Genomic DNA, 144,179 nt, shown 5'->3' on the forward strand with positions numbered 1-144,179 from the left:
TAGGAGTTTGGCACCTCCTGCCATATAAAAGCTCAAAGGGAGGCATCCCAATGCTGGACTGATGGCTGTTGTTGTATGAAAACTCAGCCAAGGGAAGATAGGAATCCCAACTCCCACCAAATTCCATAACACATGCACGTAACATATCCTCGAGCGTTTGAATCGTTTGCTCACTCTGCCCATTTGTCTATGGGTGGTAAGCGGTGCTAAAATGTAGCTGGGTACCCAAATCCTCATGTAATTTATTCCACAACCTGGAAGTAAAGTGCACATCATGATCTGACACTATCGATGTTGGCAGTCCATGCCAAGCCACCACTTCTCGAACGTAGACCTCAACCAGTTTCTCCACGGAAGAGCTCTTACTTATAGACAGGAAGTGAGCACTCTTTGTCATCTGGTCTACAATCACCCATATCGTATCGACACCCCTCGTAGTCCTTGACAATTTTGTAATAAAACCCATGGAGATCTGTTTGCACTTCCATAGGGAAATCTCCATAGGTTGCAACTGACCATGAGGACGCTGGTGCTCTATCTTGACCTTGCGACAGGTCAAACATCTCTCGACAACCTATGCCGCATCTCTCTTCATACAGGGCTACCAATAATCATTTTTCAAATCCAAATACATCTTAGTGGCCCCAGGATTGATGGAAAACCTCGACTTATGGGACTCCTACATCAAAATCCATTGGGCTCCCCGTATATAGCACCCATATCTGCCTATGAAAGGTCACAATCTGTAAGTCCCTAAACTGCCCGTGTATCAGTCAAATCCGTTTGATGGTGCGGAATCCCAATCAAACGGATGATGTAAAATAAAATAGAAAAGAAGGAGAAGAAGAATATGATGAATCTTGATTGTATTAATGATATGAATGAAATTCCTTACACAAGATTCACACACAAATAAAAGCTCCTGTCTCTCTGGCCGTAAACTACTTGTGTTCCTCAACTCATCAATCTCTACTCCTCACCCTAACACCTCTATTTATACATGTTGGATATGGGCCGGAAACATATGGGCCGTAAATGAGTTTATGGCCGTAAGGTGTTTACGGCCGTAAACTCGGCCGTAAACTAGACCGAAAACTTCACAATTATTACACAAAAATACAATGCCCAGAAAAGTAAAGTATAAACCATATTTTTGACCCAACAATCTCCCCCTTGGTTTATAGCTTTCTTTTCTTAATGACCCAACAAGCTCCCCCTAAAAAGTAGCTGGCTCTTCTTATCAATCTTCAATGGGAGCTTGGCTTCAGCTTTAACCTTCAATTTCTTCACAGCATCAGGATGAACATATGAATCTTCAAAGAATGACTTCATCTTGAGCACTTGAGGTTTTCTTCAGAATTTGGCATTGAACGCACATTGGGTGAGGAGGTTTACGTACTAATTCTTGAAAGATAGTGCTTTCAGCTTGAGAATCTTCAGAGAGAACAAATCTTCTAGATCACTTCAGCAAGTTCATAGATAGCAGCAGACTGTTTGAGGAGGCTTCAATGCAATCCGTCACATAATCTTCAATTGCAGCTTCACCTTGCTTCTGGGGTTGAAGGATTGAATGTTGAAAGAATGATCTTCATTTCTTGCTCCTTCGAATGCGAATTCTTCGATGCTCACGGACGAGGCTTTGGCTCAGAAATCTTCAACACAAACTCCATGAGTCTTATCTATACCTGAAATCACTTTTCAAGACAAAAACAAAACTAAAAGAAAACTTAGCACACAAATTAAAACAGAAACAAAATATTTTTGGATTTTTTTTTTTTATTTTTCTGATTTTTTTTCTAATTTTTAATTCTCCCCTAATATTTAAATTAGAAGAAACTATAATAAATTTAACAAAAATAAAAATGATATATAACTTTAAGAGTGATTTGGGATCAAAGTTTTTAGACAGCCTTTATCCACTTGTCGGTACCTTCCATATTCACATCTTTGTCTGGTCGATCGTCGGTATTGTTGTCCACTTAAACACGAAAAATTTGTGACTTATTTAGGACATACTACTTGTTACAAGACAAAGTGAACTTAAGTTCCTAAAAATTATATCTGATCCTAATTCCTTAGATACTATATCTTAAGGACCATTCATCTGACGACGACCAGGGATATTGTTGTCCACCTAAATTGAGCAGCGAGATCTATAGACAATCTTTGAGTGTTCAATTTTAAGTGTACTGGAACGTGTTTCCCGCTTCCTGATATGCCCCAGCCATCAAGAACTTCCAGAGTACTCCTTACACCGGGTGAGCAGACAACCATTCAAAGAGAGAAGAGATTCAGAATTCTATTGCTAACTACTTCAGATGGGTTGAGAAGAAGAAGGTTGCATATGCTGTGTACCAGGTCGGATTAGAAGTCACGCAAATGAGACAGCATATGGCTAACAGATGAGAAGTATTTCACACATATATTTCACACACACACACACATATATATATATATATATATATATATATATATATATATATATCCTGCAGAGAAATAGAGTTGCATATGTTGTGTACCAGGTCGGATTGGAGGTCACGCAAAGGAGACAACATATGACTAACAGACAGAAAGAAAGAAAACGATTTTCTACAGACCTAATTTATCGGAATTTACCAGTCGCCCCATCCAACCGGAATTAAGGACAGAATCCGCACATCGAGGAAAAGTTAAACCACAGTTCCAAGTACGGGTTCAATTAATGTGACGAGTAGATTCCCATATATATCTCCCTGCTCAACCTATCCGAGCGTCGTATTGTCAGGCTGAATGGATCTAACTAGGTTAAGATTTGTCAAGTCTATAAATTTCCTAAGTTCAAATCTCCCTAGTCAAGTCCATTTAAAATTTTTCGTGCCTACCGACGCATCAAGTCAGAGCATAGACCCTTCAACTTCGGGTACGTTACGCAGACTTAGATTGCCTGTTATCACTAGATAATATCACTTCCCAAAACAACTCCCTCAAGCAGATTTCATAACCAACATATATTTTTATTTTCTGATTTTCTGATTTTTTTTTTTTTTTTAAATTTTTCTAATTTTTGTTTTGTTTTTATTTCTCCCCCTAAATCTGTGCATAGGAGAGAAACGAAAATAATGCGCAAATTTAAACTAACCTAAAACAAAAATTAGTCTTTAAAGTGAATCAGGTTAAAAAAAAAACTTAGGAGTATAGAGAAGAAAACGCAAACCGTAAGTCACCGATTGAATCTGCATCCAGAAGGTCTGAGAACAGCAAGCATAATCTCAGAACAGATTCGAAAATTCTTCATATCTTTAAGAATTAACCCCGTGTGATCCCTTCTTTCCTTCCTTCTTTCCTTTCCCGCAATGGACACATGCTCTCAAACAATGTTCTGAGTGTTGTACAGTTGAGAGATGTCCCCAATCATATGCCAGGAGCAGCCACTACCAACAAACCGAAGTCTGATGATATGCCTCCATAGCTGCTCCGACACAGAGCGGGATCAGTTGGTCTTCGGAACCCAGTCCATTTTGAAACTGGGTCGACCTTTGTCATCCTTGCACAATACTCTCTCCCATGACATGTCCTGCTTATCACAAACAGAAGATGTAGAAACGTTAGAAGCATTAGGAGATTTGGGAGTTTGAGCCTTCAGAACCCATTTGTAGTTGGGTTTAACCCATTTCTTTTTCGATCCGATGGGTGCCTCGGCACTTGATTTGGAACTTGAAGCCGGCTGCCGAGATGACTTTGACCTAACCAGTCTTGGCTTCACAGGAGCATCTCTTGAACTGGGCTTCTTGGCCGGCATTCCCTTCTTGCCCTTGGGATTCAAATTCTTTGCCCTGTGGGCTGGATGCTTGGCCTTGGGAGTTGAATTCTTGGCCTTCTTGGCATTCCAGTCGTCAATGTCTGATCGAGATCTTGAGGGGTATCTTTTGGAGTGTCTCCCTCTTGACGTGTTCTGCCAGCCTTGTGCGTAGTAGGGAACATACGCGCGATTAGGACAATTTCTGGCAATGTGTCCAGGTGTTCCACAGTGAAAACATGTCCTTTTCTTCACTGGGGAGTTGTCTCTTCCTGCCCCTGGTGGCATATCCTTACCTTGTCTCTTGCTTTTCCCATATGTACACTTACAACAGGCACTTTGTTGCACTGGAATTAGAGGCCTATATTTCTCAACGACAGGTTTATCAGAAGCAATTAAGTTCGAAGCAACAGACTCAGAGCTCAAAGAGACATTTGTTTGTTCAATAGTGTTCTCCTTGTTCTCATCTTCTGCTACTTTACCTGCACATGAAACAGAAACATCAATATTTTCAACATTAATAACTCCTCCTGACACAAATCCAGCTGGTTTTCCGTATTTAAGATGTGCCTCCCTGTCAATTTCTTCTTGTTTCATAGGGATGGATGTGTAGTTATGATTGTAAGGAGGAGGTACACTATCATACCCTAGACCCTTGTGTTGATTCCTTTTAAACTGCATGCTTTGGTCTATCATATTTGCAACCACCTCACTTGAGAAATCATATTTTCTAACATCAAGTTTGGCAGTTTCAAACTTTCCTTTCAAAGATTCAACTTCAGCCACTAGCTCAGCATTTTGTTTGACTACATAATCATAGTTTTCACATTTGTTACTGTAGTCTTCCTGAAGTTTCTTAAAGTCCTTGGTTTTTGCTTCTAATTCAGCCTTCAGGGGTTTCTGTCCTTTCCTGAGTTGATATCCTTTATATCTCAGGTCCTCAACTTCCCCTTTTAATAAATCAATTTGTTCCCGAAGAAATTTAATCGTATCTTCACATGATTGAGAACATGAAACTTCACATGAATGAGAACACGACACTTCATTGACCGGAAGGTTTGCTGAACTCATTGTTTTTCGACAATTCAAAGCGTTAAGTTCTTCAATTATATCAGTCAGACTAAGACGATTGAGATCTTTTGTCTTCTTGATGTCAGCCACGTCCATGTCCCACGATTTTGGAAGTGAATTCAATAGCTTTTTGTTGATCTCGGACTTAGTCAAGAAGATCCCGGCTATATTCATCTCAGTTGTGAGTGTAGTAAACCGCTGCAACTGAGTTTCGAGCGTTTCTCCAGGGACATAATCGAAAAAGTTGAAATTTTGTCTTAACATATCCTGACGACTTTCTTTCATGTTTTCAAACCCCTTGTAGACTTTAAAATCAATTAATTAAAAAAAACAACTAGAAGCAAACGTAAAATTTAAAATGCCTCCTTTTTTTTATTATTATTATTATTTTTTATTTTTAAAAACAACCTTAAAAGTCAAATTTAAAAAAAATTAAACTTGAAAAGTCAAACTTAAAAGTCAAACCGAAAAGCTAAATTTGAAATTTTAAAAGTTAAACGAAAAAGTCAAGGTTTAAAGTCAAAGGTCAAACTTGGAAGTCAAAATCAAAACTTGAAATAAAAAGTCAAAAATAAAATTAAAAAAAAAATTAAAATTAAATTTTATTTTATTATTATTATTATTATTTATTTATTTATTTATTATTTTTTTTTTGGATGAAAAAAAAAATTTTAAATAAAAAGGAATTGAGTTTTGGGGTTAAAAGTGTCAAAATTGCGAAACTTGAATGCGACTGGAAGCGGTTAAGAATTAAAAACGGAAGGCTTGTAACAGGTTGTTCCTTGGTTCAACTGGTAAGGCGCAGGGAAGAAGGATTTAATAGGCCCGGGTTCGATCCTTGCCAGACGCAAAGCTGCTCCTATTTTTATGAAGCGCACGCAGGAGCCGCAATCCACTGACCGAGCCGTGATCCGACCCGAGCCGTTATGAGCTGCAGACAAGCCGACCGCAAACCGCCGAGCCGAGCCGCAAATTCCGAGCCGCCGCAAATTCCGAGCCCGTATACTTCCGGAAACCCTAGCCGTAAACTCAAAAGCCGCCGCCGGAAACCCTAGCCGTAAACTCAAAAGCCGCCGCCGGCCGTAAACTGTTTCCGGCCGTAAGCTCCAGCCGTGAACTGTTCCAGATTACGTGAAAATTCGACTTTGAAGCTCCAAAACTCAATCAAAAACCCCTTTTTATGAAAAACACAAAGAACAAACCCCCCTTATTTTTGCGAGATCTATCCAAAAACGCGAAAATATTTCGAAAATAAGATTAAATAATGCTCCAAATAGAGTTTACGGCCCAAGAACTCGGTGTTTACGGCCGTAAGCATGGACCGTAAACACAGAATATTCAGATTCCAAATGAATTGTAAAACCTTTTGACTGATACAACTTGGCTCTGATGCCAATTGTAAGTCCCTAAACTGCCCGTGTATCAGTCAAATCCGTTTGATGGTGCGGAATCCCAATCAAACGGATGATGTAAAATAAAATAGAAAAGAAGGAGAAGAAGAATATGATGAATCTTGATTGTATTAATGATATGAATGAAATTCCTTACACAAGATTCACACACAAATAAAAGCTCCTGTCTCTCTGGCCGTAAACTACTTGTGTTCCTCAACTCATCAATCTCTACTCCTCACCCTAACACCTCTATTTATACATGTTGGATATGGGCCGGAAACATATGGGCCGTAAATGAGTTTACGGCCGTAAGGTGTTTACGGCCGTAAACTCGGCCGTAAACTAGACCGAAAACTTCACAATTATTACACAAAAATACAATGCCCAGAAAAGTAAAGTATAAACCATATTTTTGACCCAACACAATCCCCTGACTATCCATCTTAAACTCCAAAATTTGCCCGATCACCCATTCTATCTTACAGTTCTCTAGTCTAAGCGCCACTTCTTGGGCCTCTCGGATGGTATCTAAGACTAGAGTCATCACCATCATTCGCATACATACATCTCGAATTGGAGCACTCGCTGCTCTATGACTCTAGGATTAGGTACCACATTAGCTTTGCCTGGATGATACAAGATCTCACAATCCTAGTCCTTCACTAAATACAACCACCTCCTTTGTATCATATTTAGGTTGGGCTGATCCACAAGGTACCTCAACCTCTTATGGTCCGGGTATATGGTACATCGGACACCATAGAGATAGTGGTGCCAAATCTTGAGGGCAAATACCACCGCCCCTAGCTCCAAATCATGGGTGGGATATCTTGTCTCGTGAGGCTTCAACTGCCTCGACACATATGCTACCATGTGCCCCCTCTCCATCAACACATCACCCAATCTCGCTATGGATGCATCACAGTAGACTACGAAGTCCTCCATTCCTTCCGGGAGAGCTAGTACTGGAGCCTCGCACAACCTCTGGCGAAGAGTCTCGAATGATGCCTGTTGCTTAGGCCCCTAAGCAAAAGCAGCTCCCTTCCTGGTCAATTTAGTGAGAGTGACAAGAATCTTGGAGAAATCCATGATAAATCTATGATAATAACCTGCCAGGCCAAGAAAAATTCTAATCTCGGATAGGGATCTCGGTACCTCCCATTACATAACTACCTCAATCTTGGACGGGTCGACCAAAATCCCGTTTTGATTAACGAGATGTCCCAAGAATTGGACCTCTCGTAACTAGAAATAACACTTGGAGAATTTGGCGTAAAGCCTATCCCTCCTCAACACTCCAAGAATCTCCTGAAGATGCGCCTCATGCTGTTCCCTAGATCGCGAGTATACCAAAATATTGTCAATGAACACGATCACTGATATGTGTATTTTATACATATTTTTATACATTATATCTTAATATTTTAGCCTTTATTATTCTTATTTAGAACTGAAAGGTACTTATAATGCTTTGAATTATGATTTACAGCTATTAGTTGTCAATAGAACGGAAAAGAAAAGATTCAAGTGGAAATCGGGCTTAGAAGCTAGAAGAAAGAATATATGTTGAAGGCTGCCACTACGCCCAATGTAATATAAGCTGACAGGAACAAAGATCTGAAGGATTAGAGAGTGAATTCGTGTCGGTAATCATGTGGTTTGTTAATGTGACCATGCTTAGCATTCCACTGTGATACTACTATGTTTTACTTTCTGATTTTGGTGTCAAAACCAATTGCTTGAGTTTATGATTAGATAAAACCTTGATTTTTGGATTAATTGTTATATTGGATTATTTATTTATGTTTACTTTATCTTGCCAAGCTTGTTAAAAGATCCTTATGTGTTAATGACAATTATTTTCTGTTAATTATTAAGTATATCGAGTTGTATGACCATCTGCTTGATTGCTTGTCTCTTATGATTTTGATGACCATCAAGATTATACGCCTAGGAATAGAGAACGTGAAGCTAGGGTTAACTAGGAAATAAGTAAGTTAATGTGTGAGCCCTGTGTGACGAACCATCAACAATAGGTTAATTGAATTAGTAATTTAATTAGCTATTATTACAATTCCTGCGTGATACGAACTAAACACTATGAAGCATGTTAGTTTAACCAATTGATCACTGTTTGAATTGACTTGTTTGCTAAAGGATTAGTAATAGCGAATGTGAATCTAATCATTTTAGGAATCGGTGAACATGAATAAATGAATCTGTGTATGCAATTGTCTATGCTTTTAAGGTGTAATTTGTTTAAACTAAAGTACCTGAAGAGAATTGTCTTCCTATCAGTTTATCGAGAATTGCTATTAGTTATTTGTTTGAGATTTAATAAACATTTTGTTTATTCCTTTCGTGTGTTTTGTAAACTATAATCAAATAATTTAAGTTAATTCACTACTGTTCCCCTTGTGTTCGACACCCTTGCTTATCAAAGTTATACTATACTCGATTGGGTTCACTGCCTGCAAGGTGTGCTTTAGATGCGATAAATTAGGACTTAAAAATATAAAACTAGCACACTGAATATTCACATCAATCACCGTCCGATCTAACATGGGCCTACACACCCGATTGATGAGGTCCATGAACGTTGCCGGTGCGTTAGTGCGTCCAAAAGGCATCACCACGAACTCATAATGCCATAACGAGTCCGAAAGGCCGTCTTCTGGATATCCTCCTCGTGGAACCTCATCTGATGATATTTAGATCTCAAATCAATCTTGGAAAACTAGGATGCTCTCTGCAACTGATCAAATAAGTCATCGATCCTCGACAATGGATAGCGGTTCTTAATCGTCAACTTGTTCAACTCCCAATAATTGATGCACATCTGGTGTGAACCATCCTTCTTCTTGACAAAAAAGATTGGCGCTCCCCACGGCCAACTACTCGGTTGAATGAAACCCTTCCCCAACAGCTCCTAAAGCTGCGAGGTTAACTCCTGCATCTTAGGCGGTACGAGGCTATATGGTGCCTTCGAAATAGGTGCGCCCCCGTAAGCAAATCGATCCGGAACTCCACCTGCGTCTCAGGAGGCACACCGAACACACCCTCGGGAAAAACATCCGGGAAATCACATACCACTAGAACATCGAAAACATAAATTAATCTCTCCTTGACAACCTGAGTATCCACTACATAAGCTAAGAAGCCCATACATCCCAGCTGCAGACTCTGTCTTGTCCTGGCGGCAGAGTAGAAAGCTGATCCTGATCTAGTTCCCTCACCATTAACAGTAAGTACACCCCCACTAGGGTCTCGAATCGTCACCATTTAACATTCACAATCAATTACATCTCCAAATCAGCTCAACCAATCCATGCCCACTATGACGTATACATCTCCCATTGCTATCAGCACCAGATCTATCAGAAACTCAACACCGAAAATCTCCAAAACACAACCCCGGAATACATCAGTGGCAAAAACCACATGCTCGTTGGCTATAGAAACCCTCAGTGGTCGACTCAAAGCCTCGTGTCTAACACTAATGTGACGAGTAAAGGATAAAGACACGAAGGATCGACTCACACCCGAGTAAAATAGCACCAAGGCAGGCACAAAATTCCCAAGAAAAGTTCCTATATTAAACATAATATAAGCATAAACATGTAATAACCCGTTATTTCAGGTCAATGTAATGTCTAAAAGTCAAGTCTTGTAATCTCTTTGTGAAGTAATAAGAATATCATCGATAATGAAATGTTCAAAAAACTCCGTTTGAGTACATTATGTGGTAGATATCGTGATAAGATTTCCAAAAATATAAAGAACACTAAAATCCGAGTCATAACGAAGGAGTTATGACCAACCTAAGATTCCCAACAAAACCGTCAATCGATTAAACGTAAAATGTGAAGTTTTAATAAAATACTTTTTAACCTTAAGTATCTAAATGAAAATTGTAGATATCATTAAACCGTGAACATACATAAAAAGAATGCCCAAATCTGACTTCGTATTGGGAAGTTATGATTTTTCGAAGTTTCGAATGTAGCAGTAGACAACTAAAAACTCGAAATAGAGATCGAGGTATTTTTGACCGAAACAACCTAAATGAAAGTTGAAGACCCTCACCATAGGAATACAATGGTAAAAAGACAGATAAAATCGGACGCCAGATGAAGAAGTTATGGATTTTTAACGAACTTTTCCAGTCTTGGCCTGCTAAAAAGGTATTATTAAAAATAAAGTCAAAACTTGCCGACAGAGTCTAAATGAGAGTTGTAGAGTACAGTCTCACCTACATGTGGATATGAAGAATTCCAGAAATGGAGCTCGTACGCCAGAGTTACGTAATTTAGAAGGTCTGAAAATCGCTTTACCCCCTGCGTAAAAGGGTACGCCCAACGTACCAGGTGATAAGGGCGTAGTCCCTTTGGCAGCAGACATCCCATCATCCGTCAGGAGGCTAACGTAAGCGCTGACGTATGCTACGCCCCGCATAAGAGCGTACGCCCATCGTACGGAGGCGGTTTAGCCTCCTATAAAAGGGAGGCTAGGGTTCCGAGTTTCTTGTTCAATTCTTCTCTTTTCCTGCACTTTTGCTCTGCGTTTTTCCACTCGAAGCCATCCCGACACCCCTGTTTTCATACTCAAGATCAGAAGGAGGTTCTACACTCTCGAGATTCCCGAGAATTTAACTCTCACTAGTCGAAGTTCTGCTCGATTCTTCTCTCGGCTACTTCAAAACAACCACTTCAATCAAGTGAGTTCATACCCCCTTTTATACAATTTCAAATACTTTATAATGTAATTTTAATACATTTCGGGGGAGAATACAAGTAAACACACGGTTGATCCCGAGTGAAAACGTGAAAACTCTTGTTATACTTTGCATGCATTAGATTTATACAAAATACATAGTATCCAGGGTAGCCATCCTTGTTAAACCATTTTTATGCATTCAAAGTACTTATGATTTATGCTTTGTCAAACATTGTGAAAGAGGATAAACATTTCATAAAAAACTATTATTTTAATACAGACTTAGTTGAGAATCCGTGAGACGATTACATCTTCAATGCTACCTTTTTGTTAAAAGGTACTACCTAAAGTCCTATCTATTATAACCAGAGTCTCCCGTTTGGAGAGCGTGTCAAATGTGTATAGATCTATACGGGAAGTCATGATCCCGCACCCTGACTGTTAGTTACAGTCCTCTGGGTGACAGTTTGTCATAACGTTTCGACGCCTGAAGACCGTCGTCACAGGCATATTATGTTTAGTATGGTTATAAAACTCACTGGATAGACAATTATTATGGTATTCTGATTTTATGAATGAGTAGCTATTAAAACTATTCTTCATCTAATGAGTGCGATCTTCTTATAGCTTTATTATATAAAACTATGCCTCAACCTTTTAAGCATGTCAGTTGCTTGCGATTTTCGGTCTTGGACATTAGAGACTGCCTGTTACTTTAGGAAAATAAGGGATTTTCCTATATCCAAAACAATCAACTAATAGGAAAATAAGGGATTTTCCTGGTACAACCATTTACAATTCAGGACACGAACATTCATTTGCATTTCATACTTTTATAAGAAAATAAGGGAATTTCTTGGAAAACGCACAAACTTTGGAATGGCATACATTTTCTCAAAACCGCTTATGAACTCACCAACTTAATTATTGACACTTTTTCTTTGAAATAACTTGTATTCTCAGGGAACTGCTAAGCAGGTTTGGAAACCAACTTTTGGGGATTAACGCTCTGGCGTTTATTATTTCTTTTGAAAGATGTTTATGTATTTGTCTTTTGAACATGTAACAAATACAATTATGTAAACATTTTGAAACCTTTATATATATTGTGGTGTGTACTTTCCTTTTTATGAACTATTATGATACTAATATGACGTCCTCCGCCCCCGAACGTTTCCGCCGTTCTGGTTTGGGGGTGTGACAAAACAAGTCATAATAACAACATGAATAATGAGATATATACCAGCAACAACGTCAGGTGCTGCATGGACCTCCTCTACAGTCAGCTAGAATCCTCTCCCATGAGCTCTCGGAGCCTCGGCTTTCCCCGACCATCCATAAGTGACACGCAAGGTGGTAGGAGAAGAGGCCTGGGCTGGTCCATGAGTGAGCTGAGGACACTCGACCTTCCACTAGACAGTTTGGTTGCAATGAAAGCAAACCGAAAATCCCTTGGGGAAATCCTTCGCCATATTCCCCTCCTTGCCGTATTTGTAGCAAATCCCCTGTCGGCAAGATCCCTCGTGACTCTTACCGCACTTGCCACAAGTGCGGCCCATCTGGCCTCCTACTATAGAATTAGCAAGCTTAGCCCCTGCCGGTTGCGACTGCTTTGGTCTCCTGTCTCTCCCATGAGACTCTCTCTCCTCACTCGTCTGAGTCTCTAGCTCGATCTCCCTCCTCCTGGCATTGGTCTGTAGCTCAACCAATGTTCGATATGATGAGTTAGTCATGTACTCTCAAATATCCCTCCTCAATACGCTTAAGTACCGGCTCACACGTGCCTGCTCAGTAGCCATGTTCTCAGGGTAGAAGAATGCCCTCTCACGAAACATCCTCGTGATCTATGTCACCGTCTCTGTCTTCTTCTTAAGAGGCAAAAACTCCTGGGCCAACCGTTCCCTCTCCACTTGGAGAATGAACTCGTCTCAAAATAGCTAGGTGAATCTCTCCTAAGTCACTGCAGCATGATCTGCAGGAGTGTAATCAGTCGTCACAAACTTCCACCAGTCCTTCACTCCCAAGAAAAACTATTTTAGTGCAAATCAAACCTTCAGGTTCTCAGGGCATGAACAAGTATAAAAGCATCCCTCGACGTCAGAGATCCATCTCATCGCAGCAATCGGGTCATGGGTCCTATCAAAATATGGTGGATTCGTGTTGCTGAACTCTTGAAACATCAATGAATCACCCCCTGTGGCCTTGTAGCTGCAAGAGTTGCAGTGGCTGCAACAACGCCAACCTTAGTGACGACATCATAACGCTCTTCAAAAGTCTCGATCAACATGGTTTTAATAGACCCGAACATCTCCGGAATGGCCTCTCTGATAGCTGTGGCCACCTCATCCGCAATAATCCTGTGGATCTCCTCGTCACTGGTACTCGCCCTCTCAGGGTTGCTGGAGCCTGAACCTCGGGTAACCACCATAGTCTCTCTATGGAACACAAACATAGAAATCATCAGGAACAGGCTAAAGCACACATACACACACATTTCACATCCTTACGTGATCCTTAGTACCCTAAGATTCTTACTTGAGTTACATACGGATCCGGTGCTTTCAATAGTACGGGGCAAATACTACATTCCACAACAACCTGTATTTGTCCCAAGTCCTCCTCTTAGGACCCTAATTCACAGGTACTCTATCCCTCATGGAGATCAAACTACTTTCTCAGTAGACTCCTCAAGCTGAACATCTAGGTACCCTCCTAGATTACTCTTCCACTCTAATCTGTCTCTTAAAGATTTTTTCCATACAAATACGCAACACACAGAACAAATAGTAAAAATAGTGTCGATCAAGAAACGACCTCCTAGGCATAGGCATCATGATTCAAGAAACTCTATCTCAAAATCCCTAAAATACCTAGCCTACCATGTAGCATGCAGTTCTAATAGCTCAAGAGTAATTTATCTCATAATATAAGCAAGTAAGGATATTTTGGTAAATCACTGCTCGGGCTTTGGCCGATTGTACACACTGCTTCGTCTCGTTTCCTCTTAAAATCCTTTGCTCATTTAGAAAACCATTTCTTAGTGAAAAATTTCTCAAATCCTCAGTTTGAGTCCAGAAAGACCCAAGGGCACATCCGAATCCCTCAAACCAAGACTTTAATACTAACTTGTAACACTCAAAATTTTCTAACAAGTTTTTCACTTTTAAAAGTTCACACAAAGCATAGTTTAACAATTCTCATGCCAAATTTATTATTTTTCCTAATCACAAAACATCAGAGTTTGTTGTCAAATATCCCAGAATCCACATAAACACAAATCAACAAGTTGGTGTGTAGAATCATGCCGGCGCCTTCCCGCGATCCTGAGATGTACTTGAAACACATTTTACACAAACACTATAAGCACGAAGCTTAGTGAGTTCCCTAAAATACCACACATACAAATAGTTAGCCTCTCATGGCTATATCTCGATAAGGACCCTCAAGTCAGGTGTCTCAGTGAAGAACCTATAGTCTCACGGCTCGGTATGGACCCTCCGGTGCTGTGTCTTAGTGAAGACCCTCCGGTCTCACTGCTCGGTATGGACCCTCCGGTCACAGCTATATAAATGCACAGAGTAATATAGAACAATAGTCACAAACACATAATGCATAATATCACATATCTCAGTATAAGAAAATAAGAACCTCTGGTCAATAACACAAATAAGACCCTCCGATCACACAGTAATTACCACTCAGGTAAGTATAGTGAGAAGAGTCACCTCGTAAAGTAAAATAAGTATATCCCGCACCCGAACTGCACCCGAACTGCCGATCTAGACTCGGCCTAACATATATCACATATACATATAATTAATAATAGATATTAACAACCCCCAAAAGATGTTAGGCTAAGTTACTCTACTAAACCTCAAAATGGTAAAAGACCATTTTACCCCTCAATGGCCTCCAAAGTCCACAACTTGACCAAAACCCTAAAAGTCAACGAAAGTTAATACCCAGCGCGTACGTTGGGCGTACGTCCCTCTATGCTGGGCATACAGCCAACCATGCATGCATCGGGGTGGCTTAGCGCTACGCTACGCGTAGCTGGGAGTACACACGGCGTAGTCCCCATCTTTCCTATTTTCACTCTTTTAGTCTTAATCCGTTAAGACCATTACTACTACTCCAGATCTAGGTTGAATAAGGTCCATTACTCCATAAAGTTAGTGACTTTAAGCCTTAGCATGGTTGGACAAATCTAAAACTCATAAACTCTAATCCTTTACTCATAAAGGTCCTCATATCTCATGCATGGAGAGATTTTAATGACCAAGACCTCATTTTTATGAGTCCAAATGACTAGAAACACCAAAATGGACATGTATTATGCTCTGGAGTTCATCAAACTCATAAAACTTCAAGCTTGGGACATAAAACCCTAAAATGGACCAACACATGAACTAATCAAAACAATGAGAAAACATTGAGCTTGATACCTATGAATGATGCAAAAACCACAAGGAACTCAGATCCAAAAGTTTGGACAACAACTCTTCTTCCTTCAAATCTCCCTCTTCATAAAAGAATCATACAGATCACTCAGTAAGCCTCAAATGCTCACACAAGTTATGAAAACGAGATTTAGGGTTCGAGGGGAGTTGAAGGCTAGAAATGGTGGCTGAAAATGAGGCCATTGTGTTCCTTATATAGGGACACACAACACAATTAGGGTTTACACTATGAGCCTAGTACGCCCAGCGTACCCTCTGGTATGCACAACGTACTTGGTGGCCTCCGTATCCATAATGCGCACATGAGTACGCTGAGCGTACACATGCGTGCGCCCCACATACTCATTTGCCACCTTTTTCTCAATTAAGGGGCTAGTTTTGACAATTCAATAAAAGTAAAGGTCATCAATACATACCTTATCTCTGGATGTTACAAAAGCAGACATAGTAGCATACTATTAATTACTTCCTAATGGTGTCACTCATTCTTCTTTGAAAGGAAACCACAAAACTCCTTCATCGGTCGTAGGTTCCTATTCTAGCGAATGCAAAACTTCTTGCTCTTTTTGTGTAACTATATATGTTTAGGTCTAATTTTCCTCTGTCACTAATCCGGGATAGTTATATTTCTTGTGGCCAGGTTAAAAACATTGGAATCACACCTCTTTACTGATGCAGTCCTACCGAACATGCCCTTTATTCCCACACTTGAAGTATTTGAACCTGTGGCATGCAAATCCATGGGTTCCTCCACAATTTTTACATATAGGGTAGTCCTCTCGTCTGTGAACAATTTTCATACCCTAACCAAACTATTTGGCCCTTATTAGAGGAGCAAGCTCCTGCATTCGTTTCCACTTCCCTGGTCCTACCTCCCGACTTCCACCTGGGATTGCTCTTATCTTTTCCTCAATAGCCCAAGTAGCTATAATTCACTCCATAAACCTGACAATCAGCCTGTCAGTGTTCCGATTAACCATGCTCGGTAACTCTTTTATGACGGCTTGAGAAACCTCAGCCGAAACCCAGTCACGTAGACCTGTGACATCTGATCATGATCTTGACCCAATGTTTTGCTTCGTAGGGGTCCCCATTGGATTAAATATCACAGAGTCATTATCCTAATATTCCTTTGATGTAAAAAGGCTCATCATAAAATAAATCTAACGCCTATCATATAAGGCACCTTCCTTCATGTTCTAATGTGGTATAACCACCTTATTATGGGTAGCATTTCTAGCTATGTATAGTGTTAGCCATACTATCTACCTAACTACTAGTGACTTAGAAACTTTTCGACTTATCCTGATCCAAGTGCGAGTCGTATGATTCGGGTAGTATAGGCCTCTACTACCTTTCACACCTACTCATACTTGTCCTAAAAATTGTTGCGTAGTGTCCAAGTCACTACCCAATACTACACATGAAAACCATTACATATGTGTCCCTATGAGCACATACAATAGGTTTTCCTAGACTCCACTAAGATTTTACATCTTTACAGATTCCATCCCTTACGAACATATATCCTATCGAGCTTATATTAAATTCCCTAGACCCCTACTACACGCCGAGGAAGAATTTATACCAATACTACCTAATTATATGATGAATACGATTGCATGCCTCTAAAATCAAATAATCTATTAACTGAATGATTCGACATTACAATAGTTGGACTCAGACAAGAGCTACGCAGTAGTGCCAAATCAGGCAATTTAAAACTTTTTAATTTTGGGAGCATGCAAACTGATGTATTTTTCAAATAACTAACTAATATGAGTATAGGTTCTAAGCAGCAAATAACAAGCAAATCCCTAGGCTATAAGGCATCTAATTTATCAAGTAATTCTATTTACCAATTCCTGAAAAATCCCTAGCCTACATACTAGCATGCACTTTTATCAGTTCCTATATCAATGGATATAACGAATATGGATATTTTGTAAATCAGTTTTCTTTCCGAGCTTCGGCAGACTGTACGCATCACATCCTTTTGTTTATGTATTATTATTTTTTTAAAAATATTTATTATTTTACTTAGGTCCTTAGTTTGAGTCTAGAATCACATGAGTCTTCATCCAGTTCACTTAAATAAGGGCTCTAATACCAACTTGTAACGTCAAGATTTTCAACCCAAAATATTCATTTTTTATTCAAAACATCCAGTTACATCAGATTATAATCTACATTATGCGGAAACATGATTGCAAATGCGCTTGTGTACAGTCAAACCTTGCCCTTCTCATAAACCACTGAAGCGCATGAAAATTTTTTATAGCAATGAGGTAATTGCTAGGGTTAGTGAGTTCCCCATAATATAACATATGCTAAAATACATATACAATGTATACACATAGACCTTCAACATAAAGCTGATCCGCCCTTTGGCCTTCAACATAAAGCTAGTTTGCCCATTTTTTCCTACAACATATAGTTGGGCCGCACTTTGGCCTTTAGCATAAAGCTAGTCTGTGGTCTTTAGCATAAAGTTGGTCCACCCTCAGATCCCCCACATAATATATTAACACATATATCAAACTACATTCCATAACTACATGCAATAATTGTATACTATATGGCAACTATATCCTAACATAGAGAGGATACATACCGGAGTATACAATATAGTAAGATGAACTCACTTGGAAAGGATCTATTTATAGTCAATGTGCATGCCATGCATAGACAATATGAATGCCACATAAGAACTGGTCGGCAAGGGTCCCTTTACAACATGTCACGTTTCGACTTTTGGGTAGTATTGCATGGCCCCTTCTAGAAGGCGTGTACGCCGCGCCTCTTGTGGACACATGCAAATTTCCAAATCTTCAAAAATTTGTGTCTTCTTCATACGAACTCCGTTTTTCACATTCCTTATATCTACATGTAGCTATTGACAATATCTACAACGTTCATTTAGACTCCGTCAAATAACTCTCGCTTTATTTTTAAAGATATATTTATAACAAGCTTAGACTATTAAAGTTCATATAAAAATCATAACTCTCTTATATGAATTCTGTTCTCGACTATCTTTATTTCGATGAAATCATATTGACGAGATCAATAATTCTTATTTAGATTATTTTTCCTAACAATCGACCGATTTATATTTCGGTTTCTGTGTCGTACATTGTTGTGCTGGAACTTTTAAAATTCATAACTTTCTCATACGAAGTCAGATTTAGGTGTTCTTTATATGCATGAGTTCGCTTTTACGACTTTTACAACTTTTTTTTATCAAGACTATCTATCCAAAATTGTACTTTACCAAAAAGCCTATTTATGTAGCCGGTCGTTTATACTGCAAGGCGAAAATGGGGCGTTACAAGTGTGTGATATGGTGATACAATCTTTTTGCAATACAACATAAAATTTTCCTCCGTTTCATTAACAATTTATTATCAGGACTAAGAATACAAATATCGTCCTTATAGGGTCAACTTCAATATAAATTTCAGTTCCACTTAAAAAATCCAAAGAATATTTTGTGAATAGTTACAAGTGATATATTATAGTGCAAAATGCAAAAAATAAATTGTAATATCAATTTAACTAAAATATTTCCTAACGATATTTTTATAATCATTAAAAGTTTTCAAATAAGTAGCTTAAAATAACTTACAATAACAATAGTTAAAAATAACTCTATATAAATGATTATATTTTTACCTTTAAAATCAAAATTTTTTTGATGTTTTAAATAATTACAATGATAGAAATTAAAATGTTAATCAAATAAAATTTTAAAAATTAATTAAAAATAACAACAACTATAAATAACATTAAACCATATATTATATTTAATTTTATTCATGAGTAATTCACAGGTAGAGGTCATTCAAAAGATTGAGATTATGCAGTTTTAATATATATATATATATATATATATATATATATATATATATATAATTCAAAATAGGGTAAATTACAGTTATTTAAATCCAATGACTATTTTATAAATAGTTATAAGTTATAAATTACAGTGTTAAACATAAAAACTAATTTGTAATCCAAAATCAATTAAAATATTTCCTAAAACTAATTTTATAAACATTAATAATTTATAAATAAGTATCTTACAAATAACTTACAACGAGAATAGGTAAAAGTAATATTGTTACCTTTAAAAAAGAAAAATAATGTTTGATGTTTTAAATAACTACAGTAATAGAAATAAAAAAGTTAATCAAATGTAATTTTTAAAATCAATTTTTTAACCTAGTTAATCATAACAACAATTATAAATAACATTAATTCATATACTCTATTTAATTTTATTTTTTAGTAAAATGCTGATGGAGTCCGCCGAGAAAATTAAACCTATATAGTTTTAATAGATTTAATATGATCATATAATTTAAAATAATCAATATTTTATACAAAATTAGTATAAGAATTATTATATAAAAGTTAACTACGACATTTTTATATTTAAACAACATATATTTTAAATTTATAATTGTATTGTTTCAACTTCTTTTTAAATTAATACATTAAATCCAATATTATTGTAATTTCAATATTAATTCTTTATTCTCAATATAACATAATTAGTTTGATAATCTAAAAATATGATGTTAAATTCAAAACATAGTTTTAAAATAAATTTAAAACCTTTTTTTTAATAGTTAAAAAGTTTAAATAGATGATCTAAATCAAAAGGTCAAATTAGCAAAAAAAAAAAAAAAAGAAATTGTTCTTTTTATAATAATAATATTTTCCATAAAATAGATAGACTAAAATAAATTTAAAATATTAAAAGTTTAAATAAAATTTTAAATATAAAGCATGTATCAAAAGATAGTTTAAAATTCATTAAAAATAAAATATGTCTATCTAAATTCAATTTATTTTTATTTTCACAGGTAGCGGCTATTGAGATGATGCGATTTTAATATGAGATCTATTATTTGATACTCATAAATCCGTTACAAAAGTAATTTTATACACTCATTTTTGATAATGCTTATTATTTATTTAAAACACTTAGAATATTTTATAATAAATAAGCTTAAGAACTATTAATCTAAACTTACTAAAAAGTATATAGTTAATTTAATAACATATATTTATCAATATTTTAATTATAACTGCACAACGCACGTGATATCACATTATATATATATATATACATATATATATATATATATATATATATATATATATATATATATATATGTGTGTGTGTGTGTGTGTGTGTGAGTATACATACATACATACATACATACATACATACATACATACATACATATATATATATATATATATATATATATATATATATATATATATATATAATCTACTTCATGGTATAGTGAGATAACTCAACTAGACAATTTCTCATACGATTGGCAGCTGTTTGGGTGATCATGATGGCGAGCCAAATGGCGGGTAACGCACCTAACAAGTATTAACGTATGATACTATAACTTATTAATTCCTATGACAATCTGGTATTGAAAGTTGGATCTTTTACCAATCCCAATGAATATCGAGAGTTCTATCAAATAAGGATTAGCCAGACAGGAAAATTGGGAGGCAAGACCATTTCAGCATATAACCTTTCTAAAATCCAACAACTAAGCTAGTGTGACCATTGTAGACACGTCTCCTATAAGCAGATTAATCAATATTTTAACTGGAGTTGCTGATAAATCTTATTGATATATTCATAAGAGCAAATATGAATATAAATATAAGTTACACTTAAAGCATAGCTTAACTTATAGAGATCCTAGTGAAAACCAGGAAGATCGCTGGCAGATACTTGATACACACCTTTATCAGTCGGGCTTGATGAAGCCTCCTAACCTTGCTAGGAGGAAGTTTCCTATGAACCCCGAAAATCTCCCAAAAGTCGGTTTTTAGTGAGAGATCAGAGAGGGAATAGTATGAGAGGTGAATGAGGGTTGAAATGCAATTTATAGGCAGATTTTGCGGACATGCACCACACGCTTTTGATCTACGCGCCGTGCTTTTGTGACATCTCTCCAATGTCGTGCTGCCATGTGTCACAATTCTGGTGGTGTCCCACCTTCTTGAAGCGCGCAGTGCGTGCTGTGCGCTATGAGATTTAATTATTTTCTGAAAATCATATCTGTCTCATACAAGCTCCGTTTTCGACGTTCTTTATATCCATACGTAGCTATCGACTAGTAATACAACTTTCATTTAGACTCCATCAGCTAATTTTTTTTTTAAATTAAATTTTTAAAGGGCTTAGTCTGTGAAAACCGTATAAAAATCATAACTACTTCACACGACTTCCGTTCTCAATTGTCTTTATATCGACGAAATTGTATGTACGAGATCTTCAAATCTCATTTAGATTGTTTCGGCTAATAATCAACCAATTTTCTATTTCGATTTCTGCATCGCTGTAACATCCCGAGATTCAGGTATATCCGTTTAACCCTTCCTTCTTTCTAAGTTGTCTTGTTTAGCCCTTAAAAGTGAACCAAGAAAATTGAGTACGCTGGGCGTACTAAGGAGTACGCTTCGTGTACTCAAGGGCGTGTTTTGGACGTGGACTCCACCCGGTACGCTGGGCGTACCTTGAGCTACGCTGGGCATAGCGGCTCCAGACTCAAAACCCTAATTTAGACTTGAGCCCTATATAAAGAAGGCTATGGCCTTATCCTCAACCACCATCTGAGAGCATGAAACCCTAAAAGAGAGCCAACCTTCGTTCTAAGCTTGTGTGAGTGCTTTTAGAGCTAAAAGTGCCTTTGTGAGTTAGTAAAGAAGAGGAAGAGATTCTTGTAAAGGCTAGAAGTTGGAGTGCAAGCTTGGATCTGAGTTCTACAGAGGGAGAAGCTTCACTTGGAGGTAAAAAGCTTAGAACTTTCCTTGTTGTTAGTGTTGTGTGCTTCTTGGACCAATTTTTAGGGTTTTTGGTCCAAAGGTGGAGACTTTATGAGCAAAAGGTCACCATAAGCCTAGATCTTCTATATTTCAGAGTTTTATGAGTTATGGGTTCATAAAAATCCAAACTTGGACGTGGATCTTAAGTCATGCATGAGATCTAAGCTTTATGAGGAAAGAGGAGAGGTGTTAGAGTGATTAGTGACCTTTACAGCCATGCAAAGGCTTAAAGGTTCCGACTTTATGGAATAAGAGGCTTAGGGGAAGTCAGATCTGAAAGTTGGATGAGTGTCTTAACTGTTTAAGACCCAAAGATCAAAAGAACATAAAACTGGGAGTTACATGGGGCGTAATCCCAGTACGCGCAGCGTAAGGGGCCGCATACCTCGATTCTGTGAGTGGCTGGGTACGCCCAACGTACAGTTTTGGTACGCGCAACGTAACCCAGAGGGTTGACTTTTGGTTGACTTTTAGGGTTTAGTCAATGGATGGATCTTTGAGTCATAAGAGGGGTAAAATGGTCTTTTACCCTTCTGAGAGAATTTAGAGATGAGACTATGAGGGAGTATTGATCGGGAATGTTATTTGAATGATATGAGGAGGCTAGGTCGGGACGTTGAGCACGAGAGTTATCCGACTTCATTTGAGGCGAGTCTTCTCACTATACTGTACCTGGAAGGGTACCTGTGTGTGACCGGAAGGTCTTATATGCTATGAGATGTATGTGCTATATGCTGTTATGTGATATGTATGTGTTATGTATGTTATGTATGATAAGGACCGGAAGGTCAAGATGATGTGGACCAGAAGGTCAAGATGACATGGACCGGAGGTCAGGAGGTTACGGACCGGAAGGTCGATACGGGTAGGATTGGAAGGTCTATTGAGATTCGGGACGGAAGTCCCCTGAGACACTTGGACTAGAAGGTCCCACAGAGTTATGGCCTAGAAAGGCGTATATGTTGTATGTGGTATTTTGGGGAACTCACTAAGCATTTATGCTTACAGTTATTGTGTTATGTGTTTCAGGTACTAGGGAGGATCGCGGGAAGGCGCCGACATGATCCGTACACGCTCATAGAGATTATGTTTGAGATTCTGGGAATTGTTTGTTATGATAACATTGGATACATTATGTTTTGATATTGTTTTTGATGATTAAAAGTATAATATAAAAATGAAAAATTGTTTGAAATTTTATGTCGTTACAATCGCATACTGATGCGCTGAAACTTCAAAAAATCATAACTTCCTCATATAAAGTGATATTTAGGCATTATTTATATCCATGTTTTCGCTTTTTCGATTACTACGACTTTTATCAAGACTATCTACCTAAATGGTCTTTTATAGAAAATGTCTATTGTACTATAAGACGAAAATGGGATCTTACACCGTGTCTCTAGATTTTGCCAAACTTGTAGATCAGTTGCATGCTTCTTGAGAATCATGTAAAATAGAGGCTAAGAGATGGTTCTATAGGTCCACATCTTAACAGTGGAATATATGCGACCGCACTTAAATTTGTGCAATGGTTCATGAGCTTTTTCGTTGAATTCTTGGAGATGACCAACCATGTTATAGCCCGTCCATGGCTCATAGTTAAGACTACATTGAAGATTGGGATTAATGGGTTACATACTTTGATACTTGTAATCTTATTAGTTTTTTTTTTTTTTTTTTTTTTTTTTTTTTTTTTTTTTCGATTTTGCTAGGGGCAACGATAAGGGAGAAGACGTGTTAGAGAGTGACCGAAAGAAGAAAATAGGATGGCCGGTGGCTAGGGTAGAAGCTTGGCCTATGGCTAGGTTAAGCCGAGTGGAGAGGGAAAGAGAAAAGGTTTAAAAGAGATGATTAACAAAAGATATTTTCTAAAGATACTTTGATATAATGATGGTATGTTAAAAATATATCTTCATATTATATCATAATGCATAAAGTTACAACATACATAACGCCATAAGCCATACATAAATAAAGTGACATATTGATATAAGTAAAAATTAATTACTATTACTTTAGTCTTTAATTAAGGAAAATCTAAATAAAAATCTTTATATATTAGTTTGATACTCGATTTAGTCTTTATATAATTTTTATTTAATTAAGTCCAAAAAACCAGTAACTGTATTCATTTTTACCCTTTTACTGGGTCAACAGATCATCATATATTCAAAAATTACACTTTTGGCCATGATCTTAATTTTTTTTTTATCAAATTTGGTCCAAAATTTACACTTTTGGTATAGATTTCAGAATTTTGTTATGAATTCACTTTAAATTTAGTTTTTTTTTACATCTTTTTTTCTCAAAATTTTGTTTTGGATGTATTTTTTGTTTATAAAATCAGATTTATACAAAAAAAATATATTTTTACATAAAAAACCTTATTTTTTCTATATAAAAGTTAAAAAAAAAACATTTTTATATACGAAATACCTATTTATAAAAATAAGTATTTATTAAGTACATAAATATATACAAAACCGTTTTTATAAAAAACTATATACAAACATGTATTTTATAAATAACGTATACAAACACAAATAAATACATTTGTGTATAAATACATATGTATAAAAAAATGTGTACAACATGTTTTTATTAAAAAGAATATATATAAACACATTTTTATAAAAATAGGTATTCGTACTTTATAAATAGGTTTTTACATACGTATTTCATATTTTTTATAAAAATATATTTTTATACATAAAAATATCTACAAACACATTTCTATAAAAAATGTATACAAAATTTATTAAGTACTATATGTACTTAATAAATATATATATTTTTATAAATAGGTATTTCGTATACAAAATAAATTTATAAAAACCTATTTGTATACAAATATATTTTTTTTAAATATGTCTTTGAAATATATATAAATACGTTTTTTATAGATATAATTTTAATTCGTATTCATTATCCTTTAACATATATATTTATCTCTGTACGTCTGACTTCATGTATATCATCCTCGTTCGTTTTTTTCTTTGAAATTGCAATGGAGCATCCGAACAATAATCAAGATCAGGTACAAATGAATTACAGTTTTTCTTTATCTAATTAACAAATTCGATACAATATGTGTTAGTATCATATTTTTTTTTCAGCAACAACCAAACAACGATTTCAATGTTCAAATGGATCCTCCTCCGACGAATGCAAGTAGGGTTCGAAAAAAAAGATGTTCGATTTGTAATAAGTTGGTGAATCATGACATGCGAAATTGCCCATTTGCCAGGAAATCAACCTAGAACTCAAGTTGTTTGGAGTTTATGTTTCAATAAAAATAAGTTTTCGCTATATGTATGGGTTGATTCTATCAAAGAAGCCTTAGAAGCTTTAGGTGTTTTCATTATGTAATTCAATCCCGCTTCACCGCCACTGCAATTTCCCAACTCACCTTACCTTCAACAAAATTTATTTGGTCAAAACCAAAATTTACAACAAAATCTTTTCCCTACTTTTGCTTCGATGCAACAAACAACCAACCAACCATCGCCTACAACCAACCAACCATCGCCTACAACATAACCATCGGTTCAAGTGGAAGCGAGAGGTAGTAAGAGAGGGAAAGGGAAAGGAAAATCAAAAGGGAAATCGATAGCGGTTGAAACAGAAAATGCAGACGTTCCACAATGGTGGACACCAGATGAGGAATATGCTTTGACGGCGACTTGGTGTGCTACTTCAAAAGATGAACTCCACGGAAATGGAATAAAAAAGGAGCTTATTGTGGGGCGGTGATCGACAAGTTTCATGCTATTTTAAAGAAAAATCCGTATCACAACAATGACATGTTGAACAACAAATGGGGTCAAATAACTAAGCGGTGCAGCAAATTCAACAGTATTTATAACCGGCTTTAGGCGCAACAGCAAAGAGGAACCAACAACTCCGATTTGTTCAAATCTGCTAAGGAACAATATCGGGTCGAAATGGGACATGTTTTCGACTTTGAAAAATCATGAGAGTTGTTGCGAGCGAATCCAAGGTGGAATAAAACGCTTACATCGTCGGAGCTTCAATCCAAAAGGTCTCGCAATTCGAGCTCGGTCGACGTGTCAGACGCACGGACTCACATCGACCTAAACGTGGACACCGATGATATCCCAGATGATATCGAGGAGATATCCCCACCACGACGACCACTCAGACGCGACAAAGCGAGGGGCGCTGCAAGGCATGCGGTGGAGGTTGAGGCGAAAGCAAAAGAGACGGCAAAAATAAGTGCGAAATTCGACGAACACAATTTATTAATAAAAGAAAAAAATGACTTGAAACGTCGTCATTTGGAGTTCCTAGAAAGGCAGGCACGGGAGAAGCAGGAGCAAAAAGAAAGAGAACTAATGACACATCAGTTGTCAATTTTTCGGACGAGCGAGGATGGTTTGGTGCCTGAGGATCTAGCGGTGCTACAAGCAATGAAGGAATAAATTAGGAAGAAATATTTGAGTTAATTAGGATTGTTGTGTTGTTTTAGAAGTAAGTTGAATGGTATTTTAGTTATGATGTTAGATTTAAAATTATGTTTTTCTAATTGTAATTGTAATTTTAGAATTTAAATATTATTTCTTTTTTGTTTTTAAAATTTTATGTTTTATAAAAATATATTAATTTTAGTGATTAAAAAAAACATAAAAAGGAAAAAAAAGACTAGCAACGAAAAAACGAAAAAGAAAAAAAAAAGAAAAAAATAAACCAAATTCGAAAAAAAAAAATAAAAAATAAAACATATTTATTTTCAAAAAAGGTGGTGTTGCTTGTTGTTGCCCATTTCCTCACTTGATATTGTAACACCATTTGCTTTTGTGGCATGTAAGGTGGCACAACTTGATGGTGCATCTTGTTGCTTACACCCAATGCTCTAAGGAGTTATGGTGGAAGTTTAGTGGGGGCAAGAAATGAAACATCGATACCACCTCATGTCTAACTAATAGATCTTTCATCAAATAAATCTCAAAGAAACTTGTTGGCTCGATCTGTTCCTATTCATGAAATTTTATTTTGAATACCATTGATAACACAACATCTTGATTTACCATTTATATTGATTACATCTCTATATTTGGATTTTTTGAGTTGATTGATTGTAAGTTAAACGCCAAATGGACTTAAGGTGCTAATGTATTCTAAATTTTCATAGTTCATAAAGAATGAGGGGAACTAACAAGCCTTTCATATGGGTCGAAGCAATTTATAAGAAGCTCTTTGTCATTCTGAAACACGGGCAAGGGAAGTAGAAAAGGTTGCAAAACAAGCTTATAAAATAAAAGAACATTTTGTGAAGCTTATCTTCTAAAAAAAAGCATCTAAACTTGCTGAGCTTTGGCTCTTTCAGAAAAAAAAAAAAAAACATCTAAACTTTTCATTTATAAGCAATGGCTCCATCTTCTACAACTTGAGAATATTCAGAACCAAAAACAAGATAACGCCCATCTTCATAACTTCTCCATGACAGGTCAGGCATTATAACATCAGATTGTCAAGAAGCCAAGTATGGTTTCAGATCAGATGTGGGCGAGAAAAAAAATAATTTAAGAGTTTACAGAAACTGAAACAATATACTCATCTTTATTTTGTATTGTAAACATCTGATCTGGAACCCTACTTGGATTCTTGTGTTTGGACTAAATCTTTGTTCTCAGTATAACGCCCTCCTAATAGGGGTGGTTGGTTCATATCATTGGAGAGATTATTGTAGTTCACTAGAAATTTCTAGGCATGCCCCTCTTATTCTGTTTGTGATGTATGTGTTTCTGTTGTTGATTGTATTTCTTGTTTACAGTTTCAGTTTTATACTAGGGCTAATTGCAAGAAATAGCTACATACTTTCTGTAATTATTTGTAAAACGGAAAATTAAAACAAAAATTTACTATTTGTAACCATTAGTCACACTACTTTATTTCAGTTATTTAAATGTTGGAAGTTCCATTCACATAAAAAAGGGATACAAAAATTTACAATTTGTGAAATATAAAACTAAAACATGTAAAAGTTAGTTTACAATGTGAAAAGTGATGATCGTAATAAAAAAATGAAAATAAAAACTTTACTTAGTGAAATATATAAATTAACGTATTTCAAAAATAAAACATTTTATGTTTTAAAATCTATTATTCGTAAAAGATCATTTTTGAAATATAATGTCATAATAAGAAAAAAATTGAAAGTACATTGTCGTAATGGACTTGATTTTCAAAATACATTGCCTTGCTAAGAGAAAAAAAAAGTAGAATGCTAGATTAGAATGAAATGGAAGTAGATCCTATTCCTATGATACATAAATAAATTAAATTACATTGCTATGATTGATGTGGATGTGTTCCTTCATTCATGATTTGATTACAATGTACAATGCTTTTTTCAAATGTAATGGTTGCTTGCAGTATTTCTATAAAATGGAAAAAGTTGTAGTCGTGAAAGTCCAACTTGCATATCTTTTTTTCTTCAATATTGCAATTGTTGTTTGATCTATTGATACTTCCATTCTTAGTCGTTCTAATATTTTCTGTTTCTCAATGTATTAGACTCTATTGTTGTTATTTTTTTTGCAAGTTAGCTTTTCTTATGGTTTCAATGGATGATTTATTAAATTGATTTGTTAATTAGTTGTCTCATAATGGTTCCTTAATTGGTCGTTCTTCTGATTTTTTTTTGTGAATTACACCTATTAATGGTTATTTTTTTAGTGTATTCTTACATCTTATTTATTGGTACCTCATCTGAAATTTTCTGTAATGAAACCTTTTAATGGTTATTTTCTTTTGTTGATGAGGATAAAAACTTCTTATTTGTAAGAGGTTATTGATTTGAATCCTCATTGGGATGCATACAGGTTTGTTTCTTGGAAATTATCAAATAACACTTTTAACATTTTTTTGGTTCAGTCATATTTGCTGAAGAGATAAGCTTTAATAAAGTTTTGCGCCATTTTGTTGTAAATAAAATTATTATATAATCATCAAAAATCATGTTTATGTTTTACCGATATTTTGAATTTTATTAAAGTTTGCAGGCGTTAGTTGATTCATATCCTAATGTTTTAGCGGGCTTGGAAAGTGAACCATCCAAACAACTGATTTTGAAACTTCAATACATGAGATGAAGCTAATTACTACTATTCTATGCTAGGCTTTGAAGAATGTGGAATGCAAATGTAATAAGTGTGAGAAAGAATTCAATTTGAGTTGCAAAATATAACAATAGGCTTTACTTTTTTTTTTTTTTTACCAACATAGGGAATGTATGTTAGTTTTTACCAAAAACAGGCTTTACTTTTTTTTATCAATATAGAGAATATACTTTGAATTCCTCATGCATAATAGCTAAATACTTTTATTTCTTCAAAGATCCAGACATTGGTTAGTGAAATACCCAAAGTACCCCTCATGGCTCGTGCTTAGCATGGCCCTTTCACTTCCCTATTATATATTATAAAAACGTGTGTGTATATATTGTTTATACATACGTGTTTGTATACAAATGCATTTTTAATAAAATATATGTTTGTATACGTTTCTTTTATAAAATACACGTTTGTACACATTTTTTTTTGTATAAAAACGGATTTGTACATATTTATTTATTTAATAAATATTTATTTTTATAAATAGGTATTTCGTATAAAAATGTTTTTTTATAGAAAAAATAAGGTTTTTTTTTATCTGAAATAATGTTTTTTTGTATAAATATGATATTATAATGAAATAAAACATATTCAAAACAATTTTAAGAAAAAAAGATTTATAAAAAACAAAATTTATGATAAATTCATAACAAAATTCTTAAATCTAGATTAAAAGTGTAAATTTTAGATAAAATCTATAACAAAATTTAAAATCTGAACAGAAAACGTCTGTATTTCAGAGCAAATTTGTAAAGAAATTTGAAATATAAGCCGCAAAAGTAAATTTTGAAAATGGGATGACCTGTTAATCTGTAAAAGGATCAAAATGAATAAAATTAATAGTTTTTGGAGCTTAATTAAGTAAAAAAAATATAAAGAATAAATCCATTATTACCCTAATATGTAAGGATTTTTATGTTTTCGTTTTAAATAATAACAAATTCTCTCATTTGAATAAGTAGATTCAATAACTTAAACCAAATAACTTGTCTTATTGTCAAATTTCATGTCGATAAAATAACTTTATAATAAAAAAAACATTGAAAACTCGTATCATTCAATTGATAATACCAATATAGAAAAAAAAGATCTTAATGATTTGAACATTTGTCAACCTCATTAAACTCTACTGCAATCCTAAACCTTCAATTTTCCGAATAAGTAGCCATGGTAATAATACAAAGAGAATGTAAATCCATGAGTACCACCTTTTATTTCGTATAACCGTACATTCAAGTTCAACGGGACACAAAAAATGGCCATTTTACCGAGTCAACCACTACGCATAAACATAACCAGAAACACGATTCCTTGATCTCGCTCGAGGGGTACGTATATATCCACCATTTTCTTAAAATTTATTCGGTTCTACTAACACAGGTCCCAACTGTACGTTTTCCCGCTCAGAATACATTAAGCGAGGCAGTAAATATAGATACATACTTATAATAAATACATTCGAATTACGTGTGTCTCTTTGAGATCATTAAAAAGCGAGAGATATGACCACTGAAACTGCCGTCGCTCCTGTCATCACAAGCCCCGAACATCCCAAGAAAAACCGAATTCAAGTCTCCAACACCAAAAAACCTCTTTTCTTCTATGTCAATCTTGCTAAGGTATGTTGTTTTTTCCTTAAAAATCAGCAATGGATTTTAGTATCATAAACCAAATTGAATATGTTGTCTGCTGTTGTTTTGTAATCCTGATTTTGGTAAAAGACTACAAAAGAAGAAAAAATCTTGGTTTATATTACTATATAAGGAAAGCACCAAGGGGAAAACAATCTTTTATCAAAATTACCACGGTTGCTTAGGATCAACCATAGAAACTCATGAAAGCATGAAAATTGGAGATTTTTCAATAGAGGTTAACAATAACAAAATATATACCAATCTGGTTTATTATCAACTGCTTTTGAGATGAAAACCATATAGGTTTTAATGATTTATTATAGTTATCTGGATTAATGGTGTTGTATTCATATTCTTTTTCTTTTTATGTATTATGTTGTAGAGGTACATTCAACAACATGACGAAGTTGAGCTATCTGCTCTGGGAATGGGTAAAACCTCTTTTATGTATACTAGCTTCTTTCTTTTCCATAGAAGTCAAAACCAATTTTATTAGAATGTGTTACGTGTGATTGAAAAATAATATTTAATTTATTAAATACAGATATGTTCTAGCTACTCTATATTGTGTATTAGATTTTGACTCATTCCTGGTATTTGTTATATTTAGCAATTACTACAGTTGTTACAGTAGCTGAGATACTCAAGAACAATGGACTTGCTGTCGAAAAAAGTAAGAGTACTGCGACACATTTACTTTTGTATTTCACATGACAATGCATTGATAATCTAATAAAAACTATGTTTTCGAAAGAGGTCGTGACATCCACCATTGGCATGAAGGATGAAACGAGGGGCCGACTTATTCAAAAGGCCAGGGTTAGTTTTACAAAGCATGTTAAAACAATGATGTTCATTAACGACAAAAACAAAACACGGGTCTTTAGTGACGGATATTTGTCAAGATTAATTTCAGTAGAATTATGTTGAGGCATCCGTTACAAAAGATCTAAACAGGTGCTAAAATATGAAAACTGATAAATACTAACATTTTTCTCTCTGTGTGTCCTCTCTTTCTTTTTTTCAATGAGATTTAGATCGAGATTGTGTTGGGGAAGACCGAGAAGTATGCGTCAATGGCATCTCCAACCAGTGCCACTCAAGCACGTGAGAAGGAAACAGTTGCTAACAACAAGGAAGAAAAGAAACAGTAGGATCAATCGGCGATGCTTTCCTCATAGAGATGTGGTGATTACATTCTATTTTGTGTTTCCTATCTTCAATGCACCCGAATTTCAAAGATTCGAGGTCGTAATTTTTCGAATCAAAACTTTGTGTTAATATGTTTGATTTGTGTTTTGAGTCCACATCAAACCATTAGTCTTGCTCAACATCTGAGCAGCACAAGAAGTGGTATACTATATATATGCCTGTGTAAACAAAAGACAAAGTCTATGGTTGCAAATTGGTTTTGTTTCATTCATATCACTTGATGTTCGGGCATACAAGCATTTAATATTTGTTCCATACAACATTTTAATTAAACAAAGATCATATTTCTAGACAACAATCCATCCAGACAACATTTGATGGAAAATAAGAAGAAACATCCCTTGAGTGTTATAACATTTTGTACTAAACACTGATTAGCAGTGAAAACGAACACAAGAAACACAAAAGTTTGATACCTGAAACAACCAATGAAATAGGTGGATGCATTGTCAAAACATATGGAAGTTACCAAAATAAAGGAAAACATAGGAATTCTGGGATGAAACATACAGTAAAACGGGAAACTAATTTAACAACATTATTTAGGAAACATGTTCAAATTTTGTATGTGCCAATGTGCTACATGGATTTCAGTGAGCATATCAGCTTGGGTAAGAACATCATGTGCAAAGGCAATGTGGTACAGAAAAAGACCAAAAGAGGTTTGACAAAAACAGAAGAAGAATTGAATAATCACACTTGATTAAACGAAGAATTACGCTTTTGATCTTGTGGAAAAACAAGTAAGAAAGAATGACTCAAAAAGACGAAAAAATGTGAACAAATTCTTTAATCAAAGTAATGATTCCTGTTCTGATACTAATTGATGAGTTAAATGAAATGTGTTTAAGCCAATCGATTAATGAAAGCAAGTAAGAACACAAAGATCTAAATAAGATCTGTTTTTTAGTTCAATCGATGTCCGGAATGATACAATTGATGTCCAGAATGATACAGGGAGAATTCAAGTACAAGAGAATATTTGTCAAAGCTCTTGCCCTAATCTCTAAGTACTTACCCTATTTATATGGTACTCAGGGACCAAAAAATACAAGGACTAGACATGACATACAAAACTCTATTATGCTTTGTAAATACATTTAGATAACGAAAGTCCTTAGACTTTCACTATTTACAGATACAAAGACAAAGATACTACAATTTGACTCTCACAACAACTTTCAACCTAAGAAAGAACTCACAAATGGGGCTAGGGTTTCGTTTGAAATGAGTGGAGGCTAAAAAGGATACCCTAGGTCATGAGATAAGATCCTTAAGCATGGAGAGAACCCTAAAATTTGTGGGCTTGGGTTGCAACCACCCTTACGATGTCACCATCCTCTTGTTAGGTCATGACATGCCCTCCATAATATGCGTTTCATTTTTAACTTACCATGCCGTGACCTCCCTGTGGCCACGCCGTGGCACCCGGTCTTACCTAAAAACCATGCATTTGACTCCTTGATGACCTAAACCGATCTGTTTTGGAAACTGGGTGTTATAATTCTCTTCCACTTAATTTAGATTTCGTCTTCAATATCAATTCTCACTTCAATTCTCAAAGTAACCCCTTGTGGGTCCTGCAAACCCGACTCCTTCGACACGAGCTGAAATCACGTCAATGCCAGCACCTACAACCATTGACATCCAAGGTTCCAAAGCCAGGCTCAAAAGCCAATTCGAGCAGAGACTCTAGTGGTCTGAATCACATCTATTGTGACATCTCTTGAACAATAGACTGCCTCGCAAAACCTATGCCGACTTTAGCGAGAAACAAGTGGCTCGACGAAAAACACAACTCCACACAACATCCTTGATCCAAAAGAGAAGAATCCACTTATTAGTCCTTGACCTACTGTCACACCCCCAAACCGAATTCGCAGAAACATTCAGGGGTGGAGGACATCATGTACAGTATCATAACAATGTATAATAGTAAAATAAGAAAGAACATCCACTGCATTAATATAATAGTTAAGTAAAAGTGTGTTCCTTTGTAAAGTTTAAATGACACCAAAAATGTAAAATCAAAAATAAAAACGATTCTTGTATCCACTCCGTCCTTCAAAAGTTGCATGGGTGTACATGTCTTACTGGTTCCATGAGAATACAAGTTATTTTGAAAGAGAGTATCAGCATAAAATGCTGGTGAGTTCATAAGTATTTAGTGTCATTGATGTCGTAAAATGTATGCTGAAAATGTTCTAGTTATAAGTTTGTAGTAAAAGTTTGTAAGTGTTTACTTATGGTAAAATGTTCGTAAACTGTTTGTACAATGTTTGCATCCTCTTATAAAATCCCATATTTTCTACCAAACTTCAGTCTTCTACCAAGACCCAATGTTCGGTTTGTTTGTTTGTAAGAGTATATATTTTCCAAGTCGGGCCATCGTTATCAAATCACAGTTTGTACATTATCGTTTTTTATGAGAAAATGTTTCAAGATAAATGTATTAGGGAAAATATTATAGTACTGTAGTTTTGTATGTGGAAACTGCCGTAGTACTAATTACCTTAAAGCCAATGAATTATAAGGTAAGATGAGATTAGTAACCATACTGATTGACGGCTTGGTCGGCCGGGGACTGTAGCTAACAGTCGGGGTGCGGGATAGTCTGTCCCGTATAGATCTATACCTACAATGCCCAATCTCCCTCTAGGAGACTCTGGTTACAAACATGACAACGGTGAAATCCGCGTCATGTAGAAGTAATCTCATATTCTAAGAGTTATGCTGGGGTATGTTCCTTCTGTTTACTTGTAAATGTATATGTATATGTTCTCTTCTCGGTACTTGTGTATGTATATGTTCTATTCTTTGTACTTGTATATGTATATGTTCTTTTTTGTTCCTCGTAATATTAAGTTATGTTTGTTTCTTATCATAGTATATCCTTGTAATAGTAAGTAGTGATCTCCTAAACTATACCCATTATAGTTTACTTGGACTGTTGTTTGTATGATTTAACATGTTTGGATACCTTTGGTACTCCAAAGGTATGGGACTGAAGTAAAAACCCTTATATCTAAACACATATACATAATATATAACTAAGATTTCCACGACCATCGGAGAAATAACAGGGTACTCTAAGTCCACAACCAAACAAGGGACAGGAAATAAAGTGAGCTATCAGTCCTAAGTCCTTTAAATCTTACTTATATAACTATATCTGTATAGACATCAATTTAACAATGATATAAGTTAAAAAGAGTTTGATATGGAATTTAGTAATTAAGAGGGTTTGTAAAATATGTTTGGAAAATAGTTGTTTGATAACACAGTTTGAAAAGTATGAAAATCTGTTTGATTGACAGTTATTAATCACCTTTGATTGATATAATAACTTAATGGTTCAACTTGTATCCCCCCCATAAAACATTTAAAATCATCTAAAAGGTTAGTTAAGTGGTATGAACTCACCGGTAGTGTGTAACTCGAATGAAAGATCGATATAAGATTGTTGGGTGTCAATTGGAGTCTTGAGCACAAACGAATCATATAAACCATATAATGACATATATATATATATATATATATATATATATGTGTGTGTGTGTGTGTGTGTGTGTGTGTGTGTGAGTGTGTGTATACATTTAGTTCTTATAACAACTAATTATTTAATTGGAACTACCTTAGGGACTAGTAGACACTTATATTGAAGTGTTACAACCATATATGATTGTATATAATGGGTGTATGGTCAAAATACACCCTATTTGTGTGTGTGCGGCCACAGTGGGTGTGCGGCCGCACACTCACTAAGAAATGTGCCAAAACGTATTTTAAGGCTTTAGGACTCATCTAGGAAGGTTTCTTACTTCATGATTTAGCCTTATATGGAGTTCATTGCCATTTTTGGACCTAAAAAGGGTGTGTGCGGCCACCATGAAGGTGTGCGGCCGCACACCCTTTATGAATATGATAAAACCGTGTTTTTCAAGTATATCATCAAGTGTTCTTAGCATATAACAAGTTATGACAAGTGTATAAACGTTATAGAGGCTTGAAAAGGGTGATTAAGGTCCAAAACTCAGTGTGTGTTCTTGGTGTTCTTGGTGATTTTGAAGATTTAACACCAAAAAGGTGTTTTCGTGGATCAAAGCAAAGGGGAAGGCTATAAGGTCATCTAATAGCAAATCAAAGGATGAATCACTTACTTGTTTGAAGATTGAAGTGAAAAGTTGGATGATACTTGAGAGGATTTTGAGTTCTTGCCTTGAAGAAGTGGAAAAGTGTTCAAAAATTACCAAGTGTTGAATATATAGGTGGGAGTGTGTGGCTAGGAGTGTGCGGCTAGGAGGGGTGTGTGGCCGCACACACCTGTGTGTGGCCGTACACTCTAGCGTGTGGCTGCACACTCCATATGTTGGAGTGTTTGGCCCATGTTTGCTTGATATGCCTCGAGTTATCCCATTTCTAGACTCCTAACTTGATTGTACTAGGTTTAGAACGCTCAAATAGACCCTAAACAGTGCTAAAAGATAGCAAAACGATTCTAACTTTGATTGATTTGAATAAATGTACAAGGTAGAAATTTCGGGTTGTCACATCGTCCCCCCCATTAGAGAGAATTTCGTCCTGAAATTAGAGTTTAAGCAAGTACGTTATTACAAATAACTTAAGCAAAAATATGAGGATGTTTCAATTTCATTTGATCCTCGTGCTCCCAAGTGAATTCAGGTCCTTGCTTAGCATTCTAACGAACGTTCACTATCGGGATACAACTTTGCTTCGTTCGTTTGACCTCTCAGTCCATGATCTCAACCGGTTCTTCCACGAAGTTAAGGCTCTCGTTGATCTCGATCTCGTCAAGTGGAATTACAAGAGTCTCATCGAATAGAAACTTTTTCAAGTTCGAGACATGGAGGGTAAAATGTACGTTACTGAGTTCGTGGGATAGATTGAGTTTGTAAGCTACAGGGCCGATTCTAGCGAGAATCTCGAAATTCCCTATGTACCTTGGGTTGAGCTTTCCACGCTTTCTGAAGTGTAAACCCTTCCAGAGTGAGACTTTTAAATGAATGCGGTCTCCCACTTGGAATTCCAAAGGTTTCCTTTGTTTGTCCGCGTAGCTTTTTTGTCGGTCCCTAGAGGCTTTCAATCGTTCACGAATCTGAACGATTTTCTCTGTCATTTCCCGAATGATCTCCGGACCCCTGAGAGTGCTGTCAGGAACTCGTACTTTAGCTAAACGTGTGTCACCCACCTCCGCCCATCATAGAGGGGATTTGCACTTCCGGCCATAGAGGGCTTCAAATGGAGCAGCCTTTATGCTTGTGTGATAACTGTTGTTGTAGGAAAATTCGACAAGGGGTAAGTGAGTATCACATGCCTTCCCAAAGTCGATAACACAGGCTCGCAACATATCCTCCAAGGTTTGGATCGTTCTCTCACTTTGTCCGTCGGTCTGTGGATGATAGGTTGTACTCATGTCCAGCCTTGTTCCAAGGGAACTTTGTAGTGACTGCCAGAACCTCGAAGTGAATCTACTATCTTTATAGGAGATAATAGATATAGGAACACCATGTGGTTGTACGATCTCCCTTATATAGGTTCTTGTAAGCTTCTCCATCCTGTCAGTTTCTTTGATGGGCAGGGAATGTACGGACATAGTCAATCTATCGATGATGACCCAAATGGTATGAAGTCCACCCGTTGTCTTGGGAAACTTGGTTATGAAATCCTTAATGATCCGCTTCCACTCCTATTCCGGTATCTCTGGTTGCTGTAGTAAACCTAAGGGTTTCTGGTATTCGACCTTGACCTTGGCGTAAGTAAAGCATTTACTCACGAAGGTAGCAATTTCCGCTTTCATGTTAGGCCACCAGTATAACTTTTTAAGATCTAGATACATCTTATCTGAACCTGGGTGGACGGAATATCGAGTGTTGTGCACTTCAGTCATGACCAAATCTCTGAAGCCACCGTGTTTCGGTGTCCAGATTCAGTCCATGAGATAATAAGCTCCGTCACCCTTGAATTCCAAGTATTTATCCATTCCTAGTAGGGATTCACCCGCCTCGAGCTAAGCCTCTTTAATTTGTGTGGTCAAGTGTGAATGGATAGTCATAGTCAATGACTTGACTCTTCGACCAAAATATTCTTTCCGACTTAGGGCGTCTTCTACTACGTTGGCTTTACCCGGATGATAACGAATTTCGCATTCGTAGTCATTAATTAGTTCGACCCACCGTCATTGTCACATATTGAGCTCCTTCTAGTTGAATATGTGTTGTAGGCTTTTGTGATCTGTAAAGATAGTGCTTTTGTACCATACAGGTAGTGTCTCCAGATCTCCAGAGAAAACACAATTGCTCCTAACTCAAGATCGTGTGTGGTGTAGTTGACCTCGTGCGTCTTTAGTTGTCTTAAGGCATAGGCAATGACCTTACCTCGTTGCATGAGAAAACAGTCGAGCCCTTGGTTGAATGCATCGCAATAGACCACGAAGTCTTCTATTCCTTCTGGGAGGGATAGTATCGGTGCGGTGCATAAGGCTCGTTTCAGTGTTTGGAACGCCTTCTCTTGTTTCTCTTCCCATTCAAAGGCCACGCCTTTCTGGGTCAATGTTGTCAGAGGTTTCTCAATTCGTGAGAAGTTCTATATGAATCTACGATAGTAGCCAGCGAGACCTAGAAATTGGCGGATTTCGGTAGGCGTCTTCGGTGCTGACCAGTTCTCAATGGCTTTGATTTTGAATGGGTCCACAAGGATTCCTTCTTTATTAACCACGTGTCCTAGGAATTCGACTCTTCAGATCCAAAATTCACATTTAGGGAACTTTGCGTAGAGCTTCTCTGTCTGTAGGGTTCCTAGGACTTGCCGCAGATGATCACTATGTTCCTCCTTACTTCGAGTGTAGATAAGTATGTCATTGATAAAGACGATGACGAACTGATCCAAGTAAGGCCAACATACCCTATTCATTAAGTCCATTAATACTGTGGGCGAATTGGCCAATCTGAATGGCATCATTACGAACTCGTACTGTCCATAGCGAGTTCAGAAACCTGTCTTCGTGACATCCTCCTCTAGCACTCGCAATTGGTGATACCTGGATCTTAGATCAATTTTTGAAAAGTAGCTCGCCCTTTGCAGTTGGTCGAATAAGTTGTCTATGCGAGGCAGGGGATAGCGATTCTTGACGGTTAACTTGTTCAATTCTCTGTAGTCAATGCAAATACAGAACGATCCATCCTTCTTCTTCACGAATAAGACCGATGCTCCCCATGGTGAGAAACTTGGTCTAATAAAGCCCTTGCTGAGTAGTACGTTAAGCTAATCGGATAGTTCCTGCATTTTTGCTGTTTCTAGACGATAAGGCGATTTGGCTACTGGGGTAGATCCTAGGACTAAGTCGATTCTGAACTTGATTTGGCATTACGGGGGTAATCATGGTAGTTCTTCTGGAAAGATGTCGGGAAAGTCGCGTACTACTGGAATGTTCTTCGGGTCTTTCGTTTCTTGGCTCGTATCGACAACGTGAGCAAGGAATGCATGATATTCCTTACGCAAGTACTTTTGGGCTCGAATACTTAAGATGATATGAAGGCTCGTGTCGGGTTTGTCGCCGTAGATAATAAGAGTTTTGTTAGGCGGAAGATTAAGGTGAACAACTTTTTCATAACACATGATGTCGGCACACTGAAGAATCAACCAATCCATTCGGATAATGACGTTGAAACTCTTGATTGACACTGGTATAAGGTCGATTGGAAATGAATGGCTATCTAACGTGAGGGTACAATCTATGTAAATGTCGTTACAACACTCTGTCTTTCCATTACCAATTTCTACGATGAAGGTTTCTTTTAGTGCTTGCAGTGTTTGATTAAGTAAGTGTTTAAATTTTTGGCTCACGAAGCTCCTCTCTGCCCCACTATCAAATAGGACACATGCATATGAGTTATCGAGGAGGAACGTACCCGTGACTACTGTGGGGTCTGCCACGGCTTCATTGTGGCCAACAACAAGTAGTCTCCCTGCTCCTCTCACATTCCCGACTTTAGGGCGGTTTCTTTTGAATTTCCCTATCTCGCTACACCCGTAGCAGGCCTGGATTAGTCCTGCACTAGGAACCTGGGTGATGGGTCTGGGTGGTTCTTTCCAAAACCGGACAGTATGGCCCTTCCGGTCGCAGTTGGTGCAGTGCATTTCCCGGAAGGGGCCGTTGTGATGGAAGTTGCACTTGGTGCACTTTGGTAGACTCCTTGCATATGGTTTTGTTGGCACAGGTGCAACATGAGTTGTGGCGGCACGGACAACCACCACCTGTTGGTTCTTGGAAGAAGGTTGAGCTGACTTGCCCTTCTTCCGGTCCCAACGCTTCCTCTTGTTGTCGACCGCTTTGTATGGTGCTGAGACGGTGGTTGTAGTTGTTGTTGGAGGAGAAGGAACCTCGTGATCGATAAGCCTTTGGGCCAATTTCTTGGCACTATCAAAGGTTGCAGGGTTCGATGCTAGAACGTTTCCTCGATATGGGGGTACCAAACCCCAAATGTATCTCTCGATTTTCTTGCTTTCGGTAGGGACCATGTTGGGAGATAGAGTCATTAGGTCATTGAATCTGGTTGTATAAGACACTATGCCGGAACCCTTCATCTTGAGGTTCCACAATTCCTCCTCGAGTTACTGAAATTCGCCCCTCGGTCAGTACTCCTTTGCCATCAGGTCCTTTAGTGTCTCCCAACCCATAGCGTTAGCTGCTACCAGTGAGAATGATTTGACATGGCCATTCCACCACGTCAAGGCCCTTTCCATGAAGGTGCAGGCAACAAATTTTATCTTGCTTCCTTCAGGATAAGAGCACATCTCAAAGATTGCTTCAGTCCTTTCGATCAATTGAGATAGCGCAATGATCCCTTCGGTTCCGTTGAAGAACACTGGTTTGCAGCTGATGAAATATTTATAGGTACACTCCTGGGTATGAGATTGACTTTCACCATGGTTAGAGTTGGTACCCATTCCAGCTCCACTGGCACCACCAGAGTTTACTTAGGTCATGGTTGCGGTCACAGCCGCAGTCACAACAGCCTGGAACATCACCGTATCGAACTGCGGAGGGGGTGGTGGTGGTGGAGTTTGATTTACAGGCGTGCCTTTATTCGGACACTTGCGAGGCGGCATCTTTTGCCGAAAGTTTATGGAGATGATGATAATAGTAAGAATCGATTGTAAGTATGATGATAGTGATCCATGGACTAAATCGCCATAGTCCAAATATTAAAATCAGTTTATGATTGGAATAGAGACACAACAATAGAGTAGGGAAAACACAAGGGTATAGATTTCTCAGTAGATTAGATAACTGCCAATATTACTGGTATTAATGATGTAAATAAGTTCGGGAAAAATGACCTAACAGTAGGTCTTACATCAAACCATATAAGGGCAAATGTTGACAGCTTAGTAGTCTAGATAGTGTACTGAAAGACAGAAATATTTTACAGGAAAGTGCTACATAGATCATAGATATGCTGGCTATTCCTTAAACCAAAAGAACGGACGAGTAGAGCATCTTCTACCGGTGATGGGTACCCCTCGGGTGAACCCTCAAGCTTGCCAGTTGATGCTCCATGTCGAGAAGGTGCCGTTCATAAAACCTTTGGCGAACTTGGAGTTCTATGAATTCAGCCCGAGTTGTAGAAAGCTCTTGCTGCAGTGCCTCGTGATCTCTCCCAGACCTTTCCCGAGCATTTTCAAGGTAAATTGTGTGAATAGTATGCATAATCGCATTGGCATCAACTTCCGTGATTCGATGGAGAGCTATCATGCCCTGTATTTCATTTCATGTAACTCTACGTACTAGGATTGGCAGAATCCTGTCTGTTGAGCCTCCTTCCGTCAGGTCGTAAAAGCTTCAGTCTCCATTGAATGGCATGTGCTGATTCTGCTCTTGGCTCCATGTTTCCAAGCTTTCCACCCACGCAGGCGTCGGACCTTGAAAAGTCAGACGAGGGTTAGGATTTGGGATAGCAGCCACAGTGGGTAGGTTATTGACTTCAGGCTCAGAGTCAAAGCCATCCGAGAAGCCTTCTGCGAGGTGATCATCCAAAGGGATTGGGTAATCATCTTCAGGTTCAGCTTCAAGCCTTCCAACATTGCCTTCGTTTGGGAAGTATGGGTCACTAGGAGGATGGAATCCAGCCATAATATCTATGCGAGAAGAGGGGTATAAGGATCTAATATAAATAGACGTACTACTTAAGATAATTATAAGACAATCCTTACCAGTTACTTCAATACTTGCATAGTGCATACCAGTTATATGAAATCAAAACAGGATAGACCTTCGAATAAGTAATCCTAACTCCAAATCCACAACCAAACAAGGAACAAGAAGTAAAGCAAAGACCACAATTTCTAAGTCTATGACGCCTTAATCTCATATAACCTTAGTGTATCCACTTAGCAACTATTGACTTACTAGTAAAGACCTTTTTAGTTCTCAGATAAGTAATTATAGTAACACAAAATACTCCTATAGTATTTTAAGTTCATGTTTTGTTCTAATGTTCTTGTTTTAGTAGTGTTGGTACGTTTTTAGACTTGTTGCAACCTCACAACCATTCTAGGGCATATGCTAATCGCTTCTTGGACCAACATAGTTGATCAGGCTATGTCATTCCCAAAACTGACCATACATCCCCAAGTCTACTTGTGACGTTCAACAATCGTAATACTTTTGTTTTCTTCTAATATGATACTGACCTTGGTATGAATGTATGTATGTATACTTACTTAAATATTTTATTATTTAAAAGTATAAAATCTTGGTGAGAGTATTTTAATCCCGCTGTGTTTATAGTTCGTATATCTTTTATGGGTTGATATACTCGATTCACTATAAACCTGGCTCTGATACCAATCTGTCACACCCCCAAACCGAGTTGGCGGAAACATTTGGGGGTGGAGGACGTCATGTACAACATCATAACAATTCATAATAGTAAAACAAGCAACAACATCCATTGCATTAATATAATCGTTAAGTACAAGTGTGTTCCTTTGTAAAGTTTAAATGACACCAAAAATGTAAAATCAAAAATAAAAACGAATCTTGTATCCACTCCGTCCTTCAAAAGCTACATGGGTGTACCTGTCTTATTGGTTCGTTGAGAATACAAGTTATTTTGAAAGAGAGTATCAGCATAAAATGTTGGTGAGTTCATAAGTATTTAGTGTCATTGATATCGTAAAATGTATGTTGAAAATGTTCTCGTTATAAGTTTGTAGTAAAAGTTTGTAAGTGTTTACTTGTGGTAAAATGTTCATTGTAAATGTTCATAACCTGTTTGTACAATGTTTGTATCTTCCTAGAAAATCCCATATTTTCTACCAAACTTCAGTCTTCTACCAAGACCCAATGTTCGGTTTGTTTGTTTGTAAGAGTATATATTTTCCAAGTCGGGCCATCGTTATCAAATCACAGTTTGTACATTATCGTTTTTTATGAGAAAACGTTTCAAGATAAATGTATTAGGGAAAATATTATAGTACTGTAGTTTTGTATGTGGAAACTGCCGTAGTACTAATTACCTTAAAGCCAATGAATTATAAGGTAAGATGAGATTAGTAACCATACTGATTGACGGCTGTAGAACACGACGATGAAAGACGTTGAAATAAATGTGACATTTGTCACCCCTTGGCTTGGTCGGCCGGGGACTGTAGCTAACAGTCGGGGTGCGGGATAGTCTGTCCCGTATAGATCTATACCTACAATGCCCAATCTCCCTCTAGGAGACTCTGGTTACAAACATGACAACGGTGACATCCGCGTCATGTAGAAGTAATCTCATATTCTAAGAGTTATGTTGGGGTATGTTCCTTCTGTTTACTTGTAAATGTATATGTATATGTTCTCTTCTCGGTACTTGTGTATGTATATGTTCTATTCTTTGTACTTGTATATGTATATGTTCTTTTTTGTTCCTCGTAATATTAAGCTATGTTTGTTTCTTATCATAGTATATCCTTGTAATAGTAAGTAGTGATCTCCTAAACTATACCCATTATAGTTTACTTAGACTGTTGTTTGTATGATTTAACATGTTTGCATACCTTTGGTACTCCAAAGGCATGGAACTGAAGTAAAAGCCCTTATATCTAAATACATATACATAATATATAACTAAGATTTCAACGACCTTCGGACAAATAACACGGTACTCTAAGTCCACAACCAAACAAGGAACATGAAATAAAGTGAGCTATCAGTCCTAAGTCCTTCAAATCTTACTTGTATAACTATATCTGTATAGACATGAATTTAACAATGATATAAGTTAAAAAGAGTTTGATAAGGAATTTAGAAATTAAAAGGGTTTGTAAAATATGTTTGGAAAATAGTTGTTTGGTAACATAGTTTGAAAAGTATGAAAATCTGTTTGATTGACAGTTATTAATCATGTGTGATTGATATAATAACTTAATGGTTCAACTTGTATTCCCCCCCATAAAACATTTAAAATCATTTAAAGGTTAGTTAAGGGGTATGAACTCACCGGTAGTGTGTAACTCGAATGATAGATCGATATAAGATTGTTGGGTGTCAATTGGAGTCTTGAGCACAAACGAATCCTATAAACCATATAATGACATATATATATATATATACACACACACAATTAGTGCTTATAATAACTAATTATTTAATTGGAACTACCTTAGGGACTAGTAAACACTTATATTGAAGTGTTACAACCATATATGATTGTATATAAGGGGTGTATGGCTATACAAGGGAGTGTATGGTCAAAATACACCCTATTTGTGTGTGTGCGGCCACAATGGGTGTGCGGCCGCACACTCACTAAGAAATGTGCCAAAACGTATTTTAAGGCTTTAGGAGTCATCTAGGAAGCTTTCTTACTTCATGCTTTAGCCTTATATGGAGTTCATTGCCATTTTTGGACCTAAAAAGGGTGTGTGCGGCCACCATGAAGGTGTGAGGCCGCACACCCTTTATGAAGATGATAAAACCGTGTTTTTCAAGTATATCATCAAGTGTTCTTAGCATATAACAAGGTATGATAAGTGTATAAACCTTATAGAGGCTTGAAAAGGGTGATTAAGGTCCAAAAGTCAGTGTGTGTTCTTGGTGTTCTTGGTGATTTTGAAGATTTAACACCAAAAAGGTGTTTTCATGGATCAAAGCAAAGGGGAAGGCTAGTTAAGGTAATGTAATAGCAAATCAAAGGATGAATCACTTGCTTGTTTGAAGATTGAAGTGAAAAGTTGGATGATACTTGAGAGGATATCGAGTTCCAGCCTTGAAGAAGTGGAAAAGTGTTCAAAAATGACCAAGTGTTGAATATATAGGTGGGAGTGTGTGCAGCTAGAGTGTGCGGCTAGGAGGGGTGTGTGGCTGCACAGACCTATGTCTGTCCGTACACTCTAGTGTGTGGCCGCACACTCCATATGTTGGAGTGTTTGGCCCGAGTTTGCTTGATATGCATCGAGTTATCCCATTCTAGACTCCTACCTTGATTGTACTAGGTTTAGAACACTCAAATAGACCCTAAACAGTGCTAAAGGATAGCAAAATGAGTCTAACTTTGATAGATTTGAATAAATGTACAAGGTAGAAATTTTAGGTTGTCACACCTACAGACCGTAAAGTTATACACAACCTTCAGATAAATCGAGCGACCACATTTATCACCCATGTTGACCAATAATTGCAAACCTGACCTTGTGCGCCCATTGAAAAGCAAAAGAAGGAAACCACCACCCATGCCATAGTCGAAAACCTCATGTACTGACGCACCAACTAAAATCCTAGAAACTTCCAGTAGATGAGACTAACCAACATCAACTATGCTGACCAAAATCCATAGATTTGATCGGTCCGAGATCTTCCCGGGAAGACGCCGCCCTACAGAAAAATAGAGCATGAAACCCACGTCAGATTGCCTTTATTGATATTCGCACATATAAAAGCACTAATGTCATGAAAACCAAATGATCACATACTAGACTACACCATGCTCCAACTTGGCTCTAACAACTATGCTCTGCTATCCACTGACAATACTCGAGCTCACCTCGGTCTACCATCCACTAACAACAATAGGGCCCACCCATGATCCACTAACCAATAACAACACTTGGGCTTACCTACGATCCACTAACTAATCAGAACACTCAGTCTTAACTCCTATTCACTAACCTATAACTACACTCAGATTTACACTTGATCCACTAACCAATTACAAGACTCGGGCTTACCCCCACTGTACTAACCAATAACAACAATTGGGCTTACCCCTGTTCTACTAACTAGTAATTGCACTCAGGCTTACCTCTGTTCTGTAACGCTCGTAGATCAGGGCTAGTCAATTATGAGACGATAAGTATCGAAAATGACTTTTTAATAGAAGATTATTTAGAAAGAATAGTCTTAATAAAAGTTGTAGCATATGTTACAAGGATACCGTATATATAAAGAATGCCGAAATCCGAGTTATAACGAAGAAGTTATGACTTGTCGAAGTTTCGCGACAGAACCGGCACGACACAACGCGATGTAAATAGTGAATTTACGATAGAGCGATATATGGATTTAGCGATTTAAACAAAAGTCGTAGAATACATTAAACCGAGAGCGTGCATAAAGAGAACGCCCAAATCTGAATTCATATAAGGAAGTTATGATTTTTCTAAATTTTAGCTTAGCGGTACGCAGACCAAATCTCGAAATTGAGATCGGATGATATTTGGCCGAAACAATCTAAATGAGAATCGAAAGTCTCGTCGATAGTAGTTCGACGGTAAAATGACAGACGGAAATGGACATCATATGAAGAAGTTATGAATTTCTAACGGAGTTTCCCTGTCCCGGCCTAATACAAATAATATAATAAAAATAAATTCAAAATTAACTGACGGAGTCTAAACGAAAGTTGTAGAGCATAATCTCACCTCTGCGTGGATATAAAGAATGTCAAAAACGAAGCTCGTATGCGAGATATATGAATTTTTGAAGTTCGGGCCACGAACTTCCCCCATTGTCAGAGTTCACGACGTCAACAGGGTGTTAACAACATGAACAGATGATGGAGTCTTCCAGAGCTTGACAGACCCAAGTTGCAATGACGCACCTGATGACAACTGAACTCACGACATGAACATTCGAGATTCACTACGTGAATCCAGAAATTTGACCCTATAAATAGAAACCGAAGGGCAGCCGGCCATGGTTGCTAATTCACTTACTCTCTCACTCTCTACACCCTCTATAGCCCTCTTGAAGCACCCCCGAAGCCCCGGTATCATCCTGACACCCGAAGCAACTCCCGAATCTCCGAAGATCCCGAGAAGAAAAGAGCTTTCGAGCCAAAGCTCTACCCGCGAGAAGCCTGGTGTGTGAAGATATCCCGATTTCATCGAAGGGTTCTACTTTAAGAGCCGTAGTGTCGTCCGATAATCTTCTTATCATGTGAGTGCATAGTACCTTTCATGAACATGATTTTAATACAAGTATTGTTTGAATGTATTAAATGTATGTTTTGTGTGAGTTATTTGGTGATGTTTGAATTAAAGAACATACATGATTGATATAATGTTTATGGGGTAGTATCTCTTTATGAGTACGAGTGAGATATATATAGAGAATAGAACTTTAAAATATGTCATTGATCTGGAAGCATGGATTAGACATAGTTATTCGTCCCTAGTCCGAGAGTATGGATTGAACTTAGTTAATTGTCATTAATCTGGGAGTATGGATTAAGACTTAGTCAGTTGTCATTAATCAGGGAGTATGGATTAAGACATTGTCAGTTGTCCTTAGTCCGGGAGTGTGGACATGACATAAAATCTGTCATTAGTCCGGGAGTATGGATTTAGTCATAGACCAATTGTCCCTTATCCGGGAGTATGGAATCAGCATAATCATGGACTCGAGAAAATGGATTAGATCCGGGAGTAAGAGTTAAAATTTACGGTCCAAGGGTATGGATAGTCTCGTTGAGAGGATTGACGGGGTGTGGTAAGAGTTGGTTATATATATATATATATATATATATATATATATATATATATACATATAGAGAGAGAGAATTTTATATTGTGTGAATTCTAAATTATATATATGTTATAACATTGTAGGATTGAAAATCCCTATGTACTCACCACGTTTTCCAAAGCTAACCCACTCAATATTTTTGTATCACAGGTATCGATGCAAAGACACATTACACTGAGAGATTACAGAGATGTATATCATTAGTGTAGATGAATGTAAGTTCAGTTTATGCTTATGTATCTGTATTGACTAGGACATCCCAAATGTTTTAAAACGAATAAAATACATCTCTTCGAATATGTTTGGATAAAGTATTTATGATGTTTTCTGGGAACAAATTCCGCAACAGTTTTCTTTAAAAGATTACTCTGATTTTAAAACAAAGCATAAAAGAATCGGTCTTTTCTGGCCGTGAAATTTAGGGATGTCACAGTTGGTATCAGAGCATTAGTTTAAGCGAACTAGGAATCTGTAGGAAATTTCTAGACTTAAACTTTGAATGTTAAGTAATGATTGTGAGGAGTGTTGCGGACCAAGAACTAGTTTATTTTTGGAAAGATGCCTAAAATGATTTTATGTGCTAAATGCTATATGTTTGTTATATATGATATTATTTGTTCGGATCTACGGTCTGTTGCCGGCCAGATCTGGAAACCTTATGTGTTTCGGATTCTAAGCGCATGACTACGATATTAGAACTAGCATGTAAACGTTTCAGAGAGATATGGATGATTTAAATATCTACCGTGAATGAGGATCTAAGTTCATCTTATTCGGTGTATAGATCAAAAGTGGCTAGAACCAGAAGTGGAGCTGTAAATGAAAACGAAAATAGGAATCAACCACATGTGATTGAGCAAGTAGCTGTTGTAGCAGCAGCACCTGAGCCGATAACAATGGCTGGGGTACAAGCTATGATTCAAATGATGTTGGACTGCTAAATGGAGGAAACTAGACGTCTGCTTTAGCAGAATCGTGAAGAACTTACAATACCGGTTGAACAACCCGAAGTGAATGAAGGGCAATCATAAGGGGGAAACTTCAGTGGAATTGTTGGTCAAGTCAACCCATCGATTGTTAGGAAAAACAAACATGATGGAGGAAATGATGGATGAGGATGCAACTACAAGGACTTCATGGCATCCAAACCACCGTGTCTATCTGGAAGCCCGACACAGTGGAAGTTATGGGATGGGTTATGGAGACAATGTTCGAGAGTTGCGAGTGTAGCAACAGATAGAAGACCACTCTCACGGTACCTCTGTTAAAGTCTGGAGTGCTAAGTTGGTGGAACCTACTAGCTGGTTTGATGCCCAAGGGAGAAGCTGGCAAGATGTCTTGGGAAGATTTTGTGGTGCAATTGAAAATGCAATACTGCTCTGAGTAGGATCTTCTGGAAATCAAAAATGAGTTCCAGAATCTGAAGAAGGGAAGATTGGGCGTCACTGAGTACGCTGTTAGTTTTACGGAGAAGACGAAGCTTGTCCCTTACCTAGTTCCAACTGAACTCTCCAAGATTAACAAGTTTGCCCATGGATTACCAATGGACTTTGGTCCAATGGTCAAGCAAGCAACCACTTTGAAAGCCGCCATCTGGGCTGCTAAGAATGTTGAGACCCAAATAAGGGAAAAGAATCTAGAGAGGGATGAAGTGGGCGAGTAAAGAAAGATTGAAGGATCCTCAAGTTCTGATGAGAAGAGAAAATTCTCGAAGTCTGATTCGAAGGAGTTCGAAGAAAGAGCACAATGGTGTGATAAGTGCAAGAGGAAGCACATTGGGAGATGTTCTAAAGAGATGACCTGCTTCAAATGTGGGAAGATTGGTCATTATGCCAGTGAATGCATGACCAAAAGAGAAGCCTGCTTTAAGTGTGGTGAAGAAGGACACTTCAAGCAAAACTGCCCAAGAAGAGAAGAGGCTACAAGGCCGATTGTGCTGCCATAGCCAAAGACAAGAGCATTTCAAATGATCCTTGACGAAGCGGATGACAATGCGAGGAATCAAGGATGAAGACTTCATATCAGGATATAACTAGTATCAAGAAGTGTAGCTTATTAGAGGTATATTAGAGGGTGAAATTGAACCTTTGTGTAATTGTTTCGAGAAATAATACAAACCCTAGATTTTGTTATATGATGTGTTGGATGATTGTATGATGTTCTTGTGGGTTGACTTGGATTGACTGCGGGACAATACTTGGGACGAGTATGAGTAGGTGTGAATGGTAGTAGAGGCCTATACTACCGGAAGCAGAGGACTCATACTTGGATCAGGGAAAGTCAGAAGGTTACCAAGAAGCTAGTAATTGATTCTGTTTTATTTAACTATGTCATTACCATTATTTCGTTAATAACTAGTAAGATGGTTGTTATTCCGACCCTAGTGGTCATATCAAAATGAGTCCGACTACGATGAGTTTGTTACATGGTTCAGAGAACCAAGTTCTATGTAACATGTCACACCCCAAAACCGCGAACGACGGAAACGTTCTGGGGCGGAGGACGTCATGTAAAGTATCACAACACAGTATAACAGTAAACAAGCAAACAACATCATCCATTGCATTAAATATATAATTTTAATATAAGCGTGTTCCGTACAGTTGTAGACACCAAAAAGTAAATCAAAATAATAAGATGAGTCTTGAATGCGCTCCATCTTCTCAAAAGCTGGCCTCGGTACCTGTCTACTGATGACCTGAGAATACAAGTTATTTTGAAGGAGTTTATCAGCATTAAGCTGGTGAGTTCATAAGTATTTTAGTGTCGGTGTTTGTATCAAAACGTTTGAACGTGGTTTTAAGTATGAGTTTGTAAACATTGGTGATAAAAGTATGTGAATGTTTGTAAGTGTTTGTAAAAGTTTGAATCTCTCAGAAAAACCTATATTTTATATTAAAAGTAGCCTTCTACCAAGGCGTAACTGTTTTGTATGTTCGTTTATTGTAAAAGTGTGTAATTTTCCCCATGTGTAACTATTATTGACAAAATATAGTTTGTACATTTATGTTTAAGTGAAATGATCACTAAATATATGTAAAGGGTAAATTAATGTAGTAGTGTAGTGTTGTATTATAGGAACTACTGTTGTACTAACTACTTTAAACCAGATTTATATTAAGGTATTATGTGATTAATTGTACCATACTATCGACTAGGTAACACGACAATGTCGGTCGTAATAAGGTATGACATTTGGCACCGGTAGACCTGCAGGTCTGGCTGTAGCTAGCAGCAAGGTGTAGGATAGTCAATCCAATATAGATCAATACGCAAATTCACGCTCTCCCTCCAAGAGACTCTGGCTACAACTCGGGCCATGACATTGAAGGCATGCTCCGATACAGTGGATCACAATTATGTTAACGTATTCATGTATATGTAATGTATTGTTAATCGTTCTAGTATCGTTGTATATGTTCTCTTTCTAGTATAGTTTTAAATGTCCTCTTTCTAGTATAGTTGTAAATGTTCTCTTTCTAGTATAGTTGTATATGTTCTCTTTCTAGTATAGTTGTATATGTTCTCTTTCTAGTATAGTTGTATATGTTCCTCTTCTAGTATAGTTGTATATGTTCTTCTTCTAGTATAGTTGTATATGTTCTTCTTCTAGTATAGTTGTATATGTTCTCATAGTAATAAGTACCGACTCATGAATGAACTAACTCATTGAACATCTCATTGATCTAGCAATAGTATAAGTATTATCCTGTGCTACCCCGATGGTAACTTACTAATGATGTAATTGGCACGTATGAATATGGAAGAACTTTTATGACTATATATGTACACATGATACATAATTAAAATTGAAATGACCTTCGGATGGATACCCGATACCCCACCAGACGACATCTCAAGCGTGAAAAGGAAATAGGGCGGGCGGCCTTCCTAAGCCTTTTAAACATTGCTTATATAACTATACATATATGGGCATGCAATTTATAATAAGTATAACATAGTTTAAGTAAAAGTATTTGATAAGTAAAAGAGTTTGTAAACCAGTTTGAAGTAAAACAGTTTGAACAGTAATAAAATCATTGGTTTTATAGTTATTAATCACATGTGATTGATGTAATAACTTTAAGTATTCAAGTTGTATTCCCCCCCCCCCCCCCATAAAAGCATTTAAAACATTTGAAAGTATTTCAAAGGTTAGTTAAAGGGGTATGAACTCACTTGTGGTGAGTGGATTGGATTGAAGTGTCGGATACGGTGCTAGGTGACAAATGGAGACTTGTACACACGCACGAGCCTAGTTATCATTTAATGAACATACATATATATATAACTAATTACCCAATTTATAACTAATAAATTAAGTTGGGACACTCTAGAACATGAAAACACTTTGTTTCAAGTGTTAAAGATCACAAGGGTTGCATCCAAGTGTTTGTAGGGCAAAGTTAGGGTGTTTGGAGTTCAAGGGTAAACTCCTTTGGAGTTTACGGTTTTAATGACCTTTACTGTGACATCCCCAATTTCACGACCGGAAAAGACCGATTTAATTTATGATTTTAAAATAATTTCAGAGTAATCATTTGATTAAAAGTGTTGTGAAATTTGTTCCCAGATAAACATGATAACTATGTTATCAAATCATTTATGAAGAAATGTATTTTATTCACTTAAACCATTGTGATGTCATTGTCAATACAAAAACATAAGCATAAACAAGACTTAAGTTCATTTACACTAGTGATCTACTTCTCTTTTAATCTCTCAGTGTAAAGCAACTTCGTATCGATACCTGTGATACAAATAAACTGAGTGGGTCAGGCTTGGGAGCCTGGTGAGCATATAGGGTTTTCAACCCACAATAAATAATAAACTTATTAAGTTCTCAATCAACAATAAATTTATTAATTTCATCAACCAAAATAACCCTAATTACCCATTCCCATTATCCTCACTTGACGTCCCTAAAACAACAATCATAAGGGACCTAGCCTAAGGATTATCACTAGGGGTGACAACATTGCTTTGGGGGTTCCTCAGCAAGTTATGTCAAATAAAACAAACATCGGAGTGACAACATTGTTTTTTCTTAGCAAGTTATGTCAAACAAGACATCCTAACATAAAACAACCAACAAGATAACAACATTGCTTTCCATCAGCAATTTATGTCAAATAGGCACGAAGACACATCGTCGCCATGTGCTAGTCCATAGCTCTTATTCATTGACGGTATTTCCCATGGGGTTTCCCTACAATACATGTCAATGGGTTTTCCATATAGCTGATGAACATACTAAGGGGTTTTCCCCAGCCTTACTTGCCCTAAAGGCACTCGTGAAGGGAATAGAGTACATCGAATGAACACTTAAGTCCATTAACACCTACAGGTTACGAGCCTGCTAGTGTTCCACAGACCATCAAAATAGTCCATGGTTGTCATCCCTACTCTGCTGAATGACGGGGGTTTTAGAGTACAACGAATGAACACTTAAGTCCATTAACACCTACAGGTTACGAGCCTGCTAGTGTTCCACAGACCATCAAACCAGTCCATGGTTGTCATCCCTACTCTGCTGAATGACGGGGGTCAACTTTGGGTAAGGGTTTTTTTTTCATATTGCACCACTCACGCCAACATCTGGGTAAAAGCATTTCCCATATTTCACCACTCACTCTCAACTCATGATCTATATCACTGATCATCTCATCTATCCAACTCACTTTTCATTACCCACTATTTAACTCATGATCTATATCAGTAACTCATGAAGCTTGTCCAATCACTTCATAAAAGAACAAAGACTCCAAAGTTCTTCCAAATAAAAGTATAGGGAAAATACTGATAAAGTACTCCCGTACCCCGACACATAATAATGTCAAAAGGAAGAATTAATGGATGAACACATAGTTCAAAAATACCTAATGAACATATAGTTCAAACATACGTACCGATTACAAGTCTATTAACGTTCCACTGGGCTATATAAAATAGTCTGTGGCCGTTGTCTATACTTTGCTAAATGACTAGATCATCTTAAACATCGGTACCTCTCATCACTTTTATTTCATCACACATCATCTAATTCATCTACCCATGTTTTACCCAACATATTTGTAGATACAATATATATATATATATATATATATATATATATATATATATATATATATATATATATATATATATACAGTTTAAAACTTGTATAAAACATCAATTCAACAGTCACCTCAAACAAACAATTAATATATTTACACATAGCATGTACTTTAAGGTAAATACTTCATATCCATGTGTAAGGTGAAAGTGACTATACACTCACCTGATTTAATGAAAATCGGGTAGCAATTCGTTTCCTAAAACGATCGTTTCTAATAAAACCGGGAGTTTTATTGAGAAACCGGGCTCTGCGAAAGGTCGGGCTTCAAAACCGAAAAGATAAATTTTCCTGTCCTTTGGGCACTCCGGGATGTGTTCTGGGCATTGGAAATGATCTCGGGGCATCGGGGGAAGCAAAAATGGCTAAAATATTGAAAAAGGGGTGAAAAATGCCCATTTTTCAAAAGTAGCCAGAAGATCTCGCAAGCCTTCTATATATAGGCCCGTGGTTCGGACCCGAAGCAGTGAGAAGCAGAAACGCATTGTAGTCTGCGAGGTTCGTAAGCTAAGGCGGTGCGAGGCTCGGACCAGCTGCGAGCTTCGGATTGGTCAGTAGCCTCGGTTCGGACAGATGCTCGGTTCGGATTGGGCCTCCTCCTTGGTCGAATCAGAAGCCTACACGCGGGTCGGATCACGTGGGTTGCATGCGAGGATCACGTGGCTGCTGTTCATGTGAGGTGACTCATCCATTTTTGGACACGTGGCACTTTTTCAGTGAGGGTGACGTGGCAACTCGTGAATACGCAAATTTTCTCGATTTTCGCACCAAAACTTCTAAAATCCATAACTTTCGCATACGAGCTCCGTTTTTGACGTTCTTTATATGCACGTGTAGCTAAAATTCCGCTCTACCACTCCCGTTTAGAATTTTTTGGCTAATTTTGACTTTAATTTTTATATTATTATTTTTAACAGACCGGGACAGGAAATCCGTTAAAAATTCATAACTTCTTCATCCGACGTCCGTTTTCGTCAGACATTTTACCGTTGTGCTACTAATGACGAGACCTTCAATTATCGTTTAGGTTGTGTCGGCTAAAAATCAATTGATCTAAAATTCAAGTTTTTTAGCTGTCTATTGCTAAGCTGAAACTTCGAAAAATCATAACTTCCTCATACGAAGTCAGATTTGGGCGTTCTTTTTATCGAACTTTTCGGTTTAACGAATACTACGACTTTCGTTTAGATCACTAAGGCTAAAAAGTAGTTTATCAAAAACTCACTTTTTACGACACTCAGCCCCGTGCCGGTTTGTCGCGAAACTTCGACAAGTCATAACTTCTTCGTTCTAACTCGGATTTCGGCATTCTTTATATCCCCGAAATCCTTGTTTTGACAACTACAACTTTATGTAAAGATATTCGACTTATCTCACACTTTAATTTTGACGCTTATTTTTATTCTTAATTGATTAAGCCCGAATAATTAAGCACAAAACACATAATTCACATAATATTCACATAATTCCTTTTCATTTCTTCAAAATGAGTTACAAAGGTTAACCTAGACTATCACCTCATATAAATTCCTAGGCTAGAAGCACGAGTGTTACATTTACGCAAGGAGTTTACGGCAGTAAACTCAAGGGTTTAGGGTCGTAAACTCTACTCCTTGTACCCATGTGTTGTTTTGAGGTTTTACGGCCCAAGAACATTCTTGGACAGTGAACACCTTAAACCTTTATTCTTGGCATATTTTCTTGATGCTAATATGTAATACTAGCTTAATAAGACTCAAAGATGGAAGTACTTACTATAAGGAAGCTTGATTTGAGCTAAAAGTCCAAGAACACTTAGTGTGTGTTCTTGGTGTTCTTGGTGTTTTTGGTAATTAGTTTGAAGATATTGAATAATATTTAGGATGATACTTGAGAGGATATTTTGGAGTTGACTCTTTTGGGTTTTGGGGAGTAAACACAAAGTGACTAGCTTTTGGGGAGTAAACTCATGCATATGCTTGAGTTCACGAATTTTTGGGTGATTTTTCGACCTGAACATAAAAGTTTGGCCATGAACTTCTAAGACACGAGGTGTTTGCGGTTTTTAAAATTCGAAACCCGAGACGACTCTTTCTTTTACCCGTTCGTTTAAAGATAATATTAAAATAATCAAACGAACTTTAAATTTGTTAAAAATAAGAAATAATGACATTAACTTATAAGAAGAAGTGATTGACTTTTAGGGTTTGACCGAATGGAAATTTCGGGTTGTCACATAACATCTGACTTAAGTCAGAAGATATAAATCAATGCGATCAATAGTATTGCGCTCGTTGTTAGAGAAATTAGTAGCTAGAAATGCTACATGCTAAAATGTGAGTATATCACATTAGAATATGAAGGAAGGTATATTCCATTCTGGAATTTGACTCTAAGATACTTGAGTCTAAGCGTTGCATCATACGATGAGAGATCATTAGAGCATGACCCGTCGGTCTGTTACAATTGGTAAAGGAAAGTACCTATCCTAAGAAGAAGAAGGAGTCCTCAATAAGGCTTTATTTTGTAACTCGAAGGTTACGATTGAGCGTCCAACATGGTACAAAGAGCATATGCAGGATTGAGCGGTACCTGCGATCGAGAAGTCCAAAAGCTAGATACTCGTTCGAAGAAACATATAGATTACGGTTATTACTTAGGATGGGAAAGATGATGCATGGAATCATTATACTAGACCTATCTTGTTGATGATTCCAAGACGTAATCATCACAAGGGGGAGATAGGTTTAATGCCCGTAGATCAGGGCTAGTCAATTATGGGACGATAAGTGTCGAAAACGACCTTTTGATAGAGGATTATTTAGAATGAATAGTCTTCATAAAATTTGTAGTATACGTTACAAGTATTCCAGATATATAAATAATGTCGAAATCCGAGTTATAACGAATAATTTATGACCTGTCGAAGTTTCACGACAAAACCAGCACGACACAGCGCGACGTAAATAGTGAATTTACGATAGAGCGATAATTGGCTTTAGCGATCTAAACAAAAGTCGTATAATACCTTAAACCGAGAGCATGCATAAAGAGAACGCCCAAATCTGACTTTGTATGAGGAAGTTATGATTTTTCTAATTTTTTGCTTAACGGTACGCAGACCAAATCTCGAAATTAAGATCGAGTGATCTTTAGCCGAAACAATCTAAATAAGAATCGAAGGTCTCTTCTATAGTAGTTCGATAGTAAAAAGACAGAGAAAAACGAACATCAGATGAAGAAGTTATGAATTTGTAACGGAGTTTTCCTGTCCGGACCTACTAAAAATAATATAATAAAAATAAATTCAGAATTAGCCAACGAAGTCTAAACGAAAGCTGTAGAGCATAATCTCACCTATGTGTGGATATAAAGAACGTCAAAAACGGAGCTTGTATGCGAGAGATATGAATTTCAGAAAACTTCCCCCGTTGTCATAGTTCACGACGTGAATAGGGTGTTCACGACGTGAACATATGATGGACGTCTTCCAGAGCATGACAGACCCAACTTTCAATGACGCTCCTGATGAACATTGAACTCACGATGTGAATATTTGAGATTCACGACATGAGTCCAGAAATTCGACCCTATGAATAGAAACCGAAGGGCAGCCGACCATGGTTGCTAATTCACATACTCTCTCACTCTCTACACCCTCTCTAGCCCTCTTGAAGCACCCCTGAAGCCCCAGTATAATCCCGACACACGAAGCAAGTCCTGACGCTCTGAAGATCCCGAGAAGAAAAGAGTTTTCGAGCCGAAGCTCTGCCTGCGAGAAGCCTGATGTGTGAAGATATCCCGGTTTCATCGAAGAGTTCTACTTTAAGAGCTGTAGTGTTGTCCGATAATCGTCTTATCATGTTAGTGCATAGGCCCTTTCATGAACATGATTTTAATACAAGTATTTTTTGAATGTATTAAATGTATGTTTTGTGTGAGTTATTTGGTGATGTCTGAATTAAGTGTTAAAGAACATACCCGATTGATTATGATAACTTAGGTTAAAGAGTAAACCTAAGGTTTGTTATAATGTTTATGGGGTAGTATCTCTTGATGAGTACGAGCGAGATATCTACAGAGAATAGAACTTTAAAGTATGTCATTGATCCACAAGCATGGATTAGACATAGTTATTCGTCCCTAGTCCGAGAGTATGGATTGCACTTAGTTAATTGTCATTAATCCGGGAGTATGGATTAAGACTTAGTCAGTTGCCATTAATTTGGGAGTACGGATTAAGACATAGTCAGTTGTCCTTAGTCCAGGAGTATCGATAGGACATATAATTTGTCATTACTCCAGGAGTATGGATTTAGACATAGACCAATTCTCCCTTTTTCGGGAGTATGGAATGGGCACAATCATGGACTCGAGAAAATGTATTAGATCCGAGAGTAAGAGTTAAAATTTAAGGTCCAAAGGTGTGGATAATCTCGTTGAGAGGATTGACAGGGTGGGGTAAGAGTAAGTTATATATATATATATATATATATATATATATATATATATATATATATATATATAGAGAGAGAGAGAGAGATAGAGAGAGAGAGAGAGAGAAAGAAAGTTTTATATTGTGTGAATTCTAAATTATATATATATATATATATATATATATATATTATAACATTGTCGGATTGAAATCCCTATATATACTCACCAGGTTTTCAAAACCTGACCCACTCAATATTTTTGTATCATAGGTATCGATGCAAAGACACATTACACTGAGAGATTAAAGAGATGTATATCATTAGTGTAGATCAATGTAAGTTCGGTTTATGCTTATGTATCTGTCTTGACCAGGACATCCCAAATGTTTTAAACGAATAAAATACATCTCTTCAGATATCTTTGGATAAAGTATTTATCATGTTTTCTAGGAACAAATTCCGCAACAGTTTTCTTTAAAAGATTACTCTGATTTTAAAAGAAAGCTTAAACAAATCGGTATTTTCAGGCTGTGAAATTTGGGGATGTCACACATTCTGCTAACGAATAACATCACTTGTTGCCTAATAATTCACACCGAACCATCAAGACTGAACTAACCCTACCTTGGCTTTGGTTTGTGTCTTAAACTTCCAATCCCCAATCAAAGAATAACATACAAGGAATCCCTCCACATAACCCTCAACTTAGGCTCACAACACCTAGAGAATAAAATGCAAAGACGCCGTACCGATTACTAATACCACCACGACTAAGATGATTATAAAGGAAATTCAACAGCTAGTGATGACCCCGATGCGAATATTTGAAGTTTAAGCAGTTGCATGAATTCTTGAACTAGAGAAATCTGGCTGAGAGTCAAGCCATGGCATAAAGTCTTCCTGCTACAAGGTCTCCACTCCCCCACATGGAATATTTTACACTCTGACAACTCTAAAACCCTTCAAAATCCTAGGTCAACTTGAACTTTACCACTTGATCCCAGGTTGATCGATATCTAGGTACACAAGAGGATCTGAACCCTCAACAACATTCAAGAGCTCCAACACGTATGCATAAATTCCAAGAACAATAATCAATCCAATCATAAATAAGAGATCAAAATAAAACTAGAGCTAATTAAAAAAATTCCATTTAACCGGTCATCCAAGATTACAACTAATCTTCGAAACATAAAAAAAAAAGATAAAGATGATACCAACACTACGGTAGCCCACTAAATCAAAGAACTGATAAATCAAACTTCGGTCCTAGAAACTCTTTCTACCGCACAACGACTGTCCGATAACTACCAACCTAGAGGTTTAGAGTTCTATACGTCTCCGAAAATGAGAAAGGGACAATGAGCTCTAATATGTACCTCTTAGCCACAACGAAAACAAACCTACGTACTCTGCCTGCAGTCTCTATGGAAATGCACCTCCTTGCCAAATCTGCAACATGAAAAAGATCATCACCTTCCACCATGAAACATCCCATGCTTGCCACTCTCGGAACTCCGCCCCTTAGCTGGTCCTGAAACAGAGTCGACGGATTTGAATCGCTTGGTTGCTAGCTAGAACTGCCTTGAAGTTGACGTCTCCTCCTTCCTCTGGGTTTCCAACTCAATTTCCTTCCTCTTGGCACTTGACAGCAACTTGGTCAAATTCTGATACGGCCGAGTCAATGCAAACTCTCGAATATCGGTGTTGAGCATACTCAAGTATCATGGCATTTTCACCTGCTTTAAAGCGGAAAACTCTGGGAAATTAAGAGCTCTCTCCAAAAACATCATTGTAATATCCGTCACCGACTTAGTCATCTTCTTGAGCAACAAGTAATCCTGAGCCAATCACTCTCTCTCCACAAGTTGAAAATACTATGCATGGAACATCTCCAGAAACTGTTCCCAAGTCGTTGCGGCTCACTCTACATGCGAAAATCTCTGAGTCACAAAATCCAACTAATCCTTTGCACCACAATGAAGAATATTCAACGCAAAGTTTAGCTTATGATCCTTGGGACACAAAAACGTGTAGTAACATACCTCCATATCAGATATCCATATCAAAGCAATAATTGGTTCCTTGTCTCCTATGAACATTGGAGGATTTGTATTACTGATCTCTCGGTACTGCATTACCCTACCTCTTTGAAGTTCTGTAACGACAATGTAACATCTAATGCAGGTACTCGATGTTTTAATGTTTTGAGTGTAACATCCCCCTCTGGCAGCAATCCAGGGATGGGTCACCCCCGTGGGAAGTTTTCGTACCAGGAGCCCAAAGCAGACAATATTGTGATACGTGCCAGAAGGGGATGTTATATTGAGCTAAATACAATTGAAAAAATCCAAAATTTAGAGGTCATGAAGTGAGAGATAAGGTCTCACGATGTAACGACCGTCAATTGAGGTATTAATTATTAATTATTACTTAAATTATTGTTGGGCCTAATTTGGATAAACGGACTTTTGGTTTGGACTTAAGCAAATGGGCTAAATGATCTGGGCTGCCCATAAGACGTACATTGAGCGTAGCCTTGGTGTACGTGGGGTGTAGAGGCATGGATTGGATGCGGGAGGTGCGCACATACGCGCAACGTACGTGAGAAGATGCCAAACCCTAATTTTTAGGGTTTAAGGCATATAAATACCCCCATTATAGCCATCCCCGGCCTCTTTACGATCCCCTCGCCCTTATAAAACCCTAATTTGCCTCATACTTCATTGTTGTGTGTGTTTGACCTTTTGAGCTCATTTTGGTGAAGAAATGCTTGGAAGAAGTGAAGAATTTGGAGGAGAAGAACTTGAGTATCTTGAGCTCAAGGATCTAGAACTATTTCATCTTTTGGCACTCAAAGGAGGTATAAAGCTTCTAACTTTCCTCTTAAAAGTTTAGATCTAAGATTTTGGAGCTTTGGACCTTTTTAGGTCCAAAGGATGGACCTTTATCATGCAATTTCATTTTTGAGCTTAGGGTTGCCACCCTTGGAGGTCAAAGCTTTCCTTTCTCAGTAAAGTTTCAATCTTTGGGGCTTTTATGGAACCATGCATTAGATCTAGCCATTTCTATGGAGTTAGTTGCTATTATTCTATGTTTGGGCTCATTTGGTGGGTTGGAAGCCACCAAGTGATCGACTTTATGGCTTAGGACGATAAAAGGGGCTTGGATCTGTAGTTATAGCCTCTGAAGTTGAGTATTAAGTGCTTGATTGGAAAAGTAGCTTAACAGGGTAGTACGTTGGGTGTACCAGCTAGTACGTACAACGTACAAGCCATGCAGCAGGTATGCGTTGCATACAGAGAATTACGCCCAACGTACTCAACATTATTAGGCTTCTACCTTTTTGGGCCTCGGTTGGGACAACTGTTGGACTTATTAGCTATTGGGCCATAATGGGCCATCAGAACTCAGATAATTTGGGCTAATGCTTTGTTTGGGCTTAAGGAAGGCCCATTGGGGAAGTTGGGCCCAATTTAGAAAATTAGGCCATTAGTGGGACTTTAATGGGCCATTAGTCGACTTAGGAAGATTAAATGGATTTGGGCTTTGGTTACGGTCCAAATCATAGCAGGAGTAAAATGGTCATTTTACCCTTAGAAGGATTCTTAGATTGACTGACTAAGTATTGTTGTATAGAGCTAGTCGGGGAGTCATGGGAGCAGCCAACAGAGATTCCTCATGCATGAGTTCAACATCCAGTTTGAGAGGTTAGTCTTCTTCCAGTAGGAACGAGTCTAAGGCCACAATGCCGACCCATTTAGATATTGGTAGTTCCAGATTTCGGTCTGATGTCGAGGCGGTCCCAAGAAGAGTTTATGTATGCTTGACGTCTTTATGATTCTCGCATCTTAGGTGTTATATGTTCCGGGGCAAGCCTGATGTATGTTAGTGTATCTGTTATGTGTTATGTGTTCTGGGGTAAGCCCGATGCTGGGGCAAGCCCGATTCATGCTAGTTTATATGTTGTTTATTATGTATTACGGGGCGAGCCTGATGTCGGGGCAAGCCTGATGTATGTTATATGTTTATATTATGTGTTATGATTTATGATATGTTTTGCATATGCCGGGGTAAGCCCGATGTCGGGGCAAGCCCGATACCGGGGTGAGCCCGATGTCAGACGTAATCTGATGTTGGGGTGAGATCGATGCCGGGAAGGATTCTGATGTCAGGTAAGCCGATGTCGGGTTCGTCCCGATGCAGTTGGGCGGTGTCTTAAAGTTTATGTTGCATGTTATATGTTATGTGTATTGTATGTGGTAGCTTGGGGAGACTCACTAAGCTTTGTGCTTACAATTTTTAGTTTTGGTTTTAGGTACTTCCACTAGCAAAGGGAAGGGCTCAGGGTGATCGCATGGCACACACCACATTTTCAGCCTGGGATTGTTTTAGACTCTGATGATTACTTATATGATTTTGATACAGTACTTGACATGATGTTTTGAGATACATGGTTCTTGTTTTATTATATAATGGATGATTTATGGTTTAAACAATGATTTTAAAATGAACGTTTTAGACCGTATTTTTGGGATGTTTCACACGACATGACTTCAGTCTGAGACACGTGGCGATTTTAAGGCTCATGTAGTGAGATCAGGAAAACCCTAATCTAGTGTTTTGCTCCCTATTTAAGAGAAATAGGAGGCTAGAGTTTGCATACCCTCTACCTCCATTGCCTCCTTCCTGCCCAAATTGTTCTTAGCCTCTATTGTTGATCTTAAGAGCTCTTTTGGTGGTTTTAGCTCTTTAAAGAAGAAGAAGACTCATTGGGTGCATCCTTCTAGCAATCAAGCGTCTACTTGTTCATTTTTCAATGCTATTTCACCTTTTTAAGTCCTAAAATCATTGGATTTATTTATTATGCATGCTAGATATTAGATTTATGCTTCTCTTTTCATGTTTCGGTGGGATAGCATGTATGAGGTCCATGAAGTTAGAAACTTTGTGGATCAGTAGGAGATTTTCTCAGATATGAGGTTTGATGTTGGTTCTAGACTCTAAGCATGAATCTTGATCCTATTTTCCTTCTAAAGGATATAGCTAGTGTCCAAGTCATGAATTAGACATACATGATAGAAAGTCATGTTTTTATAGTCTTTAAGGTTGGGGAAGTCCCAATGGAACTTATAAAAGAGTGGCTTAAGGGATCAAGATCTTAATGCTCAAATCTGTCCAAAGCAGTTCTCACGACATGAGCATTAGCATGTCATGTCATTAGATTTTTCTGTCGCGACTATTCTGTCTTTTACGATGTGACCTATGGGTGGTCACAATGTGACCGCATGCTAGAGTTGACTAGGGTTGAATTTTGACGAAGTTTGACTTTTGGGTCAAACTAGGGTTTTAAGAGTGTAGACTGATAGGGTATGACTTTACTGTTGTTAGGTATTTTGTTGCTCCTGTCTACCTTGTGTTTAAGAGCTATCGTATTGTTAGCTTCTATTCACGAAGTGATTCTTCTCACTAATTTTACCTGTGTGGTATTTATGTTTATGACCATATGGGTCCTTATTGTTGGTGGATGTCTTATCTGAATCGACATGCTGATAACTTTAGGATTGTTGAGAATCCCCATGGTTGCCGATAACCCCTAAAACATGCTGATAATCCACATGGCATGTTGTTAGCCCACTAGATTCTTGGGTTTTAGTATACTACAACATCTTATGATGCACATACAACAGTAACGATGTAACTTTTTTAGCAAAATTTTCATTTATAAAACTCATAAAAACTCATATATTTCATTTCATAAAATCACAAGTGTCTCAAGTCAACATAAATCCACAAGAAAAGTCAAATCCCTGAATCCTCAACATAATCTCGAACATGTATGTAAAATATGTTGGTGCCATCCCGCGATCGTTGGAGGTACCTGAAACGCATATCACATAGCACGGTAAGCATAAAGCTTAGTGAGTTCCCCAAAATACCACGCACACACATAATTAGTCACTCGAGGCTATCGCTCTGTAAGACCCTGCAGTCAATGTGTCTCAGTGGGACCTTCCAGTCCCATAGCTCGTTGTACCCTCCGGTCTGGTCTAAGTGAGAACCCTCCGGTCTCATTACTCGTTGGACCGTCCGGTCAGGTCTAAGTGAGGACGCTCTGGTCTCATAGTTCGTTGCACCCTCCCGTCCGGTCTAAGTATCTCAAAATATAGCACACAGTACATATCACACATAAATACATAACTCAAGCAAGAACATAAGACCCTCTGGTCACACATAATCACCAATCTAAGTAAGGTATAGTGAAAAGACTCACCTCGTAAGAACTCGGAAAATCTCAAACTCAAATCATCGGTTTAGCCGCCGCCTAATACACACAATAATTATCCCTAATTAATAATAGCTCTCACAAGGCTAAACTAACCCTTCCATACACTCACAAAAGGGTAAAAGACCATTTTACCCCTCCATGGGCCTAATAGACCACACATTAAACAAACCATAAAAGTCAACCGAAAGTCAACGATAGGGAGTACGCTGTGCGTACCAACTCCATACACTGGGCGTACTCGGCTGCGATGCAAGCATCAGGGACACTCAACCCTGCGCTGCGTGTACTGGGATTGTGCCCAACGTACGTCCTAGTTTCACTCTCCTCACATTTTTGGTCATAAACAGTTAAGACATTGGCTCATAATTTAGATATGGAATCCCTAATGTCTCTTAATCCATAAAGTCGGTGACTTTAAGCCTTTTCATGGCTGAATAGGTCACACACACTCAAAACTCCCATCCCCTTTCCTCATGAAACTCATAACTCATGCATGGCTTACTCCTAACGTCCAAGATTAGATTTTTATGAATTTGCTCCACAAAATACACTGAAAAGGGATAGATCAAGCCTCTGGAGTGCATTATCTCATAAAGTCTCCATCTTTTGGGACAAAACCCTAAAATACTGCATATGAATGCACCAAACAAACAGATGAGAAAGCTTGAAGCTTTATACCTTTATGTGAAGCCTTCTTCACAGCTAAGCTTAGATCCAACTCCTGGGGCTCTCAGTCCTTCTTCTCCAAAGCTTCCTCTCTACGTCCAAAACACAAGATTACATCCACAAGCTCTCAACCGCACTCTCCAGCTATAAGGATGAAGATTTAGGGTTTGGAGGGTTTGATATCTGGGAACGGTGGCCAGGAATGAGGCCATCATGTCCATTAAATAGGGAGCTCATTAAAATTTAGGATTTCATTCTGGGCCTAGTACACCCAGCGTACCCACTGGTAAGCCCTGCGTATGAGGTGGCCTCTATGTCACAAACATGCATTCGAGTACGGTAAGCGTACACTCAAGTACACCCCGCGTACTCGTTTACCACCTTTTTTCTAATAAGGGTTGAAATCGACAAATGCTCAATAGATCAAGGTTTACAAGGTATACCTGGACTTCGGATGTTACAACAACCCTAAAAGCTTTGGATCTATGTTCTCTCTAATTATACATGCAATGTTGTTTCCAAAGCTTTAAGCCTACAACTAGCATACAAATGATATAAACTACAAAAAATAGTAGTTAGAAGTTTACCTCTTTGTGTAGCTTGTAGAACTTGATGAATTTGGCCTTTAAAAGCTTAGCCGCAATAGTGTGGAAGCCTCAAATGGAATAAAAACATATCATTGACAAAGGCGGAACTTGCGAGAGAAACCTAGCCTCACCATACCATTCATATCCTCCAAGAATACAATAGTGGTGATTTTGGCTATGAAGTAACATATTTATATGTGGGATTACAAGGGTCATGGGTTAATCCAAACCCATACCTATGGGTTTTATGATCCATGGTTCATGTGGCCCAACTCTTTATGTATCTATACATAAACTTAGTCCAACATGGATCACAAGCCGATCACATATAAATATCACTAATTACCATAATTATTCCCTATAGATTTAATTAGTCTCTTTTGATCACTAAATTAATTCGAAATTAATTCTCGATCAATACTAATTAAAACATATGATTTCATATTAATATATTATAACTTATAATATATTAATAAATCATATATATAACATTCTCTCAAGAATCCATCCTAACAAATTGTCTTGATGATATGCAACCCAAATGGACCATACTACTCTCAGGTCGAGTACATACTAATAATAGTTATGGGCTTAAACATCTAATCCAACATAGATTGCTGATTATCGCTAGGGTTGTTGATAACCCATAGTTGTATTAATGTGTTGTATGGATCTTTTGGGTGGGACTAACTAAGCTTTATGCTTATAGTTGTGGATTTATGTGTTTTACGTATCTTGGATGATCTCGGAAAGATAAAAGCATGACTGTACACTCCAGCCGACAAATCCTTTTATGATTTTCACATTTTGATACTCTTATTTGGGATGATCGTATTGATACACCTAGGATATGTCTTTTTGGATTTTATAATACATGAAGATTTTTGCTAAATTAAAATGAAAAAGTTTGTTGAAAATTTGGGTTGTTACAAGTTGGTATCAGAGCCCTAGTTTGAGAGATTTGGATGAACATTTGTGGGATTCCGGACTCAAACTAAGGGAATGAGAAGTTATACGAAAACCTTTTTACAAAAGAACAAATTTCAATTATAGAAGCGGAGGAAGCAGTGTGTGTAAGTCAACCAGAGCTCAAAGCACTAATCTCACAAAATATCCATAATTGTGTTATATGATGTATTATAATTGTTGTTAAAAAAATTGATAGAAATGCATGCTAGCTAGTTGGATAAGGATCACTTAGGAATTCCAGAATAAAGTTTCCTAATTGTATGTTGCCTTATAGCCTCATAGATTTCTTGTTGATGCCATACAAGGGTTGAAACTAACATTATTGATTGTTTTGCATATACTACATAGTTGTAATCAATTAGGATTTTATATCCTTAGAATGCTTGGTTTAGCCTTATTTCGAGTTCCTTGTCTGGATGTGGATTTGGGGGTGGAATCTCTTATTTGAATGTCTATCGCGTCTGAGTTTTGTATAATTGGTGTATGTGGGGCCATTGGTAAGATTAGCAGAGACTCCTGTAAGACAGAGCTATAGTTGTGGGGAGTCTAGGACGAGTACCTAGAACCTGAGATATTGAATTTAAGAGCACATTAGTGTGAGTGCATAGTTGCAAGAGGGGTGGATTGATTTCTTGGTATTTAGGACCTCAGGATGAAGTCCAAGTTAACTATGGTTAGGTGTGGAAGGTAGTATAGGCCCGTACTACTGGAAGCACAGGATCCGTATGCAACTTATAATAAATCTTGAGTGTACTAGGGGATTTCCTATGATGTTCATATTTTTTGTAAGTTTTGTGGTAGGTTTTGACCTTTTTCTTACATATTTCAGTATGGTATTCACTCGAGGTTCATGCTCTAGCGGTTCGAAGAGACAAGGTATTGGTGATGACGAGATCCGTATGATTATTGCCGTATAGGTGACCATAGTGGTTCATGAGGCCACCTGGAAGTTTTTCGGTCTATTAAGAGTGTGATGATCGATTTGCTTGATGAGCGCTATTCTGTAGCCACTAGAGCTGTTGTCGCCATGAGACCTCACATGGTTTATTTGATGCAGTACCGAGAATTTAATAATACGAAGCCCTCAGATTTTGATGGGATCCATGATCCGATTGTGGCCATGAGGTGGATTATAGAGGTTGATGGATGTTTCTATACCTTCACCTGTCCTAATGATCTGAACGTTTGGTTGGCGCTGAACCTACTTTTCCTAGGGGCGAAGGATTGGTGGAAGTTTGTCACCACCGGCTACACACTTGCAGAGCAGGCAATGGTGCCATGCAAGCCATTTATAGAGATGTTTCCAGAGGACTACATGCCTTCAGTGGAGAGGGAGCAGCTGGCTCAGGAGTACTTATTGCTCCAACAGACGATTGAGTCGGTTATTGAGATCGTTAGGGTGTTTCATGATAGGGATTTGTTCTACCATAATTACACATCCAATGAGAAGGCGCAGATGACCCCATACTTGAGTATACTCAAGAAGTGTATATCAGAGAGTTCATGATGAGCACATAGTACTGATCATTAGTTAAGCTTCAGTACATTGCTAGGAGGAGGGAGAATAAGTTGGAGACCTAGAAGAGAGAGTCCGAGGTAGAGGTATAGAGTAGAGAGAGGAGGCAAGTCCAGTCGCAGCCGGTGACTAAGCTAGAAAAGCCTGCCAATTCTAGGTTAGAAGGTCAGAGGATCCGCACTTGCAGCAAGTGCGGTAAGGGTCCATGTTAGTCGGGGACGGTGTGCTACCTGTATGGAAAGGAAGGGAGCTTTGTGAAGGAGTGTCCGAAGGGGTTGTGAGTTTGTTACAGCTGCCACGAGGCGAGCCATGTTAAGGTCGAGTGTAAACTGATTACGACGAAGCTAGTTCAGACTCCTGCTCCTGTGACCCTGGACATCACTGATGGGCGTCATGGCAAGGTTGAGGCCCCAAAGTCCATGGGTCAATCTTTTTCAGTTTACTAAGGAGGAGGCTAGAACGGCACCTGATGTCGTCTTTAGTATATATCTGTTTGATTACCTTTTGAATTATGTTATTGTTTATGCGCATGATGGAATTATATTAGGTATATTTCTTATGAATTCTATACCTGCCTTGGTGTTATTAGAATTGGGTGCAAGTCAGTCTTTTGTATCTACATCTTTCTATATAGGCTTCATTGTTGCTCGTGAGGCCCTAGCTCAACCTTTTAGGGTTCATATAGTTGATGATCACAAAGTTTTGGCGACTGAGGTTTACTGGGATTATGTATTGGAGTTTTTTTGGTGTCAGATTTCCAATTGATCTTATTCTTATTGCGACGGGAGATGTATGCGTGATTTCAGTGATGGATTGGTTGAGTCGGTTTGGGGCACTAATTTAATGCGGGAATCAGTTAGTGACGATTTGCAAACCTAGTGGGGGAGTGTTGACCATCTATGGTGAGGGTATTAGGGTTGGATCCACTTTTTGTTCCGCTACCAGGGCGAGGCAGTGCCTTCAGCAAGGATGTATTGGATATCTGGTATACATGGTTGATATACAAGTTGGGAATGAGAAGTTAGTTTCTAATGTTCCTATAGTGAGGGAGTTCCCCAATGTTTTCTCAGAGGAATTGTCTGGCGTGCCTCCAAAGAAGTACGTCGAGTTCAGGATCGATCTGATCCATGGTGCCTCCTCGATTGAGAAGGCACCATATCATCTTGCACTACCAGAGATGTAGAAGTTATTCTCACAGCTGTAAGAATTTTTGGAGAAAGAGTTTATTTAGCCTAGTACCTTGCTTTGGGGAGCACCAATCCTTTTTGTCAAAAAGAAGGATGGTTCACACCGGATGTGCATTGATTACGAAGAGTTGAACAAATTGAAAGTGAAGAACCAGTATCCATTACTGCATATTGATGACCTTTTTGATCAGCTTCAGGGGGCATCTTGGTTTTCCAAGATCAATTTGAGGTTCGGTTACCATAAGATGAGGGTTCAGGAGGAGGATATGTCGAGGACCACTTTCCGAAGTTGCTATGGGCATTATGAGTTCGTTGTAATGCCTTTCAGGATCACCAATGCATCAGCAACATTCGTGGGTCTCATGAACTGGGTGTGTAGGTCCATATTGTATCGATCATGGATTGTTTTAATCAATGATATATTGGTCTATTCTAAGACCAAGGGGCAACATGAGGAGTATCTGTGTGAGCTTCTTAGAGTTCTTCGGGCGAAGAAGTTGTACGCTTAGTTCTCCAAGTGTGAGTTTTATTTGAATGAGGTTCAGTTTCTGGGGCACCTCGTCAACTAGGATGACATCTTGGTCAACCCGGCTAAGATTGAGGTGGTTATGTGGTGGGAAGTTCCAAAATCTCCATCCGAGATTTGGAGATTCCTCGGGCTGGCTAGCAAGGATGCCACTTTTTGTTGGGGGCCTAAGCAGCAGGCAACATTTAAGACTCTTCAGAAAAAAGCTCTGTGAGGTGTTGGTGCTTACCCTTCCAGTGCGATTTGAGGATATCATGGTGTATTATGATGCATAGATCATGGGTTTAGGTGCAGTACTAATGTAGAGGGGGGCACAAGATCGCTTACACTTTGAGGCAACTGAAACCTAATGAGGAAAATTATCCTACACATGATCTAGAGTTGGGGGCAGTGGTTTTTACCCATAATATTTGGCGTCACTACCTATATGGGGTTTGTGTACTATTTATAAGAGCGACAAAAGCTTGGGATATCTGATGGATCATTCCAACCAGAATACGAGGCGGAGGAGATTACATGGTGTTGTGAAGGACTACGATTGTAAGATCTTATACCACCTAGGTAATGCCAACATGGTAGTCGATGCAATAAGTCGTAGGGCGTTTAGTAGTCCGATTTGGGAGGTATGCTTGAGGATGACAGTAGTGACTCTAGTATTGGAGATGATCAGAGCTACTCAAATGGAGGCCATCAAGGTGGAAAACCAAAAGAGCAAGCGAGTGGTCTGTCACACCCCAAAACCACGAACGGCGGAAACGTTTAGGGGTGGAGGACGTCATGTACAGTATCACAACAGTGTAATATAATAAACAAGCAACAACATCATCCATTGCATTATAAGTAGAGTTTCAATACATGTGTGTTCTTTCATAATGTACTACAATAAAATGAGTAATCAAAATAAGGCGAGTCTTTTCTTTGCTCCATCTTCTCAAAAACCTGACCACCGCACCTGTCTAACCGATGACCTGAGAATACAAGTTATTTTGAAAGCGAGTATCAGCTTTAAAGCTGGTGAATTCATAAGAAATTATGTGTCGTTGTGTTGTTTATGAAAATCTGCTATGAAGACCATGTAAACCTTTAAAAGAAAATGTTGAGGTAAGTATGAAATCATAGAAAAACCCTTATTTTCTATAAGTATGAAATGTATTCTTCTACCAAGACCCGAATGTTTTGTAAGTAAAATGATAGTTTTCCTTTGGTTGTTTAGTACTAAAGTACTTAGTCTAACTCATCGTTTATGTGAATATATCACAAAATAAAGTAAAATAGGAAAATGATATGATAGTCTTCTACCAAGACCCTAATGTTCTGTTATGACTAAGTAGTCTTCTACCAAGACTTGAATGTTCTGTTATGAATAAGTAGTCTTCTACCAAGACTCGAATGTTTTGTTATGACTAAGTAGTCTTCTACCAAGACTCGAAGGTTTTGTAAGTAATATGATAACTTTTCCTTTCTATTGACTAGTACTAGAGTACTTAGTCTAACTCATCGTTTATGTGAAAGTATCAAAAAATAAAGTAAACAGGAAAAATATAATCATGTAAGTGTTAGCCGGAGGTACTGGTGCTAACAATACATCGTGGTAAGCGAAATAAATAACCTAATGAACCTCCGAAGATGGTCCAATTGTCCTCTGTAGCAGCAGTAGGTTGGAGGAAGGGTTAGTCCCGTAAAGGTACTCCTAGTATAAGTTATAACCGTAGGCATCCGTAGATGTTCATCACCCACTGTTGCTAACAGATGAGTTCCAGAATGGTTAGTCCCGTACGTATATCCCGAGGTACTGTGGGATAAAGGCCCATCTAGGTATCCCGAGGTACTGTGGGATAGGGTCCTGTCTTAGATATCCCGAGGTACTGTGGGATATGTAGGAAGATTTACACAGAAGGTACTAATAAATCATCCTCGTAGTTCTAAGTACAAGTATCCAGGTAAGTAAATACAGGATAATGCACCTAAGTAACAGTCTTCCTGTATGGTATTCATGTAAGTGAGTTCATGTAGCAGGTAAGTATATGTAACCTATTCATGTATCAGGTAATCCTAAGTAAGTGAACTCATGTATCATCTAAGGTATTGGTATGGACTCATGAATGAACTGACTCTTGTGTGATTCCTTGTAATAGTAATAATGTTTGATATCTTCTGACTATCCCTATGATAGCTAACTGGAAGGTAATTGGTTGTTTACGTAGGTTTAGGCACTCTTGCTACCCAAGAGTATTGGAAACTAAATGAAGGGTGAAAACAATAATCTCTAACATATATATGAACATATGCACATAAGTATAGTTTGATTCAAGAAGGTAAAATAATGGTTTTGCAAGATATCTAGGAGTTTTGAACAATAATTTAGAGTGACTTGATGTCATTAAACATTTCAAAAATAATACTTTTGTTATCAAGGTATTTTAAGGTAGAAAACTACTTCATGTGTCACCTTTTGAAATATGTGAAATCTACCGAGTGAAAACATAGTTACAAAATACATAAGATTGATTTAATAACATATTGTTTTCTACTTGTATTCCCCCCCCCATTAAAGCATTTAAAATCATTTAAAACATTGATTAAGGGGTATGAACTCACCTGTAGTTGGTGATTGGGATGAACGGAGCGGTATAGGATTGCTAGGTGTCAAGCGAGGACTTGTACACACACTACGATCCTAATGAACATATAATCACACATATATGCATTCAATTAGACTTAAATCACTAATTGATAAAGTTAAGACATCCTAGACATAATAAACACTTTATATAAGTGTTTTAAGCCCTAAGGATTGCATCTAAGCTATTGTGGGACAAGGTACTTGTGTTTAGGGTTCCAAAGGACCCCATATATGAGTTTACTCCTCATATACTAACACACATGGAGTTTACGGTTGTAAACTCTTGATTTTACGGCCGTAAACTCCCAACCATGGGGTATTTGTGTGTTTTGAAGTCCCAAATGCTTTCTAGAATTATTCTAACTTGGTGGTTCCATCCTTGAAGGGGTTTAAGGTCTAGAAATACTCCAATTAGGAGTTTATGGCCCCAAGGCCATTCCCCTTGGAGTTTATGGCCGTATACTCCCTTGGGGTGTTGTTTTTGTTGCCTTCAAGCCTCTTGCACTTGTGGTATATGTTCTAGACTTTTATTCCTAGCATATGAAGGCATTAGGCACACCTTGGTGCCCTTTTTAGGAATTTACGGCCCAAGAACCATGTCTTGGCCGTAAAATCACTTTGTTAAGTGATTTTGATGTGGTTTAAGCCCTTGATTTAATGGGAAAAAGTCTAGGTAATTGTCTAAGGCTTTAGGAGCCTTAAAAGTGCCCTTTGGTCCATTTCTATGGAGTTTATGGCCTAAGATACACTTGGGTCGTAAACTCTCATTTGTTGGTGTTCTTTGATGTGTTTAAGGCCTTAGATTAGATGGAAACTAGCCTTGATAAAAGCCTTAAAGCTTTAGAGGCCTTCAAAACACCATTTTGAGGTTTGAAAATGGAGTTTACGGCCTATGATATTCTTGGGCCGTAAACTACCAAACTTGGGTGGATTTATGGATGTTTTCTTGTCCTTAACACACATACATAATAGTCTAAGGCAGTGGTATAACACAAGGGTCGGTTTTGGCTTCGTTTCGGGAGTTTACCGCCCAAGAACACCTTGGGGAGTAAACTCCTAGATCTAATGATTTAGCCATCTAAATCATGTTATAAGCACATAATAAGCATTCTAACACTACTAGAAAGAGTTACTCATGTTTTGGTATAAAAACCCGAAGATCCGTGAGAGAGAAAATGGCTTTTCTCTAGTTGGAAATGTGAATAATGAGTGAATTTGGTTCAGAAATCTATTTATAGTCCTGAAATATTTTTGGCAGAAAATATTTTTATTCCTGAAATGATCTCTAATACAATAGAGTGTTGGAATAATAGTGTTGCACAAAACTCTAGTGCAACCACTCTCCTGATATCTCCTTAAGTGTAAATCTTGAAAACTGCCAAACTTCTACCCGAAGTCTGGAATTTCCCTGAAACTGATCTAAGCTCTATTGTCTTGATATGGGTAGTTCAGAATGGAAATTTCGGGTTGTCACATGGTCCGTCAAATATGAACTTTCAATTATGATATGCGTGGTTTGTTAACGTTGCATGGAAGGATTTAAGTGCCTTACTCGGGTAGGATCCAACATATTTTGATGGATGAGGCACATAAATTGAGGTTTTCCATCCATATGGGCACGACGAAGATGTATCATGATTTGATAAATAGTTATTGGTGGCCATGTATGAAGAGATATGTGGCTTGGTTTGTGGAGCGGTGCTTGACTTGCCGGAAGATCAAGGTCGAACATCAGCGCCCTCATAACAAATTACAACCCTTGGAGGTCCCATTGTAGAAATGGGAGTAGATTACCATGGGTTTCATCAAAAAGTTTCTGAAGACGACAAAGGGTTTTGGTGCCATATGGGTGATTGTGGACCGTTTGACGAAGAGTGCTCACTTTCTGTCCATTCGTGAGAGCTCTTCTATTGAGAAGTTGGCAGAGATTTATTTTCGAGAATTGGTTTCTCACATGGTGTGCCATCTACAATTTTGCTAGATCGGGGTGTTCATTTCATTTCTATATTTTGGAAGAAGTTCCATGAGTAGTTGTGTACCCGGTTGCATTTTAGTACTACTTATCACCCTCCAGACAGACAAGCAGAGCAAGAGAAATGTCTAGACGATCGAGGGTATCTTGATGGCATGTATCGTATACTTTGATGGGAGCTGGGACTTCTACCAATCTCTGGTTGAGTTTTCTTATAACAGCTATCAAGCCAGTATTGGTATGCCTCACTTTGAGCTTCTTTATTGGTGGAAGTGTCGGACCCCAATTTATTGGGGAGAGGTTGGTCAGTGGGTCATGGGGAGCATGGACATCATGATCAAGATAACATAAATTATACTGCTGGTTAGGCAGAGATTGAAGATAGCCCATAGTCATCGGAAGAGCTACACCTCCGACGCCGATCTAAGTTGGAATTTCAAGTCGTAGATATGGTACACCTAAAGGTGTTGTCGTTGAAATGCATTACCTAATTCAGGAAGTTGGGTATCTTGGGCCCTAATTTTATCGGTCCATTCCAAATAGTAGCTAGGGTAGACAAGGAAGCCTACTGCCTGGACTTGCTAGATGAGCTTAGTCAGATTTATAGCACCTTCCATGATTCCCAGTTGCAGAAGTGTATGATTGATGAGATCGACATATTACCCTTGTATGATATTTAGGTGGATGACTACTTGAATTATATGGAATGGTCGGTAGAGATTATTGACTAGAAGATGAAGACCTTGAATAAAAAGGAAGTGGGCATGGTGAAGGTGTGGTGGTAGCACCAAAAGGGGTCTGAGTGGACTTGGGAACCCGAGTAGGAGATGCGTACCCATTATCCTAATTTGTTTGAGAATGAGGACTTCGAGGGTGAAGTCTAATTCTAGTGGGGGAGAATTGCAACATCTAATGTAGGTACTCGATCTTTTAATGTTTTGAGCTAAATAAGAATAAAAAAGTCAAAATTTAGATGTCACGACGTGATAGATGGGGAATCACGATGTGACTTTAGTTTGAGACACGTGGCCATTTTAAGGCTCACGATGTGAGAGATAGTTTCTTATAACGTGAGATTAGGAAAACCCTAATCCCATGTTTTGCTCCCTATTTAAGAGAAGTAGGATGCTAGAGTTTGCACACCCTCAATCTCTTTCACCTCCTTCCTGCTCAAATCGTTCTTAGCCTCCATTGTTGATCTTAAAATCTATTTTGGTGGTTTTTGTCTTTTTCAAGAAGAAGACTCCTTGGGTGCATTCTTCTGGGCATCAATCTTCTACCACTTCATTTTTCAGTAGTTTTGGACCTTTGTAAGTCCTAAATCTATTGCCTTTATCTATTATGCATGCTAGATCTTGGATTTATGCTTCTCTATTCATGTGTGGGTAGGATAGCATGGATGGGATCCATAAAGTTAGCAACTTTATGGGTCATTGAGACGTTTTCTCTAGGATATGTTTCTGATATGAGGTTTGAAGTTGGTTCTAGACTCCAAGCATAATTGTTAATCCAATTTTTCTTCTTAATTACCTAGCTAGTTGTTAGGTGCATAAATTACAGCTTTTCATATTTCTATATCATGTTTGTTCATAGGATTACATTGAATTTTAGTATAATGTTTCATGTATATTGCTTTTTCAGGACATTTTTGAAGATCACTCTACTTTTCCCTATTTGTGTCGATGATTCAGGTGTATTTGAGGATTTGGGCGTACTTAGGATGTTCGAGGGAAGCTCGATGTAAAATTTTAATAGAATTTGAGCAAGATTGAAGAAAACAAAAAAATGGAAGTGGATGCTGATCAGGGGATTCCATGGTTGGGGAATGCCATGCCTTTACCATGCCACAGCCATGGAATAAAGATTTTAGCATTTCAGCAATTTGACATTCTGATGGTGTGGAATCATTTCGAGGGCGTGGAATTGCGCCAATCGTTTTCCGTGATCTTCCAACTTCCATTATAAAAGAAGTTTCTTGTCCATTTTGAAGATAACTTTGACCAAGATTTCCCAAGGGGCACTTTTCATCATTTATATCATCAATTTTCACTTTGCAAACATTTAGATTTCGAATTTTAAATTTTGTTTGAAGATTTAGCTTATTGAATTTATGTTTTGATTTAGCCATGTGTAACTAACTTTTTCATCTATTTACGGTTCTATATACTTAAAAACTTGTTGTTAAACTATAATGTGAGCTTAATTTCATGTTTTTATCTAGTAATATTTAATTTGGTCTTCATTATACACTTGATTTCTACTGTATTCACTTGATCAATGAATTAGGGTTCATGTTATGGTTGTTAGTCAAATTATGAAATTTGTAAATGTTTTATGATTTCTAATTGGTAATAAACACTTAATAAATGCTATGGAATCAAAGTTAGCGTAATAAAAGATTAATTGTTCATACTCCCGAGCATGTGTGGAATCTTGAACATTTTTGGTAATAATTGCATGAATTTAAGGACTTTTAGTGATTTGATTGAAGAGTTTGTTTGGATTTTATCAACTAAATGAAATTTTACTTAAAGAGCATACTTTGAGTAAAATACTTTTTTAATTTGGAGATATTAGGCCTTATTAGTACCTTAATTACCAACCTAGATTGAGCATAAACTTAAGTCACATTATATATTTCAAGATAATGCTTCAATAGGATTTGAAACCGGAAATGTCTTTTAATTCCTGAATTTTAATATATATTTTGCTATTTATGAATTTTAATTTCATGATAACAACCCCCCCCCCCCTTTTACTATATAAATTGGTAATGAGTTTGTGTGAGGACATGGTCAAATATTAAGTCCCGTATCCATGTGGACCGACCATTCTTACTCTATATTATCTTTAGTATACATACTAGCAGTGACTTGTGTTTATTTGTTAATATTTTATCCCTTTTATTTGTTGGTTTGACAACCAAAAAACATTGGTGCCGTTGTCGGGGATACGGTAGTACTAATATTTTATGGCAAGATCTTTTCACATAGGTACACCTTTACGAGTTGAATTGGAGATAGAGAAGTTTCTGAAACAAAGAAGGAAGCAAAGTATACTTTAAAAGAAACAAAAACAATCGAGAGGTTCTTCATCAAATCTTTCCACCACATCCAAAGAATCAACACCACCATCTTCACCCACTCATACCACCGAATCTGAAACTTCCATGCCTACTCCTTCCATGGGAGACAACCATGGAGGCAATCAAGGTCCTACAAATCCACCTCCTGAACAAAGGTTTCGACAATGAGCTACCCAAGATTTTACCTAACAACCTTTGTGTGTCAATTATCCCGCAATAACAAACTTTGAACTCAAATCCGGACTCATTCACTTATTACCTTCATTCTGTGGTCTGGGGAATGAAGACTCACACAAATTCCTTAAGGAATTTCAAGTTGTTTGTGTAGGAATGAAGTCACAAGAAGTCATTGAGGATCAAATTAAGTTAAGGTCATTCCATTTTGCTTTACAATATTTAACCAATGAGTAGTTATATGACTAGCCACCGGGGTTAGTTACAACATGGAATGAGTTAGCAGTGATGCTTTTGGACAAATATTTTCTGGAAATGAGAGCTTCGAATTTACAAAGGAAAATCATAGGTATAAAGAAATATTAAAATGACCTCTTGCATACTTATTGGGAGCGATTCAAGAAGTTGTGTTGAAGATCTCCAAACCATGGGATTTTAGAGTACCAATTGCTACAATAATTTTGTGAAGGGATGTCAACTTGGGATAGAAGATTGCTTAATGCATCAAGTAGTGGATCAATAGCTGACAAAAACCTTACATATTTCATAACTCTTATCAAGAACATGGAAGAAGAGTCCACACATACAAATCAAGAAAAAGAATGCTATAGTGATGCACCACGAGGAGTGAAATAATTTTCTACCCCGAAAATTGAGAGTCAACATTATGAGTTGACTAAAGTTGTGATGATGGTTGCTAAGGACAAGGGAGTACTATAACATCTGGTTTCGAGAAGCTTCCTATTTTGGGACATTTAGGCATTAAATGGATCAAGTTAGGGCCTTAGAATTATAACTTGTGGGTTTTAGAAACAATTGTGTGTGGAATATATCAGTTGGGTGATCCAAGCTTTCATTTTGTGTTTTAGGAGTCTAAGGGTATAATAGTTTGAATGATGTGATGTGCAAAAAGTATAATTATCAACTTTTAAATTTATAACCTAACAAAACTTAACGAACTGTGCACTTATAGTCATTATACCTAGTCATATTATAGAATAGTAAGTAAGTCGGGTTTCGATGACAGGGAACAATATTTAATTAATAAAATAACTTTGTGGAATCTATTAGTTGGGTGATCTAAGCTTTCGGTTTGTGTTTTAGGAGTATAAGGGTATAATAGTTATTGTGATGTGATGTGCACAAAGTATACCTATAAACTTTTAAATTTGTAACCTAACAAAACTTAACTAACTATGCACTTATAGGCAATATACCTAGTCGGATTATAGAATAGTAAGTATGTCGGGTTTCGATCACAGGGAACGTATTTAATTAATAAAATAACTACTAAAAGTTAAACTAAGAAAAACAACTAGATTGGGGGGGGGGGGGGGGGTTATCTGATTTTACAAGTTCAGATTGCTTAATTAAATTACTCAACTATTTACTAAAGTAAAGAACAAGAAATAAAATTTGAAATCAAGAATAAAGTATACTTTTTTTAGCTTCGAATCCCTCTTATGTCCTATGGTTGATTTTAAGACAACATATTAAATTCATTACTTACCAAATAAAAGTTACTAGTTATCATGATCAGAATAACTAGCCTAACTCAATTCAATATCTTTAACCCCAATTATAAAATACTGCTCTCTAATACAGTTAAGCAACTAACTTATCACCTATACTAGGATATTACTAATCACTAGCTCTAAAAGTTTAATGATCAAAAATAGCTAGGTAAATCAATTTCATGCAATTAACTACAGTTATTCTACACCATGAGGCAAGGCAATAAAGATAGAAACTTTAACAAGCTAGGTTTAAATTTATCAAACAATATTTATAGCTAAAACTAACTTCACTAATCCATCACACAAGAAATCAACACATAGTAATTAAGAGTTCATATAATGTAAACAAATGCAAGGGTTTTTAGCCCATAATCACAGCGGGAAAACACATAAAATAAAAGGTAAATTAGGCTAAACATCATTAAACTAAGCAAATTGAATGTGCTGATGTGAATCCTTGCCCAAATCTTTTTATCCTTTGATGTCTAGTCGAATTCTCCCCCCCAAGGGTTCTTGGAAGGGTCTTTCTTCGTCAATAATCACATCCCTAAGGTCTCCACCCTTAGAAATGACCTAATGTATGAAATATATATATTTGCCAAATTTTGGCCACCATGTCGTGGTCTTGATTGGAATTTTGTATCTCCATGTTAGCTTTTATGGTCGTGAATCCTCTTTACACCACATTGTGTTGGAGATCACCACGACGTGGTCTTGTATATTAAAATCATCTTTTGTCCTCTTCTTACCCAATTTCCTATTTTTCTATTTCCAGCTCCTCACATGCTTCCTTCTTGTCCCGAGCAAGTATTCACTGCTACAAAAAATATTTTAAACATAATAAGTATCTTTTGTCCTAAAAATAAATTTAATTGTAGCTATAAGTATTAAAAATATGTAATAAATGAGTATTTTAGTATGAACATATCGAAATACTCCGCACTTGTCTGCTAATTGCCCTCAAGCAAAACTGAATTTATAATTATCATATAAAAACTTTAGCTACCAACATCTCACAAGACAATCCAGTTTTAGCTTCTCCATTACATCAAGACCGCAATGCATGTATTTGTGTCTAATTCCTATAAACTTCACCAATCCTAAATACTCACAATCCTCATAAACACTTCCCCACTTCTTTTGAACAACACTCGTTTTATGCATCCCTCCGAATATATCCCCTAGAAATCATTCTTAACCTCAAGGTACTTTTGGTTAAGCTCCAAGTATACATATGGAAAAATAACCTAGAAGAAAAATTACAATAAATAACTGCAAAATTTGCATTATTCTTGAGTCTTCAATTTTGAACTTTTCTTCATAATTTTTAATCTGATTAGCTTTGTAGACTCTTATTCTATCAAACTTTTCCAACTTTTTTTCTACCTTTTCTATTTGTTTTTTCTATTTTGTATTTAAATTTTTTTTTTCACTCAAAGCTAAAATCCTAAAAGTAAAAATATATACTTAAGCAAGGGAACTTAACTTCAACCCTTATTCGTTAGAGGTATTAGTATAAAGTGAAATGACTACATAAGCTCTCCTCGATACATTTCTGTTACAGGATGCTAAACATATTATGGCCCTAAAACATAGCAAGGTCGTGTTTTTGTTCAATGATTTCACTAGGACAGAGAGGCCACAGCTACATTATGGCATATATTGGCTCAAATAAACATAGAGGCTTGCATCACATCGTCCCACACAATGCTAGCAACCTAGATCTCAATACAACAATTTTTAACTTGATTCAATTTTTAGATTATTATTTCAAATCTTTCTAATAAATTTTTTTAAATGATAGTGATTTTTTTTAAACTCTTTACTAGTATGCTTGTATTCCTATATTCAACTCTCTACCACATACTTAATTGATGCAATGCCCCCATTGCACGCGAAAGCAATAAAAGAACATAAAATTAAAGAGGAAAAACTAGAATACATTCCCCTAGGATAGTAGTGGCGAGATCGAATTCTTGAAGGTGTGGTAAAGCATAGACTTCTCGAATAAGAGCTGGAAACAAAACTTTTGAGCTCTCTTCTTGTGAATATAAATGAGTCAGATCAAAATGAACTAAAGAACCATTCTTCAAAAGGTGTGTTGAACATCAGCGACGACGTGGTAAAGAAATGCCATGTCATGGTGTTGAGTTTGAAGTCGTGATTGACACAAAATATAAGATCGTCACAGTGTGGTCTAGCGATGCCACGTCGTGGAGTCTTCTCAAAGTGTATTTAATAGCCCAAATCATGCATCATTTCTTCTTCATGGCTGTAGATCTCTTTGTAAAATTTCTTCAAAACTCTTCATCAAGTAGGAACCCTACACTTATTCAAAAATATGGTTTTCAATTGTAATCTTCTAAAAATATCTTGACTTCTTCATCGATTAAGCACCTTCACCGCTTCACTTTCATTCAACACTACAAAATAAGATCAAAGACTAGAGAGACATATCATCATTCAGTTAAAATAAATTAAAAATATAAGTGAAAACAAAAACTAAAAAGAAACCAAAGAGAAAGAAAATGCAAACGCTTTAAAACATCGGGTTGCCTCCAGAGAAATGATTCTTTTTTAGGAGTCGTGAGATGGACTCCTTCCCTTCTACATTGCGTCAGGTGGAAGTTAAACTCCATGTTCTCCATCATCTTGAACCTTGCTTGTTTGTAGGCCACCCATCTATTGAATGCCTTTTTCGAGCTTTCTGGCATTTTTGGGTTGACATCTTCATTACTTTTTCGCTTGGATTCGTTCTTCATTCTTATGTCTTTAGCTTTTGTCTTGTCCAGTGTTGCAGAAATCGGCCTTGGCGGCCGATTAGTCAGCGATTAATCGCTTGGCGGCCTTAAACCGATTACGATTAGTGTGCTTGGCGGAAATTGGTCAAAATCGGTCAAAGTCGCCCTTGGCAGTCTCGGCGGTCATAGGCGGGAATTTTGTAAAAAATTCAAAAAAACTTTAATTTTCAAATATTAAAACAAAATTTTAAATTTTCAAAATTTTATGCTTTCAAATTTTAAAATATTAAACTAAATTTTTCAAAATTTTAAAATTTTAAAATTTTAAATTTTCAAATACTTATTTTTTAGGGAATATTAATTTTTTAAATAAGTTTATTAATAATTAAGGGTCCCCGATTAATCTCCGATTAATCCCCGCCTAGTCTGATTAATTGATTATCATCAGTCGACCGCCGAGCTATCGCCGAACGATTTTTACAACCTCGGTCTTGTCTCTTTGCTGGGTTTTCTTGTCAAAATGAGGCTAATAACTCTCTTTTTTTTTCTTTTTCTTCAATTGGCTCAGTCACATGATATGGAGGTCTTGTACAAGCAAACACCTCAAAAATCATAGGCGTTGAAATTGGAGTTTTCAAATGATTCACTACTTTTTCCGATTGTTGTTTTTCAAAGGTTCCTCCCATTCCTCCCAATCTTCTTCTTTAGTGTCTTAAAGTTCAACATGCTCAAGGAACTTTGTTTGTTCTCGCCTCACTGTATTTGTGCTGGCACGAGATGGGTAAGGAGAGTTATTCGATATGGCTCAACGACAGAAAAAACATATTTTTCTTTTATCGCCCACGACGTGGCACTATTGACTCCATATCGTGTCGACTGTGGAGCTTCACGATACTTTTCTTCTTCTTTCACTTTTACTTTGACTGACTGATTGGAGTGTTCTTCTATTGAATCAAGGATTTGTGAACCAGAGTCAAGAGTGCGGTTATCTTTGAGAAACACGAACCAGGAACGTTCTAAACTGGGGCTGTTTTGGACTTAATTCAAACCTACAAAACACAATTAAGACTCAGTTTTTGAAGTAGGAAACACCACAAAAAAGATATCAACACAAAGGTGGCAGAAGGTGGTGGTGGTTGGTCGTCGAAAATAAGGCCAAAAGAGGTGGCTATGGTGGTTTATGGAGGTGGAGTGGTGGTTCTTGGTGGTGGGTTCCAAACCAATAAAAGAGAGAGAATGAAGAGGGGAGAGTAAGTGTGACAACCCGAAACTTCTAACCCATGTAATTGATCTAGCACTAAAACTTGAGTTCATTGTCTTTTATTAAATCTTGTGGTTTCATATGGGTGCTCTAGACTTAGTATAATCTAGATATGAGTCTTAGGAAGGGTTGGAGAGTGTTTAGTATCACAATATCGTGTCAAGCTCACTAAATAAGGTGTGTGCGGCCACACACCTGTGTGTGCGGCCACACACCTGTGTGTACAGCCACACACCCAACCGCAAACACCCTCAACCTCACACCCAATTAAATTTATGGATGGATACCCCCTTCATTCATTCATTTAGATGTTCTCTTCCCTCTCTCTACTTTCTCTCTCTAAATCATCAACCAAGAACACTTGGATGGCTTCATAATCTGATCTACTCCATCTTCAAGCTAAGTATAGTGGTAAACACTTGGATCCCAAGCTTAAAACTCATTATGTTCATCATATTCATCATCCCATGAAGGTGTACGGCCGCACACTTTCATATGGGGGCAGCACACATTCAAAACGCCCAAGTATGAAGAACATACACTTCAAAAATCAACATATGGACTCAAATGAGGAGTGTACAGCCGCACACTCCTGTGTACGGACGCACACACCCTCTATACGGCCGCATACTCTTGTGTGCTGCCTCAGACACACTCCTGGCCGCACTCCCCAGCCGCACACTCATTTTCAAGACCATACACCCACTCTAATACCCATATTTGGCCCTAAACTTGCATAAATCATTAAGTATGGATCATAGGACACTTATTCTTAGTAATTCCAATCCCTAAGGATGTTTTCCCAACATGTTTAGTCATGAAACACCTTAGTTCTAACTCATTTATGTGTCGTCTCATGAAAAATAGGGGCCATAGGAGTTCAGGGCATCCGTTGACACTCGAACCCTACATTAAGCGGTGAGTTCATACCCCTACCCTTTTTCACTGTTTTTCACTATTTTCAGGGGGGAACACAAGCAAGTACAAGGGATTACTTGTACTCAAAACTTGTTTTCGTGTGTGTGTTTCACATTTTATATGCTTTTAACACTGATTGATACAACTGATAACTGTTTGAACATGCAGATCACGTAAACATATATTTGTGAAATGAGTTTATAAACTGTTGTGTTTTATATATTTCACAAATGGTTTCCACATTTAATCAGTTAAAAGCATGAAATTAGAACATTTGAAACATAAAACTTGTACACTGTTTTTCCTCGGTAACACTCCACAGAGATACACGAGTGGAGGATTATCATATTATTACTAGTAAATTTGTTAGTCCTGTATGATTGGAAACATGTCCTCGGCGAACACTCCACAGAGATACGCGAGTGGAGGACTGCACCAGTAACCAGAATCTCTGGGATTAGAGAGCGTGACTTCAGTGTATAGATCTATATGGGGCTGACTACCCCACACCTGGCTGTTAGCTACAGCCGAACCGAAATGGTTCAAGGGTGACGAAAGTCATAAGATGATGTGGACTACTTATTGCCATATCTAGTCTATCGTATGGTTATGGAACTCGCAATTAGGATAACGGTGATTTACTTAATAGTAATAATGAATAACTTAACACATTTCACAAGATAACCAGGTTTCAGTATACATCTTTCACATTGGTAACCAACATTCAGGAAAGTATGAGACTTTCCGGGGGAACGTTTACATAACTAGAAAAGTGTAACAAACCCGATAACTTCACATCTTTCACAATTGGTAACACACAATCAGGAAAGTATGGGACTTTCTTGGGGATACATTGGTATGTAACCAAAACAGTATAACAAACCATATAACATAACTGTACATTTTCACAAGAGTAACCGTGATTTCAGTATACAACTTTACATAACATGTTGAGAAACAATAACCAACCTTTTTAAGAAAATATGGGATTTTCTTGGTGTGTGTAACATTTTTAGAAACAGAAAGGAAACTTGAACATTTTCACAAAACAAAAACCGCTTATGAACTCACCAGCATTATGCTGATTTTCAAACCGCTTGTGTTCTCAGGTCAACGTTAGAACAGGTACCCAAAGATCATTTTGTTCCAGGTTGGAGTGCGCAGGAGACCAGTTTCGTTTTGTTTATGTCTATATACTATGTATTACATGTACACTTTACTTATCAAAACAAATGTAAAACTTTTCAATATGTAATGTAATGGTTGCTTTACTTTACTTACTATGTACATTGGATTTGATACTCAACGTGGAGTCAACCCCGGAAATGTTTCCGCCTTCGGTTTTCGGGGTGTGACAGATTGGTATCAGAGCCCATGTTTATAGTGAATAAAGTATACCAAACCTTACATGGTATAAAACTATAAACACTAAAGGGCCTAAGTGCTCTGAATTAAAAGTATCTTCAAACTATAAGTATTTTCAAAAGTATACAAGTATACCGAACCGTCGACATCCGTAACTACAAGTAGAACAAAACATAAGTAAATGGGTGTTGTGTACTACGGTTAAACCTGGGCAGTTATGTAGTCGTTTCTAGGATCAATATAGCCTGGCTAACTATATTCATTCGACACACGGCCAACATGTGCTTGGGAGTGACTGTGGTATGCGGCATGCCTAAAACTTACCCTAATACCACAAACATTGAGCCAGTGTCGTAGCGAATCATGAAATACTATGGGAGTATTTCTCGAGCCAATCTTTTGTAGAAATTCTTGTTCACGTATAGATCCTTGATCATTCCGTTAGCGATAGTTTACCTGCTTTGATAACTCTTTCCTGTTTTATCGCTTATTTGGAATATATATCTGTCATATCCCTCGATTCGATTCAGAGGACTTATCATCCTCTCTTTCTTGATCTTATTAGATCAAGATGCCTCCAAGAAAGAGACCCAGCTCAAAGACCAACAACCCTCCGCCACCACCTCCTTCTGAATTTGACCCCGTGGTATTTCAGGCAGCTGTTATCGCCGTGGTGGCAGCTGCTATGTCTCAAATGAATACCAGTGGTTCCGGTGGTTCGGGAGGCGGTACTCAAACTTAGGATCAAGAAAGCATTTAGGGACACCGAAAGGAAGGTTCCTATATGGATTTCATGAATGAAAAACCAACATCCTTCGATGGCACTGGAGGTGTTATTTCCTTATCCCGATGGTTCGAGAAAATCGAATCCATCTTCGAAATTCGTGCCTGTGCTGAGTCCGATAAAGTCAGGTTTGCAGCCTGTACCTTCATTGATAAAGCCTTGACTTGGTGGAATGGCCGAGTCAAATCCCTGACCATACCCGTAGCGTATGCCATGGGCTGGGAAGCCATGAAAGAACTCCTCCTTGCTGAGTACTGTCCCCGTGGTGAAATGCAGAACCTGAAGATGAAAGGTTCCGATATTGCTGCATACACTTCCCGATTCGATGATCTCGCACTTCTCTACCCTGGATTAGTCACTCCTGAAAGTAAAAAGATCGAAAGGTTCATTTGGGGGTAAACCCAACCGACAAAGGGTCATGTTTTCGCTGCCTGTCCAGATACCTATGATAGTGCCAAGACTTTAGCCCAAACCCTAATTGATCACAGTGATGACACTGAGGAAACCACCACCGCTTCCGAGCCTACTAATAGGAGTGGAGAGAAGAGAAAGTTCTGGAAGAAGAAGAAGGGTCAATCTTCCCAAGGATCCTTCAAGAGATAGCAAATTGTAGCAATCCATGCTGCTACTACGCCCGTTGCTGTTGCTTCTGTTGTGGGATCCACAACACCAACTCCTACCAGCAGGTATGCTGGTAATCTCCCTTTGTGTGACAAGTGCAAGTACCACCATAACCCTGGCCCCTGTCGAGAACTATCTTGTACCAATTGTGGTAAGAAGGGGCACACGGCCCGATTCTGCAAAGCTCCGGCCCAATCGGCCAATCAATCACCTGGAGCAGGCATTGGTCAAGCCTGCTATAACTGTGGAGAGGTTGGGCACTTTAAAAGGAATTGCCCCAAGAAATCAACAGCTGATAATACTGGGAGAGTCCTAGCCATAGGACGGGAGGAAACAGTCGCCGATCCCACTGTAGTCTCGGGTACGTTCCTTCTCGACAACTCATATGCTAGTATTCTTTTCGATTCGGGTGCTGAAAGAAGCTTTGTTAGCCATTCATTCAAACATAACCTAAAACATAATCCTCAACCTTTAACTAAAATTTTTACCGTCGAGATTGCTAACGGTGAGAAAGAAAGCGCCAACGAGGTGTTCATATGTTGTAATCTTACCCTAAATGACCATTGATTTCCATTGATTTGATGCCAGTTTCCATAAAGAGCTTTGATGTCATCATTGGCATGGATTGGTTGAGTCCCAATCATGCTGATATCCTTTGTTTCGAAAAAGCCACCCGTCTCAACCTTCCTTCGGATGAAACTCTCATAATCTATGGCGATAAACTCCGTCCCAATCTTCGTATCATTTCCTGCATCAAAGCTCAAAAGCTCCCGCGAAAGGAGTGCATTGCATTCTTAGCCCATGTAATCAAGGAGAAACGGGAAGTTAAAGACCTCGCGAGCATCCCCGAAGTCTGTAACTTTCCTGATGTATTTCCCGAAGAGCTTCCAGGAATTCCTCCCGAGCGTCAGGTCGAGTTCCGTATTGACCTAATTTTGGAGCTAACCCTGTGGCAAAATCTTCGTATCATTTGGCTCCAGTAGAAATGCAGGAGTTATCCAACCAACTCAATGAGTTGCTTAGTAAAGGATTCAATAGACCGAGTTCCTCGCCCTGGGGAGCTCCGGTATTGTTCGTTAAGAAGAAAGATGGATCCTTTCGGATGTGTATCGACTACCGTGAGCTGAACAAGTTGACCGTCAAAAACCGATATCCTCTTCCGCGAATAGATGACCTCTTCGATCAACTCCAGGGAGCCAGTTACTTCTCCAAGATAGACCTTCGGTCATGGTACCATCAGCTACGAGTTCATGAGAGTGATGTTTCCAAAACAGCTTTCAGAACTCGGTATGGACACTATGAATTCGTAGTGATGCCCTTCGGTCTAATCAACGCACCGATAGTGTTCATGGACCTGATGAACCGGGTGTGTTGTCCTTATCTGGATAAGTTCTTCATTGTATTCATTGATGACATACTTGTCTACTCCAGAAGCGAAGAAGATCACAAACAACACTTGAGGCTAGTGTTGGAAACCCTTAGATCCGAGAAGTTGTACGCAAAATTTTCCATGTGTGAGTTCTGGAATTCGGAAGGTAACTTTCCTCGGTCACGTGGTAAGCGAGGAGGGTATTCATGTAGATCCTTCCAAGATTAAAGCAATAGAGAATTGGTCGGCACCGAAGACACCCACAAAAATCCGACAATTCTTGGGTCTCGCCGGCTATTATCGGAGATTTATCCAGAACTTTTCCAGAATTGCCAAACCCTTAACCACTCTAACACAGAAAGGTGTACCCTTTTGTTGGAGTGATAAGCAAGAAACTGCATTCCAGACATTGAAGAAAGCCTCGTGCAGCGCGCCTGTTCTGTCCCTACCCGAAGGGACAGAGGACTTCGTTGTCTACTGCGATGCGTCTAATCAAGGCTTAGGCTATGTGCTTATGCAAAGAGGAAAGGTAATTGCTTATGCTTCTAGACAGCTGAAAGCACACGAGGTCAACTATACCACTCATGACTTGGAATTAGGAGTCGTAGTCTTTGCTCTGAAGATTTGGAGACATTATCTCTACGGAACCAAGTGTACGATCTTCACTGACCATAAGAGCCTGCAACACATCAGAAAGACTTGAACATGAGGAAACGATGCTGGGTAGAACTACTCAGTGATTATGAGTGTGAAATCCGTTACCATCCCGTCAAGGCCAATGTGGTAGCAGATGCCCTTAGCCGAAAGGAGAGTTCAAACCGAAAGGTGAAGACCCTGACGATGACCATCCATTCCAACTTATCCATGCAAATCCAAGAACCCCAGTTAGAAGCCCTCAAACCCGAGAACATGTCAAACGAAGCCTTGAGAGTAATGGAAAAGAAACTTGAAATCAGAGGTGACGGAGTCTACTGCTTCATGGATCGAATCTGGATTCCAAAGTCCGGAGGATTCAGGGAGATTGTCATGGAGGAAGCGCACAAGACCAGATACTCTGTTCACCCGGGTTCGGACAAGATGTACCTGGATCTCAAGAAACAATACTGGTGGCCAAACATGAAAGATGAGATAGCTACATTCGTGGGCAAGTGCCTGACTTGCGCCAAGGTGAAAGTCGAATACCAGAAACCCTCGGGTCTGCACCAGCAGCCTGAGATACCCGAATGGAAATGGGAGATGATTACTATGGATTTCATCACCAAGTTACCCAAGTGTCCGAGTGGGTACGACACCATTTGGGTAATTGTCGATCGTTTGACAAAGTAAGCCCATTTCATCCCCATCAAAGAATCATTTAAGATGGAAAGACTCGCGAGAATTTACATCCAAGAGGTATTCCGACTGCACGGTGTACCTGCGTCCATTATCTCTGATCGAGATAGCAGGTTTACCTCTAGATTTTGGCAGTCACTCCAGAAGGATCTTGGAACCAAACTAAACATGAGTACAGCTTATCACCCTCAGACCGATGGACAAAGTGAGAGAACAATCCAAACCCTAGAGGACATGCTTAGGGCATGTGTCATTGATTTTGGAAAGTCGTGGGACACACATCTACCTTTGATCGGGTTCTCGTACAACAATAGTTACCATACTAGCATCAAGGCTGCTCCGTTTGAAGCCCTCTATGGTCGCAAGTGCAGATCCCCTCTGTGCTGGGCTGAGATAGGGGACACGCAGCTAGCCAAGAGTCAATTCCCCGACAGTGCACTCACTGGTCCTGAAATCATTCGTGAAACCACTGAAAAGGTCATCCGAATCCGGGAACGATTGAAAACTTCACGAGACCGCCAAAAGAGTTATGCTGATAACCGCCGAAAACCTTTGGAATTCCAGGTTGGAAACCGTGTCCTGTTGAGGGTCTCACCCTGGAAAGGCACGGTACGCTTTGGAAAGCAGGGGAAACTTAACCCTAGGTACATTGGACCCTTCGAGATCCTTGCCAGGATCGGTCTAGTAGCCTATAAACTTCGTTTACCCCATGAGCTCAATAACATTCATCCCGTCTTTCACGTCTCTCATATTAAGAAGTGTTTATCAGACGAAACGCTTGCGATCCCTCTTGACGAGATCGAGATCAATGAAAACCTCAACTTCGTGGAGGAACCGATCGAAATCATGGATCGAGAAGTCAAACGTACAAAACAAAGTCGCATCCTGATAGTGAAGGTTCGTTGGAATGCCAAGCGAGGACCGGCATTCACTTGGGAGCGTGAAGACTCAATGAGTCAGAAGTATCTACACCTCTTTCCAAGTCCATGATTTGTATCTTAATTCTGAATTTCGGGACGAAATTCCCTCTAACAGGGGGATAATGTGACAACCCGAAACTTCTAACCCACGTAATTGATCTAGCACTAAAACTTGAGTTCATTGTCTTTTATTAAATCTTGTGGTTTCATGTGGGTGCTCCAGACTTAGTATAATCTAGATATGAGTCTTAGGAATGGTTGGAGAGTGTTTAGTATCACAGTATCGTGCCAAGCTCACTAAATAAGGTGTGTGCGGCCACACACCTGTGTGTACGGCCACACACCCAACCGCAAACACCCTCAACCTCACACCCGATTCAATTTATGGATGGATACCCCCTTCATTCATTCATTTAGATGTTCTCTTCCCTCTCTCTACTTTCTCTCTCTAAATCATGAACCAAGAACACTTGCAAGGCTTCATAATCGTGATCTACTCCATCTTCAAGCTAAGTATAGTGGTAAACACTTGGATCCCAAGCTTAAAACTCATTATGTTCATCATACTCATCATCCCATGAAGGTGTACGGCCGCACACCTTCATATGGGGGCAACACACATTCAAAACTCCCAAGTATGAAGAGCATACACTTCAAAAATCAACATATGGACTCAAATGAGGAGTGTACGGCCGCACACACCCTCTGTATGGCCGCACACTCTTGTGTGCTGCCTCACACACACTCCTGCCTGCACTCCCCAGCCGCACACTCATTTTCAAGACCATACACCCACTCTAATACCCATATTTGGCCCTAAACTTGCATAAATCATTAAGTTTGGATCATAGGACACTTATTCTTAGTAATTCCAAGCCCTAAGGATGTTTTCCCAACATGTTTAGTCATGAAACACCTTAGTTCTGACTCATTTATGTGTCGTCTCATGAAAAATAGGGGCCATAGGAGTTCAGGGCATCCGTTGACACTCGAACCCTACATTAAGCGGTGAGTTCATACCCCTACCCTTTTTCACTTCTTTTCACTGTTTTCAGGGGGGAACACAAGCAACTACAAGGGATTACTTGTACTCAAAACTTGTTTTCGTGTGTGTGTTTCACATTTTATATGCTTTTAATACTGATTGATACAACTGATAACTGTTTGAACATGCAGATCACGTAAACATATATTTGTGAAATGGGTTTATAAACTGTTGTGTTTTATATATTTCACAAATGGTTTCCACATTTAATCAGTTAAAAGCATGAAATTAGAACATTTGAAACATAAAACTTGTACACTGTTTTTCCTCGGTAACACTCCATAGACATACACGAGTGGAGGATTATCATATTATTACTAGTAAATTTGTTAGTCCAGTATGATTGGAAACACGTCCTCGGCGAACACTCCACAGAGATACACGAGTGGAGGACTGCACCAGTAACCAGAATCTCTGGGATTAGAGAGCGTGACTTGAGTGTATAGATCTATACGGGGCTGACTACCCCACACCTGGCTGCTAGCTACAGCCGAACCAAAATGGTTCAAGGGTGACGAAAGTCATAAGATGATGTGGACTACTTATTGCCATATCTAGTCTATCGTATGGTTATGGAACTCGCAATTAGGATAACAGTGATTTACTTAATAGTAATAATGAATAACTTAACACATTTCACAAGATAACCAGGTTTCAGTATACATCTTTCACATTGGTAACCAACATTCAGGAAAGTATGAGACTTTCCGGGGGAAAACATTGAATATAACCATGTTTTACAGAATACATCTTTTACATTGATAACCAACATTCAGGAAAGCATGGGGCTTTCCTGGGGAACGTTTACATAACTAGAAAAGTGTAACAAACCCGATAACTTCACATCTTTCACAATTGGTAACACACAATCAGGAAAGTATGGGACTTTCTTGGGGATACATTGGTACGTAACCAGAACAGTATATCAAACTAGATAACATAACTGTACATTTTCACAAGAGTAACCATGATTTCAGTATACAGCTTTACTTTACATGTTGAGAAACAATAACCAACCTATTTAAGAAAATATGGGATTTTCTTGGTGTGTGTAACATTTTCAGAAACAGAAAGAAAACTTGAACATTTTCACAAAACAAAAACCGCTTATGAACTCACCAGCCTTATGCTGATTTTCAAACCGCTTGTGTTCTTAGGTCAGCGTTAGAACAGGTACCCAAAGATCATTTTGTTCTAGGTTGGAGTGCGCAGGAGACCAGTTTCGTTTTGTTTATGTCTATATACTATGTATTACATGTACACTTTACTTATCAAAACAAATGTAAAACTTTTCAATATGTAATGTAATGGTTGCTTTACTTTACTTACTATGTACATTGGATTTGATACTCAACGTGGAGTCAACCCCGGAAATGTTTCCGCCTTCGGTTTTCGGGGTGTGACAGATTGGTATCAGAGCCCATGTTTATAGTGAATAAAGTATACCAAACCTTACATGGTATAAAACTATAAACACTAAAGGGCCTAAGTGCTCTGAATTAAAAGTATCTTCAAACTATAAGTATTTTCAAAAGTATACAAGTATATCGAACCGCCGAGATCCGTAACTACAAGTAGAACAAAACATAAGTAAATGGGTGTTGTGTACTACGGTTAAACCTGGGCAGTTATGTAGTCGTGTCTAGGATCAATATAGCCTGGCCAGCTATATTCATTCGACACACGACCAACATGTGCTTGCGAGTGACTGTGGTATGCGGCATGCCTAAAACTTACCCTAATACCACAAACATTGAGCCAATGTCGTAGCGAATCATGAAATACTATGGGAGTATTTCTTGAGCCAATCTTTTGTAGAAATTCTCGTTCACGTATAGATCCTTGATCATTCCGTTAGTGATAGTTTACCTCCTTTGATAACTCTTTCATGTTTTATCGCTTATTTGGAATATATATCTGTCATATCCCTCGATTCGATTCAGAGGACTTATCATCCTCTGTTTCTTGTTCTTATTAGATCAAGATGCCTCCAAGAAAGAGACCCAGATCAAAGACCGACAACCCTCCGCCACCACCTCCTCCTGAATTTGACCCCGTGGTATTTCAGGCAGCTGTTACCGCCGCGGTGGCAGCTGCTATGTCTCAAATGAATACTGGTGGTTCCGGTGGTTCGGGAGGCGGTACTCAAAATCAGGATCAAGAAAGCAATCAGGGACACCGAAAGGAAGGTTCCTATATGGATTTCATGAATGCAAAACCAACATCCTTCGATGGCACTGGAGGTGTCATTTCCTTATCCCGATGGTTTGAGAAAATCGAATCCCTCTTCGAAATCTGTGCCTGTACTGAGTCCGATAAAGTCAGGTTTGCAGCCTGTACCTTCATTGATAAAGCCTTGACTTGGTGGAATGGCCGAGTCAAATCCCTGACCTTACCCGTAGCCTATGCCATTGGCTGGAAGCCATGAAAGAACTCCTCCTTGCTGAGTACTGTCCCCGTGGTGAAATGCAGAACCTGAAGATGAAAGGTTCCGATATTGCTTCATACACTTCCCGATTTGATGATCTCGCACTTCTCTGCCCTGGATTAGTCACTCCTGAAAGTAAAAATATCGAAAGGTTCATTTGGGGGTTAACCCAACCCGTCCAGATAGCTATGATAGTGCCAAGACTTTAGCCCAAACCTTAGTTGATCACAGTGATGACATCGTGGAAACCACCACCGCTTCCGAGCCGACTAATAGGAGTGGAGAGAAGAGAAAGTTCTGGAAGAAGAAGAAGGGTCAATTTTCCCAAGGATCCTCCAAGAGATAGCAAACTGTAGCAATCCATGCTGCTACTACCCTCGTTGCTGCTGCTTCTGTTGTGGGATCCACAGCTCCAACTCCTACCAGCAGGTATCCTGGTAATCTCCCTTTGTGTGACAAGTGAAAGTACCACCATAACCCTGGCCCCTGTCGAGAACTATCTTGTACCAATTGTGGTAAGAAGGGGCACACGACCCGATTCTACAAAGCTCCGGCCCAATCGGCCAATCAATTACCTGGAGCAGTCATTGGTCAAGCCTGCTATAACTGTGGAGAGGTTGGGCACTTTAAAAGGAATTGCCCCAAGAAATCAACAACTAATAATACCGGGAGAGTCCTAGCCATAGGACGGGAGGAAGCAGTCGTCGATCCCACTGTAGTCTCGGGTACGTTCCTTCTCGACAACTCATATGCTAGTATTCTTTTCGATTCGGGTGCTGAAAAAAGCTTTGTTAGTCATTCATTCAAACATAACCTAAAACATAATCCTCAACCTTTAACTAAAATGTTTACCGTCGAGATGGCTATCGGTGAGAAAGAAGCACCAGCGAGGTGTTCATAAGTTGTACTCTTACCCTAAATGACCATTCATTTCCCATTGATTTGATGCCAGTTTCCATAAAGAGCTTTGATGTCATCATTGGCATGGATTGGTAGAGTCCCAATCATGCTGATATCCTCTGTTTCGAAAAAGCCATCCATCTCAACCTTCCTTCGGATCAAACTCTCGTAATCTATGGCGATAAACTCAGTCCCAATCTTCGTATCATTTCCTGCATCAAAGCTCAAAAGCTCCTGCGAAAGGAGTGCATTGCATTCTAATCCCATGTAATCAACGAGAAACAGGAAGTTAAAGACCTCGCGAGCATCCCCGAAGTCTGTAACTTTCCTGATGTATTTCCCGAAGAGCTTCCAGGAATTCCTCCCGAGCGTCAGGTTGAGTTCCGTATTGAACTAATCATGGAGCTACCCCTGTGGCAAAATCTCCGTATCATTTAGCTCCAGCAGAAATGCAGGAGTTATCCATCCAACTCAATGAGTTGCTCAGTAAAGGATTCATTAGCCCGAGTTCCTCGCCTTGGGGAGCTCCGGTATTTTTCGTTAAGAAGAAAGATGAATCCTTTCGGATGTGTATCGACTACCGTGAGCTGAACAAGTTGACCGTCAAAAACCGATATCCCCAAAGAAGATAATTAAGAAGTCTGCTCAGAAGAAAGGGTAAGGCAGGTCCTTCTGAACCTGTCGTAACTCCAAAGAAGATAATTAAGAAGTCTGCTCAGAATCCAAAGTCTCCTTCTCCAGTCGACGAGGAGGAATCGGAATCCCATACTGTTTTAGATGTTCGGAGGAATGAACAAATTCAGAAGGAAGTCAAGGATACAACTGCGACTTCAAAGCCATCGGTCTCGGAACCCACTCCAACAGATTCTATGTCGAAGGTATTATCTTTGATTTCAACTTCCATTCCTTTAACAAATGATTTATTTAATACATCATCTCCCCCACTTTCTTCGACCACCACTTCTTCCCAGCATACATCCACTACACCTATCAGCAGTACTCCATTCCCAAATGTTTATATTGGTGTTTCTCAACCATAGATTTTTGTTCCCTTCTCCACTCCCTTATATTCTAATTCCACAGCCATAACCTCTACCTTTCCCAGTACTCCAATCTCTAACGTATCTGATACGGGGGCACATGATTTCGGTGTTACTGTTGTTCCAAGTACTTCCACAGCTTCCCCTCTACGCAAAGATGATCCTGATATCATGTATGGGGATGATCAGGAAAATATACATGATTTCTTGTTTAGCCCCGTTACAATTCATCAAACCAGTGATGACGAGGAAGCCCACATGACGAAAGGGTAGTTCAAAGCCCTCAATGAGAAGTTGGATTCTCTTCTGGAATCTACCAAATCCTCGTCCAATTATGAGTACTAGCTTCAGTCTCACAAAGCTTTAATCGAGACATTAACAAAGGAGCATGCCAAAATCCTAGCCATATCTACAAAAGTAGTTGAAAATTCTGAGAAAACTCTGTGGGAAACGACTAAAAAATTAAAAAAACTACTTGTAGAAGTTTCACAGTTTATGGTAGAATTTTGAAGCTCTTCGGATCAAAACATAGCCGCAATGAACAAAGTTATCACATGTCTCGGCACAACCATTCAACTTGAAAACGAAGCACTTTTTATGGTTCGTTCTTAACTCAAGGTTGATAATGCCGAAATGAGCGCTTCAATTGTATCCAAGATTGAGAAGCTTCAAGAGATCTTGTAGCTAAAAATGCTAAAATGGATAAGTTGTCTGCGAAAACTGAAAAGGTCAAGGTTCTTTCTCTCAAGCTTAACTATGTGACTAAACACTTGGATGATCTACTATCTAAAAAAGTTGTCATAAAAACCTGTGTTTTCGAAATTAATCAATATTTTCATCGTATGTTGGAAACTCGAGACTCCATTCTTACCGTTTCAGTTTGCCGACACCTAACTGAGAAGCTCAAGCCAGTTTTTTCCATGTTAAACCGAATTGCATGTATTTCAGAAGTTGATGCTCTTCCGAAACAAAGGAGAACATGTTAAAGATAATTAACAACCTAAGTATCAGGATAAGAAGAAGCCCACTGATAAACAACCTAAGCCCCAGAATAAGAAGCCTTCTAGTGAACCGCATGAGGAAAAACCAAGAATAGCTACGAAGGTTAATGAAGCTTTGGGATCTAAAGGGAAAGAAAAGTTGATTGATGATGAAGAAGAAGAAGAATTACTTTCGGGGGGTGAAAAACTAGTAAGGAAAAATCGGGACAAGGTGCTTGATGATCTTTTAATTCTTCGCAAAGAATTGGAAGCAAAGGAAGCATAAGAGAGTTGTGAAAGTTACTCTCCCAACACATATGACATTGTTCCGTCCTCGGACTTTAGAAAGAATGCAGAAGGATGCTATCGACGATCCGAGGTTCACTGGTTGGAGCCTTCGGTATCATTTAAACTTTTCAATACCGCTTACTCTAAACATGACTTCCCTCTCACTCTAAAACCCTTCATGTTCCGAGGATTTGATCATATTGAGAAAACTCCACTCTCGGATGACGATGTCAATAATAATCTCTTCTCATTTTATCTCAAGCACGGCCAACCTCAATACAAAGTATGGAGTTTAATGAAGATTGTCGCCGTGAAATTCTATGCTCCGATTCCTACTGAACATTTCACTAATGTCAAGTTTAAGGGATTCCAAGGAGCAAGTCGCATTGAAGAAGACATAACTCTTAGTGATCTTCTGTGTATGAATCCGAGTGATTGGATTTCATTATTTATGATTTTATCCTAGGATGAAGTAAAGTATGAACTGATTATTTCTCATTTGAAGAGAAGGTTGATCTGTATCATTCACGAAGTCGCAAAGCTAGATGTTGAAATTGCTTCGGTGTTGAAGAAGAAACCAGTTGTGATTTTGAAAGAAGATACAATTGAATTTGAGAAGAGAAAACTAGGAAAAATTAAGAAAGCATATTGGAGTGTGGTATATCAAAGAAGAGAGGGTGATAAAGTCAAGAAGAGTTTGTTATTTTTACTAGACAAACATTTATACTCCACTACAGCCTTGACCTATATCATGGAGTTAACCATAGCATGCAAAGCAAACAATGAAGGAGATTTGAAATGCTTCGGTGATATGATCTAGTGGTATACTGTCATTCGGAACACACTTGTGAGCTTGATGACCAAGCTATTCAAGTCTCAGAAAAGAGAAAAACATGGAAGAATCTCTACTCCTCATTTAACACAAAGGCGGAGACTGTTAGGATATTTAATGCGTTGTGTCAAATTTACTATGTACGTATTTAGTCTTAATTAACGGATTGGGCCTTTCCATCCGTCATTATGATGCTAGGGCTAGACTATTTATTGTGCATGCATGTATCGTGTTAGGGTTAATCATTTTGTATCGCCCTACATTGCTTTTACAGAAAAGTTCTCAATGAACTCTTCTAAAGCTTTGATAATATTAAGCATTCGACACATCTTTGATCATTGTTCTTATTGGTTTATTCACTAGACTGTTACTAAATCTATCGATCTTTAAGTTATTGTTTCTACAATTTCCGGAAGGGTATTTATAAGGGAGAGGGAGGATGTGCAAGGCTAAGTGGCGTGCCATGAACATGTCCCTTGCTGGCTCCTCTTTCCTTTCGACATGTGTTGCGCTCTGGTTCCTACATACCTCACTCTTCTAGAATGTGACAGATGTCACACACTTATGGAGCCACGTGTCAACACCATATCTTTCCACATCGCTTTTCTCTTGGTGGAGTCAAAGGTCGGCTTGCCACGTGGTGCACTCCGGTGTGCAATCCTAGAATTTAGGTCTAAAACTATAGATAGTCAGTTCACCGTGAACCCCTTTTTAATCTGAACTATGTGGATTTAATTCATATTTTTATAAATATATAGTGTCACCAAAACTAAAATAAGATACGAGATGAAATCTTACTTTCAATTGTGGAATATAACAAATGAGTCGAAACAACACAAACTACAACCCTAGTTAATACGTCTGAAAAACCGAAAATTCATATTAAGCAGATGTAAGAAAAGGAAACACTCTAATCTCATAGTGCATGTTTTCCTACTTCCAAACATATCAATAATGTCCAAAATGGAGTATATATGCAAAAGATACGATAGTTATATGAAAACAAACCAATAGAACACTGACTTTCTTTAAACTACAAAAACCATCTCCATCCACTGAGGCACTTGCACACTTCAGATGAATACTTTGTGAGCATTTTTTGACTCAGGCTATGGTCTAATATTTAACTCCATGGTCAAAATATTTTTAGTAAAATTGTTTGCAAAAGTAAAAAAATCGGACGTTTCAGGTCATTTAGACACGAATCTTAAAACGCAATTTCTCGAAGTTCTAGAAGTCAAAAAAATAATTTGTTCGGGTTTTTAGAATCCTTGTACTTGGGTCTATCATTCACCATTTTTTTTAAAAAAATATTACGCATTCGGATCTAGGCACGCAAATCTAGGAAGGTGTTATAGCACTTATGAGAAGATGATATCACTAGGCCCCACCATGTTTGCTTGGAAGATTGGCAATCAGCCAATACTTCCCTCTTAGATACTTACCCACGTTTTGACCGTCTCCACTTCTCCATGGTTGAATGCACACTTCTCTTTCTTGTATGATCATATTGTATATTGTGTGTTGGACTTTCGATGAAGGTATGGGTGCATGGCGTATGTGAGAGACCTCACACACTGTTAAAGGAAGTCTTTGGGTCTTCATTTCATACACAATTCATTAGCAACTTCCTCACTTACTGTCACACCCCGAAAACCGAAGGCGGAAACATTTCCAGTGTTGACTCCACGTTGAATATCAAATCCAATGTACATAGTAAGTAAAGTAAAGCAACCATTACATTACATATTGAAAAGTTTTACATTTGTTTTGATAAGTAAAGTGTACATGTAATACATAGTATATAGACAAAAACAAAACGAAACTGGTCTCTTGCGCACTCCAACATGGAACAAAATGATCTTCGGGTACCTGTTCTAACGCTGACCTGAAAATACAAGTGGTTTGAAAATCAGCATAACGCTGGTGAGTTCATAAGCGGTTTTTGTTTTGTGAAAATGTTCAAGTTTCCTTTTTGTTTCTGAAAATGTTACACACACCAAGAAAATCCCATATTTTCTTAAAAAGGTTGGTTATTGTTTCTCAACACGTAAAGCAAAGTTGTATACTGAAATCACGTTTACTCTTGTGAAAATGTACAGTTATGTTATCTAGTTTGTTATATTGTTCTGGTTACGTACCAATGTATCCCCAGGAAAGTCCCATACTTTCCTGATTGTGTGTTTCCAATTGTGAAAGATGTAAAGTTATCCTGTTTGTTACACTTTTCTAGTTATGTAAACGTTCCCCAGGAAAGCCCCATGCTTTCCTGAATGTTGGTTATCAATGTAAAAGATGTATTCTGTAAAAACGTGGTTATATTCAATGTTTTCCCCAGGAAAGTCTCATACTTTCCTGAACGTTGGTTACTAATGTGAAAGATGTATACTGAAACCTGGTGATCTTGTGAAATGTGTTAAGTTATTCATTATTACTATTAAGTAAATCACTGTTATCCTAATTGTGAGTTCCATAACCATACGATAGACTAGATATGGCAATAAGTAGTCCACATCATATTATGACTTTCGTCACCCTTGAACCATTTCGGTTCGACTGTAGCTAGCAGCCAGGTGTGGGGTAGTCAGCCCCGTATAGATCTGTACACTCAAGTCACGCTCTCTAATCCCAGAGATTCTGGTTACGGGTGCAGTCCTCCACTCGCGTATCTCTGTGGAGTGTTCGCCGAGGACGTGTCTCCAATCATACAGGACTAACAAATTTACTAGTAATAGTATGATAATCCTCCACTCGCGTATCTCTGTGGAGTGTTACCAAGGACAAAAACTGTACCAGTTTTATGTTTCAAATGTTCTAATGTCATGCTTTTAACTGATAAAATGTGGAAACCATTTGTGAAATATATAAAACACAACAGTTTATAAACCCATTTCACAAATATATGTTTACGTGATATGCATGTTCAAACAATTATCAGTTGTATCAGTCAGTGTTAAAAGCATATAAAATGTGAAACACACACACGAAAACAAGTTTTGAGTACAAGTAATCCCTTGTAGTTGCTTGTGTTCCCCCTGAAAACAGTGAAAAAGGGTAGGGGTATGAACTCACCGCTTAATGTAGGGTTCGAGTGTCAACGGAGGCCCTGAACTCCTATGGCCCCTATTTTTCATGAGACGACACATAAATGAGTTAGAACTTAGGTTTTTCATGACTAAACATGTTGGGAAAACATCATTAGGGCATGGAATTACTAAGAATAAGTGTCCTATGATCCAAACTTAATAATTTATGCAAGTTTAGGGCCAAATATGGGTATTAGAGTGGGTGTATGGTCTTCAAAATGAGTGTGCGGCTGGGGAGTGCGGCCAGGAGTGTGTGTGAGGCAGCACACAAGAGTGTGCGGCCGTACAGAGGGTGTGTGCGGCCGTACACTCCTCATTTGAGTCCATATGTTGATTTTTGAAGTGTATGCTCTTCATACTTGGGAGTTTTGAATGTGTGTTGCCCCCATATGAAGGTGTGCGGCCGTACACCTTCATGGGATGATGAGTATGATGAACATAATGAGTTTTAAGCTTGGGATCCAAGTGTTTACCACTATACTTAGCTTGAAGATGGAGTAGATCATATAGGAGGAAGGTTGGGCTTCGTGAATTTTGACAGCGGTGAGATATCCCCAATTGTCACACCCCAAAACCGAAGGCAGAAACGTCTCGGGGCGGAGGTGACTTCATGTGAATATCATAACCAATGTACATAGTAAGCGAAGTAAAACACAAAACATTACATTACATAGATTTCATTACATCGGTTGAAAAGTTAAGTAGTACAAGTTTTATAGATACATAAGTTTAAACAAAAGAAAGACGTGACTTCCATTCGATCCGTCTTCAGCAAAAGGACGCGGGGTACATGTCTAAGGAGAACCTGAGAATACAAGCAGTTTGAAAATCAGCATAAAGCTGGTGAGTTCATAAGCGGTTTGATTTTATGAAAATGTACAAGATTCCTTTTGTGTTTTCTGAAAAAGTTACGACCCAATAAAATCCTCTATTTTCTTAAAAGTAAAGTTTAGTTGTTCTGTTATGTTACACTGTTCTGGTTATCAATTGTGATTAGCCCAGGAAAATCCTATATTTTCCTAATGTGAAAGATGTGTACTGAAAATCTTATTAACCTTGTGAAGTGTGTGTTTGTTTACCAACCGAAAAATGTAATGTAAAAGATGTACACTGATAACATGGTTGTTCTTATGAAATGTAAAGTTTAGTTATCTGAAAATGTTACACGTTTCTGGTTATGCATGAGTGTCTTTCCCAGGAAAATCCCATATTTTCCTGAATGTTGGTTACCAATTGTGAAAGATGTATTCTGAAAACTTGGGTATTTTGTGAAATGTATTAGTTTTTAACACTTATATAAAACTAATATTAACAAAGTAAATTAATTACTTTATCCATTATTACTATTAAATAAGTCTCTGTTATCCTAATTGCGAGTTCCATAACCATACAATAGACTAGATATGGCAATAAGTAGTCCACATCACCTTATGACGTTCGTCGCCCTTGAACCATTTCGGTTCGGCTGTAGCTAGCAGCCAGGTGCGGGGTAGTCAGCCCCGTATAGATCTATACACGCAAGTCACGCTCCCTATCTAAGAGATTCTGGTTACGGGGACGGTCCTCCACTCGCGTATCTTTGTGGAGTGTTCACCGAGGACTTGTCTCCAATTATATAGGATTAACAAGTTTACAAGTAATAATGCTAAATGTCTTATTCTATGTTCTTTTTATAAAGGCGATCCTCCACTCGCGTATCTCTGTGGAGTGTTTACCAAGGACAAAACATATAACTAATATAATGCTTTTAACAATAATGTTATGGTACAAATCACTTGTGAGATATATAATATAACATTATATAATAAGATATGAAATTGGTTTGTAACTGGTTCTGCAAGTTAAACAGCTAATTAATACGGTTTCAATTTTTAAAAGCAAGTAAAATATGAAACATTTACAATGAAATAAAAATGTTTAAGTACAAGATATTCTTGTACATTCGCTTGTATTCCCCCCCCCCCCCTGAAAACATGGAAAACCATTGAAAAAGGGTAGGGGTATGAACTCACCGAACGCGGAATGTGACGACTAGGATGCTAAACGTCGAATCGAGGCTTGAATACGAGCGAGTTTCCTATGTAATATTAAATAATACACAAATATATCTAATTAGATTTAAATTACTAATTAGATACTCTTAAACATTCCAAGACGTGAAAACACTTCAAAATAGGCGATTGGAGTGACCCAGGTGACTTTTCTGGACATGAATGACAAGGATATGGAGTTTACTCTTCAAGATTAAACTCTAAGGAGTGTTCACAGCCCTAAACACCACATCCCCATGAGTTTACGACCGTAAACTCATGGTGGGTGTTCTTATGTGTTAAATGGCCTTAAATGGTATGAAGGGTGTTGCTAGGTTTGGTTTTTGGGCATTTGAAAGGGGCTAAATCAAATATATGGACTAATAGATGAGTTTACGATAGTAAACTAAGTGCTTACGGCCGTAAAATCTCACCCAAAACATTCTTAAGTGTTTTGAAGGTCAAAGACTAATCACAAATGATTCAACTCAATTTTACAAGACTTGGGGTGAATTTAGGGCATCAAATGACACACTTCTAGGAGTTTACGGCCCTAGAACATGTGTTATGGCCATAAACTCTCAAATGGAGGGTTTTTGTTATATTTAAGGCCCCTAAATGATTTTTGGTTGGTTCTAGGATTTATTCCAAGGCTGATGGGGTGTCTAAGTTGCATTTTAACACCCAAAAAGGAGTTTACTACCCATGTATATGAGTTTACGGACCAAGCATGTTCTTGGGTAGTAAACGCATGTTTACTCCTCAAATGTTGAGTTTAAGGTGTCCTAAATCCAATCCAATAAGTCCTTAATTCATATCTAAGCTCCAATGGTGATTTGGATGGGTTTTAAGGCTCAAAAACCCCATTTACATGTGTTCACGGCCTAAGGTTGTTCCAGGGCCGTAAACACATGTTTATGGTCCTATTCCATGACTTCAACATGAAAATGAAGGCTAAGGATGTTATACTAGAAGCTAGGATGATTACCTTGGTGTTTTGAGGCTTGAAATGGATGATTTTAGATCAACAAGTTGGATTTGAGGAGAGAGGTTAGAGAGAGAGTGAAAATGCTCTAAATGAGTCTTAATTCACTTTAAATATGGTTTGAATTGGATACACGGTGGAATTCTACCCGATACAGACGTTAACCGATGCTTTGGGTCGCCCCTGATTAAGTTGTCGTTACCCGATATGGTCGAAACTATAATTTTTCATATTACTAGTTTGGGACGTTTTCACATGTTTCCAACATGTTTAGATACTTACAAGGTCAAAATAAAAGTTTTAACTTAATTGACCTAGTTCAAAGACGAAAGCGGAACAATTCGCTTAAGACGAGTTTTATTGTCGAAACGGTTACGGCGAGGGAACAAATTCCGGGTTGTTACATTACCCAATTTGATAGAACATCTTGACGATTTTAGATGCAGAGATCGATTAAGGATCGATAAGACCATCAGTATAACTAAACCCTAGCATTCTGCTAAACCGTTATTTGGTGATGGAGGTTTTGATGGAATTGACCTCCAGCCTGGAATTTCAAAGGTTTACGTTGCATACCGGCGTAACTCTTCTATCGATCTAGTGAAGTTTTTCAATCGATCTCGGGTCCGGATGATCTTCTCGATGGTCTTGCGGATGATTTCAGGATCAGTGAAGGTACTATCGGGGAATCAACTCTTGGCTAACTGTGTGACTCCTATTTCGACCTAATACGAAGGAATTTGTACTTTAGACCGCAGAGGGTTCCAAGTGGTGCAGTCTAGATATTGGTATGATAACTGTTGTTATACGAGGGCTCGATCAAAGGTAAGTGGGTATCCCAAGTTACTTGCCAGTTTATAACACATGCTCCCAGCATGTTTTTCCATGACCTGCATAACTTTCTCACTCTGTCCAATTGTCTGAGGATGATAATTGTACTCGTGACCAGCTTGGTTTCGTGAGTTTTCTGGAGAGACTTGCCTAGACCTTGAGGTAAACTTGCTATCTCAACAGAAGATAATGGACTTAGGTATACTACGCAGTCGGACTACTTCTTGGATGTGGGTTCACATGAGTATTTTCATTATGAATGATTCTCTGATCGGAAGAAAGTGAACAGATTTTTATCGAGGGATCAACATTTTTTCCAAATGGCATCGTACTCATTCGGGAAAACTGGGTAACGTGATGGTGAAATCCATGTTGGTCATTTACTATTTCCATTCAGGAATGTAGGCTGCCGGAACAGTCCCGAGGGTTTTCTGACTAGGCTTCTCAAGTCTGAGCGAGTAAACGGGGGCAGATGGTCATTCTCAATGTCTTAGTCTTGTTTTCTAAGTTTTCCTTTCCTCTACGGGCACCTCATATTTATATCTTTCTGATCTAAGATATGTTGTAGTCTCTTATGGTCAGTGAAATTTAGCGTACTCGATTCCACTGAGATCATGTTCCTCATTCTTTAGTGCAGGAACTGCCGCTCCTAATTCCAAGTCGTGAGTTGTGTAGTTAACTTCGTGTGCCTTTTGTTCGTCTCAAAGCACGAACGATAATTTTTCTTTCCTGCATAAGCACATAATCTAAACTCTGATCAGACGCACCGCAGTGGACAAAGGAGTCCTCTATTTCTTCTGGCAGGGATAGGATAGATGTGATGTATAAGTCTTACTTTCATGCTTGGAATGATGTATTTCACTGTTTACTCCAATGAAAAGGGTACACCTTTCTGTGTCGGAGTGGTTAAGGGTTTGATGATTTTGGAAAAATCTTCTGGATGGACTTGCAACAATAGTCGGTGAAACCCAAGAATTGACAGGTTTTCTATGGGTGTCTTTGGTGTCAACAATTTCTATTGTTTCGATCTTAGGAGGATCCACGCGTGTGTCTTCATTGCCTACTACATGATCGGAAGAAAATGGTTTGACCAAAAGGTATCAATACGAACTCTTAGTGATCATATTGAGTTCTGAATGCTGTTTTGGAAACATTATTCTTGTGAACTCGTAACTGATGGTGTCTCGACCTAAGGTATATCTTCGAGAGGTAGCTGGGTCCCTGAAATTATCGAAGAAGTCGTCTAATTAAGGAAAGAGGATATGGGTTTTGTCGGTCAATTCATTAAGCCGACTGGATAACTCCTGCATTTCTGCTGAAGCAAAACGATACAGAGGTTTGGCTACGGGGGTAGTTCCAGGGATTAAGTTGATACGAGATTCAACATGGCGTTCGGAAGGAATTCTCGGGATCTCTTCGGAAAAATATCAGGAATATTACAGCCTTCGGAGACGCTCTCGGGGTCTTTAACTTCTTATTTCTCGCTGATTACATGGACTAGGAATACTTGACACTTCTTTCGCAGGAACTTTCGAGCTTTAATGTAGGGAATGATGCGAAGATTTGGGCTAAGTTTGACACCATATGTCATGAAGGTCTGGTCAGAGGGGAGATTGAGATGAATAGCTTTCCATAATGAGGTATATCAACACAATTAGGGCTCAATCGATACATACCAAAGATAACATTAAAGCTCTTACTGAAACAGACATCAGGTCGATGAGGAAAGAATGATTACTCAAGGTAAGGATACAACTTAGGGATAAGTCGTTAGCGCACTCATTCTCACCGGTAACCATCTTGATGGTCAATGGTTCGGTTATTAGACGAGGACTATGTTTAACAAGATAATTGAATGAATGACTAATAGAACTTTCTTGACACCAATTTTGAAAAGGATGCGAGTATAAGAATTGTCGAAAAGAAATGTACCAGCTACGTTGGTGGAATCGGCGGCTGCCTCTTCTTGCTTCATGGCTAAAATCATCTCGGTGATGTTGACGTTGTTGGTGGTTACGACTTTTGGGAAATTCCACTTGAAATGCCCAATCTCTCCACAATTATAACAAGCACGTACGGTATTCGATCCGGAAGCTTGACCAATTATTTGAATTGGCGTTTTGCAGTTTCGAGTAAGGTGGCCTTTCTTGCCACAATTGATGCAGATCATCTCACGGCATGGGCCAGGAATACGATGGTGATAACTACACCTATTGCACCAAGGGAGATTACCAGCATACCCAGTGGTAGGTGTTGGAGCTGTAGGCGCAGCAACAGGAACAGTGGTAGTTTGGACTACATGAACAGTGGCAGGATTAGTAGCAATTTGGACTACCCCAGTTTCATGCCTCTTGGAGGGTCCTTGGGAGCTCTGAATCTTTCGCTTTTTCCAGAAAACTTTCTTCTTTTTCTGATGACTCTCATTTTGGTGCTCTTGATCATCTTCATGGTTTTGAGGGTACACGACACTTTCGGGACCACTGGACTTGCCAGAGTTCAAAATCGCCATTGCAGCAGCCAATGCAGCAGTAACAGCCGTTTGAATCAGGACGTAGTCGGGCGAATAAGAGTATGACGGTGGACAGATGTTGTTCCTTGGGTTGGGTTCTTTCTTTGAATACATTTCGATCTAAAATGATTAAGGAAAAGAGGATGATAAGTCCTCTGAATTATATCAAAAGATATGAAACAAGGAATATCTCTTTATGACAGACATATAATTTTATTAAGCGATAAGGCAGGAATGAATCATCAAAGCAGACAAACTATCGCTAAAGGAATGATCGAAGGGCAACGCTTGAGTGAGAATTCTCTACAACAAAGTTGGATCTAGAAATACTCCCATAGTATTTCATGATTCATCGCGACGACAACTCATTGTTTGTGGTATTTGGGTAAGTTTTAGGTATGCCGCATTCCACAGTCACTCCCAAGCACATGTTGGCCGTGTCTCGAATGAATATAGTTGATTAGACTATATTGATCCTAGACACGACTACATAACTGCCCAGGTTTAACTGCATCATACAACACCCATTTACTTATGTTCTGTTTTACTTATAGATACGATTTTCGATGGTTAGGTATACTTGTATACTTTTTGAAAATACTTATATTTTTTAGGTATACTTTTAGTTCAGAGCACTTAGGCCCCTTAGTGTTTATAGTCTTATACCATGTAAAGTTTGGTATACTTAGTTCACTATAAACAACGGCTCTGATACCAATCTGTCACACCCTGAAACCGAAGGCAGAAACGTCTCGGGGCGGAGGTGACTTCATGTGAATATCATAACCAATGTACATAGTAAGCGAAGTAAAACACAAAACATTACATTACATAGATTTCATTACATCAGTTGAAAAGTTAAGTACTACAAGTTTTATAGATACATAATTTTAAACAAACAAAAGACGTGACTTACATTCGGTCCGTCTTCAGCAAAAGGACGCGGGGTACCTGTCTAAGGAGAACATGAGAATACAAGCAGTTTGAAAATCAACATAAAGCTGGTGAGTTCATAAGCGGTTTATTTTATGACAATGAACAAGGTTCCTTTAATTTTCTGAAAAAGTTATGACTCAAGAAAAATCTCATATTTTCTTAAAAGTAAAGTTTAGTTGTTCTGTTAAGTTACACGGTTCTGGTTATGAATTGTGATTACCCCAGGAAAATCCTATATTTTCCTAATGTGAAAGATGTGTACTTAAAACCTGATTAACCTTGTGAAGTGTGTGTTTGTTTACCAACCCAAAAATGTAATGTAAAAGATGTACAAGTCTCTTTTCCAGGAAAATCCAATATTTTCCTAAATGTTGGTTATCAATTGTGAAAGATGTATTAGTTTTAACACATATATAAAACTAATATTAACAAAGTAAATTAACTACTTTATCCATTATTACTATTAAATGAATCTATGTTATCCTAATTGCGAGTTCCATAACCATACAATAGACTAGATATGGCAATAAGTATTCCACATCACCTTATGACTTTCGTCACCCTTGAACCATTTCGGTTCGGCTGTAGCTAGCAGCCAGGTGCAGGGTATTCAGCCCCGTATATATCTATACACTCAAGTCACGCTCCTTATCTAAGAGATTCTGGTTACGGGGACGGTCCTCCACTCGCGTATCTCTGTAGAGTGTTCACCGAGGACGTGTCTCCAATTATATAGGATTAACAAGTTTACAAGCAATAATGCTAAATGTCTTATTCTATGTTCTTTTTATAAAGACGATCCTCCACTCGCGTATCTCTGTGGAGTGTTTACCGAGGACAAAACATATAACTAATCTAATGCTTTTAACAATAATTTTATGGTACAAATAACTTGTGAGATATATAATATAACATTATATAATAAGATATGAAATTGGTTTGTAACTGGTTCTGCAAGTTAAACAGCTGATTAATACGGTTTCAATTGTTAAAAGCAAGTAAAATATGAAACATTTCCAATGAAATAAAAATGTTTAAGTACAAGATATTCTTGTACATTTGCTTGTATTCCCCCCCTGAAAACATGGAAAAACATTGAAAAAAGGTAGGGGTATGAACTCACCGAATGCGGAATGTGACGACTAGGATGCTAAACGTCGAATCGAGGCTTGAATACGAGCGAGTTTCCTATGTAATATTAAATAATACACAAATAAATCTAATTAGATTTAAATTACTAATTAGATACTCTTAAACATTCCAAGACGTGAAAACACTTCAAAATAGGCGATTGGAGTGACCCAGGTGACTTTTCTGGACATGAATGACAAGGATATGGAGTTTACTCTTCAAGAGTAAACTCTAAGGAGTGTTAGCGGCCCTAAACACCACATCCCCATGAGTTTACGGTCGTAAACTCATGGTGGGTGTTCTTATGTGTTAAATGCCCATAAATGGTATGAAGGGTGTTGCTAGGTTTGGTTTTTGGGCATTTGAAAGGGGCTAAATCAAATATATGGACTAATAGATGAGTTTACGGCAGTAAAATAAGTGTTTACGGCCGTAAAATCTCACCCACAACATTCTTAAGTGTTTTGAAGGTCAAAGACTAATCACAAATGATTCAACTCAATTTTACAAGACTTGGGGTGAATTTAGGGCATCAAATGACACACTTCTAGGAGTTTACGGCCCTAGAACATGTGTTATGGCCGTAAACTCTCAAATGGAGGGTTTTTGTTATGTTTAAGGCCCCTAAATGATTTTTAGTTGGTTCTAGGATTTATTCCAAGGCTTATGGGGTGTGTAAGTTGCATTTTAACACCCAAAAAGGAGTTTACTACCCATGTATATGAGTTTATGGCCCAAGCATGTTCTTGGGCAGTAAACTCATGTTTACTCCTCAAATGTGGAGTTTAAGGTGTCCTAAGTCCAATCCAATAAGTCCTTAATTCATATCTAAGCTCCAATGGTGATTTGGATGGGTTTTAAGGCTCAAAAACCCCATTTACATGTGTTCACGGCCTAAGGTTGTTCCAGGGCCGTAAACACATGTTTATGGTCCTATTCCATGATTTCAAAACGAAAATGAAGGCTAAGGATGTTATACTAGGAGCTAGGATGATTACCTTGGTGTTTTGAGGCTTGAAATGGATGATTTTGGATCAACAAGTTGGATTTGAGGAGAGAGGTTAGAGAGAGAGTGAAAAGGCTCTAAATGAGTCTTAATTCACTTTAAATATGGTTTGAATTGGATACACGGTGGAATTCTACCCGATACCGACGTTAACCGATGCTTTGGGTCGCACCCAATTAAGTTGTCGTTACCCAATATGGTCGAAACTATAATTTTTCATATTACTAGTTTGGGACGTTTTCACATGTTTCCAACATGTTTAGATACTTACAAGGTCAAAATAAAAGTTTTAACTTAATTGACCTAGTTCAAAGACGAAAGCGGAACAATTCGCTTAAGATGAGTTTTATTGACGAAATGGTTACGACGAGGGAACAAATGCCGGGTTGTTACATTACCCAATTTGAAAGAACATCTTGACGATTTCAGATGCAGAGATCGATTAAGGATCGATAACACTGTCAATAGAACTAAACCCTAGCATTCTGCTAAACTGTTATTTGGTGATGGAGGTTTTGATGGAATTGATCTCCAAAGTAATCAAGCCTTCATTCTGATTGTAGTTTGCAGATAAGTACACCTTGTACATATGAATTAAAGGGATAGACTCTGACATTGTGAGGGCTTGAACCAATGGAGAGTAATGCAAGCATTCAATCAACAGCTTAAGGATGTCAGAGTAATGGGATGAATCAAGATCCAGAGGCAGATTCTTGTTGGTCTTGATGTTCAGCAACACAGTAGACGCAGTTTGACCAGCAAAAGAGGTGGTTTCAGATGAGGCCGCCATCGAAGTAGCTTGAAGACGATGATGAACAGTGAAGAGAAAAGAGGGTTTTACGCCTTGAGAGATTTTGAATTCTTGATAGTGGTGAGAGAAAATCAACCATTGATTTATCTTTTATACTGATGGGATTAAGCCATAAAAACATCCTATGTGCTCATGCAACCCTAATGCTTGGATCTAGGTTTCTCTATTGTACATGGAATTCATCCAAGACTTTAAACCCTAGATCTAGCATACTATTAATCATATTAACATAAGAATGGGTTTTAGATCTTACCTTGATTGTTATGTAGCAATAACAATCTCAAATCCTCCTTGTAATGACTTTAGAAAGCTTAGAGTCACAAGTGTCACTCCTCTAATGGTTCACAAACACCAAGAGCAAGAGGATGAAGAATAAGGAGAGAGGAGGCTTCCCAAAACGTGTAGAAACCCTAGTGGAACTCTTAGCCACGTTTTTGGGGCTTAAGGGTACTATATATACATGTAGGCTATTAGGGTTTTCAACTAGGAAACCCTAATCTGATTGCTTAAGCCCTAAGCAGCCCATGGACCCTTTTAGAATATCCCTTGGACAATTTCTAATGGGTTTCCCCATAGAATTCGTCCAACCTATTATTCCAAGGTAATCCATAGCCCAAATGCAATTATCTTCTCTCTCCATAATTCATCCTATCAATAAGTTGCTTTGGTGAAGGCAACCCAAAAGGACCATGCAGCATCAGTTCAAGTACATACCAAAATAGTTATGGACTTAGACACTAATCCAACAGTCTCTCACTTGGATAAGTCTAATAACTATTCTGCGTATGACTTTAGATCCTGATCTGCGATCGTAGCTTTGAAAAGCTGCTGTCAACTCTGATCTTATCAGATACGTGTCCTTTAGATAAGGGATCATATATTCCTCCATTCTAGATATCATATAGACTGAGACATTGATTTAAATCATTCTCTTCATCTATGTGTTGTTTCCCGATTTCCGATTTATGATGACTGACAACAGACTACAATTGAACACATCAAATTAGTCCCGGCTTGGCCAAGCGCTTAGGGTGTCATCACTAAATCATCGAGGGGCCCAAAGATATTGCTTTCACCCTACTTTGGATAAAAGGAACGGATAAACTTTGATTCAATGCTTGCTTGTACTCACTCACCGAATCACACACAACAATATGTTTTATGACACCAAGTTACTAGTGCGTTTACATATTATCAATGTGTAACCGACTCACAAGATACAACTCACACATCTCGGTTTCAAGAATATAAGATGTTATCGTCTCACCAATCACTCATGATAAAATCCATGAAGTGATCCAAGTGAGTGTGGGTTTAATCCAATGCTCAAATCATATTCATAAGCACTCATGAACGTTGCAGCAAACATTTGCTTATGTCTAATACACTTTAAACAATCTACACACCAATTCACGACAATCTTCATTCATACCTACTTCCAACATATGAACGACTGTGGTCCGTTCGAATAACTTAATTGTTCTGAACCAATTTAATTATTTAGGAAGTCAAAACATGCAAAGTGAAACACAAGAATAATACTAATCCCATATGGCCCCAAACTCTGGGTATAAATAAAACATTTTATTTAATCACCATATTGATTACTCATTATTTGTTGTTTCGGGTAATCAACTTCTTACTTGAATTATAACAACAATTGTCCCATGCTCTTAGTATGCACACAATGTTTACCTACGGTCCTTACTTTGTGAAATAGATCAAATGAACACATTTCCAATCATACTCATTTCACAACTCCTAATCCTTATCATAAGTATAAGAAAATCAAATTCTTGCCACTTATAGAATATGCTAGATTCTAACATTTTATGCAATGATTCTTTCGTAAAGTCATAGCTCAAAATCATCAAGACTTGGCTAATCTCTATCAGAAACAATTCTATAGATATGATGTCTTTCACTCAAAGTACATTCTTTTGAATATCCTTCTTGCATAATAGTTTCTAATATAGATATAGATTCTCAATATCCAACTCCCAATATGGAAACATTTCTGTTGGGTTGAAGATTCGTCTTTGTGTTGCGTCATTGGGCTCGACTATTAGTCCAATTATTTTGTACTCCGGTTTGGGCCTGTCCAACCGAGAGCCTGTTAGGTTTATTATATAAGTATATGCTTGCATGCATATTAGGTTAACGATCTAGAATACAAGATAGAGATTTACGATAGCTTTGATTTTCTTTATCGTTCTTGTAAACCTTCTAACCCTCTACAATTGATGTTCTTGATCGAGCTCTTCTGAGGGTTGTTTTATAATCATTCGAAACATTTGATTCATTCTTGAGTTACTTATTATTTTCGCGTTCTTACTGTTTAAGTCTTTATTTACCTGTTTAAGATCTAATCGATCTTCAAGATTAAGTTTTAATCTCATCAATTTCCATATTTGCCAAATGACAATTCATTCTTAATAGAATCTTATCTATTCATAATAATGTCGATATGGTCCATCCAATACCATACTTCCAACTACTCACAAGAGACCAATCCTCAGCGAGCTTTGGATTGTCCTTTGATAGTTGTTTAATTATCTTAGTCAAAATTGATTCTTGTCCTTTTTCCCTCTTAATGTGCTAGACATTTGGAGAATTTTAGAATGGTCAAATATTATAGCACTTGCAATTAATCCTTTACCCGAAGCGTATGGGACATGATGCATAATGTCTTACATAAAGATCTGATATTTTTTCAATCTTTTTCCATAATATTTTATGTGTCACATTCTCACAATTCGAACTATGAAGAGGGATTCCATAATCATAATCGAAATTTTGAGAACACACTGTGTATCCTTGACTAAATATATTAACATTCCACAACCTAAGCCTTTAGATTTGAAATGAAGCATAATATTCTCTCCCTTAATTATAGCAAAACAACTATTCAATCCTTATGAATTTGCAAAGTATAACTCTTCTTTTCTATAATTAATATTGCTAACTTGGAATACTTGCCTTAATAATCATACAAACACAACATTTATCCTCCCACTATCATGATGATTATTATCATATAAGCATAACAATTATGCTCCCACTAGCTTTGACCTGATAATCCTTTATCTAAGCTTCTTAAACTTATACACCTTTTGCCTTAGATAGCTCATATGTGTGTCTAAACAATTCAGACTAATTGCTAAGTCTCACAATTCGAATTATGGAAAGGGATACCATAACCATAATCGAATTCGAGAATACAATTTTCACAATCACTATCTTCTTAAAATCTCTTTTAGCGAAAGCATTTCCTCACAGTCATTCTTATGAAGGAGGGAATCTTATGACACTTAGATTTTAGTGGTGTATGTGTTCCTATCCATGCAAATTTTCCCAAAACCAAAGTTTGCGACAAATCCAAACTCATATGGACCGAACCTTTTCAATCTTGATCTCTTGCCTTATGGTAACACGGCTGCCCACCATGTCTTCCAAGTAGTTAAGCAGCTCACCCTTTCCTATCAATGTACTTTTCATTGATCAAAGTGCTTGCCTTTTATGCATTCAAATGAGAACTCATAGAACTCACATGCATAAATAACTCAATTAGAACCGCACAGAAACAAGATAGTGTCAACACGATAAGTTGTAAACCTCAACTCGTGTGCTAGTGATGATCGATGAGGTTTATTCTTGATTAGTTCTTCAAACCTTTAAAGACCATTAAGACTCCCACTGACTCCTTGACATATACGAATCTCTTGTCAACAAACATTTATTGACAAACAAATATTCAAGAGTTAGTGTAGCTTTTATTAAGACACAACACTTCACAAAATTGGTTCAAGTTGGTCTTTGTCTTATCCAAGACATCACAACTTTCCAATTTCAAAAATAAGAAAACTTTTTCAAATTCCACATTTGATGAATGTTATAAACCTTCTTAAGACTTGTCACTCAATGTCACAATCTTAACTTTAAGACTTGTTTTGGAACGAAGTATGATTGACTTCTTGATTTAACCATTTCTTCAATTCTTGATTCCCTTCTCAGACATACAATTGCATTGAGACTCACTTAGAGGATCAATTGAGATATGGTTCTTAATCATTAAGACTTATCATAAAACATAATAAAAGTACTCTCCCTTCTTCTTAGAATAGAGAAACTTTTATCTTTCTGCTTATTTGATTCTTCTTATTCGTTCTGCTATTGATTGAAATTCTTTCAATCAACTGAGAATTACACTTAATCTCATAAGTATAATCATATTTACTTAACCTTAGTAAATCATGAAGAATATCTTTGTTACTCTTGTGGTGGACTTGATCAACACACAGCCTTGTGTACTTGATCTCCTAGTCCTTCACTTGACACTTTATCAATGAATTAGTCTAATTTCCAAATATGAAATTTATGATTCATTATGCAACCAAGTTGTATGATTCCAAGTTTCTATCCAATTGAAACTTGGGCGATGAGAAACTTTCCTTATTTAGTAAATTTTTGACCTTTCCACAAATAACATAATTAAGAATCAAGTCCATTATTGCTAATAATAGAAACTTACAAACATCAATTTTTCATACACGCCATTGCAAGGGCAAATAAATAATATAAAATCAAAATTTATTTTATTGCCGAAAAAATTTGTCCTTACTATGTTAATACATATTTCTTAGCAATCTTATTCTAACTCCAAGTAGTAGCTCAAGATTTTAATCTTCAAGTAATGCGATCGAAATCCATTTCTTCATGATTAGATTCCGCTCACTTCTTCCCTTAAGCTTCCTTTCTTTTTCTATGATCCTACAAAACATCGAAATGCCATCTTATCACACCATGTATTAAGAATCTAGAATAGGAACTTAAAAGAGTTAGTTAATGGAATTTACCTAAAGTAGAGCCATACGTTTTGACTCTCCCATCTCTTAGATCTCTTAGGTAAATAAGGCAGCTTCCTCTCCAATGCCCCTTCTCTTGGCAATAAAAGCAAATTGAATCTTTTGGAGCAGCACATGGAACTACTTCTGACTTTGCCTTTCTCTTATGATCAAACTTTCCGATCATGGCATGCCTTTCGTTGCCATTGCCTATATCCATAGAGGTCTGGAAGGCAGATCAACCAATCAACTTTGCTTTTCCAGTGCGCCAAATCATTTCTGATTCAGCAGCAATAAGCATATAGGTGAGATCGATGAGGGTTATGTCGTGGTTCATCATATAGTACTCTCTTACGAACTCACTATATGAGTCACGAAGTGACTGAAGAATCCAGTCAACAGCCAGCTCCTCATAGACAACAGACCCCAACATTCTTAACTTATCAATGGGTGACTTTATCTCTAGGATGTGTGCACACACTGACTTTCCTTCTTCATGTTTACATGCCAAAAGGGCTTGAGTGAGTTTGAACTTTTCAATCTTTTGAACTTGTGGTTTAGGGAGAATAACAGGAGGAGGTGGAGGAAGTGAAGCATGATCTCATGATCCTCGATCGAATCGTGGAATATCATCTTTATGTGAAAAGCTTGTTCCACGAGATTTGAAAAGACCATAGTTGTCATACTTTGACATCTACAAAACGGCAGAAAAATTAAATTCAAGTTAGTTGATTGATTGAGTCCTTAATAAATCACCCAAATGAGATATTAAGGCTAGGACCCAAAACAATACTCTACAACCTAGAAAAGGGATTTCGTAATCTAGTTGCAGAATATTTGAAGGTAAGTGAATGACGATTCACTAATTTCCACCATGAAAAACGAAAAATAAATTTAAGTTTTAAATCTATTGAAAATTCCTAGATCTTTTGAGATTCATTGAACTTTTCAATGGCATGTTTAAATCTCGATATGCCCCTCTAGTTTGTGACTGGGATACCGAGGATCACAAAGCGGGTGTGAATAACCATGCAAACTTACATGGTGCCCCCACATGTTACAGTCACCTATTCGATGTGCCGGTTAACCACACACGCTCCACCGAACTATGACAAACATTGAGTCACCCTTTGCTACCTTTGCTTAGAACCATTTAGTGTGCCGGTTAACCACACACTCTCCACTAATGTCTTCAAAAGGGCACAAAGTGTAATTTCATGGAATTGCATCAATTCACTTTTGCCTAAAGTAACTAAGATTGGGAATTTGTAAAAGCATTTGGTTACTTTAGTACTTCATTATACTTACAATGGAAGGTTTATGTCCTATCCTACCCGTTCGACTAATGACCCTCCACTAGTCAAGAGTGCGGTGGGTAAGAGTGGATACCCATTCAATCGCCATTTTATAGGCAATTTCCTTAAACACCCTTTATAGACCAGCTTCGTGAATGAGGCCTACTAACGGTAAGACTGACTTTTACTCATACATATATATTAGACTTTTAATGTTATATAGTATAAGGTGTATTTTACACTTTTAAATACTAGGTGTTCTAATTTAATAAATTATACTTTTAATTTAATTAAATGTAAACCAAAACTTTCTGAGTTTATTAAGTCTCTTTTAATTATACACATTAATTAATTAATAAAACCATAAGGGCGTGATTTGAACTTTTCAAAACAATACTAGGGTTTTAGAATTTAACATTTCTAAATTAAACTTTTAATTAAATTTTAAATTCCAAAACTTGAGGGCAAGTTTTGAAACATTTCAAAACATTAGGGTTTCAACTATGTAAATTTCAAAACAAAACCTTTAAGTTCAAATTTAAACCATAAAACTTACATGGGCACAAATGAAACTTTTTCACAACACAAAGATCAAATAACAAATAATAGAAATTAAACAATTAATTTTGTCATTTTCTATATTTGACCTAATTTCAATTTCTTGCAAGATAAGTTACCCAATTAATACAAATAATCAATCTTTAATCATATAAGAAAGTTATTATCTAATCAATTGGTAATTATCTTTTGTTTAATCAAGGATATACTCAAATATAAGATAAAATTTGAATATTAAAGACCCAAAACAATTAAGGCAAGTATCCTCAAGCAAAACAACAAGAAATCCCGAAATCTGCTCTTACTGACGCTCGAACTCGCCGAGTTCCTCTATGGACTCGCCGAGTTGGTGCAAGTCGCCGAGTCCACATTGGAACTCGCCTAGTTCATCAGTCAGGGAGCCAAAAAATCGATTTTGAAGCTTGAACAAATAACCAAGGCATCAATACAATAGAAACTAATCAATGCTCTAATACCACTGATGGGATTTAGCCATAACAACATCTTATGTGCTCATGCAACCCTAATGCTTGGATCTAGGTTTCTCTATTGTACATGCAATTCATCCAAGACTTTAAACCCTAGATCTAGCATACTATTAACCATATTAACATAAGAATGGGTTTTAGATCTTACCTTGATTGTTATGTAGCAATAACAATCTCAAATCCTCCTTGTAATGAATTTAGAAAGCTTAGAGTCACAAGTGTCACTCCTCTAATTGTTCACAAACACCAAGAGCAAGAGGATGAAGAATAAGGAGAGAGGAGGCTGCCCAAAACGTGTAGAAACCCTAGTGGAACTCTTAGCCACGTTTTTGGGGCTTAAGGTTACTATATATACATGTAGGCTATTAGGGTTTTCAACTAGGAAACCCTAATCTGACTGCTTAAGCCCTAAGTAGCCCATGGACCCTTTTAGAATATCCCTTGAACGATTTCTAATGGGTTTCCCCATATAATTCGTCCAACCTATTATTCCAAGGTACTCCATAGCCCAAATACAATTATCTTATAATTACAGTTCCAGTCGCTTAAGTTTAATTAATCTCTCTTAGCCACAAAATTAATTATTAATTAATTCTTGACTAATATTAATTAAACAATATGATTTCTCCTTTAATATATTATTCTCATAATATATTAATAAATCATAATTAATCTTCTCTCTCCATAATTCATCCTATCAAGTTGCTTTGGTGAAAGCAACCCAAAAGGACCATGCACCATCGGGTTAAGTACATACCAAAATAGTTATGGACTTAGACACTAATCCAACATATACGTCATGAGTAGAGAGAGAAAGTTGCCTGTGGACGTTTCAGTATCCCATAAAAGGTGCCTTTGACAGTGTGACAGTTGTCCGTGTCAGTCGGTGTGTAACTGACATGCTTGACGTCCAGATATTGGAAAAGATAATGCGCCTTTTGATATCTTAACCATAAGAAACTGCCTTTTCAGTTGTACCCTTTCGGAATTGATCACCATTCACCGTAACCTGTTCACGGAATAATCAGTAACCAATTGGAATCATAAAAAGACTTAGAAAAATCGTAAAGATTTTTGTGCAAGAGTGTGCCAAGGAAAAAAAATAAACCAAAGTATATTTGTGGGATTGTTGTGATTTCAATTAAAAATTGACACAAAAGCAATTTGGTCCCGGCCAACGATCTCTTCCTTTGGAATCAAGAGAGATCCAGAAGTGCTTGTGTGGCATCCCGTTGAATTACGATCATCTATTTAATGAAACATAGTGAAAAGCTTATTTTCATTGGCATATATGGGTGGCTAAAGCGCAAATCAAATTCTGAAACTCAACATAAGTTCGAAAATCTGAATTAACTACTTGTTTGACCAATGTAGACATAAAAACAAGTAAGCTTTGGATATATTTAGAGTAACAAGATAAATTTTAAAAATCTCAAAAATATAAAACTGAATCTTTTGGGAAGAAAAGTCTTGGGTCGAGAGCATTTCATAAAGATCTTGCAAAAAAAAAGAGATTTCATGTTGTTAAGGCTCTAACCAAATTTAACATCTTGGTTTCCTGGTATATGATTTATTATTTTTAAAAGTCAAGTTTTCCTTGGAACTCGTCGACTTGATGACCTCAACTCGACGTGTTGAAGACCTTTTGGTCGCGAATCATTTTTGACCAACTCAACGAGTTGGAGAGGCAAACTCGACGAGTTGGTGGCTGATTATGAAACCCTAATTTTTAGGGTGTTGTACCTATTTAAAGGCCTTAAGTCCCATGAATGACCTCCCTATTTTCCTTCTCTGTCCAGAAACCCTAATTTTCATGCATCCTCTCCCAAGTTGAGTGTGTGAGCTTGAAGAGTTGGTCATTTGGTGTTCTTTTAAAGGAAATTGAGGCTGGAAGTGTCTAGATTAAAGGGAAGGCATCAGATTCAGAAACTCTTTGAGTATTGCAGTTCTTTTGAGGTAAAAAGTTGACAACTTGTTTATCTATTGCTTAGATCTCTTCCTTGGAAGTTTATTGTTATATTTGGCCCATTTTTGGGATTGTTAATGGGTTGAGTATTTCATGAAGTTATCACTTCAAATTTGGATGTTTTGTGGCCTCATTGGACTTAAAGTTTCAAGCTTTATCATGTTCTAGGCCTCCTTCATGCTTTAGGTCCCCTATTAAGCCTTCCCTGAGTTTTGGAGCCTCTTTGTGACATGCATGGACGTAAAGTTAGCAATTTTACATGGTCTTCCAACTATTGGGTATCAGATCTACATTTTAAAGCATTAGACTTGATGAAAAAGGTCTGAATGTGTTAGGCTGGGAAAACGCGGTGAGTTTTCTAGCCAACTCGGCGAGTTGGCTAGGGGTTTCCTAATTCTATGAATAATGTAGGAACTCAACGAGTTGGTAGGTGCACTCGACGAGTTGAGTCAACATGGAATGTTGACCTTGACTGCTGACTTTGAATTTGACCATGGTTGAACGAGTTTGACTTTTTAAGGGCATTTTCGGTATTTCAGAGTTTGATTGAACTAGTCACATGGTGATTGTAGGTATTTGAGTCGGGAGTTGAGATTAGGGGGTTGGATTTTATCAGTCAGTGTTGCTTGTGAGGTGAGTTTTCCTCACTATACTTATTGGGTCGAAGGCACCAAGGTCGGCCCATTGGATTGTTGCTCTGGTTATTGTCTGATGCTAGGGATTTGTTAGATCTGTATTCCGATTATAGAATAATGATATGCTTAGTGATTTGTTAGATCTGTTTTATTGACTGTGCATGCTATCTAGTACTTATATGTTGTTATGTTATGTGTGGTTGGGTTGAGGCGGTCTTGCTTTGTGTTAAAGGTCAACAGACTAAGGGCGTCCTGGATAGACTGAAGGCCGAAGATGGCGTACTAGTCAGATCGAAGGCCCAGAGAGCATACCAGTTAGACTGAAGGTCGGTGGGGCATTCCAGTGAGGTTGAAGGCTCTATATGCATGTTGTTTATTGTATTGTTCTTTTTTGTTGTGTGCTAGTATTTTGGGGGAAACGCACTAAACTTTGGGCTTACAATTTTGGATTGTGTTTCTGGTACTTCTGAGGATCGCAGGAAGGCGAAGTTGTGATCATGCACCTCCTCATGTTTTTATTTCACGATTTTGGGATTTCTCTGAAGTTGAACTTATTTTGAAAACAAATTTTAATAAATGATGGTTTGTGGTAATTTAAATAATATAAAATTTTCAATAATTTTTTGAATGTTACAAATGGGTATCAGAGCCATAGTTTGAGTGAATAGGAGGAAAACTTGTGTGAATTCAGTCTCAAACTAAGAAATAAATATTTTAAATGATTTTCAAAAGGTTTTCAAAATAAACAAGGAGGATGCAATGTGTACGATCAACCGGAGCTAGTAAGTAGACCCCAAAATATCATACTGTTATTTGATATTGTGATATGTTAGAACAGCATGCTAGTGATAGAATAGGGATCCCCAGGAATCATTTGGTAGAATTGCCTAATATTTGAGCTCTTATCTTATGTAGAGTAACTCACTGATTATTGTGTAACTCTTTCGTGTGTGAACTAGCTATTGAATGAATGTGTTAAGTCACATACTATATGGGTTAAAGGGTCTTAGGCTACAGGATTTGGTCCTGCTGCGCAACTATTTTTTGATTCCAACCGTTGTGGGATTGGAACATTTAGCCTAAGGTTGTTTAAGTTATGTGGTATGTGATAGTGTTCAAGTAATAGATATCTAGGACCAATAGAGGGTCGTGTGGCAGTTAGTGGTAGGATGGGATATGTGGGGTCAGCCGGCCAGTCGTGTGAGGGTTAGCCTTCTATCTAGAGAGTGAGGATTGAGTGTTAGGCTATGATTATGAGTATTGTTAGGGTGTTTTGATGATCCTTGAGACAAATCTGGGTAGGTATGGAAGATAGTATGGGCCTATACTACTTAAAGCACAAGACCCGTACGCGTGGCAAGGAAGTCACAACCCCTAGGGCTTTGTCGAGAGTTGGTTCCCTGTTATGATATATGGATTATCTGATATCTTCCCGATGTATTTTATGTATGATGACTACGGGACGATTTGAGATCGGGTCCGGATCAGGGTCGAGAGCTGGTAGGTAGACTAGATCAGATGAGTTGGACGCCAGGATCAGGGAGATCCTCTGTGAGGAGGTTGTGGCCATCGTTCGGGATCATATAACAGAGTTGTTTAGGTCTATTAATACCATGATAATGGAGCTTTTTGATGAGAGATACGCAACCATTGCTGAGACTGTTGGTGTTGCAGCCTCTGCAGTTGTAGCCGTTGTAAGTGTTGGACCAGGTTGGGTCTTTTAGTATCGGTACTTCGATAATATGAAGCCCCGAAACTTCGAGGGAGTTCAGGACCCAATAATATCCATGAGGTGGCTATCTGATGTTGAAGGATGCTTTCTCACATGCTCATGCCTAGCTTATGTGCGCTCTAAACCTTTTGAGGCCCGAAGCGAAGGATTGGTGGAGACTTGTTACTGGATCATATTCTACTGAGAAGATGGCTACAGTATCTTCGGATCAGTTAGTAGAGATGTTTCGTGCTTATTATGTGCCAAGGGTTGAGCATGAGATGTGGGCTTAGGAAATTTTGGAATTGAGACAGAGACCAGATTCGGTGACGGATATTACCCGGATGTTTACTAAGAGGGCTATGTTTTGCCCTAAGTTTGCTTTGGAGCAGGCTCAGATGACCCGTTACTTGAGCATGCTCAAGAAGAATATTGGACGGTTTGTTTCTACCCAACAGTGTGATACTTTACTAGAGTTGCAGGAGGCCGCCAGGCGGCATGAGCTTGAGATAGAGCTTTTGTTAAGAGAGTAGAGGTCGGCCCTGGCACAGTCGCAACCAGTGCCAAAGCGGTTCAAGGCCACTGATTCTAGGTCTAGGGGTCAACGAGGCCGCACTTGTAGGAAGTGCGGAGAGGTTCATGATGGGGCATGTAGATCAGGAGGGGTATGCCACAATTATGGCAGGGAGGCACACCATGCGAGGGATTGAAGCCAACCAACCCCAGTTTAGAGTGCGAGGATTTGCTATCATTGTGATCAGGTTGGCCATGTGAAGTTCAATTGTCCGTTGCTCGCTGCCAAGTTAGCACAGGCCCCCATGCCAGCGCCATTGAAGATTAAATATGCACACCAAGTGAAGGTGGATCTCCCGAAGCCTTAGGGTCGCGCTTTTCAGATCATTGCCGAGGAGGCCAGAGCCGCTCCAAATGTTGCGGCTAGTATGTTTCTATCCCTTATCTTATTGATTATGGTGGTTTTATGTTCTTAGATAATGTACCTTTTGTAGGTACATTTCTAGTGAACTCCTTACCTGCTTTAGTGCTGTTTGACTCGGGTGTAAGTCGGTCTTTTGTTTCTCGGTCCTTTAGTAGGGAGTTTTTTTGCCCATAGGGGAGTTGGAGTGTCTGTTGCGAGTTTTTAGCGCCAACGAACACATGGTTTCTGATTCTTCGGTTTATCCGGGTTGCGTTCTAGAGATCTTCGGGGTATCCTTTCCGATCAATTTGATTTCGATTCCAAATGGGGATGTCTGTATGATTGTGGGTATGGATTGGCTAATTCGTTCAGTGCCATGATCGACTGTGAGGGCTAGCGTGTGGTAGTTCAAACCCTAAGTGGGGGAGAACTGGTTATTTATGGAGAGGGCACTAGGATAGGTTCAGGGTTTTGTTTGGTAGCAAGTTCTCAACAGTATACTCATCATAGGTGTGTAGTTTATTTGGGTTATGTAGTGGATACACGGGTTAGGGATCAAGTGTCGGTTGTTGATGTTTTGTTTTTAGGGATTTCGCTGATGTATTCCCTGAGGATTTACTCGGTGTGCGTCAACAGAGACCGGTCGAGTTCAGGATCGACCTTGTGCTAGGTGTGGCCCTATTGCCAAGGCATCGTACCGATTGGCACTGCCTGAGATGAAGGAACTATCATCTCAACTGTAGGAGCTTCTAGCCAAGCATTTCATCCGTCTGAGTAGTTCCTAGTGGGGAGCATCGATGTTATTTGTCAAGAAGAAGGATGGTTTGCATCAGATGTGTATTGATTATCGGGAGTTGAACAATAGCGAAGAACTATTATCCCTCCCGCATTTAGATGATATATTCGATCAGTTTCAGGGTTCATCTCGGTTTTCCAATATAGATCTGAGGTTTGGGTACCATCAGGTCAGGGTGAGAGAGGAGGACGTGGAGAAAACAATGTTCCGAACTCGTTATGGGCTTTACGAGTTCTTGGTGATGCCATTCGGTCTCACCAATGCGCCTGCGGTATTTATGGATTTGATGAATCGAGTATGCAGGCCGATGCTCGATCGCTCGGTTAATGTGTTCATTGATGATAGCTTGGTGTATTCCAAGACCAACGAGTAGCATGCGAAGCACCTTCTCGAGCTCCTGGAGGTTTTAAGATAAGACCAGCTTTATGCTAAGTTCTTGAAGTGTGATTTTTGGTTACGAGAGGCTCAGTTCCTTGGACACCTCATTAACCGAGATGTGATTTTGGTTGATCCGGCCAAGATTGAGGCGGTGATGCAGTGGGAGATTTCAAAATCTCCCTCGGATATCAAGAGTTTCTTGGGGTTCGCAGGGTACTACCAGAGATTTATTTAGGATTTCTCCAAGATTGTGGTATCCCTCACTCGTCTGAAGAGGAAGGGGGTGGCTTTTCCAGTGGTGCCCTGGGCAGTAATGGGAGTTTGAGACCCTTCGACAGTGACTTTGCAAGTCCCCAATTTTGATCCTCCTTGAGAGAATCGTGGGTTTTGTCATTTTCTGTGATGCGTCCATGATCGGGTTGGGGGCAATCCTCATGCAACAAGGACTGAGTTGGGAGTGGTGGTTTTCACCCTCAAAATTTACAGGCATTATATTAATGGGGTCCGCTGTACCATCTACACGAATCAAAGAGTTTGAGGCATATTATGGATCAGCCGAACCTCAACAATAGGTAGTGCAGGTGGCTGGACATAGTCAAGGATTATGACTAGAGATCCTTTACCATCCGGGTAAAGCGAATGTAGTGGTGGATGCCCTAAGCCATAAGTTGGTTGGATATTCTGTTCTGGTGACATGTGTGAGGATATATGTGGAGTCTCCACGTGTGAGTTTGATTAAGGAGGCTCAGACTGAGGGTGTTCGAGAGGAAAATTGGAAGACTGAGAGGATCTGGGGTGAGACTAATAGTTTTGTTCCATACATTCGTGGGTTGTTGGCCCGTTGCGGTCGGGTATGGGTTCTTATGTCTGGTGGGGTCAGAAAGATTGTGTTGGAGGAGGCTCATAAGTCCCGCTTCTCTATCCATCCAGGGGCCACCAAGATGTATCAGGATCTGAGGTTGAGTTATTGGTGGCCATGCATGAAGACGGAGATCGCCTGGTACGTTGAGAGGTACGTGACCTGTAGGATGGTAAAGGCCGAGCATCAAAGGTCGCATGACAATATGCAGCCTCTGGAGGTTCCCATGTTGAAATATGATCAGATATAGATGCACTTGATCACCAAGTTGCCGAAGACGGCAAAGGGTTTTGATGTTATTTGGGTCATCATGGATCGATTGAAAAAGAGTGTCCATTTTTTGGAAATTCGGTAGAGCTCATCGGCTGAGAAGTTCGTTGATGTGTATATTCACGAGATTGTTACTCGTCCTGGGGTTCCGGTCTCTATTGTTTCAGACTGTGATGTTCGGTTCACCCGCCGTTTCTAGCAGAAGTTCCATGAGGAACTGGGTACACGGCTGCATTTCAGCACAACTTATCATCCGTAGACCGATGGCCAGAAAGAACGTACCATTCAGACTCTCGAGGATATGTTGCAATTGTACGTCATTAATTTTAGTGGGAGCTGGGACTCTTACCTACCTCTTGCAGAGTTCTCCTATAACAACAGTTTGCACTCCAGTATTGGTGCCCCGCCTTTTGAGCTTTTGTATGGGCGAAGATGTCGTACCGCAATCAGTTGGGGGGAGGTTGGTCACAGGGTCATGGTTCGGACCGAGGTGGTTCTACATACTACATAGATGATTCAACAGATTAGGCAGAGATTGCAGACTGCTCAGAGTCGGCAGGAAATTTATGCCGACCGATGCTTATCTGAGTTGGAGTTTCAAGTTGATGTGAGTTATGAACATTGGTTTGGCATGCGGAATTAAAGAACACACAATGAGCACGATGATTTCGGTGTTTAAGAGACGCATTTGATTATGGATCGTGTTACAAAAGGGATCTAGGTCTAAATCTACATAAATAACACACACACACACACACACACTCAATGTTACATCCCTCAAGCACACCTCCATAAGTGGTATGAACCCACCTTATATAGAGGTGTTTACATGTCTCTCTCTCTCACTCTCTATCTCTTGTCATAAGTCTAATGCACCACATGCAAGTAGGTCTACAAAATTCAAACCATTTACAAAGTCATACATGGATAACTTTGTACCCAACATTCTCCCCTCAAAGTTAGGAATGGATAACCCACTTCAAATCTTCCAAAATCGAGCAACTAAGCGATCCGAGCCTCAAGCGTGACACATTTTACAGATCAACTTCAAATATTCAATTCTTCCATGATTCTTCAATTTGGGTTCTAGGATGTGAGTCCATACGAACCGAGCATCAACGAATGATCAAGAGCTTCTCAAACTCCAAATAATCACCCTAAAGTTAAGCATAAAAACACACCCCAAAAATCTTCAAAAATTCCAAACTCATCTTGAACTGAAATCACTTCCGAACTTCCAATCGAATCATTTCATAAACTTCAAAAACTCGAGGTCGCTTCGGTCTTCAAGTCCAATTCAAATTGTCCAATTGGATAATTCGGTTTTATCTGAACGGTGAACAGACGTATTCATTACCCAGTGAACTCAAAACTTCTTTAGTCAACATCAATGCTCAAATTTTCGCCAGTAAGGCAAAAATCTTGGGCAATGAATACGTCAGTAAGGCAAAAATTTCGCCATTAAGGCAAAAATCTTGGGCAATGAATACGTCGGTAAGACAAAAATTTCGCCAGTAAGGCAAAAATCTTGGCGATCAAAATTCTTCGCCCTTGCGGATCTAAAATCTTCGACTATCGACATCAAAATTTTTCGTTAGTCAGACATCCATTTTTCATTCAACCCAAACACATCAAAACCAAACCTTCGGAATCCATTAACAGATTGTCATCGACAATGTCTCCAATCCAAGTCCTCGAAATTTGATCAATTGACCTCTTCCCAAATCAACAAAGCTTTCGAAATTGAGTTACAGATCGACATCAAGAATATTTCGTCATTCACTATCAACAACCATTCTTCATCACAAACTATTGACCATCGATATTAACACAAATCAAGCTATCGACACCTCCAATTGATTTCACAGCCTTCGCTTTGTGATTGAAGCCAAAATCGACAGTGTTTGCATCAATACTTGGTTAATGTTTATGAACATCACAGCCTTTCGTTATCAACAAATATTAGGACATCCAAAAACTATAGCAACTGGGAACCATTGTTCCAAGCCTTCGTCATCAAAATCCAAGTCTTCAACCATCGACTACTTACTCAAAATCGACAACAAACCTTCGATTTCACACTCTTTCAAATCAAATAGATCATCGATGTCGAAATTTATTCTCTTCAAACCTTAGTCCCCGTCATTCGAAATCATCATTGACTAGAAAATGAGTTTGATTTCTAAATCCACATTCAAGTGTCGAATGAAAAACTATTCCAATGTTCGACATCATGTTTATAAATCCAACCAATTTTCGAAATTAAACACCAAATCAATCATGATTTCGACAATCTATATCTCGTATTCAACTCAAATCCAACGATTTTAACCTCCAATTCACAGAATCACCCTTGAAAATCTGAGTTTGACTTTTCGAATTCAAACACCAAATTGATGAATCAAATACCAAATTTTGGATCAAAAACTTGATAAACCATCTGTTCTTCACATGTTCTTCATGAAAACTTCAAAGTTATTGATCGATTTTATCAAAAATCAAAGATCAAATGTTTGATTTCTTAGCCATAACAGATCATTATCGATTTTCAGATTGAAGACATAAAATAAAATCGATTCACGAGGCTATTTTAACCATCAAAACAAGCACTAAATGATTATTCAAAATCGGTAAAATTAAATTGGAACTCAAGAATGAAGAAACAACAGATGAATCGCTTTGGAATGTCAAAAAGTACAACTCGTATATGCACAAGATGAAGAACAGTAAACCATTGAGTCGTTAATCTGATTTTGATGAACGGGCTTTTTGTTTTAAGATATTGGAGCAAGAACTAACGAATTGTTGGGGTTAAAACATTCATGAACAGTTTCGAATAATAAAACATGGACTCAAGATAACAAATTACAATAATGGATTGATAACATGACGTTTGGGCTAAATTCTTGATTTAGACAAATAATTGCAATCAAGAATCAAATCGAACAACAAATAGGATTGGATCGGGTATTGGTCAATGAAATTTTTTTGGATCATAACAAGTGGGGTTTTTAAAAAAAAAATTGATCCAATAAGTAAAAATGATCAAAAATTTAAGAACGCAATACAAGAATCAACGAGATTTTTAGAGATCATAGAGAGACTCACCATAAATACTCCAATTGTGACAAATTTAGCCAAACCGAGAATCGCTTCTTCAAAAAATCATGTTGATATTTGATGACCCGCTCTGATACCAATTGATGTGAATTATGAACATTGGTTTGGCATGCGGAATTAAAGAACACACGGTGATTTCAGTGTTTAACATATGCATTCGATTATGTATGGTGTTACAAAAAGGGATCTAGATCTAAATCTACATAAATAACACACACTTACACACTCAATGTTACATCCTTGAAGAACACCTCCATAAGTAGTATGAACCCACATTATATAGAGGTGTTTACATGTCTCTCTCTCACTCTCTATCTCATGTCAGAAGGCTAATGCACCACATGCAAGTGAGTCTACAAAATTCAAACCATTTATAAAGTCATACATGGATAACTTTGTACCTAACACAAGTTGGTGACATGGTGTTGCTGAAGGTCTCACCTTGGAAAAGTGTGATTTGCATCAGGAAGAAGGGGAAACTGGGTCCCTGATATATCAGACCATTCTGGATAGTTACGAAGGTTGGTAAGGTTGCGTATCGATTAGATCTTCATGAGGAGCTCAATCAGAGTGATAGCACTTTCCATGTTTCGTAGTTGCGAAACTGCATGCTGCACGAAGATGTAGTGGTATCATTGGATGACATTCATATTGATGAGTGCCTGAACTATGTCAAGTGTTGGGTTTTCAGCATTCTAACACTCCTAAGTGTACATGCAACCCTAAATACCTTGGATCTATGTTTTCTCTATTATACATGCAAACAAGAACATCCAAGGTATAATCCTAATCTAGTATACAAAACAATGAGTGTAACAAGATAGAATACATAACTCTTTGATGTAGAAAGTCTTCATGAAGCTTGAGTGCCTAGCCCCAATAGTGTGGAAGCCTCAAATGGAATCACAATCACCAAAACACTTAGAATAACTTGAGAGAATTCTACAACTCATGAAATCGGCTAGCCCTTTTACTTCACACACTAGTGGCCAATTTTGGTCAAGAATAAGATGCTTATATAGTTAGGGTTACACCATGTAAGCCCTAATTGACATGGCCTTTCATTTCCATGATCCATGGGTACAAATACACCATGGAGCATCCATGGACCATCCTATGGGTTTTAGCTCAACTTGATTATCCATGGAGCATTAGCCCACTATACAAGTATGGATGATTTACACAATCAACCCATATATTTAATTAGTCTTCTTTTGATCACTTAATTAATCCTAGATTAATTCTTGATCAATACTAATTAAATAATCTTATTATTCTTATTATTAATATACTAGAACTTATAATATATTAATAACCATAAGTGTCTTATTTCTCTCATTATAGTCTATCCAAGTGCATGATGGTATGCAACCCAAATGGACCATGCCGGGTCGGGTCAAGTCTTACCAATTATAGTTATGGACTTAGACATTAATCCAACAGTCTCCCACTTGGATAAGTCTACAACTATTATTGCGTATGACTTTAGGAACCAACTGGCAATCGTAGCTCTCAAAAGCTTCTGTCGAACTCTGACCTTGTAGATGAACTCTGACCTTTGTCAATGACTTGCCCATTAGATAAGGGATCATATATTCCTCCATTCTAGATATCGTATGGACTGAGACATGGATTATAATCATTCTCTCTATCTATTTGTTGTTTCCCGATTTCCGATTTATGACGACTGACTAATTGAACAAATAAAATCAGTCATGGCCCGGCCGAGCACTTCCATTTGTCATCATGAAATCATCGAGGGGCCCACATATATCGCTTTTATCCCGAAGGTAAAAGGAATGGATAAACTTCGACTCATATGGCTTGTTCTACTACTTGTTGAATCATACACAAAGGCACGTTTTATAGCATCGAGTCACCAAATGCGTTTTCGTGCAATCAATGTACAACCAACTCATAGTAACAACTCATATCTCTAGGTTTGAAGAATATAAGATATTATCGTCTCATGATCACTCGTGATAAAATCCATGAAGTGATTGCAATGAGCGCGGGTTGAATCCAATACTCAGAACTTATGAGTATTCATGAGTGTTGTAGCCCTTCGTCCAACACCTTAGACTTCTACAAGCAAACCCATGACAGTCTTAATTCATATCTACTTCCAACATATGACCGAATATGGATGGTTTGAATAACTTAGTCATTCCGGAAGAATAACCTAGTTTATTTGGGAAGTCAAAACATGCAAAGTGAAACACAATAATAATTGAATCCAATATGGTATCAACCCTTTAAACATAAATAAAACACCTTTTATTTATCACCATATGATTACACATTATTCATTGTATACTGTTTCAGCTATCAACTTTATTCTTGAATTTAAAACAATAGTTGTCCCATGCTCCAAGCATGCACACTATGTTTTCTAAACACTAGTCATGCCATACACCAAGTATGCATACTATGTTTGTCTATGATCTTTACTTTCTGAACTAGATCAATTGAACATAACTTCAATGATACTCTTTTCACACTCCCACATCCTTACTGCAAATGCAAGAATTCCAAATTCATGCCATTTACTGAAATCTGTTAGATTCTAAACTTATATGCATTGATCTTCTTGTAATGATTATGCACAAAGTCAGAAAGACTTGACAACAAACATTACAGAGCATTCCAAAGGAGATCAACTCCTTGGAAACATCCTTCTTGCATTAAGTTTCCTAATCTTAAACAGATTGAAAATTCTAACTTTGAAAGATTTCCAGATTCCATTTTGACTTATCCCTTCTGAACAAGAGTTGCCTCCTTACATACTATGTCAATATGGTCCTTCCAGAATTATCACTATACTTCCAACTGTCCTTGAGCAACCAATCTTTGGTAAACCTTAGATTGTCTTCGACAATTGTTTAATCCTTTTAGTCATATCCAGTTCTAAACCTTTTCCCTTCTTAATGCCCTAGGCATTTGGAAAATTTTAGAAAGGATGAGTATAGCACATGTAATCGATCCTATATCCGAAGCATATGGGAATCGATTCATGATGTCTCACATAAAGACTAAACCAGTCTTTTGCTATAACATTTCCATTTCTATTTGCCAAGTTCTCATAATTCAGATTATGAAAAGGGATGACGTAATCATAATCGAATTTTAGAACGCAAATAATGGACCCATATACATAATTTCCTTATGTTGAGCCATTCCAACATGAAATTCATATATATATATATATATATATATATATATATATATATATATATATATATATCCTTGACTAAATGATTAAAACCTCATGATCTAAGCTTGTAGATTTGAGATGAAGTATAATTTCCTCTCCCTTAATTATAGCAAAACAACTTTAACCAATTGAAACCTTTTGTTTTCTATAATTAACATTGCTAACTTGCAATACTTATCATAATTATCATGCTCCCATTAGCATAACACTTATGCTCCCACTAGCTTTGAAATGTACTCAGAAATCAACTGACTTCCTTACCAAAGTTCATATTTCTGATACTAGATTGTTTTGATAAAACTTTATCAAAATCATACACCTTCCCTTAGATAGCACACTTGTGTGTCTAAACAATTATGAAGAGGGATGCCGTAATCATAATGGCTAGACCTTTTTGCCACTTCTCACAAGTCCAGGTTAGTGTGCCGGTAAACCACACACGCTCCACTAACGACTTTGAGAATGCAAATATCACAATTACTATCTAGATAAAATCTACTTAGTGAAAGAGTTTCCTCACCATCATTTTCATGAATCGGAGAGAAACCTTCTGACACTTAGATTTATATGGTGTATGAGTTCCTACCCCTATGAATTTGTCAAAACCATAATCACAAGACAAAGATAATGACAAATCCAAAACCATATGGATTGAACTCAATCTTAACTTCTTGCCATCTGGCAGCTCAAGGGCCTGCCATTGCTTCCGAGTTGTTGTGCAACTAATTGAGAACTCTAAGAACTCATATGCAAAGCCAACTTTAACTGGAATGGGCACAGAGTATGTCAACATGATAGGTTATAAACCTCAAGTTGTGTGCTAGTGAAGAACTTTAGGTTTTATTCTTGATTAGTTCTTGAGACTTTCAAGACCTTTAAGACTCCCACTATCCTCTTGACCTATAAGACTCCCTTGTCAAACAGCCAAGAGATAGTGTGGATTCTAATCAAGACAAACACTTCACACAATTGGCGTTAGTTGGTCTTTGTTTTATCCAAAACATCACAACTTACCAATTCCAAATGTACAAGAGTAGAAAACTTTTACTCTTACATTTGACTTGTGTTTTTAAACCTTCTCTAAGACATGTCACTCAAATTACAATCTTGGAGTATGACTCTAAGACTTGTATTGGAACGAAGTATGACTCATCTTCTTGATTTAACCATTTCAACAATTCAAGTTCCTTTTCTTAGTCATAAAAATGCACTAAGATTTTCGTTAGAGAACTAATTTTGATATGGTTTCTTAATCATTAAGATGATCACAAAACTGATACTAAAGTACTCTCCCATCTTTTCAGATTTGAGAAACTTTTATCCTTCTACCTAATTTGATTCTTCTTATTCGCTCTGCCATACATTGAAACCTTTTTCCAATGTCTCAGAGTTACACTTAAGCTTGTAAGTATAATCATATTTACTGAACTTAAGTAAATCATGACGAATAGTCTTATCAATCTTTTGTGGTGGACTTAATCAGTGCACAAGACTATGTACTCAATCCCTTAGTCCATTACTTGACTCACACATCCATGTGAACGAGTAATTAGTCTTAATTTTTCCAATACTTGAAAGTTCTCATTCATCATGCTATACAACTTGCATGATTCCAAGTTTCGGTCCAATTGAAACTTGGGTGATGAGAATCTTTCCTTATTTGGTAAATCTAGACATTACCACAAATGAAAGAATCAATTTCATATTTCCACTCTTGCTCTTAATGGAATCATATAAGCAACAATTTTTCCTCAAATGCCATTGTAAGGATATTTTAAAATAAATAAAATCAAAAATTTTCCTTTTATTTTAAACTTTGCGGAAAACTTATCCTTACAATATGAAAACTTGTTGTTACCTATTCCTAAGCAATATCTCATAACTCCTAAGAAGTAGCTCAAGAATCCGATCTTCAAATTATGCGATAGAAATCCATCTACGTGATCAGATTTAGCATATTCTTTCTTTAAGTTTCTTCACTTTTCTATGATTCTTAAAACACCACCATGCAACCCGGTCACATCATGTATCAAGAATCTCATAATAGAAACTTAACAGAGTTAGATAGTGGACTTTACCTGAAATAGAGTCAAACTTATTGACTTTAACATCCTTAGGTAAATTTGGCAGATTCATAACCAATTTCCCTTCCTTTGGCAATATAAACATATGGACCCTTTGATAATGGTACACGAGACTATCACAGACTTAGCTTTTCTCTTTACCATTTGGTCAACCGAGTTGACTATGGCCGATCCCTTTCCATTGGGAAGAGAATGCTTTCCGGGATTTCTTGTGTCACTATTGTCAATGTCCATCAAGTTTTAAGGAGGTTGATCTTAACAAATAGATAAGATCATTAAGGGTCTTGTCATAGCCTGTTTCATAGGTGTCCCAAAGGAACTCACTATGTGACTTAGAAAGTGATTGAACCACCAACTTTCTCAAGACTTTGACACCTAACTCTCCTGGCTTGTCGATATGTGACTACATCTCCAAGATGTGATCACACCTAGACCTTGCCTTGCCAATAGGGCTTGAGTGACCTTAAACTTTTTCAAGAACTTGTGGGTTAAGGAGAATAATTGCAGGAGGTGAATGAAGTATGATTTCCAAGGGACATCATCTTCATTTAGGAAAGCTTGTTGAGGGAGATATTCAAGATAGTTGATTTTAAAGTCCTTAATATGACACCCAATATGAAATATTAAGTCTAGGACCCAACAAACTATTTTATAACTTAAAACAGGTATGCTGTAATCCAAGCTATAAAATATTTGAAGGTAGGTGAATGACGATTCACCAATTTCCACCAAGATAAACGAAATGTATTATTAGGTTTTAATTGGTTTTGAAACTCCTAGATCTTTGAGATTCATTGAACTGTTCAATGGCATGTTTCAATCTCGAGTGTGCCCTTCAGGTTTTGTGACTGGGATGCCGAGGATCACAAAACAAGGTGTGAAGTAACCATGCAAATTACTTGGTACCCTTAATAAATTACCCCTCAATCGATGTGCCGGTAAACCACACACGCTCCATCGATACTATGACAAATATTAAGTCACCCTTTACCTACCTTGTTAAGTCCAGGTTAGTGTGTCGGTTAACCACACACGCTCCACTAACGACTTAGACAAAGTGTAATGTGTAATTTCATGGATTAGCACCTTATTCACATTTTCCAAAGTAACTAAGATTGGGTATTATTAAGAGTTTAGTTACTTAGTATTTATCATTAATACTTTTAATGAAGGGTGAATTATAGTCTTGTCAAACCCATTCGGCTAACGGCCCTCCACCGGTCAAGCAAGCGGTGGGTGAGAGTGGACACCCATTAAGTTGCCATTTTATAGGCAACAACCTTATACCCACCTTATAGACCGACTTCGTGAATGAGGCGTACTAGCGGTAAGACTGACTTTACTCTCATACATATATATATTATTAACTTATAATATTATAAAGTATAAGGGTTGAATTTTAACTCTTTAAAATTCTAAGGGCTAACTTGGAATTAAAGTATTCATAAGTGAAAACTTTTCAAATTCCAAAACTTGAGGGCAAGGTTTGAAACTATTCAAAACTAATTAATTCCATAACTTATGTGTTTAAAGTAGTTTTAATCCAAAAACTCTTCAAGTTCCATAACTTGAGGACAAGTTATGGAAGACTTTAAACTAATAAAAGAATTAACTTTTCTTTATTTTATAACTTATGAAATTAATTAAGGTTACACTTTATTTATTTATTTATTAATGAAGTGACTCTTGAACCTCCATAACTTAAGGACAAGACTCTTCATCTTTTGTAACCATTGCCAACTTTTATGAGTTTTATGAAACTTAAATGTGACTTTTCATATAACTTGAGGACAAGTTACAAAAACACATTTTAGAATCATCTCTTAGATTAATTTGGATTGAAAACAACTATTGCACTCAACTTTCTATTAATCTAAGCAACTCATAAGAACAAGATAATTCAAATCAAACTTTTTCATGTAATTAGCCTAATCACTAAACTAATTCAAAACATGAATCTATTGACAATTATCTTTGAAAATGAATTAGCATGAACATTACCACATCAAAAACAAGTTTATAAGTTCGAAAACAACTTAGGGTAATGTTCCTAGTCCATTTCTAGCCAAAAACCTCGAAAATATGCTGTCTGGGGCTCCTACTCGGCGAGTGCATGAACCTACTCGGCGAGTAGGATGATTTTACTCATGTACTCGGCGAGTTCATCAGTGGACTCGGCGAGTACAGTGCCCAGAAAGCCAGAAAATCGAGTTTTTCAGCATTTTTCAGCAATTTGCATCAAGTATAATAGAAAACAAGCCTAGGCTCTGATACCACTGTTGGGTTTTCAGCATTCTAACACTCCTAAGTGTACATGCAACCCTAAATACCTTGGATCTATGTTTTCTCTATTATACATGCAAACAAGAACATCCAAGGTATAATCCTAATCTAGTATACAAAACAATGAGTGTAACAAGATAGAATACATACCTCTTTGATGTAGAAAGTCTTCATGAAGCTTGAGTGCCTAGCCCCAATAGTGTGGAAGCATCAAATGGAATCACAATCACCAAAACACTTAGAATAACTTGAGAGAATTCTACAACTCATGAAATCGGCTAGCCCTTTTACTTCACACACTAGTGGCCAATTTTGGTCAAGAATAAGATGCTTATATAGTTAGGGTTACACCATGTAAGCCCTAATTGACATGGCCTTTCATTTCCATGATCCATGGGTACAAATACACCATGGAGCATCCATGGACCATCCTATGGGTTTTAGCTCAACTTGATTATCCATGGAGCATTAGCCCACTATACAAGTATGGATGATTTACACAATCAACCCATATATTTAATTAGTCTTCTTTTGATCACTTAATTAATCCTAGATTAATTCTTGATCAATACTAATTAAATAATCTTATTATTCTTATTATTAATATACTAGAACTTATAATATATTAATAACCATAAGTGTCTTATTTCTCTCATTATAGTCTATCCAAGTGCATGATGGTATGCAACCCAAATGGACCATGCCGGGTCGGGTCAAGTCTTACCAATTATAGTTATGGACTTAGACATTAATCCAACATCAAGAGGCAAGTAATTGTTCTGGAAAGGAAGGTAAAGGTCTTGCATAGCAAGGATGTACCTTTATGTAAAGGTACAATGTCAGCATCAGAGGGGATCTAAGTGGACCTGGGAGCAGGAGGATGAGATGCGGGAGCATTATCCAGATTTGTTAACCGCAACATGCTTCCAGGATGAAGCCTAGTCTAAGTAAGGGAGAGTTTTAACATCCCGGTTTCAAGGTATGAGACTTATTAGTTTTAAAAGTCTAGTTTTCCTTGGAACTCGTCGAGTTGATCGCCTCAACTTGACATGTTGAAGAGCTTTTGCCCGCGAATCTTTTGAGACCAACTGAGTGAGCTAGAGAGGCAAACTCGACGAGTTGGTGGCTTATTTTGAAACCCGAATTTTTAGGGTCTTGCATCCTATTTAAAGGCCTTAAGTCCCATGAATGGCCTCCCTATTTGCCTCCTCTGTCCAGAAACCCTAATTTTCGTGCATCCTCTCCCAAGTTGAGTGTGGGAGTTTCAAGAGTTGGTCCTTTTGGTGTTCTTTTGAAGGAAATTGAGGTTGGAAGTGTCTAGATTGAAGGGAAGGCATCAGATCCAGAAACACTTTGAGTATTGCATTTATTTTAAGGTAAATATTCAACAACTTGCTTATTTATTGCTTAGATCTCTTCCATGGAAGTTTATTGTCATGTTTGGCTCATTTTTGGTATTGTTCACACGTTGAGTGTTTAATGAAGTTATCACTTCAGATCTGGATGTTTTGTGGACTCATTGGACTTGAAGTTTCAAGCTTTATCAAATTCTAGCCTCCTTCATGCTTTAGGTCCCTCATTAAGCCTTCGTTGAGTTATGGAGCCTCTTTGTGACATGCTTGGACGTAAAGTTAGCAATTTTACGTGGTCTTCCAGCTCTTTGGTATCAGATCTACATTTTAAAGCATTAGACTTGATGAAAAAGGTCTCATTATGTTAAGCTAGGAAAACTTGGCGAGTTTTCCAGCCAACTCGACGAATTGGCTAGGGTTTTCCTGATTCTCTAAATACTGTAGGAACTGGATGAGTTGGAAGGTGCACTCGACGAGTTGGATCAACAGGGACTATTGACTTTGACTTCGACCATGGTTGAACAAGTTTGACTCTTGAGGGCATTTTGGGTATTTCGGAGTTTGATGGAACTAGTCACATGGTGGTTGTTGGAATTTGAGTCAGGAGCTGATATCTGGGAGTTGAATCTTATCAGTCAGCGCTGCTTGTAAGGTGAGTTTTCCTCACTATACTTATTGGGTCGAAGGCACGAAGGTCGGCCCATTGGATTGTTACCCTAGTTATTGTCTAATGCTATGTGTAGGGATTTGTTAGATCTATATTCCGATTATAAAATAATGATATCCTCAGTGACCTGTTAGATCTGTTTGACTGATTGTGCATGCTAACTAGTACTTGATATCATATATGTTGTTATGTTATGCGTGGTTGGGTTGCGTAGGTCATGATTTGTGTTGAAGGCCAACAGACGCATGGTGTCCTAGATAGACAGAAGGCCGAAGGCGGCATACCAGTCAGACCGAAGGCCCAGAGAGTGTACTAGTTAGACTGAAGGCCAGTGGGGTGTTCCAGTGAGGTTGAAGGCTCTATATGCATGTTGTTTATTGTATTGTTCTGGTTGTTGTTGTGTGTTGATATCTTGGGGGAAACTCACTAAGCTTTGGACATACATTTTTGGATTATGTTTTAGGTACTTCCGAGGATCGCGGGAAAACGAAGGCGTAATCATGCACCTCCTCATGTTTTTATTTCACGATCTTCGGATTTCTCTGATGTTGAACTTATTTTGAGAACAGTTTGTAATAAATGATGGTTTTGTGGTTATTTAAAAAGTTTAAAATTTTTGTGAATTTTTCGAATGTTACACCAAGAAGGTTAAATACGTCAGTTCCTTGGTGAAAAATCGAGAACATATTAATTTTTCACTGTCAATTCCTAAAGAGGCTTCAGATTTTGGGTTTCACTAAAATCGTGGTGATAATTTAAAGAACATAAACACATATGTTGTGTAGCCATAAACGTCAGTGGTAATTTCTGAGAGTCTCAAGGGTGACAATTGTGAAAGCAAATGTGATGGAGAAATAGTAAGATGGTTCCGAAGAAGGTGTACCTCTACTATAAACGAATGACTAAGCAGTCAACTGTTAACTCATTGAGAGAATAGTAAGGTAGCTTAATGACTTATGTGAATAATTAGCCTAATTGGGAAGAAACGATCGGAATGAAAGTTTCATGAAGGCTTCAATATAGAGTCTAAGAGGCTTGGGTCAACAAGGAGCAACATGCTTCTAGGGACACTTAGCTAGTACATAGGTTCGAAATGTAATACTTGTCCCATCGTCTGAATTGCAATAACAAGAATTGTACCTGAATTAGAGATGTCTTCCCAAGTAGTACTTAAATAATGAAAAATGAACAAAGAAAAATATTTTTGGATTTTGTGAATATTCTAAAAATTAAAAAAATATATATTTTTTAGAAGTTTTGGATTTTCTGAAAAAGAAAAAATAATTTTGGTGTTTTTGATTTTTCTGAAAAAGATAAAACAGAAATGAAGAAAATATTTTTCTGATTTTTGAAAAAAAAAATAAAACAGAAAATGAAGTAAAAATATTAAGAAAAAAAAATTTAGAAACTCAAATGAACATTGGCTTTTGAATCGTTCCGAAGCTTAGAATCAATCGGAAAACATATAATATACAAAGTATGTAGAAGCATTCCGAAACCCAGATAAATAGTACACTCTGAATGATTGCGAACGCTCGGATCATGAACAGTAACTTCCGAATGATTGCGAACACTCGGAGTTGAACAGTAACTTCCGATTATGAATGGGATTTCGGAACTGATTAAGCTTCTATCATTCCGAGACCTTGTAAAATATGATTAAATGTTGCTTCAGGTAAGGCCTTCATGAAGATATCAACCAATTGATTAGAGGATTGAACGAAATGCACTTCAACGTTTTCATTTTCAACGTGATCATTGATGAAGTGATATCCCAGTGCAATGTGTTTAGTTTTTTAGTGTTACACTAGATTATGGGTAATCCGAATTGCACTTTCAAAATCGCTGTATAATGGAATAATCTTCATATTTATTCCATAATCTTTGAACTGACTTTGAATCCATACTATTTGTGAAGTACACAATGCAGCTGCTATATACTCAGCTTCAGTAGTGGACAAGGACACGCATGTTTTCTTTTTGGATTGCCAAGTCACTAGTTTTCCATATAGAAATTGGCATTCTCCGTTTGTACTTTTATGATCAAGACTGCATCCAGCAAGATCAACATCAAAGAAAGCTTGCAGAAAGAACCTTGAGTTGGACCGGTACCAGATTCCGAGATAGGTCGTTCTTTTAAGTATCGAAAGATTTTCTTCACAACAGTCATATGGGGCTCACGAGGATTTGCCTGAAACCTGGCACAATAGCAAACAGAAAACATAATATCTGAATGAGTAGTTGTTAGATACATTAATGAACCAATCATTTGTCGTTAAAGAGTCATGTCAGCTGCTAGCTTGCCCAAGGATGGTGTAAGCTTCATTCCAAACACCATTGGAACCTTGACCTGTGAATCTCCCACCATTACGAATTTCGAAAGTAAGGTCTTCGTGTAGGCTTCCTAGTTGATGAATATCCCCTCCGAACTTTGTCTAATATTGAAAACAATGAAAAAGTTAATAGGAACCATTGAGCTCATCTCAAATTTAGTTTCCATCAATTTTCAGAATTCAACCGTTAATTTAGAATTAGTGGATCCGAAAATGATGTCATCAACATAAATTTGGAAAATTATTAGATTGTCACTGTCTTTCTTGCAAAATAAGGTTGGGTCGACCGAGCCTTTTTTAATCTTAGATTTCTTCAAGAAACGAGTAAGGGTTTCATACCATGCACGTGGTGCTTGTTTTAAACCATACACAACCTTATCCAAGATGTACAAGTGATTTGGATACTTCTCGTTTACGAAACCTAGTGGTTGTTCCACATAGAATGTTTCCTCCAATTCAACATTCAGAGACACATATTTACATCCTTTTGATAGACTTTGAAATTTTTGTGCGTCGCATAGGCAAGGAAACTCCGAACAAATTCTAGCCTTGCAACTGGTACGAATGGTTCTTCATAGTCTACACCTCCTCTTGGCAATACCCTTTTACAACCAACCGTGCTTTTTTTCGAATCGCATCACCTTCTTTGTCAAGCTTATTACGAAATACCCATTTTAATCCTACCACATAAGCATCATTCGGATTTGGAATCAGTCTTCATAGTTTGTTGGTCTTAAACTTATTAAGCTCTTCCTGAATTGCTTTTACCCAATCAGAATGAACAAGAGCAATCTTTACAATTTTTGGCTCAATTGTGGAGATGAACGAATTAAGCATGCAAAATTCCATTTTGGAAAATAATGCAGTTTGATTCGCTTTTTGTTGAGCTCTAGTGAGAACTCCTGAAGATGCCTCTCCGATAACTTGACATTTTAGTTGAGATTTGGTCCATTTCGCCAATGGAGGGTAGTTCGGATCATAAGATGGATCTAATCCAACATTTACATCTTTAAATTCCGATTGAACGCCTGAGTCATTATTTTCATTCTTGTTCTCCCCTGGAAATCTGCATATGACTCTACGTTCGGGATCCGATTCTCTTCTTGGATCAGAATGTTACTGGTGACTTCGGGATTTGAACTCTCCCCCTGAACAGGTGAATCAGTCGTGAAGGTTGTAGTAGAACCCCCCCCCCCCCCTGAACTGGAGCATTAGAAGCTTGTGGCGAAGGTGAAATTTCAGAACTTTTCGGAATGGGTGGCTCATTTCCATGATTTTTGGCAGCATTATCAATGATATTCTTCAATTCATCTTCCATATTATATGGGGCATTTGATTCATAAGAAATAGCCTTTTCGGGCTCATCAAACAAATTCATGAATTCCTCATAAAGATTTGAAAGAGGAATCGTCATCAAATTTGTTGAAGGAAAGATTTCTTCTACTTAACAATTAGTCTTCTGATACTTCTTGTGATACTTCTTGATATACTTATCGTCAAACATGACATAATAGGTTTCTTCTATCCTTTTGGATTTCTTGTTCAGAACCCTATATGCCTTATAAGTAAGAGAGTACCCCCAGAAAGATCCCTTCATCATCTTTTACATCGAATTGGTTCAGTTGCTCTTTGGAATTGAATATCAAACGTCTGGAACCAAAGACATGAAATAACTTAACCTGAGGTTTTCATTTATTTAGAATCTCATAAGGAGTGATAAGGAATCTCTTATTGATTAGAGAGAGATTCTGAGTGACACAGGCAGTTCTGATAGCATCAGCCCAAAAATATAGTGGAAGGTTCGCAAAAGATAGCATTGTCCTTGCAGTTTCGTCTTTCAACAACACCATTTTGCTGAGGAGTGTAAGGAGCAGAGAAGTTGTGAGAGACTCCTCTTTCAGTCAAGAATTCCTTAAAGACTTAGTTTTTTAATTCAAAATCGTTATCACTGCATACATTCCGAACGGGATTTTGCAATTTGAGGTCGATCAGCTTGATGATGTACTTTAGTTTAGAAGTTGCATATGATTTTTGTCGAAGAAAATAAACCCAAGTAAATCTGAAAAAATCATAAACTATAACTAGAATGTACTTGTTACCACTAATGCTCTTGATGGCAGATGGGACACAACGATCAATGTGTAAAAGTTCTAGTGGCTCTATTACTTTGGTGTTTACAATAGTCGAGTGACTTTTGCGACTTTGCTTTCCTAGCTCGCAAGCACCACACATATGTTCATTCTCAAACTTCAGAAGAGGAAGTCCTGAAAAAAGATTATCAAGTACAAGTTTGTTGATGTCTTGAAAATTCAGATG

The 144,179-nt window shown here is 37.8% G+C and overlaps 1 protein-coding gene across 1 annotated transcript; it reads left to right on the plus strand.

Moving 5' to 3' along the window:
- The first annotated feature begins 30,709 nt into the window (after window positions 1-30,709).
- Window positions 30,710-32,538, plus strand: LOC145050897 (uncharacterized protein At2g34160-like). The gene is made up of 5 exons (XM_078999084.1): window positions 30,710-31,044; window positions 31,442-31,490; window positions 31,670-31,732; window positions 31,814-31,878; window positions 32,097-32,538. Exons 1-5 carry the CDS (start codon window positions 30,928-30,930, stop codon window positions 32,211-32,213), a joined length of 411 nt encoding a protein of 136 aa, XP_078855210.1. The 5' UTR covers window positions 30,710-30,927; the 3' UTR covers window positions 32,214-32,538.
- The last annotated feature ends 111,641 nt before the right edge of the window (window positions 32,539-144,179 follow it).

This window comes from Lactuca serriola, chromosome 5, assembly GCF_051521515.1.
Source record: "Lactuca serriola cultivar US96UC23 chromosome 5, Lser_US96UC23_V15, whole genome shotgun sequence".
Taxonomy (NCBI): domain Eukaryota; kingdom Viridiplantae; phylum Streptophyta; class Magnoliopsida; order Asterales; family Asteraceae; genus Lactuca; species Lactuca serriola.

Excerpts from the sequence above, each read along its gene's own strand:
- LOC145050897 (XM_078999084.1), top strand. The coding sequence starts at position 30,928 with ATGACCACTGAAACTGCCGTCGCTCCTGTCATCACAAGCCCCGAACAT. Across the intron at positions 31,045-31,441 it reads TCTATGTCAATCTTGCTAAG|AGGTACATTCAACAACATGA; the intron begins GTATGTTGTTTT and ends ATTATGTTGTAG. Across the intron at positions 31,491-31,669 it reads GCTATCTGCTCTGGGAATGG|CAATTACTACAGTTGTTACA; the intron begins GTAAAACCTCTT and ends TGTTATATTTAG.